Source organism: Leuciscus leuciscus, assembly GCF_965113295.1.
Source record: "Leuciscus leuciscus genome assembly, chromosome: 7".
In the NCBI taxonomy this organism is placed as follows: Eukaryota; Metazoa; Chordata; class Actinopteri; order Cypriniformes; family Leuciscidae; genus Leuciscus; species Leuciscus leuciscus.
The window spans coordinates 16,798,715-16,941,755 of NC_138731.1; the positions used below are offsets into that span (position 1 = coordinate 16,798,715).

The 143,041-nt window shown below is 38.6% G+C and overlaps 8 protein-coding genes and 1 long non-coding RNA gene across 34 annotated transcripts in view; 5 read left to right on the forward strand and 4 right to left on the reverse strand.

Moving 5' to 3' along the window:
* Positions 1–1,332: 1,332 nt before the first annotated feature.
* Positions 1,333–17,255, reverse strand: LOC309502629 (uncharacterized protein). 12 transcript variants are annotated; one of them, XM_082175072.1, is made up of 11 exons: positions 17,182–17,245; positions 17,013–17,096; positions 16,165–16,218; positions 15,817–16,064; positions 13,123–13,225; positions 7,265–7,338; positions 6,885–7,082; positions 6,656–6,793; positions 4,468–4,557; positions 4,212–4,355; positions 1,333–3,406 (listed from the first exon to the last, which is right to left on the reverse strand). In XM_082175072.1, the coding sequence occupies exons 4-11, from the start codon at positions 16,054–16,056 to the stop codon at positions 3,278–3,280; spliced, it is 1,116 nt and encodes a 371-aa protein (XP_082031198.1). In that variant the 5' UTR covers positions 16,057–16,064; positions 16,165–16,218; positions 17,013–17,096; positions 17,182–17,245; the 3' UTR covers positions 1,333–3,277. The 12 variants fall into 12 exon arrangements, with proteins under 12 accessions (XP_082031198.1, XP_082031199.1, XP_082031197.1 ...); XM_082175073.1 differs by having other exon boundaries at positions 17,178–17,234; XM_082175071.1 differs by having other exon boundaries at positions 15,817–16,218; positions 16,952–17,096; positions 17,182–17,255.
* Positions 17,256–17,539: 284 nt separating this feature from the next.
* On the forward strand, positions 17,540–36,526 carry slc37a1 (solute carrier family 37 member 1). 5 transcript variants are annotated; one of them, XM_082175052.1, is made up of 20 exons: positions 17,540–17,652; positions 18,153–18,397; positions 20,753–20,834; positions 21,794–21,896; positions 21,994–22,072; positions 23,079–23,214; positions 23,779–23,855; positions 24,063–24,229; positions 24,342–24,394; positions 28,110–28,187; positions 28,277–28,405; positions 28,489–28,579; positions 29,391–29,453; positions 29,779–29,864; positions 29,985–30,033; positions 31,467–31,540; positions 31,695–31,773; positions 31,890–31,987; positions 34,194–34,258; positions 34,375–36,526. In XM_082175052.1, exons 2-20 carry the CDS (start codon positions 18,342–18,344, stop codon positions 34,388–34,390), a joined length of 1,581 nt encoding a protein of 526 aa, XP_082031178.1. In that variant the 5' UTR covers positions 17,540–17,652; positions 18,153–18,341; the 3' UTR covers positions 34,391–36,526. The 5 variants fall into 5 exon arrangements, with proteins under 5 accessions (XP_082031178.1, XP_082031179.1, XP_082031180.1 ...); XM_082175053.1 differs by lacking the exons at positions 31,890–31,987; positions 34,194–34,258; positions 34,375–36,526 and having other exon boundaries at positions 31,467–31,572; positions 31,613–31,726; XM_082175054.1 differs by lacking the exons at positions 31,890–31,987; positions 34,194–34,258; positions 34,375–36,526 and having other exon boundaries at positions 31,467–31,576; positions 31,613–31,708.
* A 4,759-nt stretch (positions 36,527–41,285) lies between these two features.
* On the forward strand, positions 41,286–73,889 carry pde9aa (phosphodiesterase 9aa). 4 transcript variants are annotated; one of them, XM_082175059.1, is made up of 19 exons: positions 41,286–41,516; positions 45,940–46,010; positions 46,150–46,227; positions 46,821–46,864; positions 48,568–48,622; positions 48,786–48,856; positions 53,462–53,546; positions 59,123–59,183; positions 60,433–60,507; positions 60,857–60,943; positions 64,996–65,100; positions 65,524–65,606; positions 68,530–68,686; positions 68,779–68,892; positions 68,976–69,080; positions 72,881–73,009; positions 73,119–73,214; positions 73,323–73,378; positions 73,668–73,889. In XM_082175059.1, exons 1-18 carry the CDS (start codon positions 41,454–41,456, stop codon positions 73,371–73,373), a joined length of 1,530 nt encoding a protein of 509 aa, XP_082031185.1. In that variant the 5' UTR covers positions 41,286–41,453; the 3' UTR covers positions 73,374–73,378; positions 73,668–73,889. The 4 variants fall into 4 exon arrangements, with proteins under 4 accessions (XP_082031185.1, XP_082031186.1, XP_082031184.1 ...); XM_082175060.1 differs by lacking the exon at positions 60,433–60,507 and adding an exon at positions 60,608–60,682 and having other exon boundaries at positions 73,323–73,392; XM_082175057.1 differs by lacking the exon at positions 60,433–60,507 and adding an exon at positions 60,608–60,682 and having other exon boundaries at positions 41,287–41,516.
* On the reverse strand, positions 73,778–80,865 carry wdr4 (WD repeat domain 4). Its single transcript, XM_082175064.1, has 11 exons — positions 80,714–80,865; positions 79,882–79,950; positions 79,642–79,788; positions 77,262–77,418; positions 76,704–76,816; positions 76,559–76,619; positions 76,333–76,434; positions 75,114–75,178; positions 74,800–74,986; positions 74,646–74,718; positions 73,778–74,349 (listed from the first exon to the last, which is right to left on the reverse strand). The coding sequence occupies exons 1-11, from the start codon at positions 80,794–80,796 to the stop codon at positions 74,162–74,164; spliced, it is 1,245 nt and encodes a 414-aa protein (XP_082031190.1). The 5' UTR covers positions 80,797–80,865; the 3' UTR covers positions 73,778–74,161.
* Positions 80,866–81,074: 209 nt separating this feature from the next.
* Positions 81,075–94,143, forward strand: LOC309502626 (uncharacterized protein). Of its 2 annotated transcripts, XM_082175062.1 has the most exons (8): positions 81,075–81,233; positions 81,534–81,594; positions 82,261–82,357; positions 85,727–86,226; positions 86,257–86,827; positions 93,388–93,451; positions 93,555–93,676; positions 93,822–94,143. In XM_082175062.1, the coding sequence occupies exons 2-8, from the start codon at positions 81,550–81,552 to the stop codon at positions 93,848–93,850; spliced, it is 1,428 nt and encodes a 475-aa protein (XP_082031188.1). In that variant the 5' UTR covers positions 81,075–81,233; positions 81,534–81,549; the 3' UTR covers positions 93,851–94,143. The 2 variants fall into 2 exon arrangements, with proteins under 2 accessions (XP_082031188.1, XP_082031187.1); XM_082175061.1 differs by having other exon boundaries at positions 85,727–86,827.
* A 4,779-nt stretch (positions 94,144–98,922) lies between these two features.
* Positions 98,923–109,543, forward strand: ndufv3 (NADH:ubiquinone oxidoreductase subunit V3). 2 transcript variants are annotated; one of them, XM_082175829.1, is made up of 4 exons: positions 98,923–99,044; positions 99,816–99,927; positions 105,628–106,806; positions 109,246–109,543. In XM_082175829.1, exons 1-4 carry the CDS (start codon positions 99,000–99,002, stop codon positions 109,398–109,400), a joined length of 1,491 nt encoding a protein of 496 aa, XP_082031955.1. In that variant the 5' UTR covers positions 98,923–98,999; the 3' UTR covers positions 109,401–109,543. The 2 variants fall into 2 exon arrangements, with proteins under 2 accessions (XP_082031955.1, XP_082031956.1); XM_082175830.1 differs by having other exon boundaries at positions 99,816–99,921.
* LOC309503185 lies at positions 102,421–105,621 on the reverse strand. The gene is made up of 2 exons (XR_014207542.1): positions 102,655–105,621; positions 102,421–102,497 (listed from the first exon to the last, which is right to left on the reverse strand). It is a non-coding gene; the product is annotated as an uncharacterized lncRNA (long non-coding RNA).
* A 360-nt stretch (positions 109,544–109,903) lies between the features above and the next one.
* On the forward strand, positions 109,904–130,326 carry pknox1.1 (pbx/knotted 1 homeobox 1.1). Of its 3 annotated transcripts, none has more exons than XM_082175842.1 (10): positions 109,904–110,275; positions 112,976–113,106; positions 114,788–114,959; positions 115,033–115,203; positions 115,281–115,395; positions 117,780–117,877; positions 117,962–118,090; positions 118,182–118,258; positions 127,415–127,575; positions 128,815–130,326. In XM_082175842.1, exons 2-10 carry the CDS (start codon positions 112,976–112,978, stop codon positions 129,003–129,005), a joined length of 1,245 nt encoding a protein of 414 aa, XP_082031968.1. In that variant the 5' UTR covers positions 109,904–110,275; the 3' UTR covers positions 129,006–130,326. The 3 variants fall into 3 exon arrangements, with proteins under 3 accessions (XP_082031968.1, XP_082031969.1, XP_082031970.1); XM_082175843.1 differs by lacking the exon at positions 109,904–110,275 and adding an exon at positions 110,302–110,437; XM_082175844.1 differs by lacking the exon at positions 109,904–110,275 and having other exon boundaries at positions 112,533–113,106; positions 117,974–118,090.
* Positions 130,245–143,041, reverse strand: part of tmprss3a (transmembrane serine protease 3a) — a 19,912-nt gene continuing 7,115 nt past the window's right edge. For 2 of the 4 annotated variants that reach the window (XM_082175821.1, XM_082175820.1), the window contains exons 5-14: positions 142,744–142,857; positions 142,535–142,658; positions 140,979–141,107; positions 139,441–139,487; positions 138,614–138,779; positions 138,361–138,530; positions 138,053–138,148; positions 133,756–133,898; positions 130,705–130,857; positions 130,245–130,481 (exon numbers count right to left, since the gene is read on the reverse strand). In XM_082175821.1, the coding sequence (XP_082031947.1) occupies positions 130,437–130,481; positions 130,705–130,857; positions 133,756–133,898; positions 138,053–138,148; positions 138,361–138,530; positions 138,614–138,779; positions 139,441–139,487; positions 140,979–141,107; positions 142,535–142,658; positions 142,744–142,857 (1,187 nt within the window). In that variant the 3' untranslated portion in view covers positions 130,245–130,436. The remainder of the gene's footprint in view (positions 130,482–130,704; positions 130,858–133,755; positions 133,899–138,052; positions 138,149–138,360; positions 138,531–138,613; positions 138,780–139,440; positions 139,488–140,978; positions 141,108–142,534; positions 142,659–142,743; positions 142,858–143,041) is intronic. The other 2 variants (XM_082175822.1, XM_082175823.1) reach the window with 2 other exon arrangements.

The window sequence follows — 143,041 nt, forward strand, 5'->3', positions numbered from 1 at the left end:
TAAGCGCTGCTAACACTAAAGCAAAGAGACAAACTAAGTACTAAGAAATTCATTATTTTTGTCAATTCCATGGTTTACTTGGTCTAGTGATGTTGAGCATAAAGCAACACTGCCTCCCTCTGAATATTACACACACTGCAACAGGACTATTAGTCCAGCTTTCAACTGGGTTTTCTTCAGAACCCAGACATTTGGAAATCAAGTGGTGACCCAAAATTGTTTACTGTACAAAGTAAGCAAACTAAACGAGTTAATATTACCGTGAACTGCATAGGAAAAACAATATGCAAAAATATATTTTGAATATTGTTTGTTTTGCAAATTGTTTTTCTTACATATTGATAGTTTCATGTTCTCAGAAGTCAATAATTGTCTGGCACAATCCGTGTCACAACCGGTCCATGTTGGCATCTGTCAATGGGCGCTTCTACAAAGTGACGGATGAAATAAAGTGTCCTTTATTGGACACGCAGCCTTTTTTCAACATTTCTCCTTTATTTAAAGATTGTTCCACCTATTTTTCCTGTATTAACTGTACGCATGGTTATATAGTAAGATGCATCTTACTAAAAAAAAGACTTTTTACTTTAAAGTTACTTAAAAGCAATGCATTACATTACAATGCATTTTGTGATTTAGGCTATTTAGGATGTTACACGTTACTTTTGCGTTGCTTTTTCTATCCTGGGCTGGGCTTGCTTGTTTGTTTTTTAATAACAAATAAATAAAAGTTATGTTTTTTGGCAAATATAAAGGCCCTTTAACACCAAAACTAAAATTGATTAGAGAAGAATAGAGATTTTAAAACTCTTATTTTAGCAATAAAAACAAAACATTTAAACAAACGTGATGATTATCTTAAGTCTTTTTTGCTTATTAATAATTGGATCATCAAAGATCATCAGCAAAGACATTGGTTAATGAAGTGAGATTAAATACATAAAGTAGATTAGTGTTAACATGTTTAAATATTACAGGTTTGCGTAATATTCTGAGTTTGCATTTCTGTCTTTATTCATTTTGAGGAACACTGAATCTGTTTTTGTGCAAGAGAGATGAGTAAATGCATGTTCACATTTAGTCTAGAACTACGGTAGCCATCATGTTCACAGCACACACATGTTGTCTCTGCACTTACTCCCGATTTCTCTCGACATGAGGACAGTCTACAAATGGGAACAAAGAAAAAGTAACAGATATTTTGTTGTAAATTTATAAAAAGTAATGGATTACTTTACTCGTTACTTGAAAAAAAGTAATCTGATTACATAACTCACATTACCAACACTGTCTGCCATCTTTTCATTTCAACAAAAATAAGGGCACATGAAATGTTTATTGAATATATTTTATTTTATCGTAATTCATTTATAAAAGACAGTATTGCAGTATTGCACTATAGATTCAAATCATTTCCATGCATACGAATGAGTCTCATCTTGACATTTTGTTCAGGGTAATTGCATTGCATTTATATTCGTCCTTAGAGTGAACGAGATAAGGATGAGGTAACTCTGCGACTTTTTTTTCTAGCTATGATTCACCAATCTCTCTCTGCTTGCAGATGAAAGTTTCAAATGAACTGATTTCCTGAAGCAATGGGATGTTCGGTCAAGTGGTGTAATATGAGAAAATCATGCAAAGGTGAAAAGGCACTGGCTGAAACAGGAGGTACCAAACCTCATTTTACTCGTGCTTCTGATACTCGTATCAGCCCTTGCAATACTATTCTATAGTATCACATGCATTAAAGGATGAATGACATGCCTATTAGTGCATCACAGTAAATCAACATCTATTAAAACAGGATTTTTCCGTGTTGTCATGTTGCTCGCGGATTCAAAAACGGCTTCCAAGTTCATGAGGATTTTCACTGCCTTAAGCAAGACAGATGGGGAATCGATTTTCAGAAAGTTTCAGTCTGGATCTCATTTTCTATAAAAATATTATGGGGGATTTTTGTTAACCCCTTGATCAAATCAGGCACCGAATCGCATCATACGAAACAGGCCCTGTTTATGAGAAACCAGTTTATGAGATTCCATCAGCCCCGATGCCCTTTCAATAATTTATCAAATGACACATCATGCATTTCAAAAAGTACTCAATGCTACTGGCTGGTGTCATTCTGATTAACTGATGTGTGGTTCTCTGCTGAATACATCCATCATTCAGACAGAGTCAAAAGTACAAAACCGCATGAAAGATCCACAAACTAATCCATGCCTCAAAATCATCCATGTCCTATGCATTTCAAGAAGAAACATGTCCAGATATAAAACAGCGAGCACTGAAACCTGCAATAAATACCAGTAAATAAATTTTTTATCTAATCCTCATACAAATATCATATGGCTTTTTGAAGACTTGGAATATAGCTTACAAGGCATATTGAACACTTGCATTACGTTTTTTTTTCCCTTTTTGGTGGAATATAACTTAAATTGCCATTCACTTTCCCTTTTGTTTCATAGAAGAAAAGAAAATAATATAGGGTTGGACAAATAGGGGTGAGTAAATGAAGACAAAAACGTTCTTTTCTGGGTGAAATAGTGAATAGAAAGATATAGACAGCAATTTTTTATATATTTGTGAATTTAGACACATATTTTAATAGCATCTCCTAATATGCGCCATCGACTGAAAACATTCCTATAGAAGTATCCGTGCAAATCTTTCATATATTTAAAGGTTTTATATGTTAAAAATATTGCTGTTTCTTACTGTGTATTGTTAAATTGTTGCACATATATAAAAATGATTAAATATTGTTCCTTGAGGTCATTTAGTAAAAAAGAAAATATATATTATAAGCGATATGCACCATTGCTCAGTCTGTGCAAAGTTATTTTGTTTCATTATGATTCATGAATTCATTTTTTACTTTTTAGTCTTGCTAGAAACTCTAAATTAAATATGTAAAAAATAAATATACTGAGATACAATACATATGATAATGTAAATAAATTAAATTAAATTATATTTGTTTAAATAGACATCCTTGTATGTGAATATATAAAACATTTAACTGCATAATAATCAAGTGCAAAATGCCGCAGTACAATTTAGAAGATTATAGGTAAAAAAAATTTGTTAGAAATATTCGGCTACGGTAACACATTGCCCTTTGGGAGGTGAAGGAACAAGGTAAAGGGAATCTAAATGCATAGTTATCATTTTCACGGTGTAGTTTTGTTCTGAATCTCTCATCTCCGCTGCATGCGTTCGATAGAAACACAGTGATAGAGTGATCATATGCATGAGAATGTGGTTTAGTTCAGTTTGTGCTGTTTATAGACCAGTCGTAGGGCAGATAGCTCACTTTGACCTTTCCTTCCGACAGCAGACACTGTAGATTCCTCTTCTTCTCTGACGCTCCCATGTGATCAAACACCCAGTTCAGCAGCTGAAAAAGAAAACATCACATGCTGATCAAGAGTGCAATGCTTTTTTACATTTTCAACTTTCTTCAGTGAGTAATGTTGCTGTTTGAGCATGAGAAAGGTCATGCTCTACAAAGCAAACAAAGGTCTATAAAGCACAGTCACTCCAAAGGGAGTTATTCTCTATATCAGTGCGCACTGTTTCTGAACTCCCTGAAATGACTCGATTGTAGTCTTGAGTTTTCTTCTGGAAATTTAAACACATTTAAATAATCTCCGCTTAAGGCTCAAGGTGAGGCCTGGTTTAGTTGCATTAGTAGTGTGTTGAAACTTGCGCTTATGGAAAAGGGCGTGACATTTCCCAAACATGCTTGAAGTGGTTGACCAATCACAACACACTGATCCAGCCAACCAATCAGAGCACACTGCGCTGGAAGGAGAGGCTTCATAGACACAGAAACTAAAGTGTTACTGACAGACTGGGAACAGAGGAGCTGCAACAATGAATAATATGTGAAGAATAATGTTTTTTGAACATTCAAGCATGAAAACCTATTCTAATAGACCCCCAAAACAAAATCAAGACTTCATAAAAGGGCATAATATGTCCTCTTTAAAGACAGACCCAAAACAAGCTCCCCAACCACTGGCACTGTATGGAAAAGAGCAGCTTAGAAATTCTGCTAAATATCTCCTTTAGTGTTATAGGCTACAGAAGGAAGAAATTCATAACTTTATGCAAGTAAAAGATTAATTTCCGTGTGAATTATCGCTTAACATCGTCTTCCATGTCCATGTATTGAGAGTGAGGATATATTTTAGTAATACCTTCTCATCAGTGCCTCCAAAGTCTTCCTTGTACCACTTAAAGATCTGGCTGAGTTTCACCTCTCGCCCCACGCTGTCAATCACGCAGCTGTCGTCATTCTCCAAGAACGCTTCCGCTGCGGTACGCAACTGACCATCAATGTCCTGATGTGAGACATGCATGGAAATTTAAACACAATATGCTTTTTACACTGTCAGAAAGAATGTATAGACATTTATAGAGCGTATTGTAAATGAGAGTCCTTTGGGTATTAACCTGTGGTGTGTAAGTCTTAATTGGAGGGCAGCCCTTTGCACCACAGTTTAGTGCGAAATGAATGAGAGGCTCAACGTCAGGAAGCGCCACCTAATGGATAAAGACACACATTACTGCTGTTAATAGCATTCTCAGATATCTTTTACTCCAGTGTTTCCCAGCATGTTTTTGTCTCAAGTACCCCCACAGTTTCAGAACACCACTGTTTTGAGGTCAGTAAGATTTTTTTTAAATGTTTCTTTAACTCTGAAATGTGAGTCTCTTAAGCTCACCAAGGCTAAAAAAATACAGTGAAAACAGCAATATAGTTAAATATTATTACAACTTAAAATAAGTTATTATTATCAATGTTAAAACACTTGTGATACATTTTTGGGATTCTTTGATGAATAGAAAGTTCAATAGAACAGCATTTGTTTGAAATAGAAATATTTTGCACCATTATAAATGTCTTTACTGTCACTTTTGAACAATTGAATGCATTCTTGCTGAATGCATAGTTCTAGTATTAATTTTCATAAATAATTTTAAATCTTACAGACAAACATTTGAACTGTCTGGATATTCTGATATCATGCAATTCAAATATTTTTTCTTTCCTTGAAAAGTAAAGAATAGGTTTAGGCCAGTGTTTCTCAACCAGGGGGTCGGGGCCCATAGGGGGGCCTCAGCAAACATCGAGGGGGGCCCCAAGAAATCGTAAATTATATTAACAATCTAAATAAATATAAATAAATAAATAAATATATATATATTTAAAATAATAATAAAATATAAATAAATAAAAACATTAAACTAAAATAATATTCTTACATTTATTTATAGTTATGACAACATATAAGTACCAGAGGTACATATTAGCTTAGACAGAAAGTCAAAAAGGTTGAGAATTAATTACAAAGCCATTAATTACAGAGAAATTACAGTTAATTGTGTTTAATCTTTTTAAACCATTTTATTATTTTGACAGGCTTAATATCTGTGATAATTTCTGTTTAATTAAGTCATAATTTCGGTTTAATAAAGCAAAACTAAAAACTTCCAAATACACCTAGAAACCTGCTTAAAGGCAGGGTAGGAAGGATTTTTCAAAAAAAAACTTCTGGGCTCCTTCCAAAGCCACGCCCCCAAAACACATGAACGCGCGATGCCGACCGCTCAGCTGGAGGACGCGTTTGCCAGCGCCGAGCGGAGAGGAGCGCAGTGCATGTAGTGACATCATGTCAGAATCACATGTAATAAAATACCTAACTTTATCACTATGAATATAAACAACTAACATGGCTGTTAGTACTCACTATCAAGCTAGCATATCGATTCTGGTAAAGTTTAAAATATATTGAGTTTGATTCGGTAACGAGCTAGTAACATAAGGCAAAGCTAAAAACAGGTTGCATTGATACACGTTTTCCCATTACCATCAGTTACACTGTGATGAAGGTGAATTTCGTGTAAGATTCATAACATGTACGGTGTTTTGCATGTAAGAGCTTCCACGATGAAAGCACTGTTGGCTCTGATGAGGACTAACATTACACTCCGGAGACAAGTAGCCTACCTTTCTAGTTCATTTTTTTGCCTTGTTTGCCTTGGCTGACTGTATATGCAGGTACTGGGAATTTTGACTGCTCTTTCTCTGCCATTATTGTGATTCTTCCTAGCTTCCGTGCCTCTCTCCGTGCCTCTTCCCCTCTTCGAGTCAAACGGGTGCGCGCATGTGGGCAGCTCCTGTAGCGGCAGGGGTGGTAGCCATGGTAGCGAGGGAGAGTGACAGTCGTCCAGCCAATCATTTCATTCGTTCCGAATGGAAATAAGTAGCTGTGTTTATTGCGCCCTGAGAGGACAAGAGACGCTCGATTTTTATACTCTCTTTTTCAGAGTACTTACATTTTAATGATGTATTGGTATATAAAGACAGTTTAAACAAATTTGGGAAAACGTTTTTTAGAAAAATCCTGCCTACCCTACCTTTAAGTAAATCACTGAAAATGGTGCTGTTGTTAAAAAAATTAAGTACGTTTATTGCATAGATTACAGGCAACTCAAAATCAGAATTGACTTTTGACCCTTGACACACTGTAAGCAACTTTCCAACGAGAAACACAGCAACATTAATACTACTAACAATCCTATTATATTGAGGAATGAGCTTATACTGAACAAACGACTCATCCTCTTCCTGGCATACCTGCAGTCGAGGGTCGTTCCTGGAAAAGGGCTTCATGATTTGTGCCACACCTTTTCGATTTCCTCGAAGCACTCCATTTTCAATATCCTGCAGTGTGAACACCTCGCCACCAATGAAGTAGCTCACATAGTTGAAGAACTGGGAAAACAAGACAACAAATGTACAAGCACTGAAAGAATTTCCCTTTTTCCCCCCACTTTACAATCCATTTTTTCTCCTCGTCTCTTACCCGATACCTTTGCCATATGTTTTTGGGGAAGCCCAGACGCAGGTTCCCGTGGATGACGAGGGCGTTGTAGATGTTGATAAAGAAGGCCAGTTTCTCTTCTCGACTCATGGACAGCAGCTCCACGCGCTGAAGCTGGACAGCGAGATCACAGTACCGCTCGAAGTACAGGCTCCGGGACATGGCCTTGTAATCAACTGTCTGGTCAAAAGTGGAGACCCACACGGTCACAATGACACATACCTTACTTATTTAAAACATAATGTGGTGGAACGCTCCTTAGGTCATTCAAATGTCTGAGTGCATGTAGTGTTCATGTCTGTGGCGAATCCATTGAGCATTTGATATGCAGCCTGTGATGAGACGGTGAAACGGTGTGTTACCTTGCCATCTTCAGAGAGGTGATCAGAGTAAAGTTTCAGGATCAGATTCCTCAGTGCCTCCGAGAGCTCCCATGCTGCATAGGGCAAGTGTCACAAAACAGAGAATAAAAATGACTGAAACAACCAAACACAAAACGCCATAGAAGATATTTACTTTTTTCTTTTTTGGCATTGTCAGCAGCCATGTCACCCTGTAGCCCAAGACCGGTTGCCCACTGAAGCTAAGCAGGGTTGAGCCTGGTTAGTACCTGGATGGGACACCTCCTGAGAAAAACCAGGTTGCTGCTGGAAGAGGTGTTAGTGAGGCCAGCAGGGGGCGCTCACCCTGTGGTCTGTGTGGGTCCTAATGCCCCAGTATAGTGATGGGGACACTATACTGTCAAAGAGCACCGTCCTTCGGATGAGACGTAAAACCGAGGTCCTGACTCTCTGTGGTCATTAAAAGTCCCAGGATGTATTTCGAAAGAGTAGGGGTGTAACCCCGGCATCCTGGCCAAATTTGCCCAGTGGCCTCTGTCCATCATGGCCTCCTAATCATCCCCATATACTGATTGGCTTCATCACTGTCTCCTCTCCACCAGTAAGCTGGTGTGTGGTGGGCGTTCTGGCGCAATATGGCTGCCGTCGCATCATCCAAGTGGATGCTGCACATTGGTGGTGGTTGAGGAGATTCCCCCTTCCATGTAAAGCGCTTTGAGTGCCGAGAAAAGCGCTATATAAATGTAATGAATTATTATTAAATTTTAAACAAGATTTGAGTTTCCTGAAGGAATTACCAAAGCTTGTAAGGCAGCAAAAGAACAGTGTTAAAGTTGTAAGTAAGTTTAGGTTTCGGTCTAAATGAAATGCAGCATCAGAGCCGGTTTGCTGTTATGGTTAAATGATAAAAAATATGCAAGAAAGACAAGACTAATCAATAAAAGAATGCAAATAGATTTAAGACAGAGGACCAATTGAAATTCAGTATTACACAAGTATTACAAAGTCATTGTTGTCTGTGAATGCTGAACAATCAAATTACGTAATATAATAAAATTGTAGATTTCTTAAAACATTTTATAAATAGGGCTACACAATTATGACATCATAATTTAATCAAAAAAAGGTTGGGGTCAGTGTTTTTTTTTAAAGAAATTCTAACTTTTTATTCAGCAAGGATGCATTAAACTGCACAAAAGTGACAGAAAAGACATTTATAACGTAAAATAAATAAATAAATAATAATAAATGCTGTTCTTCTGAGTTTTCTATTTATCAAAGAACCCTGAAAAAAATTCCATCACGGTGTCCACAAAAATACTAAGCAGCATACATTTTTTTTCAACACTGATGATAATAATAAGAAATGTTTGTTTTTTAACCACCAGGTGGGCGTATTAGAATGGATTCTGAAGGATCATGTGACATTGAGGACTGGAGCAATGATGCTGAAACCGTTCAAATATATTCAAATAGAAAACTTATTTTAAAATTGTAATAATATTCTTTCACAATAATCCTGTTTCTACTGTATTTTTGACCAAATAAATTCAGCCTTAAAGGTACAATATGCAATAATTTTTTGCCGCTAGAGGGCGCTAGATTCCAAACAACAATGGCGTAGCTTGATGACGATGTGAAGGAGCGTGGAATGATGGGAACTGTCGTTTTAAACTCCACCGTGGATGTAAATCAGTCAGACGGGAATCGAAAAATCATGTTCATGGATGAGGCTAAGTTCTATTTTTATAAATGTTGCGTTTAATGACATGCTTTTTGTGGCGAGGGGGGCGTGGTTCAGCGCGGTCTGTGATGGGAGAGAGAAGAGACGAGCGGGACGCAAGTAGGTCAAGTGCAAATGACGAACACCTGTGTCTTATTGCAGTATTATTGGCGTGGAGAGACCGCTTATAAGCCGCGCTGGAAGAAAATTGGACGCAGAGGAAGAGAACCGGTGGATCCAAGCTCTCATTTTTGAACTGTTTTGAGCCGTCGCGGTTGCCACAGTGAATGCGCGTTGTGCGCGACTTTTGTTTGTTTTGCTTTATTTTAATAAAGTAGCCTACGAGTCCCAGTCTTCTTCCTTCCTGACTCTTAAACCTCATCACACTTTTATTTCATTAAAATGAATTAACCGCAAGAAAAGTAAGGTTTAATACTAAATTGGTTATCATAGATGTTACTGTATTTGTTGAATTCATTGTTGTGATAACGCGGGGCAGTTTTACGTGTTCTAAACAATTGTTGTAAAAGTACATTCGAACATGCCCACATCATTTGCAAAATACTGATTAATCTTTATGTATAACACATGCTATGTTTATTTACATGGCCATAAACACCAGACGTGATAAACAATGTCAATAAACTAAACACAAATCTAAAGCAATAATACTTTCCTTACATAAACATAACTATTACCGAATGCTACATTTGGAAAATATAAAATTAAGCATGCTTTGTCGACAGAACCAGCTGAAATCGGTAAAGAATAATTGTGTACCATAACGACTGCAAGAAACAAGCTAAAGTTTGTAGCTTGATAGACGCTACAACTACAACTTCCGCATTTGTCCAGGACTCCACGCAGTACGAGCGGAAACCGAGGGTAAAGCGGATATGACGCAATTGACTGGCGACTCCCAGCTCCCCCCTGCTCTAACCCCTGTTTCCTTGGTTAAAATCCCAATTTTCTCACGATTTAAAAATAGTTGGAAACATTTGGGATATTGTAAGTAATCAACTTAACAAAATATATAACACTGGCCTTGAGATTTTGGGATATTTTAATGCAAAATTCTTACATATTGTAAGATTTACATTGAATGATATAATTTACATTAAATCAGATTTACATTGCGTTTGTGCAACAGGCATGTTAAAATGCTCAGCATCTGCCAAAAATATGTTCCACGTTTAGTAGCACATGTTGATGCCACGTGCACTGCCTAGACTTTAATGGAACGCTATAAATGACACTTGTCATGATTAATTCATCACCGCACCTGTAACTGCAATCTTGATTATTCAATTTAAATAATCAAGGCCTAATCACAAAAACTAAAAATAGATAGCACACTGAGAATGTGAATGAGAGCATCAAATAATAATAGAAAAATAATGTTATTTTATCATATTATTTATGAATAATATTTATTATTATAATATTATAGATAATAATGGAGTCTGTATGTTAAAGGCTAAATTGACAGCAGTTTAATACAGAGTTGCTGAAATCAAAATGAATGATTGAGGAACATCAATATAGTGCTACCTTACAAACAACCAGGCAATATTTAACCAATGTCAAAAACAGTCCAGACGCTGCAAGACTGGAAATTAACCCGAGAATCATTGAGCTTTTTGCTTTAAAGACACATGCAGAACTGAGCACATTAAAGAGTACAGAAAGATAGGGTTGCCAAAGAGAAAGATGAAACCCCAGGCTAGCAGGGACACCATGCACCAGACTATAGATTGTGAGTCTGGTGGCGATGGGCCTCCCCTCATGGGGCCGAACGCTGCAGTTTCTCCAGTGCTGAGTGCTGCGTTGGGAACATGCCAGTCACAGAGTTCAAATGCTTCCTCACCATTAAACTACGGGCAATTTTACCTGCTTCCTTCCTGTCTACAAACTGCAAGCGAGTCGAGTCAGAACATACCAGGAGAGCCGACACACCAACGGCAAACACAGTTCAACAAATCAGTTTTTCACAGTAAGTAAACCAAAATGTCTGTGGATGGGAACTCGCCATTACTATTCTCGCTGTGACTGAAAGGCATGTCTGAGTCCAAGGTTTGACTAACATCCTGTCTACTAAGATTGCAATTCTTTTTTTTATTTTTTTTATTTGAAATTGATTTGATTTTTATAGAAGGGAGGAATCTCCTCAACCACCACCAATGTGCAGCATCCACCTGGATGATGCGGCGGCAGCCATATTGTGCCAAAACGCCCACCACACACCAGCTTACTGGTGGAGAGGAGACAGTGATGAAGCCAATCAGTATATGGGGATGATTAGGAGGCCATGATGATGGCAAAAATGATTGCCAATGGGCAAATTTGGCCAGGATGCCGGGGTTACACCCCTACTCTTTCGAAGGACATTCTGGGATTCCTAAAGTTCACAGAGAGTCAGGACCTCGGTTTAACGTCTCATCTGAAGGACGGTGCTCTTTGACAATATAGTGTCCCAGTCACTACACTAGAGCGTTAGGACCCACACAGACCACAGGGTGAGCGCCCCCTGCTGGCCTCACTAACACCTCTTCCAGCAGCAACCCAGGTGTCCCATCCAGGTAATGACCAGACTCAGCCCTGCTTAGCTTCTGTGTTGGGCTACAGGGTGATATGGCTGCTGGCTAAAAAGCATTGTAGTCACTAGAAATAAGTGTTTTTAGTATTATTTATATAAAGTACTATTATAGGATTTATTAATATTTTTCATTTGCTTTTATTTTTATATTTTCAGTTTTCATTTTCATTTTAGTTTACGTTTTAGTAATTCTGATAGGTGCTTTTGTCTTTATATTATATATTTATATTATCTAATTAAAATGTAAGTACTTCAACAATTTTAGTACTTCAGACCAAAATTAGAAATGTTGCTTTGACTACCTGAAATAAATAAGTTTTTCATCTAATATTTATATTTTATTTTAGCTTTATTTAAATGACTGAAAATTAGTTTTAATAGTGTTAGTTTTAGTTAGAAATAACCACACTGTCTCTAAAGCTCACTTGAAATCCTTTTAGATCATTAGAGGTGCCATTACTGTGCCTTGGAAGCCAGTCACTCTACCAGTTTCTGTTTCCTACATACCCACAATGCTGCCTGTTTAGTCATCATTGACAGGGCAGCAATGTTTTACAGGTTCCACAGAGAGTCACAACTAGTCCCACACAGATTTTGTGTGCTTCTGACTTGTCCTAGTCATAAATAACCTGTTTGTGGCATGATGACAATTAATGTTAAACCCAAATAAATTCTTCAGTGTTTTGAACCATTGTTTTGTTTCTTGTGTTAAACAGAGAGTGCTGAAGGAACCCTTCTCACTGCACAGTCAGTCCAGGTGAAGATGTTCCTGTATACCCAGTCTTATATACATTGACAGCAAGGATTTTTGCTCATTTCCTTGGAGAAACAGCTGGTGATATGGAAAAGGGTGGTTCACATGCAGCCATAAAAAAAAATCCAGAAATAAACCCTTGCCCAGTCACACACATTAATTTTCATGATCAACAATTTGCACATGGAGCCGCATTGAGATCACAATATCTTTTGGAATTAACCATGCAGGGCCTTAAAAATTAAAATACCAAAAGAAAAGCTTGTTAAAAACCAGAATCTAAAAAGAATATAAAGATATCTTTAATACTTCTTGAGTTACAGGCATCCAAACTTTGGGAAAAAGATTATCTTTGGAGGTATGTTCTATGCAATTGTTTTGATAGAAGGAAATTACATACAGTTCCAGTTCTAGTTTAACATTATTTGCTCTTCAGAAATTCATCTTTAAAAGAAAAAATTATCAGCTGTATGCAAAGTGACCCACATATGGTTTTTTACCAATGAAAATGTGATCAATTTTACAAATTTTTGGGGGGTGGGGGTGCTTTTTTCCATTTTTGAACTGTCACCATTGGCATATCATGCAACAAGGCTTGCTTAAGTCAACAGATTAACTAATAGGCCTACCTATCAACAGTATGTGTAAAAATAAAATGAGGATGCTGTCATCTTTCTAAAGTCATTTTTGTAACATTTCACACACTGCACACGTTAGCCACCTCAATGCAGAGTTAAAGGTGAGGTTTAGAACGACGATAACCCCGGGGTTAAGCTCAGTGTGAAAAGCCCTATTCAGTTACTAACCTCCATCAGTCTCAGTGCTATTTTCCACAGGCACAGGCGGAGCGTCCAGCGGCACAGGTTCCTCTCTGACCGACAGGACAAGATGTTTCAGCCGCTCAGGATTCTAAGAACATACACAAAAACATATTTTCGGTTCAGTCTCATTTCCTAGAAGCAAATATCCAGCCAGAGGTTAGTCAATAGTGACACTAGTGATGAGTTGATCCTGAACGAATGTTCATTTTGAACGAATCTTAAATATGACTCGGGAACAACGAGTTGTCTCAGAGAGCGATTCGTTCATCTTGTGATGACCGTGCATGCGTAATAAACCATAGGTTTTGTACAGGACACAGAAAAAACTAGTTCACCTCCCGAGAGGTGACGTGACGTGACAGTCGTATTGGAAACAGAAATTAGTTAATAATTCCAAACTTCCTTACAAACAAACGCGTAGTTAGTTTTGTTTACTCTCAGTTACGTGATGCGTTTCTGGTCTCAAATTTCTTACAATTAATAAATGAATTTCTGTCATTATGGTTCTTTTCCATAACTTACGATGAACAAACGACTCAGACCCGAAGACTCGATCTTAGTGCTGCATTTGATACCATCGACCACAAGATTCTTTTGAATAGACTCGAAAATTATGTTGGCATTAGTGGAATTGCACTAGCATGCAATTCATACTTATCTGACCGTTATCAGTTTGTAGCAGTAAGTGAAGAGATGTCATATCGATCAAAAGTTCAGTATGGAGTACCACAAGGCTCAGTACTAGGACCGTTGCTGTTCACCCTGTACATGCTACCTTTGGGAGATACCATTAGGAAGCATGGAATTAGTTTTCACTGTTATGCTGATGATAATCAGCTCTATATTTCTTCACGCCCTGAAGAAACTTAATTCACAAAATTAACGGAATGCATAGCTGATATAAAAATTTGGATGACTAGTAATTTCCTACTACTTAATTCTGAAAAAACAGAGTTTCTAATTATTTGCCAAAAAACGTCTGCATGTATTAACCCAGAATACTGTCTGACAATTGATAGCTGCTCTGTCAAGTCTCCGTCGTCGGTTAGGAATCTGGGTGTGCTCTTTGATACCAATCTTTCCTTTGAAAGGCACATTTCTAGCATCTGTAAAACCACATTCTTCCATCTTAAAAATGCGGAACAGTTAGTTCATGCATTCATGACCTCAAGGCTAGATTATTGTAATGCTATTATGGGTGGTTGCCCTGCACGCTTAATAAACAAAGTCCAGTTGGTCCAAAACGCAGCAGCTCGAGTCTCACTAGAACCAGAAAGAATGACCGTATTAGTCCCGTTCTGTATCTAACACTGCATTGGCTCCCTATTAAACATCATATACATTTTTTAATATTGCTGATTACTTACAAAGCACTAAATGGTTTAGCTCTGCAGTACTTGAGTGAGCTCTTAAAGCATTATAGTCCTTCACGTCTATTGCGATCTCAAAATTCCGGCCAGTTGATAATACCCAGAATATCAAAATCGACTGCTGGCGGTAGATCCTTTTCCTATTTAGCACCTAAACTTTGGAACAGTCTTCCTAACATTGTCCGGGAAGCAGACACACTCTGTCAGTTCAAAGCTAGACTAAAAACGCATATCTTTTACCTGGCATTCATATAGAACATTATACATTTCTATTATTCAAATCAGTTAAATGATTATTAGGCTACATAGATCAGATCAGCCGGAACCGGGGACACTTCCTATAACACCTGATGTACTCGTTACATCATAAGAAGAATGGCATCTACGCTAATGTTAGTCCTTCTGTTTATTCCGAGGTTTACTGAAGTCAGCCGGATCCGGGCCGTATCCAGATCAGATGGTGGACCTGCGCCTGGACCCATCCATGACGCATCCCTGAGGTGCCAGCCTCCTCTGCCCTGTGAAGGCCTCATCGACACAACAGCCATCGGCACTGATTCTCAACAAACTCGTCTCCATACCGGCGTGATGACTCTGACTTCCAACCAGATGGAACTGGATAATATTCTAAATGTTCTGATCCAATCTGACTTCTGACCTGTAATGCTGCCTGGATCATAATCCAGTAATGGCCAGAGGAGAACTGGTCCCCGACTGATCCTGGTTTCTCCCAAGGTTTTTATCTCCATTCTCTCACCTGATGGAGTTTTGGTTCCTTGCCACTGTTGCCTTGGCTTTTGGCTTGCTTAGTTGGGGACATTTAACATTCAACAATATTATTGATCTGCCTTACTTAAGGTGGATGATGACGCAATTTTCTTCTAGAAACAAACTTTGTTGTATTACTTTCATGTTATCACTGTGAAGCTGCTTTGATACAATCTGAATTGTAAAAAACGCTATATAAATAAAGGTGACTTAACTTGACTTGACTCGGGAGGTGAACTAATAATTTCCTGTACAGACTGCATAGCTTCAGCCTATGGGGATGTGACATGACAAATGAAAGTGATTTGCTATGGCTGCATTAGTTTTTTCTTATTCTAAATGTGATCAACGTTTGCATAAGTTTTATGTGTTGGGGAATTTGGCTGTTAACATTTTAACGTCAATGCTTTAATTACATTCTGACGAAATTACTTGAAAAAAAGATTGGTTCATTTTGCTGAACGAGACTCAAAGATCCGGGTCAGTGAAATTATCCGAACATCACTAGAAATCACACATCGGTTACTGTTTCTTATCTCACCATGTTCTGGAGGTCCTTGTTGTTTCCAACATAAAGGTTATTGAAGAATATCTGTGGTACGGCACTGTGACCTGTGAGCTCCTTCACTCGCGCCCTTATTTCTCCATGCTTGTTCACATCCACCTCACACACAGGCACACCTAGTGTTCGCAGAGTAGCTTTGGCCTGTGTGCAGTGTGGACAGCCCGGCACTGAGTACACTGTTACCCGTCCCTTCATGATGGGCCTGTCCTCCACCATCACAGCACCTGAAAGCTCAGAGTAAAAGCAATGATCACAAAATTTGAAAATGGTCACATATGAATTCCCTGAGCATTTCTAAAAAGACTTGGTGTCTTTCTCACTTACCTGACTAGTTGTAAATTACTTCTTCTTCTTTTTAAAGCATTAGAGGCAAAAATCCTGCATTAAGACAAAAAAACAAAAAAACAAATATTAAATGAACTAGCCTAATTTTAACAGCAGAAATGTCAGATTTAGCAAATTTCAGTTTTAGTAATTTTGTAATGTGCCTTCGTCTTTTTTATTAGTTTTTTTTTAAATATAAATATATATATATATATATATATATATATATATATTTCTACTTAGCTTTAATTTATTTTTATTTGAGTACTTTTAGCACTAGGCATGTTGGTCGTTGCAAAAAAAAAAACCGTCCAAAATATGAGCGGGGGGACAACTCATATTTCGGACCTCCTCATGTTGACAAATATTTCCTGAATAAGCCTCTCCGTTTACTGCTTATTTGTTGAAAATAGAGAGAGAGATTTATATCCAGAATTGTTTGTAAGCTTGTAGAAAGTGGCCAAACGACCTTTCGTTTACAAAAAATCGTCATGCCTAAATACCTTAATCCCTGTAACGTAACACCATAATAAATACATTTATTTTTATTTCTATCCACGTACTTTTAAACTGTTTTAACTTGACGACAGTGGTGGCTAATACCAACTATCAATAGAAACAATAACAGTGGCTGTGCATTTTGAAGGAAATCGTGGTAAACGTTTAGGAAAGACTAGAAATATCTAAGCATCACTAGCATTAATAATAATACAGGAAGCGAATTCTGCACTGTCCCAGAACTAATGATGAGGCCGACAGTAATATTGCTGAAGCTAAAAATACAAACCTATAGTATCCACACTGCGTAAACGTTTTTTTCTTTTCTTTTTTTCTGGACGTAACGTTACCTTTTCTACCACCGTCAAGACTTTGACTTTGTACACCGATGATGACAGGTAACCGGGTTTGCTGAGTAGGCTAATTTCGACTCGCTGTAGTGAGTAAACGATTGAACATTGTTATGCAATGTCACTGCGCACTTACATGCTTTTACTCAGGGCAAATATATTCACCTACAGCTGCATGACTCTTGAATAAATGAGAGAAGAAGATAACAGGACAGCAGAGGGAGCATCATCCTCCTTACAGCAATGTGAAGTCAGCACTCAGCACAATAATAATAAAATAATAATAATAGATATTATATGCACAATAATCGATTATACTCTGGAATACATTTTCTTCTTTAATTTTTTTTATGTATATTTAGAAGCATTGGCTCATTGTAGTTTGCAATGGCTCATTCAAAGAAAAAAATTGAATGTGTTTCATTTTAAAAAGTAAATAACTGAATTTAAATGTTTGACTTGGTACTGCATGGATAGAGTCTTTTATTTTGAAATATTTTAGTTCTGAAGTCTCGCGTTGTTTCGTGTTTCACGCTGCTCTTGTTGTCGTCATCGTCATCATCGCCCCACCGGACTGAATGAGGAAGTGAAAGAGACGGTCGCTAAAGACAACGCTGAACGGAGAGAGTCGGTTGATACGGTAAGACCTCCAGGGATGTTTTAAATTAAATCAATTATATGTGCTTTTATATCTTTGACAAAAAATGGTCTCTCGGCATGTTATCGATCACATCCTATTTATAAACGTGTTCTTCCAACGACCTATAGAGGATGCGAGAGATCACACTAAATGATATGTTTGTAGTACATCTATTCAGACTCTTGTTTGAATGTTATTGAGTGTTTATGGCCTGGTTTCGTTTTAGTTTAACCCAGTATCAGAGGGTTTTGCTGTCGGTCTCTGATCATAGACGCCGGTTCTGCTTGTACAGTAGCAACCACGTTACGAGTCACGTGACGTCATTATTGCGCTTTGACAGCTCAAACACTGACATTTCCTAAAGATAAGAGGGCTGATAATGTGCTGTAAATGAGCAGTAGATCAATGAACATGTTATTGTTTAACGATAGTTTGTTCACTTCTCTTTCAGGAAAACGGCTCCTCATTCAGTCTTTCATTCTTTCTTCATTTTATTTTAGGATATAAGACTACGGACGCGACTCTTCAATCTTCATAATGGGTTCTTGTGTCTTTCTGATCACATACCAAGGTCCTTCTGCCCAGAGATGGATCTTGTGACCATTTGTCTACAGGCATCCTGCCTAACATCTTTATGAGATTTACTAAGCAGCTGTATTACACTCATACACACACAAATACACACAAGCATGGCACCAGTCCCACCTGGCATCCGCTTCCTGGCCTCCTTCAATAGAGACCAGTGGTGAGTTTATCTTTTTTTTTATCAATATTTGCATGTGTATTTGGGATTGATGATCAGCAAGCCCAGTTTTCCCACAGAGATATAATGTCTGTCATTATAATTCTACAGTTCCAGTCTTTGCATATTTGTTTATTACATATATGAAACCTAAGTTGCGATAGTCTTTTGATTTTGTTTATCGGAAATTGATTGGATGGTTGTGGTTTGCAATTGGTCGATCTCATGTGAGTGACAGGTTGTCTCGCCCTCACATCATTAGAGAAGAGAAGAGATGTCGCTGTTATTTTAATTAAAGATTACAAGGGCACATTAATCTTTTTTTTTTTTTTTTATTACATGCACGGATAAATCATTTCTGATAAATAAGAATAGTCAAATTTGATTTCATATTGACTTTAAATATTTTGGCAAATTTGACTGATTCCATCTGTCAGTAAAAGTATTTAACATGAGACAATTCCACCAGTTTTTCCACAAAAATGTGAGAAGAATCTGCAATTTTCTCTGGGCCTGCTAAGCAGACATAAGCTGATACGTGCTGGAGAATACAATAGAGTAGAATAGAACTCTAATGTCTCTTGTATTTAATTGAATACAAGCTTCAATACTGCATTCTGTACCAAACTAAGACGTCAGTCTTTCTGTTGATCATGGTAGCTGGATTACTTGTGTGTACATATATACACGCCTCTCTGTATTTGAGCACGTCTTATCTGTGTTCCATTGCATATCTGCGTCATCGACTCCATTTCAGGATTGATTGTGAAAAATCGGGTTTAGTGAGTTCTATAAAAGGGACACACAGGATAGACTAGGTGTGTTTACATTCCTGTCTACTGTTCTGTCAAAAAAAAGTATAAGGACATTTCCAAAACTCCCTGCATGACACATCACATCACATATGAATATATTTGATAGAAATAGTGCTATTTTTTCTCATTTTTCTCATGGTGGTTACCGTACATTCTAAGGTATTACAGGAATTTTTGTTGCTGATTTAGGTAGATTGGTGTATTAAAGGGATAGTTCGCCCTCAGGTTGTTCCAAACCTGTTTGAATTTCTTTCTTCTGCTGAACACAATAGAAGATTTTTAGAAAAATGTTGGTTGTCAAACAGTTGAATCTATCTGTCTATCTATCTGTCTATCTATCTATCTATCTATCTGTCTATCTATCTGTCTATCTGTCTATCTATCTATCTATCTGTCTATCTATCTGTCTATCTATCTGTCTATCTATCTATCTATCTGTCTATCTATCTGTCTATCTATCTATCTATCTATCTATCTATCTATCTATCTATCTATCTATCTATCTATCTATCTATCTATCTATCTATCTATCTATCTATCTATCTATCTATCTATCTATCTATCTGTCTGTCTGTCTGTCTGTCTGTCTGTCTATTTATATATTGTAAATATAAAGATATCCCCTAAAAACATGAACATTGTCAGTATCAGCAGAAGAAAGAAACTCATACAGGTTTGGAACAACATGAGGGTGAGCAAATTATGACAATATTAACATTTTTGGGTGAACTATCCCTTTAACATAACATCATACATAAATATATATATAGTAAATATAAAGATATGCCCTAAAAACATGAAAATTGTTAGTATTTTTTATAGTGAATTCTGGCAATCACAGCTGCCATTTTTTTCCATAATTTAGCAGGATATTTTTTACATTGTGTATTTAAAGTTCTAATTATCATCAAACCATTTTGTTGTACTGATATCACTGTGAGACTTCACAATGCCATCACACTACTCATTTTACTTCTGTGCTGTTATTTATAATATGCGGTTATTTGTTATTTCATATCATTCTGTTTGAATAGTGACAAAAAGAGAATTTTTTTTTTTTTTAAGAATCAGTAGACACTCTTTCGATAGTCAACTTTAGACGTTCTACTGACTATAAAAAAAACTTTGCAACTAAATTTTAAGTCTTCTAAATCCACGATGAACCTTGGCGTGATGAAAAGATCAATTAAACAAAAATAAATAAACCAAAAAGCTGCTGTAAGTGTCTAAACCTGATCTAAGCAAGACTGTAAAATAGAAAAGGAGTTGATAAAAGACTTGGTTGCTTTGCCCTTCTTAGTTTGACATTAAGCAATAGTAAGACGGTCTCCCTTTAACTTCTGATTTGTTTGCTAGTTAAACAGTTGTTTGCGTAACTGAACAGTGGGTGGGAATGTCATTAGCCACTCACACAATTTAATGCTCAGTATTTGTATTTGTGTTTGTTTTAGAATGCAGTCTATCTCAAATCTCATTAAATGAAATTTCGCAGTAAAATGTCCCTATTTCCTTTTCCTTATTGACCTTTGCTGTGTTTACACAGGTACAAGGCCTTCACGTTTGCTCTAACTTTCCTGCTCTACACAAGCTTTCATCTATCCAGGAAGCCCATCAGCATTGTCAAGGTAGCACAATATATATACATCATAAATACACTTTATAGCGGTTCTTAACTGTTTGATTGCTTGTATTGTTGCGAAATGCTAATTATTATCGCCCAATCTAAACTGCAAAATGTGACAATAAGGCATGAATTAGGGTTATTATCGTTAACTAAAATGATTCAAATATTTCTGTAATTTAAATCAATCTGAAATACAAAAATATAAATATTAGTTCAACTTAACGAAAATTAGAAATCTTGCCTTGGCTAAAAACTGAAATAAGTTTAAGATCAAGCAATACAATTATTAACTGGAAATGAATAAATAACAAAAATTATAAAAACCCTTTTAAAAATAAAATAAAACCAAATGACATGAATAGTAATATAAAAAAAGAAATAATAAAAATAATAAGATAAAAGTACATAACACAATTGCTAAAATTAACATGAAAATTTTAATTATTAATATAAAAGCTCATTTAAAATATTAATAAAACTATAATAAATACAAAAAATAACACTGGCAAGAAGATAAAATCATGATTTTCATGATTAAGCTGCTTTGAAACAATGTATTATAAAAAGTGCTATACAGATAAAAAAAATATCAAACTTATCTTTTACATTTACATTTACATTTAGTCATTTAGCAGACGCCTTTATCCAAAGCGACTTACAAATCTTTTATTAACGTTATTTATTTATTTATTTATTTATTTATTTATTTATTTTATGTTACTATTATTATTTTAAATAAACTGTAGTGTATAGATAGAAAATAACTGAAATAAAAACCAGAATTCAGTTGTTGTTGTTTTTTTCATTTCTGGATAAACCGTACAGACAACATTATATTGCTCAGAGGTGGCATTTTCCAAATTTGTACCAGCTATTATCGGCACTCCTTGTGCTTACTGGAATCCAGAAGTGTGTGGCACTCAGCCATCTAACCATGTTGAACTGTATGTGTGTGTATAGAGTGAGCTGCATAAGAACTGCTCTCACATCATGGAGGTCCCTACAGAGAGCGGCCGGCAGGCTAGACTTCACACAGAACTAGACTGCAGCTGGAAACCATTCGGTAACACTAGATTAGATTAGATTCAAGCAATATCTGTTTCTATCACTTTCAGTCAGTGCATTAAATGTTTGGCATCTCTGTGTTTCAATCCCTATAGACAGAAACAACTATAAGCAGTTGCTCGGAGCAATGGATTATTCTTTCCTGTGTGCTTATGCCATAGGCATGTATCTCAGGTAAGAACATATACGAAAACACTCTAATTTTTATGTATTTGCTTTAAAATGACTTAAAAGTGTGTGTTTTCCCAAACCCACAAGACTTTTGTTTATCTTCGGATAACAAATGTAGGTGTTTTTAATGAAACCTTTTATCGACACAAACACGCAATGCAAGAGTGAATGTCTTTTCATCATAGCTGAAGTGAAGTCAAATAATGCTTTGCGGAAAATAAAGCAAATATGGCGAATGAACGACAAGGCAGAACAAAAAATGAACATACAGTACACAAGAGTGTACTCTAATGATATTCAGAACTGTCCAAAACCAATATTACTCACGTTTGGAGCTGAAACAATGCAACCTCTGCATCCGTTTTCAGGTCTTCATGCTTAGATCTTTCCAGCGCTGGAAAGCTTTTCTGATATTAACGTGGATCCTGAAGCTCTTACCTTTCATATCCCTTCATTTTCCAGTGATATTCCTCTGAGCTTTTCTCTTTTGTAATGTCTCTCAGCCATCTCTCTTTCTACAGTCTTTCGTCAAATCTCCCTCTTGCTCTCTCTCTCTCCTCCCCCATCATGAGTGGACACGCCCCCTACTGCTGATTGGCTACAAGTGTGTTGTGGCGCTCGGTCCGATCCACTTTCAACAGCGTTTCTTAAATCGCTTACAGCACTTTTTAGGAAAAATTATATGTGATGTAATATAATGAAATAGTAATAAACAGCAATATTTATCAAGGTTTATTTTTACAAAAATATTTTAATATATAAAAATCCATTATTATATCAAAGTTTTGACTGACTCACCAGAATGAATTTACCAACTTGAACGCTGTTTTTGCTTCTCAAGTTTAAACTGAAGATGCTATTATTTAAAACACCCTAACGCGCTGAATTATTCTAATGTCATTGGTCTTTGGTCTTATCTTGAGAAGTTGAACTCATCTAACAACAGTGATATGTTTATTGTTTGCTGCTAACATTCTGTCTGCAGTGACATTTAATACAATGTTTTCAGTGGAATCATTGGAGAGCGTTTGCCCATTCGCCTGTACCTGACTGTGGGCATGTTGACCAGTGGTCTTTTCACCTGTCTGTTTGGACTGGGATACATCTATGACATCCACAGCCTTGGCTTCTATATATTTGTTCAGGTTGGTGTCATACATGAAGTCTCTCATGCTCACCAAGACTGCATTTATTTGATCAAAAATACAGTAAAAACTGCATAATTGTGTAAAATAACTATTTTATATTTTAATATATTTTAAAATATAACTTATTCCTGTCAAGCAAAGCTGAAATCATCATTACTCCAGTCTTCAGTGTCACATGATCCTTCAGAAATCATTCTAATATTCTGATTTGCTGCTTAAGAAACATTTCTGATTATTATCAATGTTGAAAACAAATACTTAATATATTTGTAGAACCGTGATCATTTCTTTTCAGGATTCTTTAATGAATAGAAAGTTTAAACAAACAGCATTTGTTTGAAATATAAATTTTGTAACATAATAAATGTTTTTACTGTTACTTTTGATCAAATGATCTATAAATTAATTACCCTGCTGAATAAAAGTGTTAATTTCTTTGGAAAAACAAATCTGACCTCAGACTTTGAATGGTAGTGTATGCAAACAGCAATTATTATTTATGAACCAGTTTGTTCAGGTTTCAATCAATTCTCATTCTCACTTTATTTTTTTTGTCTGCAGGTGGCCAATGGATTGGTTCAGACCACTGGTTGGCCAAGTGTCGTGACTTGCATTGGCAACTGGTTTGGCAAGGGCAGGTATGAGGCATTACATTTTCCACTAACATTATAAACTCGATAAATCTGTCTAAACACGAGCATGCAGTGTTTTCGTTGATCTCAGACGCTCAAGATGAGGGAATGCTTATCCTCTTTGCTGCTCTTTACACACTCCAAAATTGTAACAGATCTTATTACCACAAAATGAAATGTTATATAATGTGTTTTGTTTTGTTGTGGTATCAGGAGAGGCCTCATCATGGGTCTGTGGAACTCTCACACATCGGTGGGCAACATTCTGGGTTCTCTGATTGCCGGATATTATGTCTCCTCTAACTGGGGAATGTCCTTCATCGTCCCTGGAGTTATCATCGCTGTCATGGGGGTCGTCTGCTTCTTCTTTCTAATAGAGCGTAAGTGAATATGACCTCTGGCTTATTTATGTGTGTTTGGGAGCAAATTTGTCACAAAGCACTGTTGGAGATGGTTGATGGGTTTTTGATGCGAACGCTTCTGTATCTCCAGACCCTAATGATCTGAAGACCGCCAGTGCCCAGAGCTCAGCTCCAAGCAATCAGGTCAGTCCATTTATTTACTTTCATTTCCTGTCACATTGCTGTGAAGTTTGTGGTCAGTGCGATTTTAAATTATTATTTATTTTTTAATAAATACTTTAATTCAACGGGGATGCATTAAATTGTCCAAAAATGAAAGCACAGAGATCTATAATGTTTCAGAAATTCAAATAAATGCTGTTCTTTTGAACTTTCTATTCATCAGAGAATCCTGGAAAAAAATTTTTTTTTTAAATCACGTTTTCCACAAAAATATTGAGCACAACTGTTTTCAACATTGATAATAATAAGAAATGTTTCTTGAGCTCCAAATCAGCATATTAGATTGATTTCTGAAGGATCATGTGACACTGAAGACCGGAGTAATGATGATGAAAATTCAGCTTTGCCATCATAGGAATAAATTACATTTTAAAATATATTAAAATAGAAATGTTAAATATTTCAAAATATTCTTAGTTTTACTGTATTTTTGATCAAATAAAAGTTATTTCAAAAACATAAAATTTTACCCCAAACTTTTAAAGAGTTGTTTACTTGAAGGCTTTGTTTACACTAATCCAATGTGGGTTACAAATCCGGTCTCTCAGGAATGACAGGTCCACACTGTAATTTAACAGACGTGGGGATCTGTTTTTGTTTTACCAGCATCTCAATTTTCGCACGTTAAAAAATAAATACGACCTCATGATGTTTACTTTATTATTCAATAAAACGATATGCTATTGCGAATATTATTGTTACTTGTTCATCATTGTGTCAGTGTTTTATTCGCTGACTTTAGCTAGCTTCCTTGCACGAAGAACAACATAGTAATGAAACGCGTTTGTCCATTTAGGGCTCCTGTAGAAACATGTCAGCGCATTTCAATGTATGGGGTATCTGTATGTAGATAGAAATGGCTCATTCTAAGGTAATAAAAACGTAACGGGTCATTAAGTAAGGTCTTTATACACCACTGAAAACATAGTTATATATGAAGAGTTCAGATGCAAAAGCCTCTTAGTGCCATCTGAAATTTTCTTCTAGAATTTTCTTCAAGCTCGTATATTTAAGTTCAGTAATTTCACTTAAATGACAATTAATAGGTAATTTTCATTGCCATTTAAGTGAAATTACTGAATTTAAATATACAAGCTTGATAAAAATTATCATTCTAGAAGAAAATTTCAGATGGCACTTAGAGGCTTTTGCATCTGAACTCTTCATATATGATATTGTATTTCTGTCAACAGATCCTCCTAAATATTACACACTGCACCTTTAAAATTCATTCACTATCCTTGTCTTGTTTTAGAATAAATATTGTATAGAATAATATTCAGAGAAGAGTTATACTCATTCTTTTCCACTGGCCAAATAGTATTTTTAATTGTTTTAAACAAATCAAAATGATCCAATTTTGCCTATAAGGTAAACATGTATTTTAGGATGTTTATATATTTTTAATGGAAACAGATCTGCCTTATTTATGCAGTGTAAATAATTGTCTAACATCACTGACAAAACATTAAAATAAAATTAAAACATAAAAATAAAATTTGCGTACGGTTTCCTTCAAATACAATGGTATTTTTCATAATATTGGAAAGAGCCAGAAAGGTGTTATCATTAGGAAACTGTCTGTCTGCACACGACACCAACGTTTAGATCCATTAATGAGAGTGGCATATTTCATCTGAATGTGTATATCAAAATGAAAACATTTTTTAAATCATACATGGCTCACATATTTACGCCTAGTTTATATTTTTCTTTTTACAGTTTCTGATATGTGTGTGGAAACTTGCAGAAGCACAAAATGGGCATAGAAATGTGTGCGTACGCAATTTTCCATGCACATATTGGGAATAAAAAATAAAATAAAGTACAAACACTCTAGAGACTCATTCCAGAAAATCAGTGGATGTGGTTTGTATTGGGCTTGTAAATATCAGATTCCATATTTTTGTTGCGGTTCAGCTGACAAAAAATGAAACTTGATTTGAGTCAGATACACTCACAAATCAGATTTTTGCTTCTGACCTGAACAAAATAAGCCTAGCAAAGAGTCAAACAGACAATGCCTTGTCATCAACAATGTCATCTTCACATAAGTTAATGTTTTTTCCCAGCAGTCTGAGGCAAGGTTGGTTAGATAACATGACTCATTCACGCTCGAAAGCAGTCGCTATGACAACGGCCCTGTGATGCGCACACCTGCCAGTCTCAGTAGAGCGTGAGGTGCTCTTCGAGCACGGAGAGTTCACATTTCTGAAACGCTTCATCAGATTAATTTAGATTCAAGAGTAGTGTGCCTAATCAGGAGTAACAGAGACATTAGGGATGGAGGAAGGGGGTGACAGCGAGAGGAAATGTAGATTGACGTCTCTTTTCCTCATTTTGACTGTGGAGGAGGAATTAATCATATTCAAGAGCAACTTCAAACACTTTGCAGCTTGCAGCCGCATAATTCTGGATTCTGTGTTATTGTCTACCCTAATGACTCTTGGTTTGTTTCTAAAGGATTCTTAAATATTCATAGCGATTAATTAATTACAATTTAGGAGGTAATACACTAGTATTTTGTCTTGCCCTCTGGAGTGTACATAAACAATAGAAAACAATACAAGAGGGAATTGGGTCAATAATACTAACAGCAGATGCACTGATTGGAAATGTATGCAAAAATGTAGCCTTTTTTATATTTGTGTAAGGAAAGTAAATGTGTTTTTTTCATACAACTTCATCTGTAATCATAAGTTCTTCACCACTTTTAATCAACTTTGTTATTTCAATTTTCTTCAGCCTGTGACAAATACATTTAAAAGTAGAAATATTCATTTTCTTCTATATTTTAGGAGCTTGTCTATCAAAATGCCTAGTAAAATGTATGAATATCTTAAGACTTATTACAATATATTCAGAATTACATTTATATTTTCAGACCATAACTGCATATATTCAGATTTACATCTATATATTCATGATTTACCTTTACATATTCAAAGTTGTATCTGTATATTTACATTTGAATTATTTTCATATATATTCACTTTTATAACATCTTCTATACTCTAACAGAACTTGATAGTTAAGCAAAAATCACACAAGTAACGAGTATCACACAATTCAAGTGCTGTTTTTGTCCCGAATAGCAAGAGTTTAAATATTTTCAGACACAATATTGTCTATTTTTGCTCAATTTCGCCAACAAAAATATTACCTATAAAGCCAGCGCAGAACTGTTGTGCATCTCCAAACACACAGCGTTGTTTTGTTTCTGAATGAATCCACATCCATTGATAAATACAGAGAGCCATTTACTTCATTCTATGAATGAATTAGCCGTTTGAATGAATCAAATGAATGAATAACTTGCTCATTAAGACTTTACCTCCACCTACTGGCAGTTTTAGTTTCTTATTTAGAGTATCATTTCATTTAAAAACTCCATTAAAGGGATAGTTCACCCCCAAATAAAAAAAAAATCTGTCATTTACTCTCCCTCATGTCGTTTCAAACCTGTATGACTTACTTTCTTCTGTGGAAAAAATAAATAAAAAAATAAATTGTGGATGGCAAAATTACATGTCACTACCCATGTGTCTTGTGTTATTATATTAATATAAAATAATTAATATATTGAATATATTCAGAATACACCTTTGTATAGTGTTGTCTTTAGGTGTTGTTTTCTTTGTAAATGTGACACTGAACTCATATAATTTTTTCTCAGAAGCTTCATAAAAGCTGGAATGGTGTTAATGGACACAAAGACCTTTACTTGCAGTGCAAGCCAGGAGCTAAAGCACAGGTTGGTCCGCGTCATTGTCTCTGTGTATTTTTCTGTGACACTCCTTTAGACGTATTACTTTTTCACTGTCTGATCCTCCTGTTTGTTAGAGCTGGGACACAGAGCTTCTGCTGGGGCAGGAGAGCATTGGCGTGTGTGTTCCCGTGCAGCAGGTGGTGGTGGTGAAGAGCGAGGCCGAACCGTCACCCATCAGCTTCATGGGAGCTTTACGCATTCCTGTGAGTGTCGCCCATCCGTCTGTCCGTCATCAGTCAGCGTGTGTTACAGCGTCACTGACGTCTCTCCCGCTGTGTGTTCGCAGGGAGTGGTGGAGTTCTCTCTTTGTCTGCTGTTTGCCAAGTTGGTCAGTTATACGTTCCTCTTCTGGCTGCCCCTCTACATCACTAAAGCAGGTAACTCTCACTGATGACATCAGCGTTTATCAGTCATTTCATTCGTCTGTTCTGTTATATTTATTTCTGTGGTTCTCTTGATGTAGAGGTTTCTGTGTTTTGATGTGTGTTGTGTGTATATTTGCACGTTTTGGGATGGTGGTTAATACACTGCTGCAGTGATGATGTATTTTTGTAGGCCAACCCAGAAGTTAGCATCACCTTCGACAAAAACCCAATAGGACTTTTCCATTGGCCTTTGGATTATTGCAGAATATAAGCTGGTGTTAATGGACACTTTTGACCAACAAAAGTTTTGTTCAACATGATAATCTTCACACATTAACACAACTTTTATGAATTTTGATGCCTAAATACAATCGGCATCAGATGTAAAAAGCTAAACATAGGCTATAAACAAACTACATTAAAGTTTCCGACCACTCTTTCAGTCTTTATTTAAAAACACATTTTCCCTGAAAGTTCGAGTTAGAATGGTCAGCAAGAGAGCGTTTATATACACAACGAGGCTGTGAAAGTGGACTAGTGAGTAGATGAGTTTAGCTGTTCGGTGTGATGATGTATAATGTTCCCGAAAACCTCTGTGGTTCCATTTAGCCTCTTGTTAATAACCGTAAAAGACCTTGTGTTAATTGCAGACCTTATTTCAGGCATTTTACCAAAAAACCCATTCAAATAACCCATTGACTTCAGGATGATGGATTTGTAAGTGTTAAAATGCCGACTCGTTTCCATGTTTCGGCCTGCTAAGATACATCATACCTGCAGCACTCTATGGATCAGTGACTACAATGCACTTCCTGTTTTTCAGCTCACCTAGATGCCAAGAGAGCCGGAGACCTTTCAACTCTATTTGATGTGGGTGGCATTGTTGGTATGTAGAGTTTTTGTCATGTTTTAGTCATTTGAGTGGGCAGAAGTAGCTGATATACACACATCTGTGAGCATTTATCTGGTGCTTTCTTATTAAAAAAACAAATTGTGATGTGTTTAATAACACCCATATCAGACCAAACAAGGTCTTCCTCATCTTGACTTGTTTGGGACACGTCCCGCTTTGTATTTATTTCTTCATCACTCAAATATTTTAATGACGGCAAACAGTTCTGCCCACGGCTAACCGTGCGAATAAAGCAGCGCAGAGGAATGCAAAGACACATTCTGTATGAGTGTTTATGTGTTTGTGTGTGTGTGTGTAGGAGGGATCTTGGCTGGAGTGATCTCTGATAAGATGGGAAAGAGGGCCACCACTTGTGCTGTGATGCTTCTGCTGGCGGCGCCCACAGTATGTCATTCTGTTGATCAAATACAGCGGAACTTGTGCATTTAAAAGCCCTTTGTTGCATCACATTTCTCTCACCATTGACAGTGGTTTGTGTCTGTTTTTATTTATTTATATATATAGCTCTACGGCTTCTCTATGATCAGTCAGCTTGGCTTGGGTCCCACTATTGGTAAGACATCAAATCCTTCAAAGTTACATAAGAGCGTTTTTTAACCCTTTTTGCTTTGATTCAAATGAGAGAATGAATGAGATTAACAGATGATAGCTGATACCAGCTTTGCTATGTGTTATTATATTATTTAAAGTAGTAAATATTAAACATTTCGATAACTTATATACACACTGACACTACCATTCAAAAGTTTTTTTTTTTTTTTTTAATGTTTTTAAAAGAAGTCTCTAATGCTCACAGAGGCTGCATTTATTTGATAAAAAAATACAATAAAAACTGTAATATTATGATATATTATTATGATGGATTGACAAATCCAACATGCAGATCTACTATTTAAGCTTCTTGTGCTGATACTAATTTTTAAACATTATCTTCTCAAGAGCTTTAAAGCTACAACAACCAAACTCGGGTCAGACCTTTAGACTGTTCTTACTCGAGATGCTAACCGATCCAACTTTGAGAATTCCAGTACTGGACTTCCGAACATTCCCAAATTCTCATAGACTTTAATACAATAACTCTCATTGAGTATTTAAGCTCTCTAAAAGCTTAACAACTATCCTTGGACAATATGCTCAAACAAGCTAGCCATGTGTTTAAAAATGATAGGTTCATGCTAGCAATGCTTTAAAACATGCTAGCAAAACGTTAAAACATGTTAGGATCATGTTAGCTAAATGTAAAACTGTTAAAACATGCTAAATCATGCCAGTAACGGAATTTAAAAAACATGCTAGGAAGCTAATGATTACACTTTCAGACAAAGCTTTGTCCCGATAAACTTTACTTTCTTAAAGTTACTGTTTTCTATTTGAATATATGTTAAAATGTAATTTATTCCTGTAATGCAAAGCTGAATTTTCAGCATCATTACTCCAGTCTTCAGTCACATGATCCTTCAAAAATCATTCTAATATGCTGATCTGCTGCTCAGGAAACATTTCTGATTATTATGAATGTTGAAAACAGCCGTGTTGCTTAATAGTTTTGTGGAAAGCGTAATAAAAAAAATATTAAAAAACTGGATTCTTTGATGAATATAAAGTTCAGAAAGAGCGGCATTTATGTGAAATAGAAAACTTTTATAACATAATAAATATCTTTACCGTCACTTGATCAGTTTTAATGCACCCTTGCTGAATAAGTGTTCATTTCTTCAAAAAAGAACTGCCCTCAAACTTTTAATTTTGAATAGTAGTGTATGTAAATAAAATACAAAATAGTTGTATATATGACATTATGTAGTATGTATTAAGAAGACTTAAATGCCTGATGCCTCCAGGTTATGCACCAACCCTCTTGCCATCATTTCCTCATATATCTTTTCAAAATGGAAAAAAGCCATTTGTTCTGTAGAGTGACCCTTTTCCTGGTGTGTCATTGCATGGTTTAGTGCTCTGATGTTTGTATGTTATTTGAATTGGCAGGTATGCTGCTGGTGTGTGGTGGTTTAGTCAACGGGCCGTACTCTCTCATCACAACAGCTGTCTCTGCTGACTTGGTGAGTGTGTGTGTGTGTGTGTGTGTGTGTGTGTGTGTGTGTGTGTGTGTGTGTGTGTGTGTGTGTGGTTAGGAAATGCACTTGCATAATCTTGTGCTTGTTCATGTGCCACATGCTGTTTCTCTCTGATGGATTATTTGATTTAATTCTCTAGGGCACACACAAGAGTCTGAAGGGCAATGCCAGGGCTCTCTCTACAGTTACCGCTATTATAGACGGCACTGGATCTGTCGGTAAGACCCTAATAACTATCATATCTCCAGCCACTCGGTTCATACTCATGTTTTATTGTGAAGCGGTCTCATGTAGAGCAGAGAGAGGTCACTCTTGTGCCTTTTGTCTTCTGCAGGTGCTGCTGTGGGTCCTCTGCTGGCAGGGCTGTTGTCGGCACACGGCTGGGATCAGGTCTTTTACATGCTCATGACCGCAGACTTTTTTGCACTTTTGGTGAGTCTAAATAAAAGCTTACTTAATTTACCAGATTTTTTAAACCTCTTTCGTTGTTGTTGTTGTTGTTTTAAAGCAAAATTTTGATGAACCTACTGTTTATAGAGTCCATGTCTATCAAGCTCTTAAAAGAATTGAAAAACAGCTTAAAAGTAGTTTGTATGCCACATTTCAAGGAGCCACAAAATGTGAGGAACAGGCCAAAATTTAAATTGTTTTCCACAAGTTTTCTCACGTCTGTTCCCAAATCTTTTTTTCCATCCTACATATTCAAATGGTTGGTTTCTCACACAAACTTCTTATATTGATTCAGAACACTTCGAGATAGTGGTTCTCAACCCGCGGAACCGAGACCCACTAGGGGTTTTTAATCCAAGGCTCCTCTTTGTCCAAGACAATATTCAATATTCAATATTCCTCTTATCTAAGCTGATATGTACATCTGGTGCTTCTGTTGTCATTCAAATAAGTAAACAAACTGAAAATATATAATGTCAGTTTAATTTTGTGCGTCTTTATTTTTAGCTGTTTAATTAAGATTAAACTTTATTGGGCTCCTAGTTATTTGATTGGCAGATGTGGTCACTATAAATTGTTGTATGGCAGCATGAACAGAGTGGAATTATAAACTTGATTTATTCCTGTAAAGTTTTGCAGTGTACACTTGGCAGTTCATTTCACTCATTCAATACTTGACACACAGTCCGATAACACAGTGTACATTTAACCCTCTGGTGCTGCTCATGTGACAGGCAAAAATTACAACCAAAAAAAATTCAATGAAATGAATGTACCATATTTTAGTTTGATAATGTTTTTTATTTAATTGTATTTTTAGGGAATTTTATCGTACTAACTTATATTTATGCAGTTGTTATAATCCATTCATTTACTTTGAGTATAGACCTGAAAATTTAATTTTCAACTCTTTGAAGTCTTTTCTTCAAAGCATTCAAGATTTATGACAGTTTAAGCCCAGTCTCTTTTTAATTACGGCACTTGGCATATTATTGCTGAAGTGAAAAAAGTTTTAAAATGTGAACTTAAAAAAAGTTGTAGAATTTTACGTTTATGAAAAATGCACAAAAATACTAATTTAAATTTGTATATGAAAATATATATATATAAAAAAAAAACAGAGAGAATAAAGCCATAAATCTTTACTAGCCATAAATCATCATTCTAAACTAAAGTTGTGTTCCAAATTTGAGGTCGATATCTGAAAAAAATAGCTTTCCGTAAGATTTTGTATGGGCTCTGTCCCAAACGTTTTCACTGGATAAAATTAGTTTCCCATTCATCTCCAATGCGGTCAATTTTGACTGCGAAGAGCACAAGTGTGACTATTTTTTTCAGGACCATTTAACCTTTTCGAATCATGTCCATTTCTTCTTCTTTTTTTTAACATAGCAAGTGCCAAAACCTTTATCAAGTTTCGTACCATTCTGATGAAATAAAAACATTTACAGGTTAAGACAAGTGATACATTAATCGAAGAATTCACATAGCTATGACATCAAAAATATATTTAAAAAAATAATTTGTAGGATTGTCACGGTACCAAAATACCAGTCAAATTAGACTGTTCTTGGTACCAATTTTGGTACCATAGCGAAAACTTTAGTAAAAAAAATTATTATTAAACTATTTGAATATTAAATATATTAAATAAAATTTGTTTTTGATGCTAACAATGATCCTAATTAAATAATACATTTAAAATATTAGTATGTAGCCTTCAAATATTTAGTTAAATAAACATTACATTTAAAAAAAAATCAAATAAAGTTAGTAATAACATGAAAATCAGCTAATTTAACTAAATGATTTGTGAGCATGCAGAGCTCACGCTGAACAAACTCTGGCGTATTGAGAAGATTCGGTCTCGCTTAAACGCCTATGATTGGCCATTGCATTCATTAGCACAACAAACATGTCTGTAATTGGCTACAATGCTCAACGCTGCAAAAACACATAGTAAATGGAAACCTTTGATGCTCTTCAGAGTGCTTACACAAATACAGACAGGAGCGTTTGAAAGCTGCGCCTATTAGCGGGTACCTGATTGGCCCAGTACTTGCTATCTAACTATACTATCGGTACTGTAGAAAGACTGGTATCATTATGCTTTTAATATTTTCATATCAGCTTGGTACCGAAGCATCTGCACTTTTGACAAGCCTAATTGTGTTTGTATGTTCTTCAGCTTTTGCTGAGACTCGTGATGAAGGAGCTTCGCTCTCATAGGAGCCGGCCAGGAGCCGCTGTCGAGTGAGTGCTGTTTTGAGCTTGTTCTTTATTGCAGTTGCAAATCAATGACCAAAACAGTCAAAGGACTTCCTATCTTTGATTATAACAGTCTTTTTTTTCCCCTTTGTGTGTTTTAGAATGAAGGAACATTGAGTACTTTGCACTTATCTGAGCGAGAGAAACAGTGAAGGGCAGCACTGGATACAAATGTTCATCTCTCACCAGTTGTTATCTGACCACTTCCTACCCTGGACCAAAACTTGACTGAAACCCCAGTCCATGGACTATACAAAGAGACATTTTATACCCTTTTTCAGATAAAAACAAAAAAACAAAAAAAATCAATGATGTAGGGTGACAGCAAAGCAACTTTGAGGAAACATTTTCTTACAGAATATTTTTTCCCTCGAGATCATCATGGATATGCAGTCTGGACCTTGCAGCTCTAATTGCTTTTGTGCCCAAACAAATGAACATGACTCAATGTGAGATCAAGCCTAAATATCCCTCCAGTTAAATAATGCACAATTGCACAACCAAAAGTAGCCTCCCTTTGTTGCTAACAAGGGGATTTTTTAAATAAATGCAGTAAGATTTCTACTCCTAGACCCCGCCAGGCACACAGTGCCTTCATTAAACACGCAGAACAAATGTCCCTGTAAACCGTTCATAAATCCATTCTTGCATGAATTGAACACAGCAATTTATGTAAGAATGGTTTAAGAAATATTTACACCGAAATTTGTTCTGCTCGTGTTTAATAAACTAGGCCGATAGAGCGTAGAGCTGATTATGAGTTGAAGTATGTATATATATATATATATATGTATGCTAAATCTATAATATATTATTATTCTCATATGCCTTTCTATGAACCAAAGCCAATCTTGTCAGTCATTGAGATTTTTTTTTATATATATATATTTGAGCTGTTTATGAATCCCCTGATATGACATGGTGGTGGAAAAATATATGGGATGGGAGGGGGAAAACGCTTTTGTGTTCCCTAGCAAAAGTTTTGCATTCCCCGAGAAGCTGCGTTTGCTCGCAAAATTTTGCCGTCCTTCAAGAAACGTTTCGTTACCTCGCAAAGAACTCGAAAGTTTTGCTAACGAACGCAAAGTTTCTCGGGGAATGCAAAACATATTAACATATAATTTTTTCTTCCCATCTCAAAAAAAATGTCATCGCCATGTCCCTTAAAAGCTTCTGTAGTTTTCTGTGTCTTACTGTGGTGACGTCAAAGGTTCTTATCCTGTGTTTGTATATAGGAGATCCACTAGGTGATTCAGCCATATGACAAATTATTATTATTATTGTTATTATTTTTTTATATTTATAAAAAAAAAAAATTGGTATTAGAGCAGGGGTGTCCAATCCTGCTTCTGTCCTGCAGAGTTTAGCTCTAACTTGCCTCAACACACCTGACTGGAAGTTTCTAGTAACCCAAGGAAGAACTTGATTGGTTCAGGTGTGTTTAATTGGGGTTGGAGCTGAACTCTGCAGGACAGTGGCCCTCCAGGACCGAGTTTGGACACCCCTGTATTAGAGACTTTCACTGCTGGCCTGTGACTTAATGAATAATCACTATGTTTTGAGTTATTATGAAAGAAGATTAGGAATTAGGTTTTATCTGACCACTGGTTACTATACATTCATATACAAACAAAAGTCAAGCTGTTCTATATGAATAATACAATATATATCAACATTTTCATTTGTTTTCTCTGTAGGATAGTGTTAGATTTTTAAAAGTGCTTCTGTTGTCAGGTTCAGAATGTTCACATCAAGATCAGTCTGTATGATATAAATCAATGTGAGCGAACCAAAAGAGTCTCCTTGACTGTAATTGTATGTGCGCATTTAGGACCTGCACCTGCCTCTGCAGCTATAAATATTTAAAGTGTCTATTTGAATGTTCAGGTTACTGTGGGATTGTGTCGTTCTGCAGAGCTAGAGGCACATGTAGATGTTTGCTGTAAAGCTGGACCTCTTACGTAATCATGCGTTTAGCACGTGTGCATTTGCCCTTATAGGACAACATACTCTAGGTGATTGAATGTATCTGTATAATTTATGGGTAGTACCTTGGTGTAATGAGATAAAATACATTGTGCCTTTTTTCTATTTGCTTTTTTTGTATAGGGATATGTCTTTTGGAGTGTTCGTTTTTAAGTTATTGTCAGCTACTTTACAGAATCCTGTGGAGCAAATAGAGATTTGGGAATTATCTGTATTATGTTGTTGTGTGTACACATAGGACATTTTGAATAAAGCAGACACAAGGCATGAAGTCTTTCTTTTTTTGTGACGGTGCAAAAAAAATACACTCACACTTTATGGATAAAAATGATTGGGACACACCTCTTAATTCTTGAATCCAGGTGTTTCAATCAGACCCATTGCCACAGGTGTATAAAATCATGCACCGTCTGCGGCTGTGTCTGAAATCGCCCCCATACCCTTAAATTGGGCACTATTTGAGAGAACAGCTATTTGTAGTGGTGTCCGAGTGCACTCATTCAATCCCACAATGCACTGCAATAACGAGTGTACAACCGATGAACGCTCAACGGTTAGGGAATACCCATAATGCACTGTTAGAGTTGTGCCAAATGAATTCCCGCGTCTGACCGGAAGATTGCGTCCGCAGCGTAATCATCCATACATCCATTCATTTTACAAACCGCTTGTCCAATGTGGGTACAGCGTAATATCACACAGGTAGGCTATACATTCCTTTTTGATTGAATATTAAGTTGTTTAATTAAGATTTATATATGCTAGTTTCCATGACTAAGTTCAAGATGAATCTTTTCATCACTACTGGAGCTGCCAGTTTGCTAAGTTTCAAATTATTATTTAAACCGCAAGCAAAAACTATGCAAAAGCGGCAACCCTTCCGGCACATTCAGTGTCCGAATTCACTCATTCGTTTTCATTCACTCCTTCAAGTGGACTATATTAGCGGAGTAATGTAGGGAATAGTGAATGAAGGTATAGGGGGCGAAGTGGAAGCATTTAGGAACAGCAGCAACTCTGCCATGAAATATAAGACCACGTAAAGTCACAGAGCGGTTCACTGAGAGCTGAGGAGCATGGTGTGTAAAAATCGCCTACGCTCTGCTGGTTCCCTCGCTGAAGATTAATATCCGCACAAAAACTGTGCGGCGGGAGCTTCATGGAATGGGTTTCCATGGCCGGGCAGCAGCATGCAAGTCTCACATCACCAAGTACAATGCTAAGCAGTCGGATGAAGTGGTTAAAGCCCGCCGCCACTGGACTCTGGAGCAGCGGAAACGTGTTCTGTGGAGTGACGAATCACGCTTCTGTATTTTGAAGTCTGATGGCGAATTTGGGTTTGGCAGAAACCAGTTGAACATGACCTGTCTGACTGCATTGTGCTGAAGGGGGTGGATTGGAATCCACTGCTGCTTCAATATATATGTAATGAGTGATTATAATCAAGGTATTAATCAATATTTTTCCTTCTAAATATCAAATGAGTTGAACGACTTCTCTGGAGATTTTACTTTGTTATAGAAGTTACCAGTGTGATTATTGAAATGTTCTTTTCATGTATTCTGTAATGTCTGTATTTGATATCTGAATGCAGTAACAGTGCTTGCTTATTTAGCCCGGCTTCCAGAAATTAAATAGGGACTTGTTTTGTGTTTGAGAAAGGTCTTCAACGTGTAAAAACATATAGGGGTCATTGAAGCCAGTAGTTTAAGGGATTTAAATTTCTTTGTTAAAGCCTTACTTTCCAGTTAGACTAAAGTGTAGCTCTCCTTCAGAGAAAGAACGTATTATCTTGATGTTTTGAGAAAACTCTCCTGTGTATAGTTAGAGCCTGGCCTGGCCAACCTTGGAAAAGCTGTGTGTCGGTGTGTGTGTTAGTCTTCTTGGTTACAGGTTAAGGAACCACTGGCATTATTGCAGATTGACTGACTTGTTCTGGACATGTTGGCACCCAGCAACCCAAATCTGCGACCTGGAAGGTCACGACGTGCCTAACTTCAGGGTCCGAGTTTCAGCTGCATAATCGATGGAGATATGCTTCAGTCTATCTGTATATGTGTGGAAAATTACTGTTTATCTTTTTCTTAGCCAATGAGAATCATTCAACCTGAAGCAAGGACGCAGCTTAGACCTTGGTGAAGGGTAACTGCTGTTATCTTTTTAACTGTAAGCGGGGCGGCCTACAAACTCCTGTGTCTTGAAGTCTTGAAGCTGACTTCTGCTGATGAAACTGCAAACTATCTTCAGTAAAACTTTTCTTCAATTTATTATAATTCTGACTCCGGGTCTTCTTTCAAACATCTGGTCCTTGGGTCCTAAACTGTTAACCCCTAACAGTGCCTACTGTAAAATTTGGTGGAGGGGGAATAATGGTATGGGGCTTTTTTTCAGGCTATGCCCCTTACTTCCAGTGAAGGGAAATCTTAATGCTTCAGCACACCAAGACTTATTGGACAATGCTATGCTTCCAACTTTGTGGGAACAGTTAGGGGAAGGCCTTTTTCTATTCCAGTTTGGGGAATATAGTGCACAAACCACGTTCTATAAAGACATGGCTGGATGATATTTGTGTGGAAGGACTTGACTGGTCATCATACAGCCCTGACCTCAACCCCATCCAGCATCTTTGGGTTTAACTGGAACAGAGATTGTGAGCCAGGCCTTCTCTTCCAACATCAGTGCCTGACCTCACAAATGCTCTGGATGAATGGACAAAAATTCCCACAGAAACCAAAAACTCCAAAATCTTGTTGAAAACCCTTTCCAGAAGAGTGGAAGCTACTTTTTACTAAATAAATTAATAAATGACCAGTCGAGCTGTAGATAATAAGATATTATACAGCCACACCGGTTTCATCTTAAGAAGTCAGTGTGAGTCATCGAGTGCTTTGAGTGTCCATGTGCAGGTGACACGTCATCAGTGCACACATACACAGACAGGTGGCAGTCAGTCAATGGCAACAAAACAGGTACAAATACAGAGTCTATGTTTGGAAGGATAAGTACTCCATGGTGGGTGAATTCATACATGAATATAATTGAGTATAATGAGTATGTTTCAGAGCTCGGGTCCTTACAGTTTAACAGATGATTCATTTGATTTGCCACAGGGAATCACACGCTTCCCCTGAATGACTCCAGCGCTGAACCCCGTCTGTTCATTTTGCCACCTCATCGCCCACAACCCAGACTTACCTTCATGAATTCTTTATTCTGCCATCACGTGTACCAGCAGTTCTCACGTTATGTTAGGGTTATTCCCGTTATGCCTTTTAAACTTAATACATTTTTTTATTGTAATTTAAAGATGTTAAAGGCCCTTCTGTAGTCAATCATTTTATCCCTTAAAACTCATCTTTGATCACCAAAATTACTATTTAAATCTTCATGCCTTAAAATAGTTTGAATGTAACTGCACCTTTGCCTCATTTAGTATACGCGGTTCTATGAATATGCTAAATAGCCCCGCCTCCACTCACTCACACCAGCTTAGAGATGCACTCGTTGACGATCACACGTTGACCTGATTGCTTACAAGGGTAGTTTCAAAATGCGTTTTTGAGACTGTCTTTGGTTCATTGGAGTTTTAAGGAGAAAATACTCAGCAATGGTGGTTACTTAGTTATGACTACATGGTTTGTCTTGTAAAAACACCACATAGACAAATAAACAACATTAAAAATAGATTTTCACCACAGGGGGGTCTTTAAGAATGAATTTTGTGCTGTTATTCTTTACAACTACAAATGATGTCACTTCCAGGAGGAGTTCATTGAAGGTAGTTAATTTAGAAAATAAATTTCTAAAGCACAAAATGGTACAATAAAGGGATGTTATGTGAGTTATATTGAGTAAACAGAAAAACAGTCTGATTAAAAATACTTTTGGCACTCTATCTGTTGAAAGAGAACGCTGATGAATGTGGTTCGAGGCACCGGTGAACCAATGGGTGCATCTTTATCAGAGCGGATTGACATGGTTTGTTTTTACAACGGTGATTCCACGGAGGCTTGGCGTTTTCAATGATCCCATGGTCAGTTTTGTTTGTTAAAGAGGTGGTTGATTATGATTTCACTTTTCTAACTTTAGTTAGTGTGTAATGTTGCTGTTTGAGCATAAACAACATCTGCAAAGTTACAATGCTCAAAGTTCAAAGCAAAGGGAGATATTTGCTTTTAAAGAAATTGCTTTTTAAGGACTACAACAAAAGTCTGGTAGAGACTACAGACATTCCTCCAGGATTAGTGAAATCACCAACCCTAGAATTTACATAAACCCCGCCCCCTGAACACGATTTATAGATTATCAAGACAGAAAATGCTAATCAATGACTAGAAGATACACATAAGCTACATAAATTCATCAACTAACCATTCAGAAATGTTCTGTTGTATTCTACATGTTCTCTCTTGAGTCTCTCCATCATTGTCTGAATCCAGTTTAAACATAAAAGGCTAAAAGTTTTTGAAATATTCAGTGCATGTCTGTGTGAGTGGTGCAAGCTCTTGAAGCTCCGCCCCCTATGCCACGAGCAGCAGCTCATTTGCATTTAAAGGAACAGACACAGAACTGTGCGTTTTTGCTCACCCTCAAAAAGTGACAATTTTAACATGCTATATAAAAATATATGTGGGGTATATATTTGAGCTAAAACTTCACATACACACTCTGGGGACATCAAAGGCTTATTTTACATCTTGTGAAAAGGGCATTATACTTAATTGACAATTGTTTCAGCTACTCACAGCCAGAGCTGTGGCAAAATCTGCTAAGAAAATAAGTGAAATTACTTTCACATTTATGTTTACTTCATATAAGAAAACTAACTAATAGGTTGTGACATCTTATGAAAAAAAAAAAAAATGCGAGTTTAATATTTCAGTCATAATACGCACAGGCTACTGCTGCATGCATGACCCTTTTGGTTTCACACAATGCATCCTCGCGCGTTCTTAGGGCTCGGTTACTATGGAGATCATAAGGGGAGCGCGTGCTTTTCTTCTCTTTTTGCGCGTGCACTAGTGGGAGTGAAGGTGGGGGGGCGATGAGTTGAGAGATCAGTGGCAATGAGCACTGCGTTATTAAATCTCTTCCATTCCACAGAAACAGTCATAACTTTACCTTAGGTCGGTCACGGAGGCACTGCACGGAAGCCGGTAGTCCAGGGCCGCGTCCGGGGCGAGAGTGGAGCGAGATGGGCAGCGCGTCTTCGGCGTATCGGGTGATATACCTGGACGTGGATGGACGGAGTCAGAAGGTAAACGCTCGAGAGACGCGCAACTCTCACCACATGCATGACATTTTGTTGGGGAAAAGACTGCACAGTATAACGAACGGACTGTTTTTCGAAAGTTAAAAGCTATTTTATTATATGTCGGTTCATGTTTATGTTTATTATGGCTCTTTTTCTTTTTCTTTTTTTTGCTAACTGAAGGATATTCAAACACAATGATTTCTCTAAAACTGGTTTGTTGTGTGTAAAGGATTTTAAATTTGTCCATTCTCTTTTGGTAAACTATTCTACACTAATTCTGTGCAGTTATTTTAGGCCTACACACACACACACACACACACACACACACACACACACACACACATATATATATATATATATATATTAAAATGAACTATAATTTCATAAAAAGTCAGAATAAAACAAAGTTAAAATAACAACTCCACTTAATGTGAACCTTTTAAGGACAAGTGTCTCTTTTTAATCATTTTATCTTTTGTTTTGATAGGTTTATTAGCAGTGAACAATCTTTAATAGGCTATTGTACCCTGTTACCATGTTTTTATTCCAGAAACAACTGATTATTGAAAATCGATATTTGAGAACTAGACAAAATTTAATTCAAAATTTAAATTTACAGAAGAATGTTAAATTCTCTTTTTAATGCACAACTTTTTGTGTCTTGACCTTGATGAGAAAGCTAAATGAACTGTGAAGCTGTCAGTGCTGTTATTTTAAAGTACATCCTTGCACGTTTCAGTTAAATTCAATTCACATTTATTTGTATAGCGCTTTTCACAATACACATTGTTTCAAAGCAGCTTTACAGAAAATGCATGTCTACATTACAATTTAGAGTGATCTGTTATCAGTAGTGACTGTCCAAGTTATGTATTTCAGATATGTATACAAATCACACAGTTAGTAATGTATTAACTTAAGGCAGAAACAATGAGCTTATTGAAGTAATGAATACATGTTTGTTAAATGATTAGGATATATAGAAAAATGTAGCCTTGGTGCATGTTAAAATGTTAAAATTGTCCCATTACAATGTGCATTTTAGCGCTTAAAGATATTCACTTAAAAAGTGTTTAAAATCTTAAAGAAAATCTCACCTTTTCAAAATGGAAAACCCAGAAATGTACAGACTGATTCGGCTATATGGAGATTATTGATGTTACATTATAGGTTTTCTGTTTTTGCATTTACTCTCAATTTTGCTCTACGTCACAATTCGCCTACTTGTACTATGCCCTAAAAGCATGTACTGTTTTTGTGAAGAAAAGGTAGGCTACATACTTTTGAGTGTGTACCAGAATAGTAGGCAAGCTTTGGGACTTACTACATCATCATAATTGCGTCTTTAACGGACAGCTGTCAATCGTCTTGTCACAGTTAAAATCTTCCACATTCAGTTCATTAAATCTCCTACGGTTTCGGAGAGAAATGTGGGAGCACGTTGATCTGCCAGTCGTGAGTCTTTCATGCGGAGAGGAGACTCTCCTCCGCAGTTTGCATAATGATGCATTTACAAGTTAATGACCAAACGTATCTTTACAAAAGTTCACAATGCTGTTTCAGATGAAATATAATGTGAATAACATTGAATAAATCTCTTTTCGTCAGGTTAGATACTGATCACTAATCACTCAAAGCCCTTTAATCTAAACCTTTACTTAACAGTCGGAATCTCACATCTGTCATGTTTGTCGTTTTTTACACTTTTAACCGGAAAAAGTAGACCATCCGGGTATCTTTTGAATACTTATTTCAACATACTACGATTTGGGACACACTAATTCTAATTTTGAATAGTATTTAGGATGGATATGCGACATTGGGACGCAGCAATAGTCTATATTAATCATTTTTCATAATTTTCACTGATCTGCATTTGTGAATTGTACATTTCCTCTTCCACTGTTACTCACACACTCTTTATAATTTTAATACGTTTTCACACATTACTCTGTATGTGATGCTTCGCCGTGTTATAAAACTCAGCAAGTATCATGTTTTCTAGAGTCTGTCTCAATTCTGTCAAGAGGTTGTAAGTGAACAGCTGGTCTGATTTCCTTTAAAAATGTTTCTATTAAATAGATAAGACATGGCTGATATATAATCAGTTCATTTACAGGTATCCAAGTGACAGTCAGTTGTTATCGTCTTATCATCATGTTTGATGGTCACACTTTATATTAAGTGTCATAACTACTATGGCGTGTAATTGCACTATAAATTATCCTGTTAAATTAATGGAGAACAAATGACTGTGGTTGCCAGAAATTCACTGTAAAAATACAAAGACAGTGTTTCAGGTATTAAAGGATGACATATTGGTGCCTTTATATTTTACAACATTTAAACATATTTGAAAAACATGTTTCTGTATGCCTAGTATGACCTTGATTATAGCTGTTTAAGGTTTGTTTAATTTGGGTTTGAGGTAAACTCTAGGACAGTGGCCCTCCTGGAGCAGGACTGGACACCCTTGCATAATGAAAAAAGAAGTACATAGAAGTTTAAAAAAAAATTATGTGACCAAATAATTAATTGCAACAAATTAGCGTGCTTTGCATACATTAGAGTAATATCAGGGTTTTGTCCTATTATGCGCATCTGCTTGCCATTGTTTAGCTTTGGCAATGGGACAAAAACGAAATAATCAGCATATAAAAGCCTAGAACACAATGAAAAACAAAAGGACATTTTAATGAGCAGATCTGTGTGTATCCACTCCACTATCCACTCACCTTCTGCACACATACAGTAGGAGTGGCAAAATGTGCATGACTAGTGCAACTGTATGTCTTCGGGCCTTTTTCTAAAATCTCACATAGTCCCTCGAAGCTGCTAGAAACTTCTCTCCACTGCTAAAATTAAGCTAATATAGCTGATTTATTTTTGCTCTGTGATTGGTGGTACATCATTTTATTGTCTCTATTCTCCAAGGTTGTTAGTTGCGGGTTTTATGTTTCATCTTTGACGAAGTGCTCCATTAGAAGCTCTTTTTTAGACACTAATAAGTATTTCTCATATCTTTGAACTCAGAACCTGCAGTTGGATTATAGGGAACAATTCCCCCTTTCTCTCTCTTTCTCCCACTCTTTTGCTCATTCTCATCTGTCTTTCGAGCTCTTATTATAGTCTTATTATAGTTCTCTCTCTTTTTTCCACTTGTTTCATTCTGTCCGTCAGCTGCACCCCCTTCATTGTCTTTTTTGTGTGTTTGTCACCTGTTTTTGCCGTGTCTGCTGCATGTGTTGTAAGTGGTTCAGAGGACTCAGGGTCAGGACTCACACTACATGCGAATGATGGATGTCAGCACTTGGCCTTGGCTTTGTGCAGAGTCTCGAATAGTCAGTAAACTATCATCTGTAATGGTCATAAATAGAAACCAGGAAGATAATCATGGTCACACTGATTCTGCCATGTATGATTTTAAAGGAAAAGTTTTTTTTTTTAAAGCAATCATTGTAGTTTTTTTTTAAAAAGGCGTTAAACTATTATTATTATTATCTCTGTAATTACTTTTTCCTTATTTTGAAAGATTTCTGCTATTTTTGAGCTTGCTGCCCACACAGAATTTTTTATTTTAAGAAATTGTTCATTGAACTTCTTCATAAGCGTGTAAAAATAAAAATTTTGCATTTATGTCTACCATTTGTAATATTTTATAACAACAAACTGCTTTCCTTAATACTGTCCTTCCTTAATCATTACCATCATGCCATGCATTTTTGAAAATTCGCAGAATACATTATATTTGGTTTAAATGGAATGATAATGAAAAGTTATCAGAGAGCAGCAGAGAGACTATTTGAAAATAAGAAATGTAATTCATTTTATGATTTTGACATCACGGTCTGATGCTTTATTAGGTATCATTACCGAACTATTTAGTGTTTGATAATTTTATTTCAGAAATCATTCATTTTTAAATTCCATGTGAATTGTCATGTAACCTGTGTTGGCAAGTCCAAGGCTCCACATTTTTCTGTCACACACAATGATGTATGATGGTAATGACATTTTTCACTTTTTGGAGATAAACTTATTTATGTAGTGCTTTACACGGATGAAGTTTCAAAGCAGCGTCACATTAATAAACAGAAAAATAACTGTTGATGATCTAAAATACATCAAATTTAAAGCCAGTTTCAGTGTTGATTCATTTCAGTTCAATAGCAGTGCCGATTTTTCAGTGTGGAAGTTAGTGTCTTTATCCAGCTCAATTCAGTCAAATTTTGTTCTCATTCGATCAAAATTGCAGTTTCAGTTCAGTTAAATCGATAATATTTTGAATATTAATTGTGTTTCAAACCCCATGATCAGATCTTTTCATCTTCAACATAGCATGAAGTTTTATTTTTCAAGTAGTCGAAAGTGGCCCAAAGCAGATAAGTTCGTTTTAGAGATACTGAACAGACTTTGTGTTTCTCAGGTGGTTTTCAGCCGTTTCTGCAGCCCATGTGATATAAAGGAGTTATTCTGCACTGCCACAGGGCTCTCCAGGTACAGTATGATGCATGTGTGTGTGTGTGTGTGTGTGTGTGTGTGTGTGTGTGTGTGTGTGTGTGTGTGTGTGTGTGTGTGTGTGTGTGTGCACTTTTGAAGTGCTCCCATATTTAGTGAATGTGTCTGCTTCTGACAGGAACACAACCATTTCCCTTCTGGACTCAACAGGAGCAATGGTCTCCATCGACCCCACAATGCCAGACAACTCAGAGAGGTAACTTAACAATCCATCCCATTTATAAACTTAAATTCAATGCTTTTTAACTTTAAAAGTGGCTTATACACATGCAGTGGACTTCTGAATCAGACTGACACACAAATTTGAACTGACTTAGTTTAGGGTCCCTGTTTTTGTGAACAGCAAACACTAAATGTTAGAGATTTTATAATATAAAACCAATGATCCAATCTTACACCAATTTGCAGACACACTCAGGGAAAAAATGGACACACATAAAACATAAAGACGCAGTTCAAACATTCAGAGGTGAGACGCCCAGTAAAGTAGCCTACTGTCTGTGGCTTATCTGTTGGTTATATGGAGATCTGCCCTACATGCTAGACAAACAATGGATGGCGGCCAGAAAAAGATAAAGGGGAAGTCACTCTCTGAGAGTCTAAGTGTGTCCATTCACCGGTCACAATCACAACCGACTACCAAAAGAGTAGACACCTTGGTTAGTAATGCTACAGAAAATAGCATCTCTCTGAGGAGTAACTTGACTGTCATTTAGGGCAGAGGGGATGTGTTTTAGCGTGGCGCCAACTGCTTTGTAATTACGTTTGTGTGTCCCGATGTTTTTGAAGGTCACCGTACAAAGTGGTGCCCATAACTGGCGGACAACTTGCAGGTAAGTGTCAGATGTTCTGCATTTTATGTCATTTCACATACCCTAAATGTTTATGCATGTATAAATCACATGTTCAACACTGTGCTTTCACTGATGGTGTTTACATTCCGATCGAAATAGGAAAATGGGGTTTGTTTTATTATGAAGACTGAAAGAGCTCTAGAGTGATCACTCATATGTTCTCAAATCTCCATAAATGGAGTGTGTGGAAAGCTGCGTGTGAGCACAAGAGCGACTACATTTATCATTGTGGGAACACTCCTGCAGCGGGGGTGGACTGCAGTCTTTTCAATCTATCTGTGTTATCATGAGCAGAGAAGTGATTATAACTTTTTATTGATTTTAAAGCAAACTCAGATGTACAAGTTCCTTTTTTTGGACAGATTCTCTGATTCATCTGCATTCCAAGGCTATTTCTCAGTAGATTTATTGTCAACGTCAAGTAGTTTCTCTGCTTTGTTTTTCAATTTATTCCATCAGTTATGCACAAATACTGTGGGTAGTTTTGAAATAACATACTACCATGATACAGTTTCTGCAGTATATGCATTCTGTGCATAGGATGCACATTTTCTACGTGCATATTTTGCGACTATTTTGTGAAAATCTACAGTATCAGAACACTTATATTATTGGTGAAGAAAAAACACATGGACAAATTTGAAAGTGTGTATGTTTATCAATTCTCACTCTATATAATTGTAAGTGTCAAGCCTTGTGTAAGAAGTCACAGTTTTTCTGATACAAGAATGCCAGGAATATCTGATATATATTTGGACTATTTGGAGTTTTTATTGTTTGTTACAGGATGCTTCATTCATTGTACATGTATTGCTTATTTTATTAAAGGAACACGCCGACTTTTTGGGACTTTAGCTTATTCACCGTATCCCCCAGAGTTAGATAAGTCCACACATACCCTTCTCATCTCCGTGCGTGCCATAACTCTGTCTGACGCACCCACGGCTAGCCTAGCTTAGCACAAACACTGGAGGTAAATGGCTCCAGCTAGCATACTGCTCCCAATAAGTGACAAAATAACGCCAACATTTTCCTATTTACATGTTGTGATTTGTATAGTCACAGCGTGTACAAATAACAAGGTCACATGTGACACAGCCATCTTCTAACCATATACATACTGGGAACTATATTCTCAGAAGGCGAAGCACTGCTACTTGGGCGGTGTGATTTGCTCGCAGCACCTGAGAAGCCCTGTGGTGAGAAGCAGAGAGTTCGCTCAGAGTTGGAGTAAATCACTCCGCAGAAGTAGCAGTGCTTCATCTTCTGAGAATATAGTTCCCAGTATGTATACGGTTAGAAGATGGCTGTGTCTCATGTGACCTTGTTATTTGTACACGCTGTGACTATACAAATCACAACATGTAAATAGGAAAATGTTGGCATTATTTTGTCACTTATTGGGAGCAGTATGCTAGCTGGAGCCGTTTACCTCCAGTCTTTGTGCTAAGCTAGGCTAGCGGTGGGTGCGTCAGACAGAGTTACGGCACGCACGGAGATGAAAAGGGTATGTATGGACTTATCTAACTCTGGGGGATACGGTGAATAAGCTAAAGTCCCAAAGAGTTGGCGTGTTCCTTTAAGGCTGACAGGAGGAAACACAGATATATAAAACTGTAAAATACATCATACATCAGTGTTTGGCCATGATTATGAATATAAATTGTTTTCTCTTCTCTCAGATAAAGAGGAGCTTTTCCAGAATGTTCTGACCCAAGTGGCAGAGCAGTTCTCCAGGTATTGTCACCATCTCTGTTTCTGTATTTCATGTTGAATTTCTCAGCTAATTCAAAATGAACTTCCTTTGATTGAATTTTGAATCGTTTTGGTATTTCAAGGATGAATGATCTTTGTATATTTCTCTCCATCTGCACCGGTCTGCCTCGCTGCTCTCCCCAAGGGCATTTAAAATCAACGAACTGAAGACTGAGGTGACGAATCGCCTAGCCATGCTGGAGAAGAGAGTGGAGTGTGAGTTTTAAACTGTTTTCACCCAATATCTTGTCCAGTGTTTTGCTAATGGACAGAAGGCTAGAATGGAAGGGCTAAACTTGACAAACAAGACACGATAAAATCTGCTCACAGTCATTTTGTAGCGCTTTCAAAAACAGTAGTGAATTATAGATAACGTTCTGCTGTACCCAATGCAGATTTGAGGAAGTAGATATGTTTTGTGTTTGATTTATATAAGAGGTCTTCCATACCATAACTAATATATAACTCAAATAGCCAATGATAGCTATTTATTTACACACGCATATACATATTAGGGATGTGTTCAATGACTAATTTCATAAACGTTTAAATGGAAATTTGTGCAACCGACTGGTCGACTAGTCTAACCACCCAACCCGCCTTCATTGAAGCAACTTTACCCATTTTAGACATATTTATTTTAAACGTAGGCTTTGTAAAAATATATAGCAAAACAGTAAATGTGCAAAATAAAATGTAAATGACTAGTATTTCGAAGTTGACTAGCAGCAACAGTATCGTTTAATCAACTAGTCGAATAGTCTCGCACATCCCTAATACATATATCACGCCGTTTGACATTATCAAAAACCCTTACTGTAAAAAAATAGTGTGGTACATTTCTTTTTTTACATTTAACACATTGTTTTAATGTTGTCAATGTTTTTGTTTGTTTGTTTGTTTTTGCTGTTAGCAATGTGCTTAATTGTCATGAAAATAATGTCATCATTCAAAATAGGCTTATATTTAGCAAAATATGATTTATTAATTATTTATTTATTCATTTATTTATTTAATCTTTTGTAGTTGTTGTTGAAATGAGACTTGGACATGTTTTTTTTACATGTTTCATGTGATCCACCTCTTGGACGTGTTTTGTACCTCTAGCTCATCTGAAGTGTTCATTACACTATACTACACTACACTACACTACACTACACTACACTACACTATACTACACTACACTTACTTTGTTGTGTCATTTGGCAAACTGTTTTCATCCAAAGTGAGTGACCTGGGGTTAAGTGCCTTGATGAAGGCTAATAATTGTGATAGCGCTGTATGTATATAATGGGATCTCTCCAGCTCATAGTTTATTTAGCCATTTCTCTTTGGTTTCCAGCCCACTCATCTGCTTAGTTCTATTCAGCCACTTTGATAAGATTCTGTGGATAATATGTATTACTTTATGTGGTGTAGATTTCATTTTATATTTTTGTTCACTCGCATATCATTCACATTTATAAGGCACTTCTAGTCTTTTCGACTGTATTTGTAAAGGAAAGTTATTCATTAGCCTTTCACACTGTATATTTTAGAAGGCTTGGTACCCAGCTGAAGTGTCACGTGCATCCGACTATCAACAGAGCCTGTAAATTAACATACAGGTCACAGTTTGATATTCAGATTACTGTTTCTTTGCTCCTTCTGTTTCTATAAGCACACTAAGGTGCAAGGATGCTTATTCTCATGAACATATATATTTTTTAATTACTTGATTTGTTTTTTTGATGACATCCATGTTAATATATACTACCATTCAAAAGTTTGGGGTCGGTAAGATTTTTTTTATGTTTTTGAACCAAGTCTCTTCTGCTCACCAAGGCTGCATTCATTTGATAAAAAATACAGTAAAAACTAGCCTGGCAAGCCAGACCTACATCAAGATGTTGGGTCTGGCAACTCACCATAGACACGGCTCAATCCGAGGGGCGGGATAAACGGCTGTCTTTCAAATTCCCTCGACACGCAATAGGACAGCGCTTGAACCAACCAGAGCGTTTTCCCAACAGCGGAGCTAACGTTAGTTGATAGATTCAACTTTTGAATCTGGCCAGCAAAACTACGAACACAGCTTCCTTTTTTAAGAATGACTTAAGTGCCGTTCTTTGCTCTTTTCTCAAAGAAAAGCTTAACTCCAAGTCCCCCAGAGTCGCGGCCAAAGCCGATTCGAAAGACTGTTCGCCAGCAGGCAGCAGCCGCCATTCTTTGTTTTCAAGTAGCAGGGAACCGTCGCAACTCTGTCGTCATTATGTTAAGCCCGCCCCGCCTACTCTAAACACGATGTGATTGGCCTGACCCAATTTAGGTTTTTACAGCTCCGAAAGTCAATGGAGAGTTGCTAGACTACCCTGGCTGCAAAATACATTTTGCTGCCGCTAGGGTGCGTCTAGATTTCTAGGCTAAGTAAAAACAGCAATATTGTGTAATATTATTACAATTTGAAATAACTGTTTTCTATTTGAATATATTTTAAAATGTATTTTTAAATATATTCCTGTGATGCAAAGCTGAATTTTCATCATCATTACTCTAGTCTTCAGCGTGATCCTTCAGAAATCATTCAATGATGATTTGATGCTCAAGAACCTTATTATTATCAATGTTGAAAACAGTTGTGCTGCTTAATATTTTTGTGGAAACTGTGATATTTGTGTAGAGAATTCTCTGATAAATAGAAAATTCAAAAGAACAGCATTTATTTGGAATAGAAATCATTTGTAACATTATAAATGTCTTCACTGTCATTTTGATCAATTTAATGCATACTTTTTAATGTTATTATTTCCTAAGTACAAGCGGCATTAATGTACAGTAGCACATAAGCAAACATACTGCCTGTTATGAGTTCACATTTGTTTAAACATTTGCATGTCTCCATGCAATTCTGTACAGGAAGTAAAGACGTGGAGCTATTTTCCCCTAATTTTCCTTTCTTTGCTATCAGATTTTTAAAAGTGAAGGAGCTAGTGTGCTACTAGCATCCCTAAACTAAATTGCAACAATGCTGATTGTTTTAAAACACTACCATTGGTAAGTAAAATGGCTACAAACTCCAAAATGGCCAATGTTGCTGTGTTGGGCTGAATGGAATGATAAATCAAACGGCGGCGGTGCTGTTTCAATCTGTAAGTTATGCTGGGATAGAAGATGTTACGTCAACACTGAAAAATGTTACATTTACATTTGACAGATGCTTTATCCAAAGTGACTTGCATTGCATTCAAAGTAAACGTTATATCAGTTCTTGCTTTCCTTGAGAATTGAACCAATGATATTGGTGTTGCTAGAACACAACTTTTATGAATTTTGAAGCATAAATGTAATCGGCAGAAGTCAAAAGCTAAATGTAGGCTTTAAACTACCACACCGTGGTCGCATGACTTCAGCGTCACCATTACTAAGCCTCCGACTGTTTCAGTCTTTGTTTAAAAACATTTTCCCTGAAAGTTCGAGTTATAATAGTTTGCAAGACCGTGATTATAAACACAACAAACTAAAAGCGAAGATGAGTTTATCTTTTTGGCTGATGCCATTTAATGTCCTCAACAACCTTGTAGTGCCATTTAACCACTTGTTAGTAACTGTATTTTCAAGGTAAGTAAAAGCTTTAAAAAATCCCATGAGGGAATCATTGATGTAGAATAAAACGTGGAAATATCTTGAGCTTGTGTTCACCACAGACCTTATTTCAGGCATTTAACCAAAAACTCATTCAAAAAACCCATTGACTTCAAAGACAATGGAACTGGAAGTGTAAAAATACTAACTTGTTTCTGGGTTTTGGCCTATAAAAATACGTCATCCCTCAACACTATTTGTGGAATCTTTTGTACAATGATTCAGAACTAAAGGGTTAGGGTCAGTTTAATGGCAATCTTTGACTGTGGCAGTCTTTGCACACTAGTTGTTTTAGTTAGTTAGTTGTTAGTTGTACTTTATTGTCCAGCCTTGGCTGAAAATTGGTCTTTGGCCTAGCCATATAATCACAATACATTTAACAATACACGACATCCACTTCAACATAATAAGCTAAAATATTCACATTCCCTACCCCTTATTCAGAAGACCTATTGCTTCAGGAAGTAATAATGCTCGATTTAACATCACCAGAGACTAGGATTCATTCCATTGCAGCACAGCTGTGTGTCCATATAAATCCAAATACAGCCATGATGTAATGAGTCACCAAGGCGATGGACCCTGACCTCTTCATAAGTTTGAACTCTTCACCAGCCTCATGTAATTTAAGGTGATTTATTACTGTGCGCTGTCTATAAACAGAATAGTTGCAGGAAGTCCAGATATTATATAATGTGTAGGCCTATAATTACACAATAAATTATACAATGTGAGTCCAGAGGTCTTGCATCTAATCAAACTATACTGTACTTTTGCTGCAAATTCATCTGTTATTTGGTAGAAGCAACCAAATTAGACAGATGCCAACGTGGAAATGTTGTGTGACATATGCATATGCTCATTCTCAAACCAAGGTTGTGAGGAGTAAATTAAAACAGCTGTCAAATAGGTGGTCTGTCCAAAGATGGTCTAGCTGTCAAAGGTGATTTGCTCTTACTTTAGACCAGCAGCATTATTTCGGACAATGGAGGGAAGCGTACCAGACATTGATAGGTGTCAGATGTCCTTTTTATGGCTCAACAGTCTGTGTTTGTTTAGGAAAACCTTGACCATGTTCTCTAGCTCGTTTCCATATTTTATGTCTGTTTGGCTCACTTAAAATATGTAAATCTATCATTCATCTGTCATAATCCTATGCATAATGTATTCTGTTTCCGTCATTTTCCTCTGTCTCTTCAGTGGAGGGGATGAAGGTGGTGGAGATCGAGAAATGTCGCAGTGACATCAAGAAGCTGAGGGAGGAGATGGCCTCCAGGAACAACAGGTCAGTGACTTTACTGCTTGTTCTGGAGATGTTGGAACATCATTACCACAACGGGAAGTAGAACGATATATTTCATAAGAAAAAATTTTGGTTGACACTGGACTTTATACTTCAGGAATTTATTTGATTGTGACGTTACATGAAATCAAGTGGTTGGAAGGGTGGAGGTGAAAAGTAGGAGTTACTTGGTGATGTCAGCCAAACATGAAATAATTTCCCCCACGAACATGGATTAAAGGGGTCCTATTACGCTTTTCCACTTTTTCAACTTTAGTAAGTGTGTATTGTTGCTGTTTGAGCATTAAAAATATCTGCAAGTTTACAAAGCTCAAAGTCCACTGCTAAGGGAGATATTTTATTTAACAGAATCCCCTTTCCAAGAACTACAACGAACGGCTCATTTGGACTACAATGCGATTTTTCCGGATCTTATGAAGTCATAATGTTCCTCATTTAAATAATGTGTCCGGAATTTGCAAAAAAGGTGCTGGGTGAGCTGCATTAGAGAAGACAGTAGCCGCATTTCCATTACCCTTCAAATTGCGCATATTGAAATTGCGAATTGAAAACACGCTCAATGGAAACTTGGAAACACTTGGAAACACACAATTTCGCAAAAACTCCCATTTATCGCAAAAAAGTTTTTACGCTCGCATGAGGTGGTTTTTCAAGCAATTCGAAAAAGAAATATTTCGCAAAACTGCAATGGAAGTTTTTGCGCATTTACAGGTCACCTGATGTAGATGACGCGGTATGTTTGGACAGAATACGAGACAGAGTTCTTTATTAAATTCATTTAAGACAAAAGAATTACAGGAATAATGGATTCTAAACCTCAAATAAATGCCACAATCAAGACCTTGAAGCAGATATGAGGGAGAAACACCCAGAAACACTTCATATGTGCCGCTCCCAGTATAATAAGGGTCGTTTCTTACCATTAATGCTTGGAAAACACACATGCATCTCCTTCGATTAAATAAAAATGACTAGTGCAGTGACTGGGATATACTACATAAACCTACCAACGTCCGTTGCCATGGTTTTTGGAATGATTTTACTTACCGCTTATCGCGAAAAAAATGAAGTTTTAGTCGCATAACATTGGTTAATGGAAACACTGTCATTTCGCAACAGTTTTTTGTCGACATTTAGAAAAAATCGCAAAAGTTTTGCCCAAACCTGTAATGGAAACGCGCCTAGTGTTGTCACTATGTCATAGAGACACTGTTTTTTCCAAAACGTTTCCAAAACTAATTTGCTTGACCTTCCTAAAGCTGACGAACAAATATCATGATTAAATGGTAGAGAACATCTTATCTATAATGTATAAGAAAATTACAAAAAAAACGCCACTCTGAAACATCCTGTGAAATCCGTGCTTGCAAAGTCTGTGCATGAAATCCGTTCTGAACGATCCTCTTGTTCATTAACATTGTCAGGGTCTGAATTGGTTTAAAATAACCTTAATATTTACACTAGAGAAGAACTCACAGTTGTGGAGGGGCGTGACATTTCCAGAACACGCGCTAAGCGCTGCCAATCACAACACACTGGGCCAGCCAACCAATCACAGCACATTTCATATTTCGGAAGGAGGGGCTTCATCGAAATCAGAATTGTTTTTGAACAATCAAACATATTCTAGTACACCCCAAAAACAAAATCAAGACTTTGTAAAAGGGAAAAAGTTTTGATTTTATGTTGAAGTGGACCAAATTCATTGGCCTTGCACTAAAAAAGAAGGTATCTAAATTGAATTGATTGTGCACTTGTAGTGTATTTCAAATCTTAAACGTATATATATATTTAAAAAAAACTGTACTAGAAGATAATATAATATTAATTACATAAAAGGCTCTTTAAGTGTACTTAAAGAGAATACACTTTCACAACTGTTTCTTAACACACTTAACAAGTGCACTTTGTAATAATGTCAAGTTTTACTTTAAAGTATATTTTAAACCATTTTTTTATTATCTTGTGTTGTGCTCTAAAGATTCAAGTACAGTAGAGTGTTGACTAACATACTAAAGCACATGTAAAGCACTTGATTATAATTTTAACTGTAATGTGTTATTTAGTATTGCAATAAAATGCATCAAACAAGTTTAAAATGTACTAAATTGCAACTTCATCCTTACAAATGTGTAATTACAAATACATTTAAATACATGACACAAATTTCCACAGAAATTACTTAAGTGGGTCAAAGTTTAGCTAAATACATTTAATGTAAATTTAAACCATAATACATTTCAGTTTAATTGCAATTAAAGGGTTAGTTCACCCAAACATGAAAATTCTGTCAGTAATCACTCACCCTCATGTTGTTTCAACCCCGTAAGACTTTTGTTCATCTTCGGAACACAAATTAAGATATTTTTGATGAAATCTGAGAGCTGTCTCACTCCTCCATAGGCTTCTTTGTAATTGAAACTTGCCGGCCCAGAAAGTTAGTAAAGACACTGTTTAAAATAGTCCAAGTGACTACAGTGGCTCAACCATAAGTTCACGTGAGTGAGTGAGTGAGTTCACATAATGTAACAGCGCAGCGCTTCTGGGTTGTACGTCAGAATGTAGGCTTACTGTGTGATGCCAATAGTGAGACTACGTTCTGACGTACAACCCAGAAGCGCTGCGCTGTTACACTACGTGAACTCACTCAGAGGTCCACACAGAAGAAAATGAATAGTTGAATAAAGTCGTTATTTTTGTTGTTTTTTGCGCACAAAAAGTATTCTGGTCGCTTGATCTTCTTCTTTCGTGTGTCGTCATCAAATGTCCAGCTCAGTAGAACTCAGCCACGTTCTCATCTCAGGTCCCACGTCGAAGAGGCCGGCCTCCGAGGGTGGTTTATACAGTGGACAGGTGGTGATTATGTGCTCAGCGGTCTGCTCTGGCTCCCCACACTCACACACTGCTCTGTCCTCCAGGCCCCACTTCCTCATCGATGCTTTGTAACGTCCAACCCTAGTTCGCAGGCGGTTTAGCAGAGTCCATTGCCGGCGTGGCAGATCCTCTCCTTCAAGACCGCCTCCAGGGTCATAGATGTAACGGTGGATTCGTGAGGGCCCTGCTGACTCCCACTCCTGCTTCCAGGCTGCCGCGAGCAATGCCTCTGTAGACAGGTCCTCAGGGATGGACCTGAGCAGGTCTTGTGCCGCCTTGTTGTACGGGTGGCGGGACTTCAGTCTATGAGGAGGCAGTGCTGTTGTGGTGGTATTGTGCAGGATATGCCAGTTGTATCTTTGGGCTTTCCTTGCAAGAGCGAGGGTAGCAGCCTCTCGTCGGAGGCCGGCCGGGGCAATTCCCGCTAGTGTTGGCAGATGGTAGACAGGGGTAGATTTCAGGCAGCCAGTTATAGTCCGAAGGGCGGTGTTTATGGCAGTGTCGACTTTCCTGGCGTGTGGGCTTCTGCACCAGGCTGGGGCACAGTATTCAGCTGTGGAGAAGACGAGAGCTACTGTTGATATTCGAAGCACCTTGGCAGTTGCACCCCAGCTAGTACCAGCGAGACGTCGAATTATTGCGACCCTTGATGACACTTTGGCCGTCACTTCTTCAAGGTGTTGTTTGAATGTTAGAGATGTATCCAGGCGTACGCCAAGGTACCGTGGGGCTTGCTGGGACTCAAGGCGCTTGTTATTAACGAATATGTCCAGTTCCCGTCTAGCCTCACTGTTGTTCAGGTGGTAAGCTGCTGCAACTGTCTTGCCGATGCTGAGCTGTAAACGCCACTCACGCAGGTAGGCTGCCAAGGTGTCCATGTCCTGGTTTAGGCTGGCCTGCATCTGCTCCCATGTTTGTCGTCTCATCATAATGGCCAGGTCGTCAGCGTAACCATATTTCCGGGATGTTGTTTCCGGTAAGTCGTGGATGTAGATATTGAATAACATCGGTTCGAGGACAGAACCCTGCGGAACACCATTCCTCAGCCTTCTAAGCCTGCTGCATTGACCGTCACTGGTCTTTAAGGTGAAGCTGCGGTTCGTCACCATCTCAATTATGAACTTCACCATGTGCCGGTCGGGAATGATCTTTAGTAGCTTTAGGTGGAGTCCTCGGTGCCAGACGGTATCGTAAGCGGCTGTGAGATCAAGCAACACTACTCCAGCCTTCTGTTTTTCCTGAAAGCTGTCCTCAATGTCTTGGGTGAGCAGTGTCACCTGGTCAACCGTTGACCGACCACGCCGGAAGCCAGCTTGTTCCCGTGGGAGTTGAGGGTCCACTATTGGCTCGATACGATTATAGATCAACCTCTCCAGGGTTTTGAATGGGACGCAGAGCAGTGAGATGGGTCGGTAGGATTTGGGGTCTTCAGCAGGCTTGTTTGGTTTTGGAAGGGCTATGACAACAGCGCGGCGCCATATCTTCGGGAGCTTGGACCTCCGAAGGCATGTCGAGTAGAATGAGCAGAGCCATACAGATGTTCTTACACTCTGGTGAGTCACAAACTCAGGGTGGATGTAATCATGGCCTGGTGCTTTCCCTTGTTTGGTCTTACTCAAGGCAGTCTGGAGTTCAGCTGTTGTAAATTCCCCTGACAAGTTGGCGTCCACACTAGCTGCTCTACACAGGGAAGTCACCTGGTGTGATGTTGTGCGGGCAAAGTTCTTATCAGCATCAGGGAAACAGCTGTTCTTAAGGAGCTGGGATGCGATGGCATTTGCTGTTATTGGGCACCGGGAGGTCGATGGTGTTCTACCTGTCAGCTGGTTTATTGTCTGCCACGCCTTACGGCTGGAGTGGGTGAAGTCAATTGACTGAACTACTTCTGTCCACCTTGACCTTCGGGTGGCATCTAGCTTCTGCAGAAGTACCGTTGCAGATTCTTCAACTTCCTCCCTGGAGCTTGCCTGCTGGTGGACATGCAGGAGGTGGCTGCATTCTCCATCCCATGGAGTTTAACGCTTGTTTATTTAACCAAGTTTATCGCTTGATAAACTTATGGTTGAGCCACTGTAGTCACTTGTACTATTTTAACTGTCTTACTAACTAACTTTCTGGGCCAGCAAGTTTCAATTACAGAGAAACCTATGGAGGAGTGAGACAGTTCTCAAATTTCATCAAAAATATCTTAATTTGTGTTCCAAAGATGAACGAAAGCCTTACGGGGTTGAAACAACATGAGGGTGAGTGATTACTGACAGAATTTTCATTTCTGGGTGAACTATCCCTTTAATATGCAATTAAGTGTCTTAAAATGTACAATTACATTATTTCAATATTAAATGTCCGTTTTAAAAGTATCCCAAAGTGTATATCTATTGCAGGTGTTTATATCTATAGCAGGCTATTCATAGCACCGTCCGTACTACTAACTTTAATGAGAGGAGAATTAAGAAGCAGCCCAGTTGTCTTAGTCAGCTCTTGTTACTAACAGATGAGGTCAGGTCTATTCCCTCACGTGCTCTCTTATTAGTGAAGAATCAGATTCTAGATGAATCAAAGATACCTGTATGTTCTCAAGATACTCTCTTTGAGAGATGTTGACATGGTTGTTAAAAGTGAAAAAACACAGCATCTTCGGGTCTAAAGCAACTGAGCCCCCATCTACTTTTTTAACTTTACAGCAGTTTCCTAGATGACAACAAGAAGTTAACCACTCGCAGAGATGTGCCTTCATACCCAAAGGTATGTAAATGGCAGATGTGAGCAAACGTTTTCCTTCATTATTTTGTTTACTTATTGTGCTTAAATAATTTGATATAAGTCAGCATACACAGCACCATTTAAGGTAAGAAAGGTTTAAAGGGATGGTTGACCAAAAAAAAATATAGATATATATATATAAATTTAAATTTAAATGTAAAAGAAAATATATTCTGCTGTTCAAAAGTTTGGGGTCGGTTATGCTTGTCTTTACCGTCAATTAATTTAATGCACCCTTGCTGAATAAACTTATTAATTTCTTTCAGAAAGCAAATACATTTTACTGAACCCAAACTTTTGAATGGTAGTGAATAGTCTTTTGAAAATATTAAAAGAAATATGTTTTAAAATTGTACAACAATTTCCACATCTTTTTTTCATAGTGACTATGTCTGGTAGGCGTGATAAACTAAAAAACTAAAAACTAAAAAAGAACTGTAAAAGTAGTCATGATTGAAATCTCAACCAATCTTATCAGCATTTACATTCATTTTTTTTAATGTCATTATTTTTTTTATATTAGGGAGCCCTACACGTGACATCTAGGCAAAAATATAAATATTTTTTATAACTGTCATTTTACTAAATCGTGCGCACGATATAATAATTTGTGCTCTTGATTTCGTAAATTGGGGCCATGTTGTACCAATTCGTTCCCTCATTTTGATTTAACTAAAACAAGGGAACAAATGATTGTAACGTTGCCATGATTTAGTAAACTTAGGGAATTAATTATTATTTCGTGCGCACGATTTAGTAAAACGAGGGAACTAATTATTTTATCGTACGCCTGACTTAGTAAAACGGGAACGAATTATTATATTGTTTGCACGGTTTAGTAAAACGAAGGAACAAATTATTATATTATAAGCACAACTTAGTAAAACGAGGGAAGGAATTATATTGTGTGCATGATTTATTAAAACGAGGGAACGATTTATTGTGTGCACAATTTAGTAAAATGATTGAACAAATTAGTACAATGTGCTGACGTATTAGTAAATCATGGGACCGAATTGTTAATTCGTTGACACAATATACTTTTTTTAAATGTACTGTATGCACATATGCGGGACTCTGTTGGATATGGTAAAGAGCTGTGTGGAGATTTTATAAAAAATAAAAATAAAAAGAGCATACAGGTTTGAAATGGTATGCAAATGTAATGTACGCAATGGCCACAGCCAGGCGTTGGTTATCGGGGGTTAACTGGGAGCTCTGTCGCCTGCAGTACATGCTCTCCCAGCAAACCATAGATGCCCTCAGAAAACCCACCTTCGACGTCTGGCTGTGGGAGTCCAACGAGGTAAGAGCCTAACATGCCACTGTTTTGTCTTTCTCCTCTTTTCTCTCCCCTTGTTTCCTCTCTTCTGCGTCTGTTGCTTGTGTTTGTGGGGCTTGTGTAGTACCACCTCTCACAGGGGACAGTAGAAGCTTTGAGGCAGCCAGTCTTCGATGTGTGGCAATGGGAACCAAACGAGGTGAGGATCGGCCAAAAGAAAGATGCAGAAAATAACAATTCTAAAGAAAAGTTGATGTACCAATGACAATGCACATGATGCATGCCATGGGCAAAATGACTGGCATGCCAAACCTGTGACAGCCACATTTTTTGTACTGCTGAAAATACTATCATCAGTGTTTTGTGCTTTAAGATGCTGAGTTGTCTGGAGCATATGTACCACGACCTCGGGCTGGTAAAGGACTTTAATATTAACCCCATCACGTTGAAAAGATGGCTGGTAAGAAAACTATACTTTTTCCAAAGAAAAAGATTTTTCACCCAAGTCAAAAAACAACAACAACAAAAAAACATTATATATATATATACACTCAACTAAAGGATTATTAGGAACACCTGTTCAATTTCTCATTAATGCAATTATCTAATCCAGGGGTTTTCAAACTGGGGGCCGCCAGGGGGCGCCAGGGGGGCCGCAGCAAGTTGGAAAAAAATTGTGTTAATATGAGTATTGTTATAAAATAAAATTTTAATAATTTGTTGCATAGCATCTGAACATTATACTTTTAATGCTAATCTTTTAGAGATTAACTGATTGATCGGCTGGTGACCAGAATTGGCAGATTTTCACGTGATTTTCAGTCTGACATAAAGCCGATTCAAATGCACTCGGGCGCCGCATGATTAACATCGCGCAACATCAGCATCACACGTGCACACAGAACGCACATGTAGGAAACCTTGTGAATTACGGCCGTTTCAGACCGCGAGCGGCGCGTGAGTAGCGCAAATGTTTTTCGCCGTGCATGTTCAGTGAGTGCATTCACACCGCGAGCAGGAGCAGCGCGTGAGCGTCAAGCAGGAGCGTCGCGTGCTGTGAGCAGTAGTGAAGCGGAGGGTTCCGGCGCCGAGTCTATTTTTGCTGCGCTGCTCACGCTCAATTAAAGTGAAAGCACACTTTTGATGGACAAAATAAATATGATTTCACACAAAAAGTACCAAAAATGCACATAATTTGCATGTATAGTGTGTTTTAACAAGAACTTCAGTAGGCTTCAAGAAAATGAAGACTCAAAAATATTTATAGAAAATGTACCCATTTAAACTTGTTTTTGTTAATCAGTTTGGATAAAAGTGGTGTTTTATAAAAAAAATATATATAGAAAATAAATATTTGTGTGTGCTGTAAAGTGGTTAGAAAAAATTAAATCAGAATCGGCTAAAATCTGTATTGGCAGGTCAAACTCAATGACAAATCGGAATTGGCCTTGAAAATTGTAATAGGTTCATCTAGGGGTGCAACGGTACAGATAGCCCACGGTACGGTCCGTACCTCGGTTTTTGGGCCACGGTCTCAGTTCGGTTTCGGTACATGTTTTGTGCAGAAAGAGACTGCTATTTCATCCCAAAAATATGTTTTATTTTTCTTATGAGCATAAACAGAATGTCACAGTAGGAAGAACATCAATGTATGGAATAAATTAACACTCTAGTCTGTACTGAACAACACTAAGTAATACAACCTCGTCAACTATCACTTATATGAAATACAAAATGTAAACAAACACACTTCAAAATATTCAAGAGGATCCCAATTCCAAACCTTGATAACTGGTATATGAAGTGATCAATGTGAAAGAAAAAGTGCACTTTTACCTTTAACAAACATAAATTAGCTTGTGCTTTGAATAAAAAAAAGCAGAGCAAAATAATATAATAAAAAAAATACTGCATTCAGGATACAAAGTGCAATGTTATTTACTCATCCACTATTGAGAGATTCTTGTGCAAAAAGATGAGTCTATCAACACTGTCTGGTGCAAGGCGAGACCGGTTGGCACTAACGATGTCCCCAGCAGTGGAGAAAATTCTCAACTTTTCAGAATGCCGCAAGCGCACCGTAGGTCACGTGACAAGAACCAACCAGAGCGCAGCAACGACAGACGCCTCCGGAGCGCAACCGCCCTAGCGATTTGGAAAAAGGAGAACGCGGCGCACCTAGTGTTTTCTACGCGTTTTTAGGCGCGATATGTGAACGGCGCCTAAAGCAAAAACTAAAAGGATCAGCGCGAACTCAATGGCAAAACCGAAGTCCCGCGGGACACGAGGGTAGATTGTCCCGTGCAGGGCTGACCGAACGGTCCGGGATTTTACCGTGTACCGTTGCATCCCTAGGTTCATCTCTATAATCTTTCTGATTGGCTGGTATCAAACACCATCACATAATCTGATGTTCACCTATATGTTTTATTTCTACATTTGCCATAGTATTGTCGATGGGTTCAATAACACATCCTGCAAAAGGGGGGCCTTGGCCAGAACCTAGTGGAATTTGGGGGGCCTTGTCATGGAAAAGTTTGGGATCCCCTGATCCAATAAACCAATCACATGGCAGTTGCTTCAATGCATTTAGGGGTGTGGTCCTGGTCAAGACAATCTCCTGAACTCCAAACTGAATGTCAGAATGGGAAAGAAAGGTGATTTAAGCAATTTTGAGCGTGGCATGGATGTTGGTGCCAGACGGGCACAATCTGTAGTATTTCACAATCTGCTCAGTTACTGGGATTTTCACGCACAACCATTTCTAGGGTTTACAAAGAATGGTGTGAAAAGGGAAAAACATCCAGTATGCGGCAGTCCTGTGGGCGAAAATGCCTTGTTGATGCTAGAGGTCAGAGGAGAATGGGCCGACTGATTCAAGCTGATAGAAGAGCAACTTTGACTGAAATAACCACTCGTTACAACCGAGGTATGCAGCAAAGCATTTGTGAAGCCACAACACGCACAACCTTGAGGCGGATGGGCTACAACAGCAGAAGACCCCACCGGGTACCACTCATCTCCACTACAAATAGGAAAAAGAGGCTACAATTTGCACGAGCTCACCAAAATTGGACAGTTGAAGACTGGAAAAATGTTGCCTGGTCTGATGAGTCTCGATTTCTGTTGAGACATTCAGATGGTAGAGTCAGAATTTGGCGTAAACAGAATGAGAACATGGATCCATCATGCCTTGTTACCACTGTGCAGGCTGGTGGTGGTGGTGGTGTAATGGTGTGGGGGATGTTTTCTTGGCACACTTTAGGCCCCTTAGTGCCAATTGGGCATCGTTTAAATGCCACGGCCTACCTGAGCATTGTTTCTGACCATGTCCATCCCTTTATGACCACCATGTACCCATCCTCTGATGGCTACTTCCAGCAGGATAATGCACCATGTCACAAAGCTCGAATCATTTCAAATTGGTTTCTTGAACATGACAATGAGTTCACTGTACTAAAATGGCCCCCACAGTCACCAGATCTCAACCCAATAGAGCATCTTTGGGATGTGGTGGAACGGGAGCTTCGTGCCCTGGATGTGCATCCCACAAATCTCCATCAACTGCAAGATGCTATCCTATCAATATCGGCCAACATTTCTAAAGAATGCTTTCAGCACCTTGTTGAATCAATGCCACGTAGAATTAAGGCAGTTCTGAAGGTGAAAGGGGGTCAAACACAGTATTAGTATGGTGTTCCTAATAATCCTTTAGGTGAGTGTATATATATATATATATGTATATAAGAAAATTTGGCGATTTTTTTGTTGTTGCCGATCAGCCTTGTCAGGCGCTGTGTAGGCTATAGTAAGCGCACAATCACAAAGGATAACAAAATTAGTTTTTAATAGTACATTCCATTAGGAACATGTAGGAGAATCACAGGGAAGAAGCTCAGGAAATAACCACTCTTAACATAAACAATACCGGACAATGAAACAAAGGAAACTGAGAGCTTAAATAGAAGGGAGAGTAATCACTGAACAGAAACAGGTGCGTAGAAAGAGAACCAAAGCACAATGAAACTAAACCAAAACAGAATATACATGTTACAGGCCTCCAGGCATAAAATATAATACAGTGCAATACAATTAAGATCAAATGTATTGTTTCAAAGCAGCTTTACATAAAAAAAAATGTTTAAGAGAAAATTATAATTATATCTTCTTTGGATAATGTGTAATAAAATAAAATCTATCGTATATTTTTATTTAGAGAACTATTTTATAGACTTTTTCTGAAGAACATGTGAGTTGTGGATAGTTGCTTGATGGTTTCAGGGGTGTTTTAGGTGGTTGCCAGATGGTTAAAGAAAAACTAACTTATGGTGATTTTATTATAATTAAATGTTAAAATTATATGTACAATACAATTCCAAGTCAGATTTATTTATACAGCGCTTTCAGCAATACACATTGTTTCAAAGCAGCTTTGCAGGAAATAAAATTTTTGGACAATGTGTAATAATGAAAATAATAAAATAAAATAAAGTCCTCTCTTTCCATTTTCAGCTTTGCATCCATGACAATTACAGGAACAATCCTTTTCATAATTTCCGCCACTGCTTCTGCGTCGCTCAGATGATGTACAGCATGATCTACCTCTGCAACCTACAGGTATAGATTGCATTATGTCTTATAATATATATTTTTGTAGTAATTGTTTATGTGTCGAAGACACCTTTTATGCTCCGCAGCCACCTGTTTCTTTTGCTCAGGAAAGTTCGAGCAGCAGAGGTAGATTAAAGAGAAGTGGGAGGTGAATGAAAGAGACTGAAAGATAGCGAAGTGATAAATGAGTGATGTGTGGGGGTGCAAAAGCAATTCTGCTGCTATGAAGACACTTTCACTCTTCTCTCTGTGCTTGCTGTTGCCATGGATGTGTATTAAGAGGCCATTGGATTAATTATCCGAGCAATTACAGGCTGAGCTATTAGTGAGCAAATTACTTGCTTTAGTTTAGCAGTGTAGGAGAGCTGGGATACATGTGCAGACCCGGCCTCATGATCACTGCCGGTCTCGTTGTTCTGTGTTTTTCAGGAAAAGTTCACACAAGTAGATATTCTTATTTTAATGACAGCAGCTGTGTGTCACGACCTGGATCATCCTGGGTACAACAACACGTAAGAGCCTCAATCATTTATAAACATTGTCATTTATTACCCATCATAAAACATGTTTACCAGCCATGAAAATTAATACTTTTCTTCAGCAAGGATGCATTAAATTGATCAAAAGTGATATTTTTGATCCACAAAAATATTAAGCAGCACAGCTGTTTTCAACATTGATAATAATAAGAAATGTTTCTTGAGCAGCATGTCAGCATATTTGGGGGAAAAAATCGAATGGTAGTGTATAGATTGGTAATATTCCACTACATTATAGTTGATGTTTTACCATATTTTTGATCAAATAAATGCAGCCTTGCCTTGATGAGCATAAGAGACTTCTTTTAAAAACATAAAAAAATCGTACCAGCTCCAAACTTTTGAACGGTTTTGTATATATTTGTGTACCTAAAGCACATTATTTTGCGCTTTTTCAGATGACAAAAGGAGAATAAAAAAAATATGCTCGCTCTTGTCCATATAATGGCAGTGAATAGCGACCAGCATCAAGCTTTTTAAAAAAGATGCAAGATGTCGAATGGTCCCATGCGACACGTGTCATATATTTTAAGTGTTCTGGGGGTATACTGTGCTCGATGTGCACGTTCATGAAACTGTATTATTAATTAAATTATTAATTAAACTAATATTACTATTAATAAAAAAATGCAACATACTGTAAAATGGGTTAAGAAAGCTAACATGCTCCTCATTAGTTAAAATGATCCACTTTCTGTTTGAAAGAGTCCAGAATCTCTTAGAAAAATAGAACGCCAAAAAAGTAGTATGTCTGAATACATAGTAGGCGAAAAACAGTAGGCGAAAAGTCCTCAGATGACCTACTACTTCCGCCGAGATTCTGAAGTGTGCATTCGATGGACACTTTACCATCCCATGAGGCCACAGGAGGGCCTTTATAAATGGCAGTGAAGCGACGCAACTGGTGTTGTAGGTCATGTGACAGTAGTGTGACGGTCATGTGACAAATATAGTACCTACTAGAGGATGGATACCCGACCCGATACCTTACATCAGCGCGATAAGGCATTGAACATTTTAAATTTAAAACAGCTTATTATGTAGGTAGCCAATGTGCCTGATGCTTTCACTTGATGCAAACGTTCGTTTTTGTGATTAAAATACATGTAAAATATTACCATAACAGGGTTCCAGTGCATGGTCATGTACAACTCAGTTAAATTCACGCATGAATTTTCCTGCATTGAACTTGTTTTAGCGCCTGCCAAAATGAATTTTTGTCCCGCCAAAGTCTTATTTGATCGGTGAGTAATGTAGATGAATTGCCGCGCTTGTGACAGGGCGCATGTTTAACTGAAAGAACGAGCAGAGAGAGAGAGAGACAGTCGCACGCGCGCACTCTCTCTCTTCGGAGCCAGGCGAAAGTGTAAACAAGACTTCACCGTCTCCAAACTAAGCGCTGTCTTGCTCTCCCTCGCACATATTAATCTAAATAAATCGACACGGACGGTGGTAAAAGGTCGGAAGACCAAAGTTTCATGTGGAGCATTCGGAGAAATTTTTTATTAAATTTTTTTTCTGAATTACCGCTGATTGTGAATTGTGCTAAATAAGTTGCCTTATCTTCTCTGAAAAGCGTTCCGGACATTCAGCTGACAAAAAACAACATTTTAATTAAACGAAAAAAACTATCCAGTGATGAAATGTTTTCTGTGTTGACAGAAATCTTGGATGTCCATGTCCTAACTGCTGGGATAATCACACAGCGCGCATGACACGTCCAATTCGCGAACTAATGACTCATTTGAACCGATTATTTTTAATGAATGGTTAAAACAGCTGATCTTTCCAACAGTGAACTCAGGAGACGTCTGAATCGGTGTATAACTAAACAGTAACACTTTACAATAAGGTTCTATTTATTACATAAATTACATAAAAAGTACAGTTTGCTTACTCAAGCTTAAGCTTTAAAATAAGTAAAACCACTTGTTTTTTGGAAAAGCATATGACTACATTTTTCCAAACAGTGCTATCAAGAATCGTTAAAGAATCGGATCGATAATCAGAATCGTCAGTGGCATTATTATTGATAAAATCTTATCAATTCCCATCCCTATGTGAAGACAGTAAAATTATAATCAAACATTAAAGAACATACATGTTTTTTTAATAGTTTTTTTGAGAGTTAAAAGATTAAAACATTTTGCTAACATGAGGTCTTGTGTCACTGTCAGTCTTTTTACATCAGTGCAAAACTAGGGTATGCAGATTAAGACCACTATTCATCAGCATGCATTGATTAATCCCATGGCATGTAGCAAAAAAAAAAAAAAAAAAAGGTGCTACCAAATCATATGCTGGTGCGACCAACTGAGAAAGTTGGTAGCACCAGTGCAACCAGTGGAAAAGTTAGTCTGGAGCCCTGCATAACATCTGTCTTCCTGTGTGTGGAAATTTGTTTATGTAGCCGTGACAACGAAACACGTGCATGCGCACCTGTGTTAAGTGCTGATGCACTCATCCTGTTGACGTTTCCGAATGCCTTCCTACAGTTGCTTAATAAAAGCGGGCTTTCCACACAAACAAACGTACATGTGTCATTAGTATGAGAAAAAAATGGGATTTTAACGGACTTAATATCTTTATGCCTGTCGGGCTCGGGTCGGGTTCGGTTACTGCTCTGTCGGACGCGGGCCGGGCTCGGACAGAAAAATTCGGCCCGATCCCCACTCTAGTACCTACTCAGACAGTACATGATTTTGGACTGAGTGATGGAATATGCAACATGATTATTTTAGGGTGAACTGTCCCTTTAAGATATAAGTCATTGTGTTCCACATTTTCCACATATGTGCTGCCACTTGGACACCAAATGCAAACATAATTTGTGTTTGCATTTGGCACCTGTCGAGTGTTTTTGGACTCTGTACACACCATCCTCTCTCTTTTCCAGGTATCAGATTAATGCGCGCACAGAGCTGGCCGTGAGGTACAATGACATCTCTCCTCTGGAGAACCATCACTGCGCCGTGGCCTTCCAAATATTCTCTCAGCCAGACTGCAACATCTTTGCCAACTTTGATCCTGAAGCCTTCAAACAGATTCGTCAGGTGTGCCTCAGGGCTTTCAGCACACACACACGTTAATACATTAGTCTTTGAGCAATGCATAATGACTCTGTGTGTTATTTCGTCTCTGACAGGGAACCATCACCCTGATACTGGCCACGGACATGGCCCGACATGGAGAGATTCTGGACTCTTTCAAACAGAAAGTGGATAACTTTGACTACACTAATGAGGAGCATGTTACTTGTGTGAGCTTTCTTCACCCATTTTACAGTATGAATATTCACCTACTAAAAGTGCTGTGATGAGATTATGAATCTCTCTGTGACAGCTAAAGATGGTGCTGATCAAGTGCTGTGATATCTCTAATGAGGTCCGGCCAATGGAAGTCGCTGAGCCATGGGTGGACTGTTTGCTGGAGGAGTACTTCATGCAGGTAGATAAGCTAGCATTACAATACAGCTACAATAAATCAATAATAATAAAACATTTACTTTAAATCAGTATGTTGTGTGACCCACTTTATATTGTCTTTAATTACTATGTACTAACATTTAAATGAATCCTTTGATACAAAGCACTTATTGTGTACATACTGTACATACATGTTTTTACATTGTACTTATATTTAAAAACACCTGTATGTAATTACAGTTGTAATTAATTTCTGTAATCTATAATTACACTGTTAACCCACCCTTAAACCAACCCATACCACCAAACCGGTCCCTAACTTTACCCATAACCCAACTGAATAATTGTACAAGCAGGATTTGGCGGTTGGTCGGTGTGGTATTAGTCACGCCCCTTCCTCACTGTGATTGGACGGCTGGTTAAAAAGTTACAGTGAAGAGGGTTGTGTTTTACTCAAAGTTGAACAATTTTCAACTCTTGGCTTCCGTAAAAAAACGCTAAGCGCTCAGCATGACATAGACGCTCAGCAACTCGTTACGTTGCTGCCGTTTTTAAAATGCGGTGTTCCAATTGAAAACTATTTTAAAAATACACCGGCCTTAGGAAAAAAACGCTTTGATGGACACCCGGCCTAAAGATTTTTGTTTCATATAAATGTTTTAGAAATTCTTTCTAAAAAAAAGTCCAGAAAAATCACGATATCCCCCAAAAATATTAAGCAACAAAAACAAATGTTTTCATTGATAATGAAAAATATTTCTTGAGCAGCAAATCAGCATATTAGAATGAATGAAGGATCATGGACACTGAAGACTGGAGTAATGGAATAGAATAAAACAAATCCGCCCCCTTTTTCATCGGCGCTGGATCCGGAAAAAAATTTTTCATAAATTTTTCCTATAGAGATTTTAAAATAGTCTTTGATAAACAGTTATAAGCAATGGACCAAGGCAATCAGCTACGAGGAGACATTTTTTGTTGTTGAAATTGGACAAAAAGACAAAGGTACAAGACTTTGTACTTATAGGTAGTGTAGGCAATTTTCGGAGAGGCTAGCAATAGCCAGATAGATTTGAAAGCATGAGATCCCACCCTCCCTTCAAAGCGTCTCCAAAACCACGCCTCCTTTAAAACACGTGAACGCACAGCAGAGTCTGCAAAGCATCACAAGACGAGAGACAGCGTTACATTTTTTTTTTTAATTGGGTCAAGATAAGAAAGAGTATGAGTTTGTGATATATTTCCTCCCGCCTTACTGCAAAATGCTAGCTCTGAATGTGCTTAAATCCACAGTAAGGAAATGTTTCCTTCACATATAACACATGCACACTTCAGTAAGCCGACAGAAAGCAGGTTAATGCGTTTAAATGCTGGGTGAAATCAGCGTAAGGGGCAAAAATCGAGCTGTGACGATCGGTTTATGCTTAAAGGCCAATTTATACTTCTGCGTCGGGTGCGCGTAGAAGGTACGGCGTAGCATACGCATTAACGTGTACCATACGTCGTACCCTTCGCCGTACCCTGACGCGCACCTCCTCAAAAATGTAACTACGCGTCGCGGCGACGCGGACCGCAAGATCTGTGATTGGTCGGCTGGATAGCATCGCGTTTCCTTCTACGCATTTCCGGAATGATCTTCTGCACTCTGCACCGCCCGCCCGCCATTTTTAAATTCCGAAGATCAGTGAAATAGGAGCCATGGAAATAGACCAAGTGACCGAGAGATTGCTTGAAGAAGTGCGGAAATACAGCCATCTGTATGACTCCTTCAGTCGCCATTGCTCGTAGAAACCTAAACTCAAAACAGCCGCGAGGAATGTAAACACAGTGGAACTGGAACATTAAAACCCACCCGCGCCAACTAGCGTTTCGGCGGTGTAACTGCAGAGCAACACAGACATTCGCAGAAGTATAAATGCTCACGACGGCGTCGCCTACGTGCGTACCCTACGACGTACATTACGGCGTACACTCGACGCAGAAGTATAAATTGGCCTTAAACCGTTTAATGACCTCGCTCCGATAAAAGAAAACGGGTTAACGAGTTTAGATGATCGCAGCTTATTAAGCATAATCGGGTTAAGAACGTGCATGTAAAGGCACTCATTTCAGTATTTTGAAAGCATAGGGAGATCAACTCAATTACATCATTCGCAGTGCTTCATGGGAGTGGGTGGAACCAGAGCCCGTCTACGGAGAGCCTGTCCACTCCCTATTAAGCCCTATTGTACCGAATTTTGGTTGTAGTACCACCAGAGTTCCACTGGGGGCGCTCGCCATGAGTGCAAAATGAATGGGAGTCAATGGGGCTAGACGGCTAAATTTGTCTCTTTCACCCGATTGCCGTTGAGAAATCTCAGATGTGATTGTAGATTTTGCAAGTTCAACATGGGTTTTAGGTCGAAAGTTGAATGAACGAGTACTTATGTCGTTTTGATTTCTTACAGGTTGAGTTGTTGTTGCCCATAACACGCTAGCATTCTGCTAATGACGTCAGCATTCTGACGTCATTGACATTTTGAAAGACTTTTTTAAATCAAATAAGTGACTCTAAAAAATCTAACACCCAGCAATGTGTAATTTCTTTGCATCTCCTTTCGAATACAACATTCAAATTACTAGACAAAAAATTATATCCTGAGAAAAGTGGATTTTGAGGGGTATACCGCCATTGACCTCCATTCATTCTGCACTCGTCCTGTGAGCGCCCTCATATGGAATCAGAGTGGAACTGCAACCAGTTCAGAAGCCGGAAGTGTAGTGAGAGTGAAACTTCTCGCCATATTAGACATTCTCTGGTGGAACTAAAGAGCTATCTTGGAGCGATGCTTTTTCGACTGTCTGGTGTAAAAATTTTTTTACAGCGTCATGGGTAATGTTAGACTGGGTAAACCCAGCTTGATCTGCCGGTGATTTGATTTCGCCCTGCAGCTCAGGCTGGAAACCTGTACATTCTTCTATCCTGCTTCCATTACAAATCTGCGGGGACCAATCACAAACTGGCTTATCCACCTGGCGCGTTATTGGCAGGTTTAATCCATTTAACCTCTCGACGATGCTCAACGGCTTCATTAGTTTAACAAACAAATTGCTTGAGTGGGTGTAAATACCACTCACTTTCATGTTTTTTTTTGTTTTTTGCCATTGCTGCTTCTGCAAACCACTGATCAATGCTCCAAATCAACACGTTTGTTGACACGTTTCCTGCCTGGAGTTTTCGCTGCAAAGTACGTCACCCGTCACTACGTCCACCACTTGGTCTGATTGGTTGAAGGACTACCCAATTGCGTACAGAGTCATTTGAATTATGCCTGTTGATCAGTAGAAAATACAGAGCAGACTCCCCAGGCTAATGTTCAATCTTAAAAGATTGAGCGTGGTCTGGTGATAGCCAGACTAGGGTAATGTAGTTTTTCAGCAGGAATTCCACTGTTAAACACAATGTTTTTAAAAAAATAAGCTGAAATAATGCAGCTGACAGCTTCAGCAGAAGCAAACACCATAGATTAACTACCTCGTAGCTCACAATAGGGCTGTCTTTAAAGGTTTGTAAGTTATCATTCAAATTTAATCAATTTCCTTGTGAAGAAGCTGTATGGTATTTTTACCTCCAGAACCCTGAATGTCGGACTCTATGATGCTGAAAATTCAGCTTTGCCATCACAGGAAGAAATTACATTTATTACAAAATTAAGCTTTGGTAAACATAAGTGACTTCTTTCAAAAACATGTTAATAAATCATACAAACCCTAACATTCTGAATGATCTATCTTCTAGACCATTTGTTCTTCATCAGAATTGTGTTGTTCTCTCTCAAACAGAGTGATCGAGAGAAGGCAGAGGGTTTACCTGTCGCTCCTTTCATGGACAGAGAAAAAGTGACCAAGCCCACCGCTCAGATCGGCTTCATCAAGTTTGTCCTGATCCCCATGTTTGAGACAGTGATGAAGGTGAATTGGTTAGGTTAGGAGGACCCAAAAGTACATTGTGAAACCTGCAGGCTATAATCAAACATCCCGATACTTAGTTGTAATATTGTTTGTCCTCTATGTGTTCCAGTTGTTTCCTCAGATTGAGGAGGTAATGGTACAGCCCTTACGAGAGTCCCGGGACAGATACGAGGAGCTTAAACAGATCGATGATGCCATGAATGAGGTCAGCAGAGTGAACATGATTGTGTGTGTGAGAGTGTGTGTGTGTGTTAAACTGGCATTAGCTATTCACATCTTTTCATCTGCTTTCTTTTTTCTTTTTTTTTTATAGGTGCAGAAAAAGAAAAGTGAAAATTTAACAATGGGAGGAAAAAAGAAATGAGGAAGGTCAATGTCAAAATGTACTATATGCTACTTAAATGTATCATTATAGTTATTATGGTTACACTTTATTTTACAGTACGTGTACTTACAGTGTAGTTACCCAGTAAAGTACTGGTAATATAAGGTAACTACAGTTAGGTTTAGGTTCAGGGTTAGAATCTAGTCATTACCCAGTTATTGCAATTGCTATAATCTAGTATGTACATACGGAACAGGGCTGTAAAATAAGGTGCTACCGTTATTATTGGTGTTATCTTTACAGCAAAACCTACCTTGTCTTTGTTTGTTTCAGCTGGAATCTTCCTCAGGAGGCAGTAAAATGTGGGAAATTTGTGAAATCTTGGCCATCTGCTCAGAAAATCCAAAGCATCTTTCAGGGAATTGAATCGTGTACAGCTCAGCTATGAAATATTTGTGTTTTTATTTGGTTTTGTAAAAGTATAAACATTATACAGGATGTACAGATTTTTAGTCACTTTTACTCAAAAAATAAAAGTCTAACTTTAAAAAAAAACTGAAGCCACAAATCTAATTTTTAACAGAATTGTGTTATAACACAGTATTATGTTCATTGCTGTCCTCGATGAAATGGTAACACGTCCCATGTGACGAGCGTGACTGAAAGTATAGTGCGCTCTAGTGGCCAAAGCATAACACCGCAACTTACCCTTCAGACAGAGACCAGGTAGTTCAAACTGAAAGGCTTTCCTGAATGTCGAATGAATAATAAAAAAATCATAGTCATTGTGAATTAACTGTTTATATCACATAAAGCATGGCGTTCTCTCAGCTGGTGTTTTGAGGCACAGCGTCGCTCTCTGTTTTACTTCTTTTATTGGGTTTCGAGCCGTTCGCTGTTGCTCTCTTCTTAGTCTCCTGTTCCAGCCTTTCCTGCTTCTTTTGCAAATATGACGCCATGTTGTCGAAGTTCACCTTATACAGGTGCTTAAACTGACTCTCCAGTCCCACAGAACCTGTGAAGAGAGGACGAGGGAAAATATACATTAACCCTATGAAGCCTACGGTATCTTATTTGACTAATGATTCTCGAAGGCCTCTAAACTATAAACATGATCAAAACTTCGCTGAAAACCCTGTTGTATACAATCTACTACATGCCTTCTGCCGTCTGATTGATAGTTTATACTTTTTAGGCCTTTTTTTGTAAAAATGTCCACCTTTAGGTCGTAATACAGGTTTCTTTTTGCTGTGAACTCTTTACTGATTTTTATGAAGTAAATACAAGAAAGACTTTTATACTGATTCCCACCTTGAAAGACATTCCACTGAGTCTGTAAAGCTTCAGTGACCCTCCTCAATTCAGGCGTCTCTGAGTCACACAGCTATAAACAAGCACAGCAGTTAGTAAGAGAAGAGTTAACTTCAGTACATGGAAAGACAGTCACAGAAGAGCATGTATGGACCTTCCAGTTCTGCTCTGAGTATCGATACAGCAGCACATTCAAGTCTTCACTCTCCAGCAAGACCCACAGTTGGTTTTGTGAATCAAAGGTCACGTCCCAGGGGGCAAGAGGAAGAGCGAGGGTCTCGGCAGGGTTCAGGCTGCCCTCCGTCCCAGAATCCACCATGAAGAGCTGAACTGAGGGCAATCTACACAGAGGGATATGATAAAGCCCTTATTAACCTCTGACTTGTGATACTATTGTTGTCACTGAGACTCTCCCAGAATCCAGTTAGAAGGATGATCGCTGCAGAAATCTGATTAAATGAAACGCACCTCTCACACTGGACAGCTACGTGTCGCCCATCTGGTGAGCTGAGGATCCTGCTGACGGCAAACCTCTGAAGACACAAAGATAGTCACAGTGACATTAGCTCTCTTTAAAAGAGATCAGTGACAAATACAAAATAAACACACCTGGACTTGAATGGAAATAAACACTTTATACTAGTGGCACTTAACCTGTTGAACTCGAATTGTCCCAAAAATCAAAGGCCCCCTATATTATAATTTAGTTCTAAAATAGATCTAAAATATTTGTTACAGTATTAGGTAAGGTACTTGTTTTCAAACTTGTATTAACATCAACTCGGTAGACATTCAATTAATCGACCAGTTAATTTGCACAAAACTTTCAAGAACTGTATGTTCTTCAATGAAAACAAAAAGCTGTTAAGGGGATTTTTTTTTTAAAGAAATACCACTGCAGTTTACTTTTTTTCCCTTTACATTTTTAGCATTTTAATTCAGTTAGATTGTTTTAATACATACATATTTCATTCATTAATGTTTAATTTTAATTCAAAGGGTTTTAGGGATGGCTATAAAACGGTAGATGTAATTAATAAAAACATTCAATCATATCATTAACAAATATTATTACATAAAACTATGTTGTTATTGTGTCTTCATCTAGTTCAAATATGATAATTTGATTGACACATTTTTAAATATCAATTATGCAATATATTAATTAATTAATTATTAATTAAATGACTAATTAAAAAAAAAAAATTATGCATTCACTGTTTAAAATTCTTTGTCATAAAAGTTTGCATCATGAATCAAAATATGCAATGAGTCCTAAAAAAAAATGTTTTCCCTCAAACTTTATCCTACATATTTCTGTGATGTGTCACAAACTCATTGTGTGTAGACATCCATATTAAAATAATTCTTGCAGTTTTTTTCTTTATTTTTTCTTTTACCTGGAGAATTCACCACCTTGGTTTCTAATATTGCTATTACAATATTGTGAATTTTGCATATTAAAAATAAACAAAGCCCAGCTTGGTAAAATTATGTAAATTAAGATAATTTGTTTTACAATTAAAAACCAACTAAAGTTCTAGACTTAGACCCATGGGTTCCTGATACCTCCCGTTGAAAACCGTATATCTAAGTCGATATATAATGTGATTATTTCCATGGGATTGTAGTACACATTGTGCGTGGCTTGAGTGTGATGTCTGTACGAATGGCAGACAGACTCCACCTTTTCTGTGTCTGAGTTTTCAGAGTCTAGGCCAAGTTGCCTCAGGTCAACGCTGTGTAACCGCCGGCCAGTCTCATAATGCCAAACCTTCACTGTGCCATCCTGTGAACACAAACATGTCAGTCCTACAGTATTAAGACACTTATTTTTATCACCCTTAAAATCACTATCCCAAAAGAATAGTACAGTAGAACAGTAAAGAAAAGGTAAACTGGAAAACACCTACTCCTGAACCCGAGAGAAGCCAGTCAGGATGCCCTGCCGGCACAAGCAATGCACTGACAAATCTGCATGACAAATCAAACATGTTTGAACAAGCGCGAACAACATATGAGGCGTAATATCACTCGCATCCCACGGTCCACACTTACTCTCTGTGCCCTAGACAGAAAGCCTGAATGTTGTAGGGTGACCGCCGGAAGCTCACTCTGATCTTCTCATCTCGGTCTGCTGTTATGATATATTTATCATCTGGAGAGAGAGTCTGGAGAGGAAAATGCAAAAGGATAAAATATTAAACTCACTTTTTTTTTAAAGCTGAGAATCACTTGGTTAATTAGCTAAATAACGTCATAATTAAGTGAAAATAAAAGGGAATTTTTATATTTTTTGTTTGGATTCTGAAATAACTCCCCTAAATAAAAACTGGCACTTAATTAAAGAAATATTTCAGCCATTTAATACTTCTCCTTTTTTCTAGAGGTAAATGAAAAAAATTATAATATAAAAACTCACATTTTTTAAAGCTGTTAACCATATTAGTTAATTAGATAAACAACATCACAAATTATGTGAAAATAAAAGTGATAAAATATATATTTTTTTAACATATTTTCCACAATGAAAAACTGCCACTTCATTAAAGAAATATCCTATATTCCCTTCTCTAAGTGAACTGTCCTTAAACCTAAAGTTTGTGTACAACATACCACATCCAGTAACATGGAGAGATGTCCCAGCTTCAGCTCTCCTGGTTTCTGTGGCTCCAGTACAGAGAATGAATATACATCCCCAGACTTATCAGCCACAAAGACTTCATCCTCAGCCTGAGTAAATACAAGAGACGTGCATCGCCGCACAACCCACCTACAACAAAACCACCACACAATTACATAGAGCCTTACAGAGAAATTACCATTAATGTGCCCCTATTATGCTACTAGGATCCTATTTTGTTTTATAAGACTCCTTCAATAGGTTTACATGCATCAAAGGTAAAAAAAATAAAAATAATTCTCATAAAATACATTGCAGCATCACCGCTTTTCCTCACACTTTCTGAAATGGTTCAATAAAGTATCCAACCCCTTCTTTCTGAGAGCCTACTCTGCTCTGATTGGTCAGATGGTCCACCTGTGTGATTGGTTGACTGTTTGGAAACAAAACGCCTATTTCCATAACGCCTGAATTTCAGCTCTGGATCATCCTCAGCACTTGTAAACACACAGTGATACGAACCGTAACAACGGTGTCCGTTTTACCGTATCAATTCAAGTCCAAGTCCTCATGCTTTGGAAGTGCATGCAAAGTGGATTTGCTTTGGCAGCGCAGAAAACAGTGTGTTCTCGAGTCGGCAACACAAACTCTTCCAGGCCTTAACTACACTACAGCGTTTGAGGGTCAAAATAGACGATGTTCTCGGGCAGCCAATGAAGACCATAGGCTGGCATTATGCAGAAGTGTTTCAAACCTACATAGGGTCTGTGCACGAAGTAAGACAGGAATTACCGTTGACTCGTTTCAGGCAGTTTAGAATCGGTTCCTTTTAGGAGACGATAACTTTACAGCGGGGGAAATAAGTATTGAACACGTCATCATTTTTCTCAGTAAATATATTTCCAAAGGTGCTATTGACATGAAATTTTCACCAGATGTTGGTAACAACCCAAGTAAGCCATACATACAAAGAAACAAACAAAAATAAGTTCAGAAATTAAGTTATGTGTAATAATGTGAAATGACACAGGGAAAAAGTATTGAACACATGAAGAAAGGGAGGCGCAAAAAGGCATGGAAAGCCAAGACAAATGCTGAAAACTTACAGTAATTAAAAAGCAATCCAGCCCCCTGTCAGTGGAAATTAATAACAGCTGGTTCAGTCCCAAATGATGGCCTACAAAAAGGTCTCATTGCCAAGGTGTCACACAAGACACATCTCATGATGGGTAAAAGCAAAGAGCTGTCTCAAGACCTTCGCAACCTAATTGTTGCAAAACATAATGATGGCATTGGTTATAGGCGCCATTCTAAACTTCTGAATGGTCCAGTGAGCACTTTTGGGGCCATAATACGGAAGTGGAAAGACAATCATTTCACCATAAATTTGCCTCGACCAGTGCTCCTCGCAAGATTTCTGATAGAGGAGTGCAAAGAATAATCAGAAGAGTTGTCCAAGAGCCAAGGATCACTTGTGGAGAGCTTCAAAAACACCTAAACAGTAGCACCAAAAACAGTAAGTAATGCACTCCACCGCCATGGCCTGTATGCACGCTCACCACGCAAGACTCCATTACTGAAAAAAAAAGCATGTTGAAGCTCATTTAAAGTTTGCTGCACAACATTTGGAAAAGCCAGTGAAATACTGGGAGAATATAGTGTGGTCACATGAGAGCAAAATTGAACTGTTTGGATGCCATAATACACACCATATTTGGAGGAGAAATGGCAGAGCACATTACCCTAAAAACACCATACAACTTGGTGTTGGCTCTTGGACAACTCTTCTGATTATTCTTTTCACTCCTCTATCAGAAATCTTGCGAGGAGCACTGGTCGAGGCAAATTTATGGTGAAATTATTGTCTTTCCACTTCCGTATTATGGCCCCAAAAGTGCTCACTGGACCATTCAGAAGCTTAGAATGGCGCCTATAACCAATGCCATCATTATGTTTTGCACAGTTAGGTTGCGAAGGTCTTGAGACAGCTGATGACGTGTTCAATACTTATTTCCCCTGCTGTATTTATCTGCACTTTGATCTTTGCAGACATTTTACATTAACAGCTATATTACACACTACATGAAAGATGATATCTGAAAAAGCAAAATGGGGGCACTTTAAAAGAACCATTCACCCCAAAAGAAAAACTCTGTCATCATTTACTCAACCTCATGTTGTTCCAAATCAGTTCCAAGTTGTTGTTGTTTTTTTACTATAATTTTCCCTTGATTAAAGAGATCTTGGACAGTCCATGTGTGTCCAGGAAATTCTTCAATCACACAGGTTTGGAATGATACGAGTGATGGGATGAGAACTTTTTATTTTTTAGGTAAACTTTCTTTACAAACCTCAGGAATGAGTGTGTGTTACCGTGTACTAATGCACTGCCACGATGGCTCGGTACAGAAGAGAACAAGACGTTTGTGGTCATCTGTGAGCGCTACATGCTTCCCAGAGGCTGAGGCAGCAAACGCAAGAATCCTGTCACTGTCCTTCTCCTCTGGTCCATCTCCAGCACTGCAACACACAAATATACATTTTAGGATATTTTTGCATCAGCAGATTATGAAGTACAATAACAAACTCACATATCAGAAATATTACATTTACCTTTTATCACCACCATCAGCTTCCTTTGGTTTTTTCTCGGCTTTGGCACAGTCAAACACGAACGGCTCTCTATCAGAAAAATGTCAAAAGAAAACTAACATTACTTTATTTTTTTTGCACGAGTACAAAAAACAAAAACAAGGAGCAACTACACAATATAGAAAGATAATAAAATATGCTAAAATATCAATGATGAAGACCTCTTAAATTAGTAATATAATTTTTGGGATATTTAACAACACATTTAATAGCACATAACCATGCTGGTATCATAAGGACTATGATCACTTGATTGATTATTCATTTTCTGATATGTATGGATTTTAAAAATGCAACAAGATATCATTATTTCTAAATGTATTGTGACAGGTTTTCTATATCTTCTAGTCAAATAGTTTGGACTATGTTTATTAAGCAAATGAATGCACAACAATAAAGCAAGCAGCAACTCTAGACATGAAATAGAATGATTTTAATTAAATATTAAGATAACAGTACGTTTACTGTTACACACACACACACACACACACACACACACACACACACACACACACACACATATGATTATAAACCATGAAAATAGTGCAACATGATGATACAAAATCGAATAAGAGTTATCTTGGGGAAACTTTGCAGCACGGTACGGATATAAGCAAAACCTCGGGTAACAGTCAATGAAAATTATGTTGATCATGTAATTGAATCGTTTAGTGATGCTTGTTCTATCACAGTGCAGAAATCCTGCTGAGTCTGACACTCCAGTTTTCACCATATCTAAAATAAAGAGCTGGAACTATGTAGACAGCTGACAGTCTAAAATACAGCTACTCACCTAGACTGTTTAAGGTGTATGGCAACTAAAGTAGTAGAACAGCTTGAAACAAACCAGTCTCCCTTTGAACACACTACTGCCATGATTGTTGTTCACGTGCGAAATGACAGTCGCGCGTTTAATACGTCATTAACATAAACGAACAGGAATGTGGCATGACGAGACCGCCATTAAGAGTGTACCAAATAATAATACACTTTCACTACGAACAATACTTCTGTGTTATTAAAAAAATAAATATTTATTGGTATTCTATTTTGCTTAAAATTTTACATCGTTTCATTCGAAAAACAGCACCTCTTTTGCACTGGACATGATTAAAATAATGTACTTGGTGATGTTTAAGAGGGGGTGTGTTCGTTATGCATTATGCAAGGGCGGTACTTTAGTGTGCTTTAGCAGTACATCCAGCATACTTGTTGTACTTAATTCTTTTTCCTTTACTGGGATCTTTTTTGAGTTGAGTTGCAGTCGTTTGTGGCGATTCCTTAACCTCGAGCTTTGATTTTGTCACAGTCAGGTATGGATCCAGTATGGACAAAACACACAAAACATCTCATCTAGGTCATTCTTATGAATATATTTTGGTTGTTGTATATTGTTTATGACGTGCATAGCAAACATTGATCAATGTGAATGTGAGCTGTTGCATTTTCTATATCTGTGCTGTCTGCTGTATAAATAACATTTCTGATTTCTAGTATCAGTTTCAAAAATAACAGTTTCATTGTTCTTATGCACGAATTTTAAATTGTCGATGTTAAATATTTAAAATCACACGTTGTCACCATTGATCATATGCAGCTGTTTTTCTTCATAGGGATTCCACAGTAAAGATGGCAGCCTCTTTGCTTAGGGCAGGACGACTCGGATCTCTCAGGGTAAAATGCCGTTTTTTAATAAATATGCACACATGTATGTTAAAGTGCATTTGCACATATTATAACTCGTATTTTTGTAAACGTGTGAAATTGTGAGAAATGTGTGTAGTCCGTTTGTGAACACAAGCTAATGCAGGCTGTCGCTCACTGAAGCATTTAATCCACTCAGACTCGACGCATGAATACATTCTATTGTCCTGTATTTACATGCACGACGATATTTACATGAAAATATTCCTAGTACTAAAAAGAGCATTTACTTTGCATTTTAAAAGTGTTAATCAGATATCATGCAACAGAACCCTGCAGCTGTAACAGTGTGAAATCTAGGGGTTTAAAAAATTTTTATGATTATTTGTATTATTTTATTTAATATTTTTCTATATTTTCGTTTTTAGAAAATGTACCTAAAATTGCCAACATTTACTTGTTTGAATGTCCACTGGAAAAACTGAAGAGTGTTAGACAACTTCACAAACTTTCAATGAGAGAACACTGTGTACTTTTTGCTGGCACATGTGTTTTGACACCACAGCAAAGATTTGTAGATTTGTGAAAACGACGTACGGCTGTAAATATAACTACATAATGGTGGTTGTGATTATTCATAGGGATTATCTGTGTGTTTTGAAATCTATGTTGTGTTTGTGTGTCTCTTGATGTTAGTGTCTGCAGGCGGAGGGCTTGAGTTCCATCGGAAGAGCTCCTGCTGTAGCTTTCTGCTCAAAATCTGGGGACAGCAAGTCCAAAAAGTACAAAAAAGGTAAATCTTTCTTATATCAGTTTTAACATGTGTCATTCATTTGGGGGAGGAGCGCTCTGTATTTCAGATTCCGATGCCATACATGGGAGAATTTGAGGTTCAAATGGTTCAGGGAACGTGTCCTCTGACCTCAGCTGTTCTTTCTGTGTGTTTTGTTCCTCTCTCTAACTGTCATGTAGGAGTAATACCATGCAAATACATAAAAACATATGCATATTAAAGTCGTGGCCAAAAGTGTTCATACTCTTTGTCATTGTCATAATATTATTGTCATTATTCTTTTTAACCTATTTTCTAATTTAAACAATCTGACTTTATTATAATACTTTTATTTTTCTATTCTGCATAATTTCCAGTCTTATACCAGTTTAAAATTCACATACAGGTTGATCAGGCCTCAATGCAATGATGAAGTAAATGCATAAACGAAACATAAAATTTTCATTTGAAATGTTTTTTGTTATAGGACAAAAAAAAGACTGCAAATAACAGTCATTTACAGTTTAGCGGTCACTATACAAAAATGTGTGACCGCAGAATGCAGTGACTGGCCCATCCGTATTGGATAGTTCAGACAGACATGTAGTAATATTAAGATGTTTGAAAAAAATACAGTAGTTTATTTAGCCCTAATACTAAATAATATGTGACAAATTAAAAGATTTTTTTTTTATAATTTTTTTTTTTTATAAACTGTCGCTGTTATGTCGAATTTGAAGTGTATCCAAGGAGGATAAGTGGAAACCAGTTAATGACTATGTTTCAGAAACAGGAGCAGCAACATCAACATTTATGATGTTTGAAACTTTTAACTAAATAATATCAATCACAGATCAAAATGTAGTACCAGCATCATACAGTAGTCAACATTTGAAGTAGATCAAAACCTTTCATCGAAGTTATACATGAATTTTGAACAATACTCGCTCTTGTCATAGAACAACTTTGATGCACTTTTTTGATCCACTTCAAATGTTGACTACTGTATTTTTTGTGCGAGCAGCACATATGTTCAGTACATAAATGATTGGATTTATTGAGGCTTGAACTGACACCAGAAAACACATTCTTATTTGACAGTGGTTTTGAAAGGGAAATTAATTTTATAGGCATTGACGAATAGGTCTGCTGAGGAATGTTTTAAGCAACCTCAGTCCATTTGTTGAATGTGTGAGTTTTGCCATTTAACTAAAATGCAATTTTAGGTAAGAAATACGTTTTATTTTACCTGAAAGCAAACAGCTTTCACATCCATATTGTCAATAAACTTACCAATATATTACACAAAAAAACACACAAATATGACTTTGCAAGGCTGGGATGTTGATTATAATTTAAATGAAACTCCTGGTCTTTCTCTTGCTCTGTTTTCTCTGTGGGCATTTTTTAAACAAGTAAAACTGGTCACATGGCGTTCTTGAAGATAACCTATGACCTATGATCCAAAAATGTTTCTGTGCTCTATGTTCCTCTGACATTAGAAGTTGCAAAGGGCTTAAGAAAGAGCTTGTTGTGTGTTGCACTGCCATATATTTACATGCTTAGTGCTATATGTGGACGTCCTCACTTCCTATATATGTGACCTTGACATTTAGAGGTAAAGAATGCACTGCATGAAGCCACTCCCTCTGTTCCTTCAAGAGAATCTGGTGAAGCCAAAAATCCAACAAGTGACTTCTTGTTGGAAAAAAACTGAACAAAACATGTTTTGTAATGAACATTGCACAAATATAAAAAAGCATCTTTTTAAAATGTAAAAAAGCATTATAAATCATATTTATACTAATTTATTAATATTTCTTTATCAATATTTAATAATAATGATTATTATGTGCTGTTACTACAATTTGATCAGGTTTAACCACAAATTCCCATATATTGTTTTATTAACAGTTGTGTCATCTGATTCTGGTTTCCTGGCGATACTTTAAATAACGGTAACATGAGAACATTATGAATAGAGCCTTTTAGCTTCAGTAATTATGGAATAATTATTTAATTTACTGCACTTTAAAGGGATACTCCACTTTTTTCGGAAATATGCTCATTTTACAACTCCACCAGAGTTAAACAGTTGAGTTTTACCGTTTTAGAATCGCAACTTTTCATTTTCCGTCGATCTTAGTACACGGTTTAACTACAGAAGAGTCAAGTTTTAAATAGGAAAAATATTGAAACTCTTTGGTCATTTTGAAAGAAATGCTACTGGACTCGTCAGAATCAATGATCTATGCTAAGCTATGCTAAAAGTGGTACCGTCAGACCCGGAGTTCGGCTGAATGGATTCTAAAACGGTAAAACTCAACTGTTTAACTCTGGTGGAGTTGTAAAATGAGTATATTTCCGAAAAAAGTGGAGTATCCCTTTAACTTGTGTGTAATGTGAAATTTTCCATTGAAATTATTATTATTATAAAGATATTGCTATGTTTTATTAAGGGTGCTTTCACACTTGGTTCGATTGCCTGGTCTGAATCTCAGTTCGATTGCTCCCCCCTCACCCTGCCCTCACTGGATTATGTTCACATTATATTATTTGGGTCCGAACCGCTGTGCGATTGTTTCATCAATGCAGCTGCTGTTTACCCATGTTGCTTGGTAACGACGACAGAAGGAGGAAAAATGCATAGCGTTGCTCGCCTCACTTTTATATTTAGGTTTTTGAACCTTTGGTTTTGTTGTCAAAATATCAGCACTTAACAGCACTTGCATCTGTCTGCCGCGAATGTACTGCAAATGTTCTAAAGAATGTGGTAGTCCATGTCTGCTGAAGGTGAGCAGAAATTAGATATACAGTGAAATGCACACAAACACAGTTTTATCAAATCAGCGGTTCACTTCTGCGATTTAGTACGATTGCATTCATATCAGTAGCAAACCGTACTGGGGTTCACATGGAATGTACCCCAGACCACCTTATTTATGTGTACTCGGGTACGGGTCGTGGGTGTGCACCCAGGTTCGGAAAAAACAACATTGATATAATCCAAACCAAACTCTGATGTCAATCGAACCCGGGTGCGCACCAAAAGTACTAGTGTGAAAGCACCCTGAAAGGGTGTAAATAAAATACTGAATATTTATTTACAGGCTTTACTCAATGTGAAATATATTTAGTTTTTTTTTTTTTTTTTTTTTTCAAAGGGCCCCTTTTTATTAGCCGTAGTTCAGTTTTGACTTGCATCAGTCAGGTTATAAGGTGTTTAAAGCTCTACCACTTCAGTGGATGCTCATCTGCCTTTATTGTTGAAGAAACTGGGTGAGTTATTTTGCTGAATGAATTTAGCGGTCTCCATTCAGCCTGATAATGCATGTGATGAATACAATTATTACATTTTTTATATTTGCCCTCCTTCCCCCTCCATCCTAGAAAAAGCAGCACCAAAAACATACTTCGATATAGAAAAACTTGTCCAGCACAAATCATTTGTGGAATTCCCCCAAAAGGAAGTTACAGCTTCAGTTGCTGCTGCCTCTACAGAAACTGCATCTGCTGCTGCACCTGAACCAGTTGTAACTGCCACTGCAGCAGAAGCACAAGCTGAAGCCGCTGCTCCTGCAGCTGAGAAGGTTGTACCTGTAGTTGAAGCCGCTGCTCCTGTAGTTGAAGCTGCTGCTCCTGTAGCTGAAGCCGCTGCTCCTGTAGCTGAAGCCGCTGCTCCTGCAGCTGAAACAATTGTACCTGAAGTTGAAGCCGTTGCCCCTGTAGTTGAAACCGCTGCCCCTGCAGCTGAAGCTCCTGTAGTTGAAGCCGCTGCTCCTGCAGCTGAAGCTCCTGTAGTTGAAACCGCTGCTCCTGCAGCTGAAACGGTTGCACCTGTAGTTGAAGCCGCTGCCCCTGCAGCTGAAGCTCCTGTAGTTGAAGCCGCTGCCCCTGCAGCTGAAGCTCCTGTAGTTGAAGCCGCTGCAGCTGAAGCTCCTGTAGTTGAAGCCGCTGCTCCTGCAGCTGAAGCTCCTGTAGTTGAAGCCGCTGCTCCTGCAGCTGAAACGGTTGCACCTGAAGTGGAAGCCGCTGCCCCTGTAGTTGAAGCTGCTGCCCCTGTAGTTGAAGCCGCTGCCCCTGAAGTTGAAGCCGCTGCCCCTGAAGTTGAAGCCGCTGCCCCTGAAGTTGAAGCCGCTGCCCCTGAAGTTGAAGCCGCTGCCCCTGAAGTTGAAGCCGCTGCCCCTGAAGTTGAAGCCGCTGCCCCTGCAGTTGAAGCCGCTGCCCCTGCAGCTGAAGCTCCTGTAGTTGAAGCCGCTGCTCCTGCAGCTGAAGCTCCTGCTGCATTAGCTTCTGAAGCTGCATCTACAGAAGAAGCCCCTGTCCAAGAAGCAATAGCTGAAGTTGTTAAAGCTGTCAGTGAAGTTGTTGCAGAAGCTGCCCCTATTGAGCCGGTTGCAGAGGCAGCTCCTGCTGAAGAGCTGGTAGATTCTGCCCCTGTGATCACAGATGCTACTGAAGTTCCAGCAGAAGTTGTGGAGACGCCTGAGGGTACACACCATATCCCCCTATAACCCCCTTTCATATATTGGGATACAGCTATTTTTTACAGCAGTTTTTTTTCTTCTCAATTTTGGTTACGGGCTTTACACGTACACATTTGTAATGTTAATGGTAAAGATGTAATCACAATACAGGTTTTTTACCTTTTTATTACAGTTACAAATACATTACAGTGTGTCATTGCATATGTGTTAGTGCATAGCATACATGCAAAAAACGTTTAGGGGTGAAACGGTTCATAAAACACCTACAGTTCAGTATACATTTAGCACATTTTTGTATACATTACTCACACCTAAGAACGCCTCTGAGAATATAAACAATATATGTGAATTGTAATTGTGATTTACCTTACATAAACAAAAAAAGGGTAAGCAAGTAATTGATTAAAATAATTAGATTAAGTACTGGATAATTAAACCTTTGTGCTGTGGTACATGGTGTAGTACTTCATGTGACACTAATACAAGTGTCACAGTCATTAGGACATTTTTTTATTCTTATTTACTGTATTGAACTGTAAAACTGTGACACCAGAACCCTGATACAATCTGTACCTTTAGAAACCGTTACACCCCTAATGGCAGAAACATCACAGCAGAAACCTAGACTCAATTTACTCATTCAGGGCTATATTCATTTTCTAAGCTGGGGCAGAGACAGCACACCATTTATCTTGAAGACTTTTGATGGTGTATTTTAAGTCTATGCCCTGGTTTTCAGTCCATGAACATAGCCAGTCTTCCCATCCGTCTTCACGCATGTATTCATTATATATGTTTGTTTTTAACGTTTTGACTCTCGTGTTATGCAGTGCATGTTCTTTATTTTTGCAACTCTTCTACACTCATCTGTTTTGGTCTCTTTCTTTTCTTTCATTTCTGTTTATTCACTTATTCATTGTTAAATGTTTTGACCTCTTGTATCCTGCTCCTGTCTTCCATTGCTTCTCTCGTTGATATCTTTTGTCGTCATTTAGTCATTGCATTTTAAGTCCTTGTGTTTCTGACCCAGTGCTCCTCAAATGTAACTGTATTTACTAGGGCTGTCAATTTAACAAATTTTGTACAGTTATTTGATAAAAACATGTGACATCACATTTAATGAAGTTGAAGTTCTAATATTTTTTTTGGCCATCAATTTAACATACATTTTTGTACATTTAATTCTTAAAAACTTGTGGAATAATGAATTTAAACATCTCAGGTTACGACTGTAACCTATGTTCCCTGAGAATAGGGAACGAGATACTGCGTCGATGACGCAATGGGGAACGCCCTCCACGTGAACCGGTGTCTGAAAGCTTATCCAATCACGGCAATCGTTATTTACCGGCAACAGCCTATGACGTCACTACTAGTGCGACCCGGAAGTATAAAAGGAAGCAGTGTCTCGTTCCCTGTTCTCAGGGAACATAGGTTACAATCGTAGCCTGAGACGTTCCCTTTCGAATGGGAACTCGCACTGCATCGATGACGCTATGGGGAACGATATACAAACCCACCATGCTGAGGGGAATGCATGCCAATTATGGCTGTGACAGAAACGTCAGAAATGACAGTTTCACTGAAATACAAAAAAAAACACTCCCCCTTCGGGTCACATACGGGTTAGTGACATTATTCTCTACGACCACTGCCAAAGCAATATGCCTCAAAGAGGCCTCAGAAACAACGAAGGCCTACCAAGGCCACTCAAAAGCTTGGAACCAACAGCTTCCATGTAAGGGGTTCCTTTAAGGGAATATGGCCAGGGAGTCCAAAAGGAGTCCCATCCAGTCACTTTCTGAGGGGGACTAAAGTCAACCCCATATGCCACCAGTGATGCTGATCTGGTCTAATTTACTGACCTAGTCTTGCCAACAACCTGTCTGTTTCCTAAACAGAGTCTCTCACATTATCTGCCTCTACCTGTGGAGGCATCCGATAGGAAGAACTGCATATAGTGGCAGTAGTCACACACAAACAAAACCATAGAGGCAGGCATCCTGGAGAGTAGAACTCAGCATGGCGCTTGTATAACCCTTGCAAATGAGGGGAGTAACTCTACTCAATCCTGGATCTACACAGTGCTTTGAAGCATTGTGGAGGCTGGGCACTCTAAACAAGGAACTCTAGTAAGGGGAGCGCCTCCAGCTCTAGTGCTTATCTAACAGGGAGGCCTTGTGAGAGTCCTTCGACCTTCTGACCAGTCTTAGTTTTTTTTTGTTGTTGTTTTTTTTTACCAGGCTCTGGGCTAGAATCAGGGAGGCTCTAAGGGAGCCTGCAACATGATGATCAGTTATTGCTAAACATCCAACTCGTTGGGCCTGATTACTTGATTGCTACACTTGTTTGCAATACTAACCTCAGACATCTTAGGTGTTCTCACAGAAGTTCTGTGGGCCTGGTTTTCCTAGTTTGTATTGCCAACAGGCAGTGTACTCAGGAGAAGTGTACTCACGACCCTTTAAACAAGGGGAGTACAATCTTACGCTACCTGACTATCAAGGAGGCCTATAGAAAGGCCTGCAGCTACAATTGTCAAGAGCGTCAGCCCATGGCAGTGCTTAGGCTCAGCCCCAGCCCCAGTGGTGCAGGGTGAATGAACTAAAGCTGTGGGTAACAAAAACAATCTAATCATGACCCTAACAAGGGGAGTACTATCAGCATAACCTTGATAATTCTTTTTCTCTGGGTCTATTTATCTTGTGATTTACAAGACAGTTTCATTGTTTCTCTGCTAAGCCCAAGGGAAATGAAGGTCTCAGGAGGCCAACGCCATTTAACCTTGAGACTTGAAATTTAATTCAAGGAGCCTAGAGAGAAACCAACTTAAGGCCTAGCTGGATGGTTCTAGCTACTAATTCAGCTCTGAAGAGCGGAGGCCTCAGCACACTGCTGCCTACTCTCTCCTTTCAGAGAGAGAAAGGCCTGACAACGCCCAGAAGATAGCCTGCTACCTATGCTGCTATTTATTCTGGCCCTTAACATCCACTAGCATTTATCACCAAATGCAAAGTCGGGCCTAGGCTAGACGACTCTAGTAGTAAGAGGAGGCCAGTACCAGGGAAACTAGACCTTACAGAAGATGAACTGAAGGGCCCTAGCTCTAAAGAGCCTACACTCAGATACTGAGGGGCTCGGGGCGAGGCTGCTTCTAGCAGATCACCTCAAAAACTCCTAGTACACATGCCTAAGCCAGATATTGAAGCACACACCTGAATATCATATGTCTGAAGTTCAAAGCTATAGTCTCATTAAAACAACTCTCTAAAGTGAGAGGAGACCTGCTATATAAATACAAGATGGCTATCAAGGTGGCCCGACAAGGACCAATGCTTGGTGTTTGGGTCTATCTCAAGCTTTTTTTTACAGAGCGGTGGCCTCAGAAGAATAACCCCCAAATGGGAGGAAGCCATCTCACACTAAACCGAATTTATCTGTTTGAAGCTCATGTGCACAGTGGCCTCACTAGAGAATTATCTATGAGATAAAGCCAACCTGTACACTACTGGGTGACCACAGATTGGCACTACCTACTACATAAACCTGATGACTCTTAACACAAGAGGAGGCCTATGAAAAGGTATGCAAGCCTACCTATAAAGTGGTAACTTCAGGGTCCTATTTCATGGTCCTATTTCATAATCCTATTATAAACTGCCTATCAAACACACCCCTTAATACTTTCTAAACAGAGATCCGAGGTCTATTGTTTAACAATCTTTTTAATTAGACCTACCAAGATCATCCCACTGCTCGTAGAGCGGTGACCTAAACATTATTCTCAGAAAGGCCTACCAGCCAAAAGCTAGAAAGGGCGCACTCACTACCAAGCCCGACGCCAGACCTTCAGAAGGGTTCCGTATTTAAGGAAAAAATCATCATAGGTTCAGCCTCAGGCCTGATGTAAAGGCCATTGCACACTGAGTCCGAAATTCGCATCCGAAATTTTCGCACGTTAAAAAAAAAATTCGACCTCACGTTATGTCAATCATGCTTGCACACTGTCTACGAAACTTTCGTCCGTAAAAAAAAAATTCGGATTGGGTTCGATTTTCTGCGTTTTTCGCATCCACAGCCAGTGTTTTGTGAGGTTTTTTGAAAATTCAGAGCCACCGTACAAGCGAACGACAAAATCCAGAATGACGTCTGACAAGTTGATACACTTCGTCTCGCAGCACAAGTACTGTATGAAAAACAAAATGCGGATTATAAAGACACTGAATAAAATATAACCTGTTTACAGCTGTTCTGTCTGCCCAGCGCTTCTGCCGGCCGCGTGTGTGTGTGTGTGTCCGTCCATAGACATACTGCCAGTTTCTGTTCAGGATCGACTGGTTCACGGAAATTGGTGGTCTTCTTTTTAATATGTGGCTCCAGTATCGCTAGCAAAGCATCAAACTGTTCCACTGACATTCTGAGGTAAATTTTGAATCGTTTGGGATAATTTCGCAACTCGCAAATAATGGACCCAATATTTCCTCTTTCTTTTTCTCTTTTTAAGAAGAAAGAGGGCAACAAATTCATCCTCACTGCTTGACGAATCCATTTAGTATTTTTTGCGTTTTTTTCCGCAAAGGTTTAATAAATACGCATCGGACTCAGTGTGCAAGGTTTCTGTGCGTGACGAATTTTACTGCTGACGAACACGAAAAAACGCATACGAAAATTTCGGACTCAGTGTGCAATGGCCTTAAGAAGCGCCAGTGGTGAAGAAGTGGGGGAGAGAAAAGAGGAGAGGGTGGTTGTTATTCACCCTCAGTGGAAGGGGATCCTTCACTGATGCTGAGAGCACCTGTGCTGGATCACCTCCCTCAGATCCTTCTTCCTCGAATCGAGAGGCGACGCTGAACCTCTGGCCCTGTCTCCGATCCTCGAACCGGGATGGGCCAGGACCCCCTGGCTGTCTGGGCGTGGATTCGGATCGCAGCGGAATGCATGATTTAAATGCAGCAGGCGCGCCTTCACCTCTCTGAACTTTTCCACCACTGTCTCAAAGGAGGCACTGAAAAGTTCGGATGGCGAAACTGGCGCATCGAGGAAAAAACCCTTTTCAGCTAGGTTCAGCCACAGATGTCTCTCTGTGGCCGCCAAACGACCTTTCAATCGAGGCAGCGGTGTGGTGCAGCGCAGCTCGTCCACTGCATCAGGGGAGAGACCCTGACCCTGGTCCAAATCCTTCAGCAGGTTGGCTCGGTATGCTTGTAACACAGACATCATGTGAAAGGCAGCCCCAGCCTGACCCGCCGCGTTTTGCCGTGATTGGACACCGGTTCACATGGAGGGTCGGTCCCCATAGCGTCATCTACGCAGTGCAAGTTCCCTTTCGAAAGGGAACTTGAGACGCTCATGGCACAAGGTGCTAAAAAACAGTGAGACACGGCACAAGACACATCTGTTTAGCACATTTATATAGACCAACAATTTTAAAAAAGTACATATGGTCCTGTGTGAATGGCCCCTAAGTCTACAACGGGCAAACAGACCAAATAGATTCCTGCTGAATATAGGTTTAATTTAATGATTTAGAAATGAAAGTTTTTTTATTGACTTCTAAAGCCACTTTATTCAGTACTTAGTCTTACACAGTGATGTCATTAAATTGTTCATTAATCAGCATATCATGTAATTCAATAAAAATTTTGATTTGATGATATAATTGACAGCCCTATTATTTACAAATAAATATTACCTTTTTTTAATCTGTGTACCTTCCCCCCTCCCCCCACCCATCGGTAAAGATGAAGCTACATTTGTCATGCTTTCTTAGTGTTAATGGAAAATGTCACTTTGTCAAAACAAATGTTTTCTTTCTTGTTAATGTTAAAGTTACCACAGCGGCGCTGATGTCACCACATGTGATGCACTTCTATGCTTTTGACTTCTTTCGTTTTTCTTAACAGTACGAGTATGGTAACATGTAAATGTACTTTGACCTTATCTTTCTTTCCCGTTGCCCTCTCCTCACCCAAACGCACTTTCTTTGTCACTGTCTCACTTTTCTTCCCAGGGGGTCGCATGATATCAGTAATCGGTTAATTATCCTCCTATCTTATCCTGTGTACTGTGGTTTAAATGTCAACGTTAAATATGAAATGCCCACTGTTCCTTACCCACTTTCCCAATGTGGTGTATGGTGCATTGAGTGAGATTTGAGTTTGCACTGTTTGCTGTATGTGGAATGGAAGCGGCAGTTTATTACTAGATGCAAAATTAAGAATGTACGACAACTCCTTGAATTAATAATAAGTATGTTTGATGGGCATTTATTTATGGTTATTACACAATGGCTCATCACTTATGAAATGAAATGCTTCCTTTTCATTTCAGTAGATGCAACCTCTGTCCTAGTTACTCACCGCCTGACCTTCTCCTTTACTTGGTTTTCTTTAGTTCACTAGATCTAGCCTTCACACCAGGCACTCTTCTCATGCATGAGGGTTAAAGAAGACTGATTTCTTCCTCAATGTACAAGATATCAAGGATTCTGGCATCTATATGCTTGTCTGTAATTTATAGATGATATAAGCATTTATTAATTGATGTGTTTCCTGTGATTGTCAGCTGGATTGGATCCCATTCAGAAACTTTTCGTAGATTCAATTCGTGCATACTCAACAAAAAGCGGGTACATGGTGTTTTACTATCATACTCTCACGTTCGATTTTGCTGCTCTTATATTGTGTTTAATCTTGCGTTATAAGTGTATAATTATTTTCATGTTTTCTCAGTGCCACTGGTCTAGTTGATGCCGGTCCAGAGTATCAGAAGGCTCTTGCTGATGAAATAGCCAAACTGCAGCGGTTGTACGGTGGTGGTGATCTGACTTCCTTCCCAGAATTCAAATTCCATGGTGTGTTAACCTAACATTAAAGCTAATTGCTTAAGAAATGATGTCAGTTTCAACACTCCTTTAGATTGGTTCACACAATGCTATTTCATGACAGTTTGTTTTCTACTGTGTATTTATCTAACATTTTCCCTTTTTGTGTTTACAGAGCCTAAATTTGATGACGTGTCCAAGTAAAGTTCTGTTTTCCTCTCCTGTCCCTCAGTCCAATTTTGTGAAAGAGGTCTTTAAATAACTTGTCTTTCATCTGTGAAAGCTAACATTTTGTGAGATTTTTAATGTTGTGAGACTAAATAGCTATTTTTCAAAAATTATCATGTCAAATGGAAAACTACCTATTTCATGGACCATAACGCACATGTGGAAGAGAACATTTCTCAGCTGTAAAATAAATGCTAGTCGCTTTTCGCAATGTTTGTCAGTGAGTTTAAGTATTTGGGGAAAGAGCTGAATAAACTGAGCCAACACTTGTTCTGTCTGGTCTGTTTGTTTTATTTTTTAGAAATGGTTAATAATGTAAAATTGTGTGAAGAGGTATGAAATATGGTATATTTCATCAGAGATCTTGGATTATTAACATAAGTTATGTTACATTTACTGGAAAATGGTAAGTGGAGAAAATGCCATACTAATGGATCTTAGTTGGAAAAGCTAAATGACATAGTATCATAAAGCAGTCATCACTTCTGGGAAATCAGCTTGAGCAAGTGAGTGATATCCTCAATTGTTTTAACTGACTGTTTTGACAAATTTATCTTTCCAATTTGATGATATAGCCTAATCCTCAACACATCCAATCTGTTTAGGTAAGTTAGTAGGAAAAAAACATTTAAAAAAATTACATTTTATAAACCATGAAATTATTTATTTTTTATAAACCTTCTATGTTAACTTCTTGTTGCACAGACATGGCGCAGTGGCTGATTTTAGGTCACTTAGGGTTGCCAACTGTCCCGGATTAGCCGGGACGTCCCGTATTTTGGGCCTAATTTTTTTGTCCCGTACAAATACGGTCCCCTAGCTCCCTTGTCCCGATTAAATAGACTGCTACGCTGATCTAACCACTGACTGAAACAATTTTTGATTTCGGCAAATCAGTTCTGGTGAATTCAAACAATGCGATTATTGTTCATGAGTCCAACATCCAGCCACGCGAGAAAACATGAAATCTTCCTGAGGGAATAATGCTGATGTGATTTTCTGCCCAAGAAACATTTCTGATTATTATTCATATTTTTTTATATCAGGATTCTTTGATGAATAGAGGGTTCAAAGTAGATTTATCCGAAATAAAATAGCTTTTGTAACATTATAAATGTCTTAAATGTCTCACCCTCCCCCTGCCTCTGTGAGAGCTCTTCGGCCTCTGCCACAACGCCAGGGCCCACACCCTCCTCCTTCTGCTCGAGGTGAACCAAAAACAACTGATACCAGCTCTCAGTGATATGTGTCGGGTCCCCGTTTTGATAACAGTAACTTTCTCAAATGTTTACAAAACAAGCGGGAACCCAGTGTGCCTGTATCTTTCTCTATTGCTGTTCTATTACATGATAGAAAGTCTAAGGCCTTCAATAGCCGTACAGCAAACCCAACTAATCTGGTGCCTATTACACGTCAAACTAATATTGCTGTGGGGAAAAGTAAGTCTGTTAAGTTAGCTCTTTTAAACATTCGCTCACTTAAAAATAAATCACTTCTAGTCAACGACTTAATAACCACAAACAACCTGGATTTTATGCTTCTAAATGAAACCTGGCTAGAAGACAGCTTCAGTGCAACAATCCTCAATGAAACATCCCCTCCTAACTTTACTTTTATGAGTGTCTGCAGAGCTGTTAAGAGAGGTGGAGGTCTAGCTGCTCTTTTTAAAGATATCTATCAATGTAAGCAAATATCATTTGGGAATTACTTGTCTTTCGAATATCTGGGTATTGTGTTAAAAGGTGCTCCACGCATTTTACTTTTCATTATTTACAGGCCTCCAAAATATTCTCCAGCCTTTGCTGAGGACTTTACAGAACTGTTATCAACAATTACCTCAGAGTTTGACTGTTTTGCCATTGCTGGAGATTTTAACATCCATATAGATAATGCAGAAAACAATATGGCAAAAGAAATCAAAACTGTTTTAAAAACTTTTGATCTGACTCAGCATGTACATGGACCCACACACAATCATGGACACACTTTAGATTTACTTATCAGTAAGGGTCTAAACATTTCATCGATTGTTATTAAGGATGTAGCACTGTCTGATCATTTCTGTATTTTCTTTGATATATTGATCTCTCCTGCCACTGAAGCTAGATCTGTGTCTGTCAAGAAGAGATGCTTAAATGAGAACACTAGTGTACTATTTATGAAGGCTATATCTTTAACACCAAGCATATCTGCAGACTCTGTTGATTTTCTCCTTGATTCTTTTAACTCAAAAGTTAAAGGTGTAATTGATGATATTGCTCCTGTGAAAGTCAGGAAGAAGAGTGGCAGACAAAAGGCACCTTGGAGAAACTCAACAGCAGTGCAACATATGAAAAGACAATGCAGAAAAGCAGAGCGCATGTGGCGGAAGACAAAACTTGTAGTCCATTATAACATCTACAAAGACAGCCTTCATGCTTTCAATATGGAACTAGGCAAAGCTAGACAGACTTTCTTCTCAAATATTATAAACAGTAATTTAAACAACACACGCACTCTTTTTGCTACTGTAGAGAGACTGACAAACCCCCCAAGCCAGATTCCTTGTGAAATGCTCTCAAACAGCAAGTGCAGTGAGTTTGCTTCTTTCTTCTCTGAGAAAATCAATAATATCAGAAAGGTGATCAGCACATCCTTGACTTGCGCTGGGGTCAGACAGATCAAACCAACTGAGAAAGTAGTTACTATGTCTGATTTCAAAGAAATTGATGGCAAAATTTTGGAAGAAACCGTACAGCACCTTAAAACATCAACCTGCGCTCTTGACACACTTCCCAAATCGTTTTTCAAAAGTGTGTTAAACAGTTTAGAAGCAGATCTTCTAGAAGTGGTAAATGCTTCACTTCTCTCTGGGAGTTTTCCAAACTCCCTAAAAACTGCAGTTGTCAAGCCCCTCCTGAAAAAGAGCAATCTGGATAAGACCATATTAAGCAACTATAGACCAATCTCAAATCTTCCTTTCATAGGCAAGATCATTGAAAAAGTTGTCTTCAATCAGCTGAACAAACTCTTAAGCTCGAATGGATACTTTGACAATTTTCAATCTGGTTTCCGACCGCACCACAGCACAGAGACAGCGCTCATAAAGATAATAAACGATATTCGCTTAAATACTGACTCAGGCAAATTATCAGTGCTGGTACTACTCGACCTCAGTGCTGCATTTGACACTGTCGATCACAACATACTTCTGGACAGGCTGGAAAACTGGGTGGGGCTTTCTGGGATAGTCCTAAAATGGTTCAGGTCATACTTAGATGGGAGAGGTTATTATGTGAGTATAGGAGACCATAAGTCTGAGTGGACATCCATGACATGCGGAGTCCCTCAAGGCTCAATTCTTGCGCCACTCCTGTTCAACCTGTATATGCTCCCAATGAGCCAAATAATGAGAAAGAACCAAATTGCTTACCACAGCTATGCAGACGACACACAGCTGTACTTAGCCCTATCGCCTAACGATTACAGCCCCATTGACTCCTTGTGCCGATGCATTGATGAAGTCAACAGTTGGATGTGTCAAAACTTTCTTCAGTTAAACAAAGATAAAACTGAAGTCATTGCATTTGGAAACAAAGATGAAGTTCTCAAGGTGAACGCATACCTTCACTCTAGGGGTCAAACAACCAAAAATCTAGTCAGGAATCTTGGTGTGACACTAGAGTCAGAGCTTAGTTTCAGTAGTCATGTCAAAGCAATAACTAAATCAGCATACTATCATCTGAAAAATATTGCAAGAATTAGATGCTTTGTTTCCAGACAAGACTTAGAGAAACTTGTGCATGCTTTCATCACCAGCAGGGTGGATTATTGTAATGGACTCCTCACTGGCCTTCCCAAAAAGACCATAAGACAGTTGCAGCTCATACAGAACGCTGCCGCCAGGATTCTGAGCAGAACCAGAAAATATGAACATATCACACCAGTCCTCAGGTCTTTACACTGGCTCCCAGTTAGATTTAGGATTGATTTTAAAGTATTATTACTGGTATATAAATCATTCAATGGCCTAGGACCTCAATACATTGCAGATATGCTCACTGAATATAAACCCAACAGATCACTCAGATCATTAGGATCATATCAGCTTGAAATAAGGGTTCACTCTAAGCATGGCGAGTCTGCTTTTAGCTATTATGCCAGCCGCAGCTGGAACCAGCTTCCAGAGGAGATCAGATGTGCTCCTACAGTAGTCACATTCAAATCCAGACTCAAAACACATCTGTTTAACTATGCATTTACTGAATGAGCACTGTGCCAATGTTCGTCCGACTGTTTGTACTGTATTTTATTTTTTATTTTTCTAAACTGTTTTAATTATTCTTATTTCTTTTTATTATTTTAATTTCTTCTATGTAAAGCACTTTGAATTGCCATTGTGTATGAAATGTGCTATATAAATAAACTTGCCTTGCCTTGCCTTGCCTTACTGTCACTTTTGATTACTTTGATGCGTCCTTGCTGAATAAAAGTATTACTTTCTTTAAAATGTAGTGTATAATGTTACAAAAGCTTTCTATTTCAGATCAATGCTATTATTTTGAACTATGGTTTGTGTGTAATGTGACTTTTTTTGTGTGACCTTAAAATTCGTTTTAGAATTAATGTTAAATTGTACATAAATAGGTTAAGCAAAACAGATGTGTTTATGTCTGAGAAAATTTTAAACACATACGAACATGAAATGACATATGTGATACAGTACAAATAGGCTACCTATGTTGAGTGTCCCTTATTTTCCTGTAAAGAACCACGATTGTCCCGCATTTTTCTTTTCTGAAGTTGGCAACCCTAGTCACAATGTCCACTTTTAGTGAGGTTTTACATATTGTTTCCTATCAAAATCCAGTTCAAAGTAATATTGTAACTGGTTGTATGTGAGATCACCCATTCAATTTTTTATACAACTTGTCCACCCTTTTTTTATTTTGTCCATTATGTTGGCACCGAATATCAGGAATGACCAATTTAATGACAGAAGTACGCTAAATGTTGTTTGAGATATTAGGTATTTTATTATCACGCTTTTAAAATAAAAAGTAAGTCTTGTTTTGAAGAAATAATCGATGACGATTGAGTCGTGAATTTCATTTTCCACACGGACAATAATAACAGGAGAACAAAGATGGCGACGTCCCTGCTCAGGTTAGGTCGACTTGGATCTGTCAAGGTAATAATAGACTAATCTTTCTGATTTTTACGGAGATGATCTAGAGATACTTTGTAAATGTGCAAATGATCACGTGCCTTTCGAATGAGATAAAGACACGATAAAAAGGGACTTATATCCGTATAAGCTTAGTTGTGAAATTAAATGCTGATGGATAGCTAAAGGCTATTACGTAATAGACATATCAGTGAAATGTTAAATTAAGTAATATAACAGTGTAACGTTATATGAAGAGTTCAGATGCAAAAGTGCCATCTGAAATTTTCTTCTAGAATGATAATTTTTATCAAGCTCGTATATTTAAGTTCAGCAATTTCACTTAAATGACAATGAAAATAACCTATTCATTTAAGTGAAATAAAATTACTGAACTTAATTATATCTCTACTGAACTCTCTCTCTCTCTCTCTCTCTCTCTCTCTCTCTCTCTCTCTCTCTCTCTCTCTCTCTATATATATATATATATATATATATATTTATTTATATGTATATTTTATTTATATATAATTATATGTATATTTATAATTATAGATGGATGGATGGATGGATTGATTGGATATATATGTATGTGTGTGTGTGTGTGTGTGTGTGTGTGTGTGTGTGTGTGTGTGTGTGTGTTATACTACTTGATTTAAGATTTCACTGATATTACTATTAGCTATCCATCAGCATTTAATTTCACTATTTAGTGTGTTGTACTTAGTGTACCTAGTGAGTTGCATTAATTGTCTGCTGTTTCAGAATAACATGTGTCCCTCTGTGTTCATACAGTGTGTCCTGCGTGAGGGCTGGAGCACACCTAGGGCCCCATTTGTTGCAGGACTGTGCACTAAAGGCGATGTCCCACCCAAAACACCAAAAAAGGCAAAGGCTTCAAGTAAGAGTAAGGGCATGCTTATTCTTTCCATAAATCTATCATCTTAAGTTTGAATCTTGAATTTCCTGTTGTTTCATGCACACATACTATATTATAGGCTAATCCAATCTCACTTACAATGTGTCTACAGCATGATTATATGTTTCATCATTATTTGTGCTTAGAGTTGCTGTAAGTGATTAGCTATTTCGGATCTTCTTCCATAATTAGAGCCTGTCCCAATACTCACTCTTGCAGTCTTTACTCCTTACCACTTGTCTACTTGCACTACGTGTTTCCTGTATTACACGTATTCAAGTGGTCATGAAGACTACAAGTGTGCTTAGAACTTACCTGATGGGACACACTACATCATAGTGTTGTAAAAATACAAGTAACGTGTTTAAAGACAGGGACGTGCACAGGAATTTTGAGGGGCAGTTGCTCTGACCTGAAAAAAGGGACCCCCCCTCCCTCCTCTATATGAAGGACTGAGAATAACAGGGTATTTATTAAAATATATATATACACAAAGAAGTAAAAAACTGAAATACAGCTCTCAATCACCTTAACTACTACTAAAAATAAAACATGACTTGAGTCATGAAAATCCCTACATCAATATCCCTATCAATATCCTATCTCACACTCCAGTAATATTTCTGTGAATTGAATTAATCTTGCACTTGTTCATAGTTTTTGTATTATGTCTGAATATATTCAGTTGAATTTTGCCCATACAAATTGCCTTATCTGACGGTGTTTATGTCCAAACTCAATGCCTCATATTATGGTCTTATTATTATTTATAAAGATTGCAAAACGTCAGAGATGACAGGTTTATGATATACAACTTTGGTAACAGTATACAAAATGTATTAACAATATGTTAAATGTCACCAAAATACACATGAGAAAAAGAATTCCTCATATTATTGTTTATTTTTATTTTATTTATTTTTTTTAAATTTGAAAAGAAATAATCTGGATTGAATTGACAGATGGGGAAAAACTCGCTTCTAAAAAATAAATAATAAAAAAAACGCTTAAATTTCAGGAAAAAATACAATCCTTTTTTAACCTTTTGGCTTCCCGTACATTCAGTTGTGCTTCTTGCTCGTATTCAGTTCTGATGGTACGTATGGTAACTGGGCCAACTACGCATGATTTGTAGCATGATTGCGTGCTACACCCATGGCTACACCGGTCGCGTGCAGCGCTGCAGAGTTTGCCCTTCCCCTACTGACTTTCACTTTCGGTGCCCGAATGGAAGAGAATGAGGCTTTACGATTTTTGTTTTTATTTTTTATCTAGGCCTACGTGAAATTCTGCATCCATTGTACGATTTTTTTTTTTATTTTTTTTTTCTCGGAAGGGCAACGTGAGTCGAGAAGGGCAGGGCTCGCAAAATCGCCTGCCCGACGTCCCGGGGCTATATTGTTTTCCATTCGGGCTACCAAAATGTATAACCGGCCTGCCCGACGGGCTATCTGAAATACTGTTCGCTTCAGTCTTGTTATAATCAGATTCAGCGCGTTCTTCATCTTCAATCCGCAGTGGCTCCGAGCAGAGCGCACGTCAGAAACAGAGGACAGTGTGTGTGTGTGTGTGTGTGTGTGTGTTCATCTGAGTCTCATTGGTCTGTCAATGTCAGAATATTTGAGATGACCAATCAAATCAAAGTAGGCGGGCTTTATATACACAGAAGCTTCTGAGCGCGAATTTGAGCAGAGCGACTCGCTTCAGTTTACGGTCAAGTGCGAGATAAGATGTAAGTAGCTAAACTAAACATTTCATATTTGACAGTTTTTTAGGTCATAAATGTGAAACGAATGACAAAAATTATCAGACAAACGAATATACTTTTGTCGAATTTCGCCATTTTGAACTGAAAATAGGCCTATGTAACGTGACTAATAATTAGTTTGCTGTCATTGTGAGGGGACATTAACAGAGCATTAACAAAGCCGTTTTCATGTTGGCAACAAGATTAATAATGAATGTGTACATGTTGAGAATTAATATACAATTTGTAGCCTTCAGTAAATTAAAAAAGTTCAGCTTTAGGAGGGGAAGAGACAGGGCAAGATGAGGAGACTGAGAGAAAAAGAAAGAGTGATGGATAAGAAGTGAGAGCAGGTATTGACAAATAATCTAGGCTACTGCCCACTGACATTGTTTTAAGCTATTTCTTATCCTTTTTTGTCCTTAAAATGGACATATCAGAGAAATACAAAAATTGAACCCCCTAATAACCTTAAATGCAGGACCTCTTTGATTATAAATCCCTGTCTACGGCCCTGTATTAGGAATAAGATCAATAATGAATGTGTACTGTGAATGAATTTAATAAACTTAGGCTACCTAACTTTCCTATAGCTTTCAGTAAATTAATGCGTCTGAGAAAATGATTAATAAATCAGATGACCCTATGTTTACTTCACTGACAGACAAAAATGAAAAGCCTATATCAGTCAAAGCTCAGCTTTAGGAGGGGAAGACAAAGAGAATAGGAGTGTGATGCTGATGAGGAGAGAAAAATAATCAGCTGCCCACTTACATGGTTTTAAAGCTATTGTTATCCTATTTTTTTTGGCCTTCAAAACATCTTAAAATGCACATATGTAGATCAGAGAAATCAAAATTTTCTCGAACCCCCCGCCCTGACTGAGTATGAGTGAGTATTAGACCCTAAACTAAAGTGTTACTTTTTTTTTTTTTTTTTTTACCCTCATTGGGGGTTGAGCCACAGACATGACTGATTCATGTTCCATACTTGTCACACACATTTCAGTTCAGTTAGAACCAGATGCATAATTGTTGATATTTTGTGTTTTGAAAAAGTTTTTGATTCATTGTTTTGACTCCTAACCAATTTTCTACATTGAAAATTGTCTTTTTATCTGGGCTAGTAAAATTCATTTCGGGCTACCAAAATCTGAAGAGTGCCTGCCCGAAGGGCTACCAGCGATTTTGAAATTTTGCGAGCCCTGAAGGGCATATGGGCAGTTGCCCGGGCAACCTGAGCAACCCCCCTGTGCACGTCCCTGTTTAAAGAGCTTTATTTACATAATTAGATTTTTAATACTTTGCAGTTTAAAATAAACTTCTAAATGTTTGTTCAGTGGATCCTATATAACAGGATTGAATTTATTTGTAATTCTTGTAATTAAGAGATTAAAAGCAGTTGCTGTTTACTATTATTACTATTATATATATATTATATTACTAATATTACAGTGATATAACAGAGACATGTATGCATGGTAATAAAAAAAAACTTGCAACACCTTTAAGCGCATGTAGTTTTCATGTTCATTGCTGTGGAAAGAAATCAAAAGAACCATTTACTTTTGGCTGAACAGTTTGAGGACATACAATTGGAAGCCCATGCAGTTATACTATGTCTGCATGATTATCATTGGTCAAGGGATTCCTCCATTTTTTTTTATATCGATGGTGACATTATTTCAATTTGTTGTACTTTTACATGGCAAAATAATGGTTTTACTGACATTGTTTGGGGCAGGAAATATTGAAGGGCTTGTCCTGTGTTGTTTTTGTTTTGTTTTACATCACAGCCATAAGCCACGGTTTGAGGCTAGTCAGTGACAGCAGGTATTTATAATTTAGGGAACGGAACATTCTCATTCAAGAGAGCATTGTATCAGGCATGCAAAATTTGGATATGCCCTTGAAGATGATGTATCAGTATATTTCATGGAACAGAATTATTTGTATATTTCAGATGTGTATATTTGGTCAAAGATCTGTCATCTTTTAGTAGTGCACTATGTACAGTCCTACCATTCAAATGTTTGGGGTCAGTAAGATAAACATGTTTTTTTATAGAATCTTATGCTCACCAAAACTACATTTATTTGATCAAAAATACAGTGTAAAAATATTGTGAAAGATTATTGCAATTATATTAAATAACTTTTTTTAATATATTTAAAAACATAATTTATTCCTGTGATCAAAGCTGAATTTTCAGCATCATTACTCCAGTCTTCAGTGTCACATGATCTTTCAGAAATCATTCTAATATGCTGATTGTTCAATGATCAATGTTGAAAACAGTAGTGCTGCTTCATATTTTTGTAGAAATAAATATTATTCTTTGAATAAAAAGTTTTTTTTTTTTTTAAACAGCATTTATTTTAAATGAAGGGTGCTACGATCAGGATTTTTGGGGCCGATCACAGAAATAAATAACACTACATGATAAATAGAAAGGCTTTCTATTTATCATGTGGTGTTATTTATTTATTTTACTATTCTTGATGTATATTAAGTATTACAATTAAGAGATGAGAAAGTATCATGAATCAACAATTCTATATTTATTGGCAAGTGATGTGCAACATGTTCCATTCCGTCTTTTAGAGGTGATTAGGAACAGCTTAGAGCTTAACAAATATCAACAGAAAGTAATCAAATGTAAAACAACACTGCATAGTCTTCACTGTATAAATTAAATATAGATTAATCCTACTAAATCTACGAAAGAGCAGCGAGTAATTTTCCCCTTGTCTTTTGTTGTTTGATTAACATTAATGACACAGACAACAGCAGGTTTGTTAGGCTGCTGTCACTTTAAGAGCTAATGCTCGTAAACGCATGCAATTTGGCTCCCGGCTGTTTATGTTCACTTAAGTCATAAACAACTGTGTTTAAACAAATTATCACTAAGCCGGGCGTTTTAACATATTTCTGTGTGTATTTGACTGTTTATGCGTGAACCCGAAGCCCAAAGTTCACTTGGCTTGTCTCGGAGGACGCACACAGAAAGGCACTTGGAGAACATCTTTCACGGCTTAATGCAGTTTCACTAACTCTTTATTAGCAAGCACATCCTGCTGTTTAGTAACAGTAGACTGCATTTGATGACAATCACTGATTTAGCGGATTTGGAAGTTAAGTTTGGGCTTGTAGGGAGGAACGAAAGCGCACCGCTGTTGAGGAAAGAATCGCACACAGCTCTGGCTGGTGAATGTACTGAAGCAATTTTAGCGTGTGAAGTTTTAAGTCTCGCGTGTTTTGCGTCATCTGATCGGCCTTTATAGAGACAATCGGTGCCCAATTGATCGGAGCACTCTTAATAGAAATCTTTTGTAACATTTTTAAATGTCTTTTCTATCCCCTTCAATCAATTTAATAAATCATTACTGTATGAAAGTACTCATTTATTTAAAAAGAAAAAAAACATCTTAAGACCCTAAACTTTGAAAGGTAGAGTAGATGGCCTCAAAAATTACAGACATGGACTTAAAGGCACACAACTTCAATTTTGATTTCATGTGGTCTTTAACTTAAATTATTGCTCTAGTATGTGAATGCTCATTAGCTGAACCACCCTGAAAAATGAAAATGTTCTCCTGGTTTCAGCTAAAGAGCCTCAGTTTGCATTTTGGTAAAACTTTATTGGTGATTGATTTGAACTATTTTATTTAAGCTTACCAAACAGACTTTGGTCTTTCCACATTCAAATAGAGCTGTACTTGCACGCCTGTTGTCCAGATAGAAAATAGTTACCCTGGGAGGCGTTATCAAGATGGCTGCTGAGCGTTCTGACTTTCCTTAAAAAGGCACTTTGATAGGGTGTGTAAGGTTTTCTTATGGTGTTTGCTGGGTTTAATAGTTGCGTTGAACTGGAGGTTTTCTCAAATGTAATAAACTACAAAAACAATCTTATATATTTTATCCCATTTACCGTTTCCTCAGCCATAGAGGCCGATGAGCGGGCCTCTCTTCTAGCCTACAAGCCCGCTGTTGCCTTCCCTTCTAAGCTGTCTGCCGCAGGATTTCTTCTCAAAGACGTAGCTTTAGGTAAGTCTGAAACTCCTGAGGCGGTTTCCACAGCCGCTGCAAATGAGACGACAGCTGACAGTCCTGTTGCTGAAACGGCAGCGGCTGACATTGCTGTAGAAGAGGCAAAGATCACGGAAGTCCCACCTACTAATGGAGCCACTACAGAAATTGGAGGAAGTAAGACCTCGGATGTTAAGGCAGAAGTACAGAAAGATCAAGACGATACCTCTTCCTCATCCTCCAGTGATTCTGATTCAGACTCTGATTCTGATGATGAGAAACCAAAGACTGAAACACCGGTGCAGTCTGGAGAGAAAGCAGCAGAAGAGAAGAAAGCTCCTGGTCTGACAACTGAAGAAGTGGGTGTTCCAGATAAAGAAGCAAACCCTGAAACTACGCCATTTGGAGAAGCTCAAGAAAGTGCTGAAACTGTGACTAAAGCACCACCAGAAGAGGTTCCTGCACCAAGTGATAAGCCAGTTGGATCAGTGGAGAGCCTTATTGATCCTGCCCCTGTATTATCCTCCACTTCTGAAGTAATTCCTGAAGTTTCCAGTGAAGCAGTTCCTGAAGTTTCCAGTGAAGCAGTTCCTGAAGTTTCCAGTGAAGCAGTTCCTGAAGTTTCCAGTGAAACAGTTCCTGAAGTTTCCAGTGAAGCAGTTCCTGAAGTTTCCAGTGAATCCATTACAGTTGCCACTTCTGACAATATATTGGACTCTGCAACAGAAATTAAAACGGCTCCTACGGAGGAGATTGCTGTTGAAAAGGAACCAGAAATTAAAGTTGAAGAGGAACCAGAAATCAAAGTTGAAGAGGAACCAGAAATCAAAGTTGAAGAGACTGTCAAAGTTTCTGCAGAAGTTCTCCCAGAAGTCACTACAGAAGACAGGTCTGAAGAGGTAGCTGACACCGCTGTTGACGCTGGTCCTGAAGTATCTTCCGAGGCTCCTGGAGATGTTCCTGCACCCAAAGCTGAGGCAGGAACGCTGAACGCTGAAGGAACCCCTTCAGAAGAGCTGGTGGACCCTGCACCTGTGACCGCTGATGCTGTCGAGGCTCTGGCTGAGACGGACGTTGTGGAAACACCTGAGGGTACACCACACATCCTTTCTCAGTTTCTTTCTCTGGATCCGTCACATCACAGAAACACATTTCTCTTACCTTTTTTCCAACACTAATATCTATACATGGCTTTACATTTAGTGGGACTGCTGTTACTAAGGCTTTTGCTCAAATGGCTTTGCAACTTTTGATCCTCATTGTGCATTTGCTTTAATTAGTTATTTTGTTAACATTTGCATGACATTGCATGACTTCTTTAGCATTTATTATTTCTACCTAAACAATGTTCCCTAGGTTGAGGTTTGAAGTGGTTTCTATTTATATTTCACTACTCACTATTCCTTTGTCTGTATTGTGAAAGTGTAAATAGCCATTTAACTCATTTCAAAATAGTCCTGCAGATCTTCTAGAGCGTAATTGACAAGCCTAACTCTAAGGAGCCGTTCACACATACAGCAGTAAATATCTAAATGTCTGTCTGACTATGTTTCTGTCTGTCTATCTATCCATGTGTCTGTCTGTCTGTCTATCTATCTATCTGTCTATCTGTCTGTCTGTCTGTCTGTCCATATGTCTGTCTATCTGTCTATCTGTCTGTCTGTCTGTCTGTCTGTACAATCGTTCATCCTGTTGATGTTAAGATACATTATCCATTTGATCAGTTTTTTCTAAAGATATGTCTCTTCAGTAACTGTAGGAACACCTGCTTGAACCAACAGTAACACCAGTGATAAACGTGCTGTGTGTGTGAACACTCTTTAAGGACACTGGAGGGGTAGAATGATTGTGGCTCACTCACTCTTTTGCTGTCATTTTTCCCATTTAAAAATTTGCTAGGCACCTCGGCTCAATTAACAAATACATTTTTTATTTTAAAAAGTACCTAATAATCCACATGATCATCAACACCTTATTTACTTATTGTGTCCACTGGCACGGACAGTTTTTAATGCGTTCTCTATGGGAACTGAGGCTCACGTGGGGGATTGTGGGTTAGATATTAGAGCTAAGCTTGTGCTTCTGGTAGATTCAGTATTTAATTAAAATTGTTACATTTGTACTTGAAATACAGTTTTCACACTTTCATTGTGAAAGGACTGTGGCTGGGATAATGAATGTTTATTAAATTGAAATCACATGTATCCCTTGGGCATTCAGAAATAAAGTTAACATTCATAGAGTATTTTTATGACCACACACCATATATGATTCATATTACCATAGCAGAGTATATGGACTATATAAGCTGTGGTGTTTTGAGTGCTGTTGGACCGGTTTCTTCCGCACCAGTGGACATGTAGGGTAAAGCCAACTTTACACAATTTTACACTTTTCTTAATTGTTTACCCCTCCACAAGTGTAAGACTACCTTTTTGCTTTTGTGTGCCCCTCTATTGTTTTATAGGCATCATATGAGCTTCACTCTTTCACTCTTCCTGTCCCCGCATGAATGAACATCTCCACTCCCAGATCTGATGTATATTTTGTGCTTAATGTACACATTTTCTTGTTTTGTGAATTGAATATTGTTTATGTGATCATGTTATGCTAAAGATAATATTGATGCTTTTTAGCACGTGAAGACTGAACACATTGTAATAATTCGTTCCCTTGATTTAATTCAATCAAATCGAGGGAACAAATTAATTCAACATGGCCACGATTTACTAAAATGAGAATTAATTCTTAATTCGTGGCCACTATATATTTTTTTTTTTGTCTGCATGTCATGTGCGGTGCTCCATAAATTACAAATAAGTGCATATGTTGAGAGTCATGATTGTGGGATGTTTCATTTATGAGTTTGTGCAGTTTATGCTTTAGATTGGATGTTATAATTGTGTTTGTATAATATTGATGTTTATGGCAGAACTGAGCACGATAACAGAGTAATGTGGAAAGATCCTCTCTTTATAAGCATCTGGTTTTACTGTTCTTGTTGTTAAAGTTCGATTTAGCTGTAGTGTGAAATGGAAAATTACAAAGTAATTAAGGTTATTGTGAGGGAAACTGTCAGACGTCTGAAAGGCTGGAGGCTCCTCACACCTTTTTGTGTAAAGGACCACCTGGGGATTGGAAGTGATTACTGTAACACCATGAAAGGTGTGACGATTCCTCTCAGAAATGCGTTTGAAGAGTGACTAAGGGATTAACAGGAAGCCTTGGTTCTTTTAGATGTAATTCATTCTATGATAATTTAGTTCAAATCTTTATTTAGCATGTAGTTTCATTTTTACTTTGATTCAACCTTGTTGGGAATATTTTCATTCGAGATTATCTTCTAATTTAAAACAAATGTTCAGTCAACCAAAATCATGGTTTCACTTGGACTTGGTTAAATGGGCTTTTCTTTCTGAAACAACTTCTTGTCTTTCCATTGTTGTCAGTGCACTTTGTTTGTTTTTGTGGGTTTTCCCCCCCAGTTCCACATGTCTTACATTTAATCTCTTACATTATTAATTTCCTCAGAACAAGCCCCAGAGAAAGCCCCGGAGCCGGAGCCCTTTGACAACACCACGTACAAGAACCTGCAACACCACCAGTACAACGCGTTCACCTTTGCTGATCTGGATGTAGAGATGTCTAAACACCGTCTGCCGCAGCCCTCCGCCGGCCGGCACTGAGTCTCCATCGCATGGCCTGTATCATGTCCACAACCCTGTTTCTTCCCCATCTTTCTTTGTTCTTCAGATGATTTGCTGAGAAATCTCAAAGCTTTACGCTAGAATTCTGTAATTATGGAATTAAAACAGATAATCTAACTTCATCAGAGTGGTTTGGGTTTTTTTTTATTGCAGTTGTCTTCTACTGTATTTGAATAGTGTTTAACTCACTTTACACTTATATTCTAATGAGACTACGACACTTTATTACATTGTTTATTGCAAGACTTTAAATTCGCAAATAGTTTAAATGCTGTATTTCCATCATGATCGTGATGGAATTCCTGTACTAATATTTTTCAATAATACAAATAGTTATTTTAAAAGACAAAGAACTGACTTTATCTATCTTTCTATTAATCTATCTAGATCTGTCTGTCCGTCTATCGGTGTATATTCGAATCCATCTTTCATTTTAATCTATCATTCTGTCTGTCTATCTATCAATATCTTTCATTCATATCTGTCTGTCTGTCTGTCTATCTGTCTGTCTGTCTGTCTATCTATCAGTCTAATAGCCTAACTTGCAGAAGAAGAAAAAAAAACACTAAACTAAAGAAAACTAAGATAAAAAACTAAGAGGAAAAAAACTAAACTGCACAATAATGATACAGATTTTAGAACAAATTGTCCCGATCCTGGTTCTCCCATAACGGGGAGTGTTTAAAATATTCGCTGAGGGCGAGACTTCGCCTCTCCTCACGTCACAGCTCCGCCCTCTGCGTAAATATTCATGAGCTGAAGGCCCTACGTGCCCTTGCGTCATGACGTAGCGCGACAAATGCGGATCCCGATTGCTGCAGCCGCTTGTCAGTGTGACGAAGATTGGCACCCAGGTAAGCTGTCACTCAAACTCGTCTTTTTCCGTTCCCTATCAATCAAACAATCCGAGCAACACAAAAATGCCCGGGGCTGAGTGAAAGAGAGCATACGCTGTTAGGGGCTCATGGGAGTTGCATGGGACAGTCGAGACAATCTTGTCCTGTTAATCTCTGGAAGTAAAAAAAAAAAAAAATGTCGGCTTTTTAATGGACAGGAGGTTTCTTTCTAGCAAGGGCGAGCGCTGAGGGAAGGCCCGTGTTTAGCAGCTCTCAGTCAGGCCAGATGAGCGCGAGACAACCGTCTCCGGCCTAGATTCATATCATTATAGATGGATTTTAGACTAATAACAATTACAAGCGCACTTTAACGGGCACTAAACTGCGTTCACATCGAGGACAGCGCTCATGTGCAAGAAGCGCGAGGCATAGGATGAGATGGTGTTGACTCGCGGGCGGCACGCGCGCCCCGTGTGCGCTGCTATAGCGGCTCGCTCCCAGTGTTTGCTAGCGCGCTAATGCACGAGCTAACAGCTCTGTTCGTTTCTTACAGAGGAACAAGGCGTTTTCTACTTTAGCGACCGCTGCTACGTTTTCTAATATGAGCCCAAATAATGTGAACGCTTATGCTAGACTGACGAGTGTTTTCTTGTTATCCAAAGTTTGGTCATGAGTCAGTAACGTTAGCTAAACACAACGCCGCCGAAAGACTGTAACGTTCAGTTTAGTGCTTCACGTCTTCAAGTCTCCCTACACCAGTAACGCTTTAGCTTGACTTGTTTAGACATGTTTAATTATACACGAAATCCTGTATATGTATTCTGGTTAAGATTAATTTACATATCCTTGCCAATATATGAATTGAGCATAGTTTTGCACAATATTGTGCTTGGCAATGAATAGCATGTATGTATATTTGTAATAGGATTCATTGAAAACACGCCAACTGAATGTCTCGACTCTCGAGACGTGACATATTAAAGTATTCGTGTCCACCAGAACAGGTGTGGGTGTGAATGTGTTTGTTTTAGCATGGAAATAATATGTAATGCCAAGTCTGACTAAATAGATGCTACCAAATAATATGACCATTCTCATGCGAGGGACCCCCCATCCTAAAATCTAAAATGCAGCAGCTGTATATATTTTCATATATAAAGACCAAATTTATATTGTGAAAATGTAATTTAAATATATGGAAAATATTTTTTTCTATTACATAATTTTTTCTCACTATAGTACTGTACAGTTAGATGCACTATTTATTTACATTTATTTTATTTTAATCTTTTTTTATTTCTTTTTGATAAATTTGTATTATAGTATTATTTAAAGTAATGTGTTACAATATCACATTACACCCTAAAAAGTAACTAATTGCATTACATTACTTTTTACATTGCATACTTTTTCCCACCTGAGTTGAGATTATTTGTTTGTTTTTAATAACAAAAAACAAAAGTTCAATTTTTTTTCTAAACCGATCAGCTTTGCTGCCATTCTGCATTGCATAAGAATAGGACACAGGAGAAGAAAGTTTAAAATTTTTACTTCAGCAATAAGAAAATGGAAACAAAAAAGAAGTCATTTTTGAATTGGTTATTATACTTCAAAATCCATCATGTTTACACAGTGCACACAACACCTCTGCCTCTTAAGGCCCTGATATACTCACAACAAAGTTATTTTCTGTTCTTTGCTTTGGGGTAAAAAGTAGTTTGAAATATATATACAATATACTGTTATCGAACATCCTGATGTCGCCCACACTGCTGAGAGCAGAGTTTAGATGAATATGTAAATGTGTGCTGTGCGCTTGGCTTTCAATAACAAAATAAACACACACAAAAAAAGACAGCGGTGAGAAAACAGCAGTTAAGAAAGCATCTGATCATTGCTGTGGATATGTTTGCACGAGCTCTGAAATTCGGCACTCTGGTAAAGCCACGTCAAAAATATTTCCATGCCGAAGAAGGCGGAGCCTCAGAGCCACACCCACCTATTATGTAATCACCATGGACCAATGGTAATTCGAAGGTGTTCACCAGCAAGAGTGAACTATTCCAGAAAGTTTGCTTTTGCAAGCAGTTTCAAACTCCTGAAACGAACACAACGCAAACTTGGTTTTGGCCTGATTTTGTTCAAAATGACCTCACACAAGATTGTTCTTTCGTTGGAAGTGTATCGGGGCCTTACTCATGTTTTCTCTCAACATGGAGACAGGAGAGGTTGTCAGTTCTTTGAAAAAAAAACTTTTTAGTTTTTTTTTAAACCTTTAAGGTTTTAAACTGTACAGAAATGGCAAACCTCATCAAATTAATAGAAATGTAAATGTTTACTTTGACCTCCTGAGGTTGACGATCAACATTTAATTAGATCTTTATTTTTTATTAAAAAAGTAACAAAATCACATAAATCATGGGTTTAAACTGTACAAAAATTAAGCCTAATATAAAACTAATAGAAACTAACGAACAATTATAATACTTTATTTGACCTCCTGAAGCTGACAATCAACATTTAAAATATTTTTTTTATAAATATTTAATTGCTGTCTATGTGTCATTTTCAGTACAACTTAAACTGTTAAAGTGTCCATCATGAAGCATTATAAAGTCACTGAGCTAAAAAATGCTAAAATACAACTGTCAAGCAAATAGTTAATCCTAGTAAATGAAATGAAATGAAATGATTATTTTGTGTTTTCCCCTGGATTAGATGGAGGTAATGGAGCAGTCGGAGAGTGACCTTGAAAAGGGCTTTGCCAATGGAAGCACCGGAAGCTCCAGCAGTCCTGTGTCCTCTGAACCACAAACACAAATGGATGTCGACAAAGCCTGTATATATAGGTGACATAATTGTCCACATTTACACACAAACTCTCAAGTCAAATCTTGTATATTCTATAAATGTACACTACCCTTCAAAAATATATTTAATCAATTATCTTAATTATCTGTTAATCAAATGTATCACCCTTTCCACAAAAATCTTAAGCAGCACAACTGTTTTCAACATGGATAATAATTGAGAACAGCATATTAGAACGATTTCTGAAAGATCATGTGACACTGAAGACTGGAGTAATGATCCTGAAAATTCAGTTTTGCATCACAGGAATAAATGACTTGGGTATAAATTAGCTATTTTAAATTGTAATAATATTCCACAATATTACAGTTCTTAACTAGGGGTGGCACGGTACATGAAAAAACATCCGAACCGTTCGGTTCGCTTGTCTCGGTTCGGAGCGTGTGTGCGTCCCACGGTTCGCACGGTTCGATGCATGCGCAATGTAGCCTTGTGCCCGTGCTAATACAATGCTAAATCATAAATCAGATGTATGTAGAATAACATTATGATGTCCCGCAATCGATTTAAATAGTACACTGGGTTTACTTAGACATTTAATGAGATCTACTCCACTATATGTTGTTTTTTCACGTGAATAAGTACATAGATCGACTGTTTAAAGTATGTACAGTATGGTCCAGTGGCAGAACTTTTGCCAAGTGTGTCAGAGGTTCTGAGTTCTATTCCGCACTCGTATATTTTTTTTTTTCTTTTTCATCAAAACCGATTATGTTTATCAGTGGTTGTAAATCAAGCAGGGACAGATTTGTGTGAATTTTGTTTTGTGTTATCACCGAAACGAATAGAGAGTCTCCTCAACGGATTGAAGCGCGCGTCCGAGTGAAGACTGTGCGGCGTGTGCGTGAGCCACAAGAGAACACTGTATCAGCGCCACTGATCGCAGCGGCAACGAGCACTTTGATCACTTGATTAAAAAAAAACTAATTTCAGCGCTAGATTGCTTTTTATTTAACAAACGAACGAAACGAATAATTTGCTAGTTAACTGTGATGTTTTAGATGTTTTATTTATTTGTATTGGTACATCCGTGCCGCGAGATATCGACCCTGGCAAAAAGTGGTGGGTACATGTCCCACCCGCAAATTACGCCTATGATGACGAGACACGAGGAGAAAATGACAAAGAACTGTCCGACACAGCCCACGTAGCTCTCACTACAGATGGATGGACCTCCAGGGCCACTGAAAGTTTCCTCACAGTGACCGCTCACTATATTACTTCGAAATGGGAAATGAGAAGCTGCGTTTTGCAAACATGCCCCATTTATGAAATAAATAAATAAATAATTAGATAATTAAGCTATATATCAAATGTTGAAGTACATTTTTGGAGTGTTAAAGATTAAAAGAGAAAATAACAACAAGAACCGTACAGAACCGAAAACCGTGACCCTAAAACCGTGATACGAACCGAACCGTGGGTTTTGTGAACCGTGCCACCCCTAGTTCTTACTATATTACAGTTTTTATTTGATTTGAGATCAAATTAAATGCAGCCTTGGTGAGCATAAGAGACTTCTTTCAAACACATGAAAAATCTTGCCGACTTTTGTAAAACTTTTGACCGGTAGTGTATTTTACGCTCAAATGTGTACTGGATCTGTGAGTTCCACCTTGAACGGTGTCGTCTCTTACACATCATTCTTCTCAACCACAGACATCCTCTTTTCCCTCTCTTGGCTCTGCTGTTTGAGAAGTGTGAGCAGTCGACTCAGAGCTCTGACTGTGTGACATCTGCAAGTTTTGATGTTGACATTGAGAACTTTGTCCGCAGTCAAGAGAAAGAGGGCAAAGCTTTCTTTAGTGAAGACCCTGACCTCGACAACTTGGTAAGAGACAGATGGTGTCAAAATAGCTAATATTATCATGACTTCAAACTGACACGTGTTTCTTTGCTATCAGATGGTCAAAGCCATCCAGGTGCTGAGGATTCATCTGTTAGAGCTAGAGAAAGTTAGTGACCTGTGCAAGGACTTCTGCAGCCGTTACATTTCCTGCCTCAAGACCAAAATGAACAGCGAGACACTACTGAGTGGAGAACCAGGCAGCCCGTACTCTCCAGTCCACGACCAGGTAAAGGCCTGTGCACTCTTATTGTAGACTCACATTTTTATTGTTGCTGTTGTTTTATTTATTTATTTATTTTGCAGCTGGTCAACTCTTTCTCTAGTGCCCTCAGCCCCCAAGGCCTTGTGGTGCCCTCTCCAGGTCTTCAACAAGGCAATGTTACAGTGACAGCAGTCAATCCATCACAAGTCGTCCCAGGTACACAGTTCATTTGTTACAAACTTCAGCAGGAAAGCTGCTTTTTCACTGTCTCAGACAAGAGACATTCCAGAAGTTATTCGTTTTCCAATAAGGAACAGTACGGGAGCCTGGTAATACCAAACTCTGCTACTTCGCTTTGCTTCGTAGACAGAGTCTGGCATGGCATAATTGAAAAGCGTTTTCTTTCTCGCGGGGGGGCGCTTGTCTGAAGTTTAAAACCATTGGTTATCCGTAAGCCAATCACATAACGTTTGGTTATGGCGTGTGTTATGCGCATGCTCAGCCGCATCTAACTTCCACTGTTAACACATGCATGATGCGAAAACAAAACCATCGAGTGAAATACCGGAGTGAACATGGCTGTGAACGACTTTTGCAGATTATGTGAAGTAAATCTACGCATCCACGGTACAATCAGCGTCTACGTCACGGCTCTCAGCCCGCCCTCTGTTCGTTGATTGGCCGGCTGTTTTCAGGCCGGAGGAAAACGGAAAGCTATGACGCTGTCTCAGACGGAGTACAGAAGCGAAATGAAATCGAGCGGAAGTACGAAGTCTGACGTAGTCAGGCTAACAGTGCGGGAGCTGCGTGGTCAGATGGTACATTTGCAGATCCAAATTGACCTTTTGTTGCGTTGCAATATTTGAAGTTTTGAGGATAGATTGTAAGCATCCGCCTGACCCGATGTGACACATTCTAATCAAAACAATGAGCCGAGGTGAAAATTATCAATATTTACACACTAAAATGTTGTTCTTTAAACACTATTTTTGTAAAACATTGTGACTATGTTTGTAATAATTATTTTATTATTGTTAGTTTTTGTTGTTGTTGCAATCACTTAGGTCACCTTTTCAAAACTTTTCACACATTGAGCACAGCAGCAGACATTAGCCATGTTTCCATCTGAAGTTACGAATTTAACTTACGCGCAAAATGGGAATATCGCATAAAACATTTGTGAATAAAGCGCTGTTTCCATCCAGTGAGTCGAAGAGATAAAATCATCACTTCTTGATAAACTGCTGCTAAATATCACTATGAAAAGTAGGAGAAGCCACTGTATATAATACTGACAACAGACTTTACTCAGGCATTTCAGAATGACCAAAACAGCATTTCAGATCCAATAGGATCAGTCCACTGGTTTGTCCAGTTATGCCGTCCCACGATTTTCACATGATTTTTTTGATGCGCATATAGAAATTTATTGGTTAAATGTGGTACCATTATTGTTTATGCACATTTTGAGAATTTATGACCTTCTTGGCGATATCCCAAAATGCGCATAAAAATAGGTGGATGGAAACAGATTATGTGGGCTAAACTGTGGAGCATTTATCATTGCTTTGGCACAATCCGCCAAACTCAATGTACCTACGGGCCAATTTGCAAATGTTTACATGCTTTTTTCAAAACTGTTAAACTTAAATTCAAAACCCTAACGTAATACAAACATGAATAAGACAGATATTTGCTACATTTCTACAGTAATAACACATTGAAATATATTCCAAATCTAAAAAATGAAATGCTATCAAAACAATTATATGTAGCTGAACACCTACACAGGTGTTAGTCTTTCAGTTTCATTACCATCTATACAAAATATATAATTTTGAAAAGGAATAATTTTGTACTGTAATGCAAACATGGATCATGTAACATGTACAGCTGTCAGTTCTAAACAGTAGAGAGCTGTCATTTTAGATTTTATAATGCTGTCTGCAAGTGTTTTTTAGTCATTGTTCAAGTGACAAAGTGTATTTGTTGGGTGAAAACCTTTGTTAGTGCTTGATTTGAGACATAAGTGAAGTGTTTTGGAAGTTTTAGTGCATTTTGGATGTGAAATTGACTGCTGTGCAGTGCATTAAAAATGCAACAAACATCCGTGAATAGAATATCAGAGAAAGTGTAAAGGTGGCTTTTTAAAGTTGAAAAATGTGATTGTTTTATAAAGTAATCTTGTGGCATTTTCATATATTTCGATGTTTTAGTAAAAACATGCCTATTTTTTATGTTTTGTTTTATTTAAACAATTACACATTTATTATTGGTGCATAAATAAAATTATAAATAAAATATGCCTTTTGTTATTTAGAACTAGATTTTGCTTTATTTGACAGTGTCCTCATTACATGTAGTTACTGTAGTAATAACTATAAATTATGCATAATTACCCTAACCCTATAGTAAGTACATGTTGTTAATTATTATTACTCAGTCAATGTATAATTACACTGTAACACGGACACCTTAAAATAAAGTGTAACCGATTTTGCTTCTTACATGTGAACATTTTGAATCTGATTGGCATACGTGGTGATTTGTTTGAAGTAATGGTTCCTCTGATTGAAAAAAAACCTCTCCTTTTTGTGCAGGTAATACAATATATCAGCCAGTGAATATGGTCACACCACAGGGACAAGTGGTGACACAAGCCATCTCACCTGGAACAATACATATCCAGAACTCACAGGTTTGCTTTACACTCCAGCTGATCTTATTTAAACATCGATCACAGACAGATTCACTGATCATTTACTGCTTGTACTTACTGTAGTTCCAACTTCAGTTCAATCAGGACTTGAGTTTCTTCGGAGGAGACGACAGCTCGCCTAAAAACAAGCGTGGCGTTCTCCCCAAACAAGCTACCAATGTCATGCGCTCCTGGCTCTTCCAGCACATTGCGGTTAGTAGGCAAACAAATGTTTAAAGGCAACCCGTTTTGCTTTACCTTCTATAAATTCTTAAACACTCCACTGTTCAACTTCTTTATCTAGCACCCCTATCCCACTGAAGAAGAGAAAAAGCAAATTGCAACTCAAACAAACCTGACTTTACTCCAGGTCAACAATTGGTAAGTTAATTTAGCAATCACACAAAGTAGACAGAGACCAAGCCGGTTGATTTATCTACAGTATCAACAACAGTTGCAGGATAAGAAGTTATCCATATAATCATTCAAATAAGTTGTGTATTATACCAGTATTGTTTAAAGGTGCTCTAATGTCACACGTTTTTTAGGCTGAAACATTTTTTGTCACATCCAGCAAACATCTCCTCACTATCCGCTAGCTGCCTGTCCCCTGAACACACTGTAAAAAAACGCGGTCTCTGTAGACACCCCAGGCTCCACAAACGGCAACAAAAACAAACTGGCCTAGCCTGGACCACAAAACATAACAGTGTTCCAGCCAATAACCGACAAGAATGATTTGGGGGTGGGGGTTAGTGCGCGTACATGTGAAGGGGGGTGTGGGGAGTGGAGGAGAGAGAAGGATGAAGAGGGAAGTTAGATGGAGGAGAGATGTCCTAGACAACGACTAACGTTATAATTCTATTCTCTTGAATTTTGATATGGCCGACACACGACCAAAGAGACGATGTTCCGATGAACAAATGGCAAAGAAGAGGGAAAAGGAGAAGGAACGCGCAAAGTCCCGAATTTACATCGGAAAAGCCTGTTTCAGGAAGAAGGGAGGGGGAGGGGACAGGATGAGGAGGAGGGAGGATTGAGCTAGCCTACGTTTTGTTTGACAATACTTCGAACGTCAACAAGAAGTGACGTCACCCAACATCGCTTAGAGCACCTTTAATAAAATCATAGAATTATGAGCCTTTTTAATACATTTTATATCCAATCTTTTTTTTCTTTTCTTTTTGAGAAATCAGTTTTGTTCCCATGACTCTCGGCCCCACCCTGCTTGCCACAAACTTTTTTTATCCAGTCATTATTGCTGCATTATTATAGACGTATATGAATTTGAAGTCCTTTTAAAAGATATACTTTGTTGAAAATACTTTGTTTTCCACGTTATTGTTCACTTTAATCTGTTTTATTTTACCTACATAACATCAGTTCTCTTACGAGAGGTCTCTCGTACTGCGTAAGATATCTTACGCTAGGGGAAAATCCTTTTCCGCGAGATATTGAAGCCAAAAATTATCCTTAATTTTGTAATAATGCAAAACGCGTTGCAGCAGCAATGCAGACATAGGCGAGACAGCTCGCGCGCCTATTGGCTGCTCTGCGGCAACTGCAGCAGCCTATCGAGCGAGGCCTGGCGTGACGCCAGACCCAATCAGGGCACTTCGCGCCCGCTGCGTCACGTCCCGCCGAAATGGGCGTGGTCTAGGCCTATAAATATCGCTCGCAGGCAGCTATTATCTGATTTTTCATCCTTCAAGCGAAGCACACGCATCGCTGGAGCTGGATTAGAAGCCGCGCCGTCGAGAGAGAGCACCTTCAGCGGGACGAGTCACTGAAGTCGCTGGCCGCGCCGCCTTCCTGCCTTCCTGCTGCGCTTTCCGGCGCTTATATCCTTCTCTTTTATTTGCACTGTATTTCTGTGTGTGTGTGTCGCCGCCGCGACACACATTTCTAAAAGAGCTAGCGTCTTTTTAAAGATGCCTTCCTGCGGCTCGTGCAGAGCCACACCGCCACGTGATCTGCGTTTCCTGCCTGGGTGAGGAACATGCAGCTCTCGCGCTCGCTGACGGCGGATGCCCTCACTGCGAGCTGATGGCAATGGCGACTCTGAGGACTCGCCTAGCCGTCTTCACCGAGACTGCTCCCCCGCCCGCCGCGGCGTCGCGCCGTAAAAAGCGCCGTGCCCAGCGGGCCCCGGAACCCTCCCTCAGCCGCCAAAGCTCGCCGGTTCGCCCGCTTGCTTCCCCGGCTTCTTCTGTTTCGCTTCCTGACGGACAGCGGCCGCCGTCTGCCGCCGCTTCCGTTGATATCGCGGATGAGGAAGCCCTGCTGGGAGAGGATGATTCCTGCTCTATCCTGGCGTCAGGCAGTGAGGATTGGGCGGGCTCTGAGGACCCCGCACCCCCTGCCCGCACTTCGTCAGGCAAGAGAGCTTCTATTGAGATGGAACTCATGCGAGTACTCGCACAGGCCGCGGCGAGCCTCGGCCTCGAGTGGTCTTCGCCTGAGCAGCCCGCTCACAACCTGTTGGATGGATTTTTCCTGCCTGGGGAGCGCGCTTCGCCTGTGTCCAGACCGGCGCCTTTTCTTCCTGAGTTACACGAAGAATTCGCCAAGTCCTGGAGCGCCCCCTATTCTGCTAGAGTGCGTCCTGCTGTTTCTTTGGCATTCTCCGCCGTTGACGATGCCAAGAACAGAGGATACCTCTCGCTGCCGCCGGTTGAAGAGGCGATAGCGGCCCACTTATGCCCGCCCTCCGCTGGACGGCGCGCTAAGCCGGCCCTGCCCTCTAAAGCTTGCCGCACGACGTCGAGCTTGCTCCACCGCGCTTTCTCCGCCGCCGGGCAAGCTGCGTCAGCGTTGCACACCATGGCAACGCTCCAGATCTTCCAGGCCGATCTCCTCCGTAAGCTGGATGAGGAAGGACCTGACGCGATCTGTGTGCCGGACTTAAGGAGTGCCACGGACCTCGCTCTTCGTGCTACTAAGTCCGCAGCGCAAGCCATTGGACGGACTATGGCTTCTCTCACCGTGTCTGAGAGACATCTCTGGCTGACGCTCTCGGAAATGGCCGAGTCTGAACGCACCGCGTTCCTCGACGCCCCGCTTTCCGCCACAGGCCTCTTTGGATCCTCCGTCAAAGATTTCGCGGAGAGATTCGCAGAGGTACAGAAAGCGTCTCAGGCCATGAAGCACTTCCTCCCGAAGCGCTCCAGCTCTGCAGCAGGCCGTGCGAAACCGTCTGCTCAGAGCTCACAGCCACAGCCACCGTCCACTGCCTCCACTTCACAGCGCCGCCAGGCCAGAAGCGCGAGACCGCGCTCCCGCTCATCCGGTCGCCGCCCCGCAGGACGCGGCTCGCGACCTAGGATCACGGTGAAGCCCGAGGCCCCGAAGTCGTCCTAGCACAGCTAGGAAAACGACGGTGTTCCAGTCCCGCTGCGGCCGGACTCACACCAAAGCTATTCGCTCGTCCAGTTCCAGAAAATGTGACTGTTCCAGTGTTTTCTGCAGCCAACAAGTCGGTTCTGTCACCCGCTTGCCTGCACACAAATGCCGTTTTCACGGCTACCCAGATAAATCCCCAAAAGAGTGTATTTTCTGGTGTCCCGGCCACGGCCGATGGTGTTTCGTATGTAGTAAGAATGCCCACTGCCCAGTGCCCATCCCTACACATAAGCACAGCCTGTCACACAGGGCTCGCGCACATAAAACCGACTCAGATCGGTTGCGCTTCAAACATGGTGAACGTGCCCACTACCCAGTGCCCACTAACACCACGTTATGCATGTCTCACGGTTTCTGTAAAAACGAAACCAACGTGCACTCGCTTCACGCAAGCGAACGATGCTTTCAGTGTGATAAATGTGCCCGCTGTCCCGCGCCCACATCCACACATAGACATGACAGTTCCCACGGGAACCGCCCAGCCCTCCCCCTCGCGGTTAACCACCGTAGAGGAGTCGAGCGCGGGCAATCTGCCCGCTGTCATCAGCGCGCCCCATGCCTCAAATGTCACGAGCGACACGCTTGTGTTACAGCACACCGAAGCTTCTCCATCGCTGAGCGAGCGGAGCGCGCTTCGTATTCGACCCCTAGCTATCCATGCAGACGCATGGGCAAAGCTACCCGGGGTTTCGAAGTGGGTGCTGAACATTATAGAAAGAGGCTATTCGCTGCAGTTTCGCCGACGCCCTCGCCGCTATGTGGCGCGCGTCGAGACCACGGTAAAAACAGAAGTAGCACATCTACTTCGAGCCGAAGTGACGAAACTATTGAGCAAAGGGGCCATAGAACCTCTCTCTCAAGATCAGAGCGAGGGAGGGCTATACAGCAGATACTTCCTGGTACCGAAAAAAGACGGGGGTCTCAGACCCATACTAGATCTAAGGCAGCTGAACAAAGTGCTTGTGAAGCGACAGTTCAGGATGCTCACGACCAGGCAAATCCTTGTGCAGATTCGCCAAGGAGATTGGTTTGTGTCAATAGATCTGAAAGACGCGTATTTTCAAATACAGATAGCGTCACGTCACAGGCGATATTTGAGATTCGCCTTCGAGGGCCAGGCATATCAGTACACAGTCCTGCCGTTCGGTTTGTCCCTAGCACCCCGTACATTTACGAAGTGCATGGACGCGGCGCTCGCACCCCTCAGAATGAGAGGCATGCGAGTGCTGAACTATTTGGACGATTGGCTGATTCTAGCGCAATCTCGCGCAGTGCTCATAGAACACACGACCATTTTACTCGATCACCTCGAGGATTTGGGTCTGAGTGTCAATTGGGCGAAGAGCTCCCTGTCACCCAGTCAGAAAATATCTTTCCTGGGCACAGAACTGGACTCACTATCCATGATAGCGCGACTATCACAACAGCGCGCGGTAGACATTCGACGCACAGCGAACTCTTTTCGCTGTGGCGCGTCTGTCCCGCTCAAAAGATTTCAGAAGATGCTAGGTCTCATGGCCTCAGCATCGTCAGTGCTCCAGCTGGGTCTGCTACGCATGCGCCCGCTGCAGTTTTGGCTGAAAGCGCGAGTCCCACGCGAAGCGTGGGCACCCGGTTTGCTTCGCCTCAGGGTCAATCAGAAATGCGTTACAGCTCTGAAACCCTGGAAAGCGAACGACTGGTACCAATCAGGTGTAAGCCTGGGGACTTCCTCGAGGGTGAAAGTGGTGTCCACGGACGCGTCCACCTCGGGATGGGGAGCGCTGCTCGAGGGCAGACCGTTCTTCGGCCAGTGGTCAGAACGGGAGAAGCTCCTGCACATAAACTGCCTCGAAATGCTGGCAGTAGACAACGCGCTGACGCGTTTTTGTCCCCAAATAAAAGGTCACCACGTCTTGGTCCGTTCGGACAACATGTCTGTGGTGTCCTACATAAATCGCCAGGGCGGCATCAGATCCGAGAAACTGTACAGGCTGGCAGAACGCCTCCTAGTATGGGCTCAGTGCAACCTGCGCTCGCTCAGAGCAGCGCACGTGCCAGGGATCATGAATATAGGACCAGACAGACTGTCCAGGAACAATGTTCCGGCAGGCGAATGGTCCCTACACCCACAGACAGTCCAACTGCTGTGGAAGAAATTCGGCAGAGCGAAAGTGGACCTGTTTGCGTCTCAAGAAAACGCTCACTGTCAAGAATTTTTCTCCAAGAGCAGGAGCGCGCTGTCCCATGTGTGGCCCCGCCGCCCGCTCTATGCTTTTCCCCCCGTCTCTCTCCTGCCTCAGGTGATAGAACGGATCAGGGAAGAAGGATGCTCAGTACTGCTGGTAGCACCGTTCTGGAAAAACCAACCTTGGTTCCCAGCCGTGATGCAGTTAGCAAGTACTGCCCCGTGGCCAGTACCAGTGAGGAGAGATCTCCTCTCACAGGCCCGCGGCTCGATCTGGCATCCTCACCCGGAACTATGGTCCCTTCATGTCTGGGCCATCAACGGGTACATGTTGGACTCCCTAAAGGAGTATTAAACACGATCACGCAGGCTAGAGCTCCGTCTACAAGACGACTCTATTCTTCGAAATGGTCAGTGTTTTCGGGCTGGTGCACAGCCCGTGGTGTGTCACCCACAAACTGTGATGTGACGGAGGTGCTTTCCTTCCTACAAGAGCTGTTGGATGGGGGCAGGGCCCCCTCCACGCTCAAAGTTTATGTGGCGGCTATAGCAGCGTTCTCAGAAACAACGCTTGGTCAGTCAATAGGAAGGAACGATTTAGTCATCCGCTTCCTTAGAGGAGCTAAGAGACTGAATCCTCCCAGACCTCCCTCAGTCCCCGTATGGGACCTTTCTACGGTTCTGGAAGCCATGAAAGGTGCGCCATTTGAGCCTTTGCAGTCAATCGATTTAAAACACCTGTCTTTCAAAACAGTGTTTTTGCTGGCTCTCGCTTCAGTGAAGCGCATAGGGGATCTGCACGCGCTCTCTGTGAGCGCGGCGTGCATGGAGTTTGGGCCCAATGACTCAAAAGTTATACTCAAACCTAAGCACGGTTATGTTCCAAAATCCCTCAACACACCGTTTAGGGCGCAGATTATCTCTCTGTCAGCCCTACCGGTCCCTGATGAGGAAAGAGACGCGAGCCTCCTTTGCCCAGTCAGGGCATTACGAGCTTATGTGTCTCGCTCGTCTGTTTTCAGACAGACGGAACAGCTCTTTGTTTCGTTTAGCGGACGTTCTAAGGGACTAGCCGCGTCGAAACAGAGCCTATCCAGATGGATAGTTGATGCTATAGCGCTGGCATACGCCTCCAAGGGCATGCAGTGCCCTTTGGGTGTCAGAGCGCATTCCACGAGAGGCATGGCCTCTTCGTGGGCCTGGTCAAGTGGGATTGCCTTGCAAGATATTTGTATGGCGGCAGGCTGGGCCTCTCCGTCTACATTTATAAGGTTTTATAACCTAGAGGTTCCCGCCCTGCAGGCCAGGCTGCTGTCGGTCTAAACTACCAGTATTATCTGACCTGATGCGTTCAGCTCAGAATGCTGCGTTTGCTGAGCACAGCTCGATGTTCGACAGTTTAAAGCTGGGCAAACTGTGTAAGACCCACATTTTTTCCCATCAGTTCAGGCCGTACCCCGCCCTGTCTGTATGATGAAATTCGCGTCCCTTCGACGCTACTTTATGTGGAAAAGTGAGGCTGCACCCCTCCTTCTTCCCGGACTCTCTGTGAGTTCACTGAGTGATTGTGCACTATATGTACCCCGGGCTTTCGCCCTTGGGTCTTTGGTGTCAGATCTCAGCATGCACGGCGTTTTACATTGGGTCCCCTAGCGTAAGATATCTTACGCAGTACGAGAGACCTCTCGTAAGAGAACGTACTCGGTTACTAACGTAACCTCGGTTCTCTCTAGAAGAGGGAACGAGTACTGCGTATCTTGCCGTGCATGCACACGCTCTGGTTGCTTCGATGATGAAAAACCAGATAATAGCTGCCTGCGAGCGATATTTATAGGCCTAGACCACGCCCATTTCGGCAGGACGTGACGCAGCGGGCGCGAAGTGCCCTGATTGGGTCTGGCGTCACGCCAGGCCTCGCTCGATAGGCTGCTGCAGTTGCCGCAGAGCAGCCAATAGGCGCGCGAGCTGTCTCGCCTATGTCTGCATTGCTGCTGCAACGCGTTTTGCATTATTACAAAATTAAGGATAATTTTTGGCTTCAATATCTCGCGGAAAAGGATTTTCCCCTAGCGTAAGATATCTTACGCAGTACTCGTTCCCTCTTCTAGAGAGAACCGAGGTTACGTTAGTAACCGAGTACGTTTTCCTAATTAATCATCAAAATAGTCTGCCATTTACTTATCAAATTATGTGACAGCATTATTTTAGTTGCTAGTCTTAATCAAATACTGTGCCTTTCTGTATTTCCTTAAATATTCCGATATCCATATTTTTTTCTTCTTTTTTTCCCCTTGCCTTATTTGCCATCTTAAGTCGATGCTGCCTTCATGTGCACCGGGGAAATCCGAATTGGTATTATGACATGTAACGCATTAAAGTCCTAAACGTAACAAGGAAGTAGCATAAGCAACTTATAATAATTACAAGTGAAATAATTTATATTGTGAACGGGATACCAAAATAAATAAAATTTCAGTTCAAAATTAATTAATTTCTATCACTTACACATATCTATCCGTACATATCAAACCTAAATGTTTGTTTGTGTTACATTAAGTAAACCTTGAAAGTCAAGTGATTCCCTTGTTGTTTATGAGCTGTTCTGTACATCACACCTTTAATAAGCTTCATTATTATTCACTACAGATTTGCTTTCCACTCACTGATCTCTATATATAGATTATAGGGTAACACTTTACAATAAGGTTCATTAGTTAACTACATTAGTTAACGTTAACTAATAATGAACTGCACTTATACAGCATTTGTTCATCTTTGTTAATGTTAATTTCAACATTTACTAATACTTTATTAAAATCTTGTTAACATTAGTTAATGCACTGTGAACTAACATGAACAAACAATGAACAGCTTTATTTTGATTAACTAACATTAACAAAGATTAACAAAAACAGTAATAAATGTATTGCTCATTGTTAGTTCATGTTAGTTAATACATTAACTAATGTTTAATAAAGGAACCTTATTGTAAAGTGTTACCGATTATAGATCTTTTATATAATTTTATCTGTATTATAAATCAGTGCTTCCGCAATGTTTCAAATTGACAAGTCACATGGCGCTTCCAAACTTACAACTCTGCAAATCTTGTATCATCCAGAATTCAGAGTTTCCCACTTGAAAATATGACTTTGCTCAGTCATTCATGTGCTTTGAAATATATTCCAGTATTTCTGACTCCACTTGAAGGCCATGTTATTGTTTTTTTTCACTGCCCTTGACAAAATGCATTCTGGGATTGCCTTCTCCACTAAGATTATATGTGATACCTGCCTTTTTGGCCAAAAAAGGCAGCATAATTAAGTTGTGTACCATTTGAAAGAGCCTGTGTGTCTAATGGCAGGCTTTCTGATATCATCAGTATCGCAAATATCATCTTTCTCCATGTTTTGTTCAATTTAATAAAATAGTGTTCTCATGTTATGTAATATGACAGTCCCAATCATAGTTATTATTAGTCGTGCATTGCTGTTTGAGCTGCACGCTGAATGAACACCGGTAAACTGGAGCACTTTGCTAGCGCGTTATTTAACTCAAAGAAACGCATCCTATATGAGATTAATCAGATGTATACAAAATAAACATATTACAAATGATATCTGTTATATCAGTTACATGCCATTCAGAATGACTCATGTTGTGGATGTGCTCTTCCTGGAGCAACGCAATGAAACACGGCAGCTAAAGCCAAATAATTCACAATGTTTTATTACATTATTGTTCTCTTTATAATGTTATGTAATATGACAGTCCCAATCATAGTCATTATTAGTTGTGCATTGCTGTTTGAGCTGCGCGTGCTGAAGCTGAAGATGATCACCGTACGCTTTACTACTGCGTTAATTCTTAACCAAATGCATCCTATATGAGATATATTAGATTTAGATATAGATAGGCCTACACAAAATATTACAATATTACAGCTTACATTTGCATCTGTCCTGCAGGTTTATCAATGCTCGAAGACGGATCTTGCAGCCGATGCTGGATGCCAACTCGACAGAGTCAGCTAAAACCAAGAAGAAAGCTCAGAGCCGCCCACTACACCGCTTCTGGTCCGACACCATCGCCTCGTCTGGAACCCAGCAGCAGCTCACAATGCCAGACGGTACTTCCTCAAGATAATGTCTTCTTATAACACTCATGATCTCATGGCCCGATCTTAAGGCCCTGACACACCAAGCCAACGGTCGGCCCTCGGCCAGTGTGTGTTTGTGGTGTCTTCTGCACTAGTCGGACCCAATCAGGGGGGTTTTGGCCATGGTTTTGGCTTTTTTTGAGCATGTTGAATCGGCGTGCGTCAGTGGTGAGAGAGAGAGAACTCTGATTGGCTGTTCAGCTTAGCGAAAGAGCAAAGAAATAAAGCACGAAAATAAAAGCAATAGTAATGAAAGCGAGCAAAGAAGACAAGATGGCACAGAAGGCTGTTCTAATTTTACGTTATCTTACCCGAGCTTTCCAATGCGAGAATGTTCCTAATAACATGAGCCGCCTAGAATGAAGCAAGTGATCAACATGATTGATATTCAAAATGGTAAGCAAGCGCCACTTTGTTTACGGTTTGTATATCTGCAGTCCTAGTTTCAGTTTCCCGAATATACAGTCAAACCAAAATGTATTCAGACACCTTCAACATTTCTCACATTCTCACAGTTTATTCGCTATAGTTTCAAAAATGGTAATAAATTATGACAAGAACTCAGTTATCAAATCAGTTGATATTTCAACTAATATTGTTAGACTCTCACAAATGAATTACATTTAACAGCTGACATCTGACAGCTATTCTACCTAAGTACACAATTAGATAATACCAATAAAGGTCAACAAATTACCAAGCAATGCTTAATTTTGTTCAGTCTGTGGTGTAAAAAGGTCGCATTAGCAATTAAAGAAAAAAAAACGTAAGCAAAACATGATCAAGTCAAAGTGTTTGAATAATTTTTGGTCCCAAATTTTTATAATTTTACTGGTAGTCACTGTATGAAGAAGTTTTGGGTTTGTCACAGTTTACTTTATTTTGCTATCCTCACTTACATAAATGAACTATAGTGTCCTCCTGCACCCACTAGTAAAAATAAATATCAAAAATGATATCTGGTGAATAATTTTTGTTTGACTGAAGATTATTTATACCTGCTGATATAGACAGTTATTTCCTTGCACGCAAGCACATGCTGACAGTCGCCTTTAGTCCCTTCGGTGTGTTCAAGCGCAGCTTTTTTGTGGAGACAAAGCCGACTTGGCGCGTCATTGCTTTTAAACCTATAATCTCCATTTCCTTAATTTCATATTACAGATTTCGACTGAATTTTGATAGTGGGGTGTGTATTGTCTTTGTGTGCAGGTAGTGTGGTTACAGTGGGGATGAATGTAGACGGCTTCCAGGCACTTTCATCAGACGGAGCGACTCTTGCCATGCAGCAAGTCCTGATGGGAAATCACAGCGAGGATGAATCGGAAGAAAGCTGCAATGAAGACGACACAGATTTGTCTTCTGCCAACATGACCGGGCTGGGTTTAGATGTTAGCGACTAAGCCACGCGGATTGCAGGTCACACACTGCATGCTTACATTTACATCGGAAAAAACTTGCACATGCCGCTTGTTGCAAGAGATCCAGTCCCTTCGTAGATTTTCAGCAAAGCTGATACTTGTGCACTACAGAATAATTAAGAGTACTGTATGTTGGCCTATACGTTACACAAACACACACAAACCGTTTACAGAGAGCACAGCATTACTGAGAGGTGGAGTGTGCGAGGAGTTGTTTCATGTGCAGGTGTGTGCACTTTTATACAGATACACTTCTAGAAAATTGCAAAAATTGAACACAGGAAAGATTTTAAGCTTCTTAAGTGGATGTTTGGTAATGATTTTGTTTTCTATATTAACTAATTTGAATGCCAAGAATTGAAGAGTTTGTCGTTGTGCTGGTTTTATTCACACTGCATGTTCATGTTTTCTTCAGTATGCCCACGCTTGTAGAGAGGCTCCGTGACGGAGAAAAGAGATTATTTTTATATATGAATGTTGTAAAATAAAAAAAGGTGTTGTTTTTTCTTTTCTTTTCTTTTTTAGTTTGTGTTTTATAAGGGAATATTTATGTACAGAAACTATACTCCGATGCCCTGTTTTCAGGGGATGACTTGCATTTTTTTAGAAAAAAAAAACATATGTTGGATTATAAACCATTTTTAAATATGTAAATTGGTTTTAACACTCACTTACAAAATGCCTTACATATTCTTTTGTAAAACTATTACGCTGATAAGCACAGAAAGCCTGATACATTGACTAAATTGAGTAATATCAGTGAAATCAAAGTCTCTTCCAGTAATCTTTGTCCTTATGCTGAAGATGTTCCTTCGTTTCAGAGGGACTCGTTGTTTTTGCTCTATTGGCGAACATAGTTTGATCTAAACATGTACAAAGCTTCCCATATCAGTCAGTTTTATGAAATATGCTTTGGAAATGGAGATGGCATAAAATGTCCATATTAAAGTCAAATAAAGGTCAAGTCTGAATATTTTGTCACCATTTTACATTAAATGTTGTTAATTGTGTGCTGGTTTTGAACAATTATTTAATTACTGTAAACACTACAATAGTATAACATTAAAGTTTTACGAAGGTTTGCAAATATGAAAATACTTTTTGCATGGATGGGGCCTTTGTCCCTTTTTGTCCCTATTTATTGCATTAGACATAAGCACATTGTTACGTTCTGTGTCTCTGGAAACACTTGTGTAAGTAATTACTCATGACACAACAGAGCATTGTTTGACCGGTATTTCTTAAAACAATAGCAAGTACTGTATAAGACTACTTACACCAAATAAAACTTTTCCAGATTTGAGTGCATGTAATATAAAATTTCTTTCAGTGTGCCTCCTTGTGACATACAGTGGTGCGTGTGTCGAGAGTTCTGTGTTTCTGTGACGTCTCTGCCTGGATTCAGTGCGGCTGTCAATAATCCGAGCTGATAGTAGAGGGATTCAGCATTTCTTCTCTCTGTAGAAAAAAAAAAAAATATATATATATATTTTTGCCTTATAGTTTTGAAACCACAAGAGGGCACTGATTTATCATAATTACTCATGATAGCAAATGATAACAAGCCCTACATGACCTTTCTCAACAAAAATGGCTATTTCCAAGTTATTTTCCTATGGGGGGCAGGGCAGTCTCACTGTACAGACCACATAAACTGGTCTCAGAAGATCACAATCCTGACCTCCATCTGCAGATGTATCCAGCTGAGGGACTGTGTGATACGTGTGTAAACTCCAGGTTTGTTGCTTTCGGCACAGCCTTGTCCCCAGCTTGTGGCCCCCACCAATTTCCAGATAGAGGAATCCTCACAAGCCAGTGGACCACCACTGTCACCCTATTACCAGCATGGACAAACACATTCTTTTTTCAGATATTTTACTTAAAACTTTAGTGTTTCATGTTTACTTGCACAGTAATATTCCAATGTTAAATGGAACAGATCTCATCAGTTTCATTTATGCATATTCAAGTTATTTATTCATGTAAAGGTGTTAACCCAACTACCATAATCTGGATTTTAGAAACAAGAAAGCCGGCATATGGCTGTATTAATTAGAATTCATAATATAATATAATACAATAAAAATAATAATGAAATAAAAAGCCACTACTTAAAGAGTGAAAAACTTTCATGGCTATGTTTCTTAACCCAAATAATAACCCCTTTAAAAAGTGCACTTTGTAAAAACGTTAAAATAAAAGTTTTACTTTAGGTACTATTAATATTCATTATTGTTTTGCTTTAACCCTTATCTGTCACACTAGGGTTGGTCTCTTTTTAAAGAAGACACTCAGAATACTGTTGCTGAAGTGAAAGCACTTAAAAAAAAAAAGAAGTTTTTTTTACTGTAAAGCAAATACTGTACTAAAACATTGTTTTATTTTATACAAAATATTTGACAAAATCATTTTTACTCTAAAAATGCTATAAAATCAAAGCCATGTGTCTAACCAAGTTGTGTTCTAAATTTGGGTTGATATCACAAAAATAGAAGTTTCTATGTGATTTTGTTTAGGAGTAATTCCAATAATAGCCACCAGGTGTAACCCACATTCCATTGAAAAAATATGTATGCATTCTCCTGCAACAAATAAATACATATCTGTCACAATATCACTTCTATCACAAAACCAGTTGCCAAATGTGGAACCTTGAGTCTCAGATCTTTCCAACAATATGCGTTTTGTCAAGAGTAGAAAAAGTTATTATTATAAAATCGTTAATTTTGTATTATGAAACATGACTCCGCTCACTAAGGGGAGGAGACTGCTAAAAGGGTTTAAAGTTGGCTTACAGTTTCCTGGTAACGCAATGTTCAATTTTAAAAGCTTTTCATACGATCTATTTTGAGTGTTTAAGCTTTCGAATGATAGGCTACCCAATGAGGATTACTAAAATATGTGTTAGGAAAAAAGGCTATGCATCCCACTAGTGGGACATAGTAGCCTACACTCATTTTGATATGTAGATTTTAGCACACTAAAGCACATGAAAATGTAGTGTGTTATTTGATATTACATTTACAGTTATATTTTAGATACATTAAATTGAAAATTCATCATTAAAAATGTGCAATATCAATATATTTAAATACACAAAACAAGTTTCAGTAGAAATTACCATAAAGTTTTAGTTTACCATAAATGCTTGTCAGTACATTTTGCAGTAATTTTGAAACTACATAAAAAGGATACATATAAGTGGGTCAAAAAAAGTTCAGCTAAATGCATTTATTATAAATTTAAACTATAACACTTCTTCGTTTAATTGCAATAACCTGGAGTTCATGGTCTGAAAACATTACATTCAGTGTGTACTTAAAGTGATAGTTCACTTTGAAATTAATTTTTGGTATGTTTTAGCTTACCTCAAGGGCATCCAAGATGTAGGTGTCTTTTTTTCCTCAGTAGTTTCAATTTTGATATTTTTAGGTCAAACCGTTCTTGTCTGTCAGTCATATAATGCAGGTCTATGGTCACTGTCTCAAAGAGCAAGCACAGAGTCCAAATTAAAACAATTCCCCGTCGTCCAAATTAAACAATTCCCCATCGTAAGTACACATTGATGGCCTGAGACACGAAACGAGCAGTTTGAGTGAGAAAACGAACAGTATTTATATCGTTTTTACCACTTATACACAGCCATTTCCAAGTGATCTGATCTGACGTGTGCGCAGACTGGTGCATAGATATGTACACTAGATGTCGCCTTAAAGACATTCGTTCCAATGAACTGCCGTAGACAAGGCGACATCTAGTATCTATGCACCAGTCTGCGTACACGTCAGATCAGATCACTTGGACATGGCTGTGTATAAGAGGTAAAAACGATATAAATACTGTTCGTTTTCTCACACAAACCGCTCGTTTCGTGTCTTAGGCCATCAATGTGTACTTACGATGGCGAATTGTTTAATTTGGACGACGGGGAATTGTTTTAATTTGGACTCTGTGCATGCTCTTTGAGGTGGTGACCATCGACCTGCATTATATGACTGACAGACAAGAACGGTTTGACCTAAAAATATCAAAATTGAAACTACTGCGGAAAAAAAGACACCTACATCTTGGATGCCCTTGAGGTAAGCTAAAACATACCAAAAATTAATTTCAAAGTGAACTATCCCTTTAAGTATATTATTTTAAAGTAGCCTATTATTTCTTGAAACACACTTTCTGTACAGCTTTTTCAAACGGTTTATCCAGAATCTAAATTTTAAATGGAATTTGATGCACGTTACAATTTATTTTACATTGTCCTTGTTACATGTGTTGCACGTACAAATTATGCATAATTACATGCACCTAAACCAAACCCTAACCCTAGCCCTATATAGTAAGTATGGTTACACTTTATTTTAAGGTGTCATTGTTACAGTGTAAGTATATATTTAAGTACTGAGTAATATTAAGCAACTACATGTAGGCCTACTTATTATAGGGTTAGGGTAGGATTTGGTTGAGGGTTAGTTGCATGTAATTATGCATAATTTACTGGTTTTTTTTTATAATTAACTATGGTAAGTACATGTAACATATGTATCAAGGACACTGTAAAATTAAGTGTTACCGTAAGTATAGGCTATGTTGTTAATATTACTCAGTACCTAAATGCATAGTTACACTGTAACAAGGACACAATTAAAATAAAGTGTAACCTCTGTCACTGATTGCAGTTCTGGCAGTTCATGGACTGAAATATATGATTAGATGATTTGAATAGATGATTTACCTGGCAGGAGTCTGTCCCCCCCTCCAGGTATCCTGCACAGATCATGCCTGCTGATATATAGCCTTGATAAACCTCCGGCTGACTGCAGGCCTTGTTAGAGATGAGTGGCACTCTTGCTGAAAGCAGTGAGTCGCTCCCTTCCCCTAAAACACAGAACTCAAATCAATGGCTGCGTCTAAAAGCTTAAAAACGCTGCCTTCGAAAGGAAGCATTTCTAGATCAAAAGGAATCAAGGCACGTCCAAATCCAATATTAGGTTTTGAATTGAATTGAATTGAACAACTTTATTAATCCCGGTAGGGAAACTGGTTTGCCACCAACCATACAGCCATCACAATACACAACTAACAAACAATAAATAATTCTGCATTAGAAGACTAATAAAACCTGATTAAGAGACACAATTTAAAAAAATTCAATATCACAGTTCAAAAGTATAAAAATACAAACACTATAAAAAAACAAGGATAATATTTAGTAATTAACAATGTTCGTTGAAGTATCTGATCGCTGCGGGAACAAAAGACCTTCTCATGCGCTCACTAGAGCACCGAGGCATAACCAATCGCTTACTGAAAGAGCTTCTGAGTCCCTTAAACAAATTGTGTAGTGGATGGCCTTCAAAAAGCAGGACAATTTTTAATTTTGAACTTATCCTCTTCTCCACAATAACCTCCAATACATCTGGGTTAAGACCAATAACTGAACCAGCTCTCTTTATCAGCTTATTTATTCTATTTTTGTCCTCAGCAGATATACTGCCCCCCCAGCAAAGTACAGCATAAAAAAGAACACTAGCTAAAATCCCTTGATAAAAAAACATTTAAGAGCTTTGTGCTGATGTTGAATGATCTGAGTTTTCTCAAAAAGAACAGTCTCGACTGAGCTTTCTTCATTACAACATTGGTGTTCTCTTTCCAATTTAATTTTTCATCCAAATGGACACCTAAAAATGTATATGACTGCACAATTTCGATCAACTGACCATTAATTGTAACTGGAAGGACCTTCTCTTTTTTCTTTCTGAAATCAATCACAAGTTCTTTAGTCTTCCCTACATTCAGTTTCAAAAAGTTTGATTCACACCAGTTGTAAAAAGACTGAACCTCTCTTCTATAAACAAGATCATCACCCTGATTAAGTAGACCCACTAAAGCAGTGTCGTCAGAGAATTTTTGTACCCAGCAAGATGGCTGACTATGCCTATAATCAGCAGTGTAAAGTGAAAAAAGAAAGGGGGGATAAAACTGTACCCTGGGGTGCTCCAGTATTAGTTAAAATGGTATCAGAATATTTGTTACCAATCCTAACAAACTGCGGTCGTGGGACGGGTTTACTTCCCGTTTCCTGAGATACCTTCAGCTGATTGATTTTTGAAGGCACCATTGATGTATCCTTGACCTATGATATCCGACAATCCTGTGCTTTCCATTTAGTGACAGTTGAGAAAAAAAATAAAGATGGCGTCTGAAAGTTGCAGTTGGAGGTCAGTTTGTGTAAATGTATGTTTTGACCAATGTTTTTCATTTTTGATGTCAGGAATTACTATTGTATAGTAATTAAGTTTTCGCTTAGTTATCACCAAAGCTCTCTCTATTTTGTTGTAGATCATTACTGTTACTTTTTGCTTTCTGAGTCAAAGTCATTGCATTATAGGGCAATAAGTCAGCTGCTTTTTTTGCGCATGCAGCCAAAATCACCGTTTCCCGTTTATTTTTGGCTGGTAGCACAGCATATTTCAGTCTCAAGCAGAGGCAGCACAGTTCAAGATCACAAGATGTTTGGCTGCTGAATATCTGGTCAGCCCCTGCTGACAGATACTGCAGTTTCAACATATTTGGAAACAAAAAGCATATTTCTCCATTAAAATACGTACAAAGGTCTCTGAGTATTCTGACCCAATATTTTTTCAACATATAAACGCAGAAAGATTAAAATCATTATCAGAATTAATCAGTATTTACGAAGTTACATGGACTTCTTGAGCTGCTGCCATTGAGATGAATTGAAATGCTAACAGACAGACCTTTACAGGTATTAATGTGCATTCAAGTCATATCGGAAAGATTGTGTTTAGAAGTTAAACGCACATGAACGCCACCACTAAGTCGTTATTATGAGTGGGAAGCTCAGGTTTTTATTTGAGCCCAGAGTTTCTGAGGTGGCGACGTGTCAGTGAGAAAACATGGCAGATGCAATTGATACAGCATCTGTTCTGACAGTGAACTTGTTGAAATGTGTAAAACTATTATTATTATGATCATATCATATCGTGAAAAAGGGAAGTTTCTTTTTTTTGCTGAGTTTATTATAATAGTGCAATACTTAGAACTGTTGCATGTGGCAAAGTGTCCAACGGTAGCTTTGAACATGCCTGATGTTTTACACGTCTTCAGAAGTGATTTAAATTTGTGTAACAGACTTTCGACACAACCCGTAAAGCGTTAGCGGACAAAACAGAGGGGGCCCTACATCCTCAAAGTGGTTTTCAATCTGGAGCATTCTATGAGGAGGAGATCCCAAGAGGAGTTGACTGGAGATGTACACACCACACCAGATGCTGACTTTGCACCAGATACTGTTAGTGACACTGTTACACCCAAGCCGCAACCTTCCAGTCTCTCTCTTGAATCCAACAGTGACTTAAACTGCAATTCATCGACTAGCCACTAGAGACAGGCTGCAAAAGAGTGTCTTTACAGCAGAAAAAAAGATGCTTTCAGCCTGGTACAAAAAGTGGTTTTGGTCTATATAGCTAATTTTGCCCTTCATGACAACTGTGAGGGGGGTGAATTTTTTTTTTGTAACACATCCGTTTAAATTATATTAAGCCCTTTAAGTTCTGCATAATTAAATGCGTGGTCACTTGAGTGACAGGTGGATTGCTGCTGCTGTCACTACTAGCCGCTTGTCTGCTGTCTGTAGAGTCACGTCACCTCAGCTAATCCCGCCTCTTTGCCCATTTTCGGTTATCCGGGAGTGTCGCACTGCCAAGATGGCGACGGCTTGCTCCACCCACTTTGGGCTTCAAAAATGCTCTTCAGAAACCTACGGGTGACGTCACGGACACAATGTCCATATTTTTTTACAGTCTATGGTTACACCCCAACCCCAACTACTACATGAGAAACTTTGAAAGAAGTTGGTGCTAGTTTTAGTACCTCAACAGTTCTAGTTTTTAGACTGTTTTTGTAACCTTTGTTTTTATTTTTTCTCTTATCCACTGCTTTTATGGACCTTTTGCACTTCCTTGGCTTTAAAGGCCCACTGAAGTGCATTGGAACGCGCAGCTTTGTATGATGCATTGACGTAATTTCCACTGAAACAGGAAGCTAAGGCGGGATATATTGAATGGCTCCTCCCCCTTTTCAAATAGCCAATAGCGTTTAGTTTACCTCACAGACTGCAATTCGTACTTGACAGCACCATGGAAGCGAATCCGAGCGCTGATGATACTTTGGATTCAATAGTAAAGGTGTGAATAAATTCTAGCCATTTCATTCTTAACCAACTTACAGTTGGAAAACGGAATAAAACTCGAGCATTTGAGCAACCGAACACACCATCCATATTGCTTCATGAAGTGTCAACGGTCGCTTTGGCCAGGTGGTATTTAAAGCATAGGGGGTGGAGCTTTAGATTCTAGAGAGCATTTGATTGGACAGAAGATGTGATGAGGAGCTGAAGTCCGCTGTGATGTCATAAAAATCCGTGATCCATTTTAGCGGAAGTTTATCTCCTAAAAGCAAATTTTGTCATTGTTTTGGAACACACCATCTTATTCATAACCATAAGTCTACATATTTATACTGAAAGCTAAAAAATGTACATTTTGATTTCAGGTTTTTTTTAAAGTATTACATTTCTTTTGGAACTAACTTTAAACGGATGTCTAGTGTGATTCTCCTTGTGACTTTTTACGTCCATACATATATTTACACAGTATAAAATATATAATGATTTGTTTTTTTATATATAAAATATATAAACGGTTTTGTACAGCACCTTCAAATATTGAATAAACAGTAAAAAAGGAAAAACACACCTGATGCGCATTCTTTGTCCGTCATTTTGCAGAAGTAGAGTTAAAAAATCTTGCTGTATTTTTGCTGACGATGTTCATTACCATCTTGCTCCCACCAAAGTAATTTGAACACACCTGATGTTATCATTATGACTTCCCAGCTTGTAAATACAAACTTCCCAGGAGGACGTGAATGCACTATTAGCCCTTGTTTAATATAACATAGTATAGTCAATATAGTCAGATATAACAACATTAGCTTCCCACACTTACCACCATCAACCATGGCGCCCCATCCTGAGATCCAACACATTTTACCATCCTCAAACTCCTCCCCAAAGTTCGGCAGACAGATAGGCTCCACAAAACCTAAGAAAAAAAAAAAAATCGAAACAAGCCATTTGTCACAATGAATGCAAAACATGAGCATGGCAGGTGGTTGCAGGTCTTTAAGATAAGATTAAGTGTTTATTTGCATAACTGCCAACTGTTACAAAAGCTAGCTCAAAGAAACGTCACCCCACGTGGTTCATCAAAAGAACCACTTTTCAGTTTAAATGAGCCTATTTTCCAGAAGGTACCATTAAAGATGAGGGGCTGCACCAGTTTCATCAGAGCAATATCATAGTCCAAGCCCTTGGGCCTGTAGCGACTGTGATAAATGATCTTCTCTACGGCGAGAGACTGCACTGCATTCATCGGCTGTTCTATCAATCCCACATAGACGGTCCAAAGCATAGGGTAGGCATACCTGCATGGAAATCAGACTAGGATCATTTCCATGTGGCTAGAGGAATATGATAATACTGGTTCATGAGAACATTATAAACTCACTCGTACACACAATGTGCAGCCGTCAGTATCCAGCGAGATGATATAATGGAGCCTCCACACAGGTGCACGTTCTGAAAGTGTAGGCTCACCTGCCAGGGGAACTGGCCCTCAACTGACAGGTTACCGCCAACTATGCGGGAATTCAACTTAGGTCTGGAACCACAGGCTATAAAGAAATAGAATGAAATGTTTGCTGGTGTAACATTGATGTTTGACTCAGAAATGTTTGCTTGTTATAGTTATAGTTATAGTTTAGAAAGTGGCCATCTCTTAAAATGAAAAACACAAAAAGATGCCATTTGCTTATGTTTAACTAACTCTCATTTGTTTCGAAATTACCAGTGGCTTTGGACTCAACACTGTCACCTACTGGCCTGGATGTATGTACGTTTTTTATACTTCAAAAAAAAAAAAGTGTATCTTTTACTTTGTAAATCACTTTAAGCGTTATCATTTTAACAGGATGAATTAAAATTTTGGGATTGTGAATAATCTGGAATATTGATATTACAACTATCTTCTCAGTAGGGAATGAAGAGCATACAATAATATGTTTTTGAGTAATGTATTAAGATGTGGCCACATTTAGCGTTGCTCGGCAAATTTTCGTGGACAAAATCCAGTCATTTCAATAGGAATCCACGATATCGTAAATTTCGTGTGAGGGCAAAAGATTTCCCTGCGCAGATTTTGCAATAAGTTTACGTTCAAGAAAGCTGCTTAGTTTGAAAGTGACTTCTGTGTGAGCTGTGCTTCATACATCGCTAAACTATTGACAATTTAGCCAAAATTTTGTGACCACAATGTGAAAAATAACTTTTGCTTACCTATGCATTTAAGTGTTGTTACCTTCCCCAGACTGCACTGGGTTTTACTGGGGAGAAAAAAATTAAATAAAATTTAGATAGTTAAGAAATGGCCACTATATATGACATATGACATTAAATGGGTTAATCCACCCAAAACCTTTTTTTTTTTCTTAAAAAAAAAGAAAGAAGATAGGCCTATTTTGGAATAGTTTGACAGGCTTGGTCACCATTTGCTTTCATTTTATTGAAAAAGCCATTAACAAAAAAGCTAAACACAGATTAGTTTGTATTATTGGAGGTGAGTAAATGATGACAAAAGTGAGACAGTCCATACACGTTGAGTAAACCTACAGAATAATAATATTTGACTAAGATTTAGTGGGATTATACTGATCTACTATGTATGACTTTAAAAAAGGAACAAAAATGAAGAGCATAGTAGCTGTGAAAGAGTTTCATTCAAAGAGTCTAAAGGATACAGAGCTGTTGGCTACAGAACAAAGTAAATACAAAATACAAAAACACAGCTTTGTGGGCAACTGCTGTGAACAAAAGGGACTCCACTCCAGTTTCAGAGAAAAGAAGGAAAGAGGTTTTTCTCAAGGACTTTGCTCTGAATGGCAAAGTGAAATAAAAAATTCCCTCAATGGCTTGTATACATGATCAAGCATGATGAAACAGATAGTATACACCGGCAGTGCAATGCAGTCAAGCTTGGGATATTGGTGTACATTACAGGATATTCACATGGTAAACCAAATTCATTTGGTACAGCATTAAGAACTAACACCCCCTTATAAAGAACTAGAACAGCACATCCTGAGGAAAATAACAGTGCTTAGGAACAACATTGGATTTTAAGTTACAGATGAGTACAGTTTTTATTTCTAAGTAAATTAAATGTTAAATCAGAGCTGCTTTGATGATGCAAACTGGTATTTGTTTTCATATTATTCATGAATTCACACTTACATACATTTAGAGGGAGTAAAGTTTAATGTGTATTTGGCGTGCTGTCCGGGGGGAGGGCTCCGAGCTCAGTGTTCGGCCCGAACCCAGAGTACTCCCCCCCGTATGTAAGTGGTTAGGACTAGAAGTGTGGAGAAGGGGTGGTGGAGGGATGCTGCTAAACTGTCAATGAATTGAGGTGAGACTGCTGAATATATATATACACACCTCTCATTGTTGATTGCTGAGTGCTCTCCACTCGTGTTAATTATCTGAACGTGCTCCTCCAGAACTTTGTTAATAAAACATAATTTTTTACTTTGTCATCATAATCATTTTCACTAATCAGGGGGTTTCACTCCTGTTCCCGAAGCTCTACCTTCCTCAAAATTTCAGCTCCAACCCTAATCAAACACAACTGTACATAATTGCTAATTCAGATCTGGAACACTTAATTACAGACAGGTGTGTTGAAGCCGGGTTGAATCTGAAGGCTGTTGGACGTTGTTTCAAAGTTATTTGTACAAGAATCTATAACAAAATTCAGGACATTTTGTCAGTATGGTGCTGCCCTGCATACACTATAATTAGGAAGTGACTGTGTTTACCTGAAATGAGTTATGTTGTGTATCTTGATAGCTTGCTGGGAACTTGTGTGGTTCAAACTTAATGACACCAGGTTACTTTGTAAGTCCTGCTCAATAGAGGACAGAAGAAGAGCTTTCGACTCCACATATCTAAATGAGAGGGGAAAAAGTAAAGCAGCTTAAAAAACATGTTGTGGCATGTACAATGTAGCGCTAGCATCAAACATCCATGTGTCCCAAGCCCTTTATCAGATGTGTGTGTTGTTCTTAGAAAGTTTTCAATGGATGAACTTCACAGTCTAGTCCTAAAGTTTAAAAGAGGCTTGGTCAACCGCTTCAAACTGGTTTAGGAAATGTCACACCCTTTACCATAACCGTGTTAGATCTGGGTGGGAAAAAAACAGTAGATACGCCCAAATCGCACACCCTCCTTACTATATAGAAGACAAAAAACAGCATGTGACGGAAGTATGTCCGAATCACAGTACTCATAAAAGAGTAGGCAAAAAGTAACCAGATGACCTACTACTTCTGGAGAGATTCTGAAGTGAGCATATGTATTTACTATCCCATGAGGCCACAGGAGAGGATTTATGAATGGCAGTGAAGCGACACAACTGACGCTGGTAGGTCACATGATAATGACAACATGGTGACTGTAGTACATCTGGATTACATTCATACTACACACATTCATACTATATAGAACATAATTTTTATCACTTGCAAAGTAAGTACTCATTCAAAATAAGTACCTACTCAAGAGAGTATGTGATTTCAGACACAGTCATCTTGGACATGGTGACAACAGTAGTGCAACTCAATCAGGCCTCGTCCCCCTTCTTTTTTTTTTTTTATATGCCTTAGCGGGAATTATTGACATGAGGAATTCTGTGATGTGTGTGTTCCCAGAAGAAATCTCAAGACAACAATCAAGGCGTTTCAGGGAGTTCAGAAACAGTGTGCACTGATATAGAATGTAACTCCCTTTGGAGTGACTTTGTGCTTTGTAACTTTCCAGACATTTTTGATGCTCAAACAGCAACATTGTGACACTAAAGAAAGATGAAAATGTAAAAAAAAGCATAATAGGTCCTCTTTAAAAAAGTCTTGAGTTTAAAAAAAGTAAAAAAGTTTGTAGATAGATGGTGTGTCGAGTTTGGTGGACGTAGCTTAAAAGCTAGATGAGCTACAGTCAGAAAGGGCTTAAGGTATATCTATAGGTGGTACTGCATAGTGCTACCTAACAAGTCAGCACAAGATTGTTGTTTGACTCTCATGATTTATGTGAAAATTCCTAAAAGAGGTGAAGTCTTGAGTCTACACCTAAAGATTAGGACGATTATGCTGTTTTCATATGTTGGGTATGTAATTCTAAACCTTTTGATGGAGGCCCAACGTCCTGCAGAGTTCAGCTCCAACTTGCCCTAACACACCTGCCTGAAAGCTTCTAGTAAACCTAAAGCCCTTGAATAGTTGTTTCTGGTGTGTTTAATTTAGGTTAGAGAGCTAAACTCTGCAGGCCCTGGAGCAGGATTGGGTGTGTAGAGGGTGAGTAAAGGAGGGTGTTTCAATACCTCGAATAGCCGAGCTGTTTGCAAGCAGAGAGGGAAAGGTTAGAGTCCCAGTTCTCGGCACAAACAGTTCTCCAGACTCCATTAGTGAGCACCTGCAGTACAGAGCTCTTCCCACTCAGACGCACTGCACAGACAGATAGACACATGACACATGAACAGCAACATTCAACAACAGTACTGAATATTAATATGAGTATGCTGTTGCTCACCGCAGCTGAGCTCATCTTCTCCATGTTCACAATCAAAATGTCCATCGCATTGTGCTAACATGCTAATACACCCAGAAGAACCACATCGAAACTTCCCAGCACAGCTCATGCCAACTAAAGCAGTGGAAATACGAGGATTATTCATAATTAGAATGAGCCTAGCCCACTAATTGTGGGGTAATTGGTAATTATAGGACCATTCATTATAAACATTTATTGTTCATTGAAACACAACAGTGACACGATGCACTCCAAGTAAACGCTTCATAATTTTATTGCTCAGTGACTCATAAATTAA

What these genes read in the sequence shown, in the direction of transcription:
- LOC309502629 (XM_082175071.1), bottom strand. Translation starts at nt 16,056, where the DNA reads ATGGTGGAGGACAGGCCCATCATGAAGGGACGGGTAACAGTGTACTCA. An exon ending in ACAAGGACCTCCAGAACATG is followed by an intron (nt 13,226 to 15,816) that starts GTGAGATAAGAA and finishes GTATGTTCTTAG; the next exon opens with AATCCTGAGCGGCTGAAACA. An exon ending in GGAACGACCCTCGACTGCAG is followed by an intron (nt 4,558 to 6,655) that starts GTATGCCAGGAA and finishes TTTATCCATTAG; the next exon opens with GTGGCGCTTCCTGACGTTGA.
- slc37a1 (XM_082175052.1), top strand. Translation starts at nt 18,342, where the DNA reads ATGGCACCAGTCCCACCTGGCATCCGCTTCCTGGCCTCCTTCAATAGA. An exon ending in AACTGGTTTGGCAAGGGCAG is followed by an intron (nt 23,856 to 24,062) that starts GTATGAGGCATT and finishes TTGTGGTATCAG; the next exon opens with GAGAGGCCTCATCATGGGTC. An exon ending in CAGACTTTTTTGCACTTTTG is followed by an intron (nt 31,988 to 34,193) that starts GTGAGTCTAAAT and finishes TATGTTCTTCAG; the next exon opens with CTTTTGCTGAGACTCGTGAT.
- pde9aa (XM_082175059.1), top strand. Translation starts at nt 41,454, where the DNA reads ATGGGCAGCGCGTCTTCGGCGTATCGGGTGATATACCTGGACGTGGAT. An exon ending in AACTGGCGGACAACTTGCAG is followed by an intron (nt 46,865 to 48,567) that starts GTAAGTGTCAGA and finishes CTCTTCTCTCAG; the next exon opens with ATAAAGAGGAGCTTTTCCAG. An exon ending in ATGGCCTCCAGGAACAACAG is followed by an intron (nt 53,547 to 59,122) that starts GTCAGTGACTTT and finishes TTAACTTTACAG; the next exon opens with CAGTTTCCTAGATGACAACA.
- wdr4 (XM_082175064.1), bottom strand. Translation starts at nt 80,796, where the DNA reads ATGGCAGTAGTGTGTTCAAAGGGAGACTGGTTTGTTTCAAGCTGTTCT. An exon ending in GGCTTCTCTCGGGTTCAGGA is followed by an intron (nt 76,435 to 76,558) that starts GTAGGTGTTTTC and finishes TTGTGTTCACAG; the next exon opens with GATGGCACAGTGAAGGTTTG. An exon ending in AAAACTCAGACACAGAAAAG is followed by an intron (nt 75,179 to 76,332) that starts GTGGAGTCTGTC and finishes TTGTGTCTTCAG; the next exon opens with AGGTTTGCCGTCAGCAGGAT.
- LOC309502626 (XM_082175061.1), top strand. Translation starts at nt 81,550, where the DNA reads ATGGCAGCCTCTTTGCTTAGGGCAGGACGACTCGGATCTCTCAGG. An exon ending in GCATACTCAACAAAAAGCGG is followed by an intron (nt 93,452 to 93,554) that starts GTACATGGTGTT and finishes ATGTTTTCTCAG; the next exon opens with TGCCACTGGTCTAGTTGATG. An exon ending in CCCAGAATTCAAATTCCATG is followed by an intron (nt 93,677 to 93,821) that starts GTGTGTTAACCT and finishes TTGTGTTTACAG; the next exon opens with AGCCTAAATTTGATGACGTG.
- ndufv3 (XM_082175829.1), top strand. Translation starts at nt 99,000, where the DNA reads ATGGCGACGTCCCTGCTCAGGTTAGGTCGACTTGGATCTGTCAAG. An exon ending in GTCGACTTGGATCTGTCAAG is followed by an intron (nt 99,045 to 99,815) that starts GTAATAATAGAC and finishes GTGTTCATACAG; the next exon opens with TGTGTCCTGCGTGAGGGCTG. An exon ending in GGCAAAGGCTTCAAGTAAGA is followed by an intron (nt 99,928 to 105,627) that starts GTAAGGGCATGC and finishes CCGTTTCCTCAG; the next exon opens with CCATAGAGGCCGATGAGCGG.
- pknox1.1 (XM_082175842.1), top strand. Translation starts at nt 112,976, where the DNA reads ATGGAGGTAATGGAGCAGTCGGAGAGTGACCTTGAAAAGGGCTTTGCC. An exon ending in ACTCTCCAGTCCACGACCAG is followed by an intron (nt 115,204 to 115,280) that starts GTAAAGGCCTGT and finishes TTTATTTTGCAG; the next exon opens with CTGGTCAACTCTTTCTCTAG. An exon ending in GGCTCTTCCAGCACATTGCG is followed by an intron (nt 118,091 to 118,181) that starts GTTAGTAGGCAA and finishes TTCTTTATCTAG; the next exon opens with CACCCCTATCCCACTGAAGA.